This window comes from Gigantopelta aegis, chromosome 4 (genome assembly GCF_016097555.1).
Source record: "Gigantopelta aegis isolate Gae_Host chromosome 4, Gae_host_genome, whole genome shotgun sequence".
NCBI lineage: Eukaryota > Metazoa > Mollusca > Gastropoda > Neomphalida > Peltospiridae > Gigantopelta > Gigantopelta aegis.
In genome coordinates this window covers 33,980,907-34,125,085 of record NC_054702.1, presented here as the reverse complement: position 1 = coordinate 34,125,085, position 144,179 = coordinate 33,980,907, and the positions used below count along the sequence as shown (strand labels likewise).

The 144,179-nt window shown below is 35.7% G+C and overlaps 2 protein-coding genes across 3 annotated transcripts in view; both read right to left on the bottom strand.

The window, feature by feature from the left end:
• The window catches only part of LOC121370439 (rho GTPase-activating protein 1-like), a 53,130-nt gene extending 8,597 nt beyond the window's left edge, over positions 1-44,533 (bottom strand). Inside the window, exons 1-11 of one of the 2 annotated variants that reach the window (XM_041495660.1) lie at positions 43,966-44,533; positions 42,370-42,483; positions 22,214-22,228; positions 20,180-20,283; positions 11,095-11,155; positions 10,023-10,110; positions 9,029-9,160; positions 6,363-6,449; positions 1,483-1,581; positions 717-827; positions 1-48 (exon numbers count right to left, since the gene is read on the bottom strand). The exon at positions 1-48 is cut by the window's left edge and continues 23 nt beyond it. In XM_041495660.1, coding sequence (XP_041351594.1) covers positions 1-48; positions 717-827; positions 1,483-1,581; positions 6,363-6,449; positions 9,029-9,160; positions 10,023-10,110; positions 11,095-11,155; positions 20,180-20,283; positions 22,214-22,228; positions 42,370-42,483; positions 43,966-44,005 — 899 coding nt within the window. In that variant the 5' untranslated portion in view covers positions 44,006-44,533. The remainder of the gene's footprint in view (positions 49-716; positions 828-1,482; positions 1,582-6,362; positions 6,450-9,028; positions 9,161-10,022; positions 10,111-11,094; positions 11,156-20,179; positions 20,284-22,213; positions 22,229-42,369; positions 42,484-43,965) is intronic. The other variant, XM_041495661.1, reaches the window with a different exon arrangement.
• Positions 44,534-51,860: 7,327 nt separating this feature from the next.
• Positions 51,861-124,508, bottom strand: LOC121370438. Its single transcript, XM_041495659.1, has 43 exons — positions 124,376-124,508; positions 122,946-123,187; positions 121,061-121,325; positions 120,144-120,271; positions 118,846-119,059; positions 117,836-117,982; positions 116,736-116,956; positions 115,806-116,013; positions 114,769-114,884; positions 113,475-113,685; positions 109,830-109,979; positions 107,724-107,993; positions 106,990-107,111; positions 106,324-106,382; positions 105,180-105,328; positions 103,424-103,684; positions 102,093-102,317; positions 100,915-101,043; positions 100,168-100,269; positions 98,429-98,526; positions 97,285-97,467; positions 96,940-97,008; positions 95,468-95,585; positions 92,988-93,122; positions 91,847-91,925; positions 90,694-90,820; positions 89,592-89,638; positions 88,755-88,878; positions 87,956-88,059; positions 84,540-84,651; positions 83,010-83,160; positions 80,838-80,907; positions 69,763-69,829; positions 68,880-68,965; positions 65,428-65,554; positions 64,601-64,642; positions 63,701-63,790; positions 62,611-62,659; positions 61,045-61,421; positions 55,589-55,681; positions 54,905-54,997; positions 53,859-53,942; positions 51,861-53,191 (listed from the first exon to the last, which is right to left on the bottom strand). Exons 2-43 carry the CDS (start codon positions 123,162-123,164, stop codon positions 52,952-52,954), a joined length of 5,961 nt encoding a protein of 1,986 aa, XP_041351593.1. The 5' UTR covers positions 123,165-123,187; positions 124,376-124,508; the 3' UTR covers positions 51,861-52,951.
• Positions 124,509-144,179: the final 19,671 nt, after the last annotated feature.

Genomic DNA, 144,179 nt, shown 5'->3' with positions numbered 1-144,179 from the left:
CTTTGTTCTACAACAATTGGCATAACTTTGCCAGAGTTTTCCTTGATGCTGTAAGAAAAAGTGATAAATTGGTCAACTTTTAGGATGGCACCAGCTGAAAATACTTGGGAAAAGTGTTTTTTGGTGAGTATTTTCACTTGACAACAATGGCTGAACATCAGAGCCATTTTGAGGAACTGATAGCTGATTGTGACAACACTGAAAAATCATGAATTATTGGAATACAAATTATTGTGGTTTGTTTCCAAAAATAAATTGTGGCAGCAAAACAATGATTGGGAATAAAAGCCATAAATATTGGACTATTCCGAATTTTCATCCCAGGCAAGACTTCCATTTGTCCCCCTAACAAAATAAACACACAACCTGCTTTCTAAAACACTATCTTACTGTAACATGTTTTAAATACAAAGCATTATATGGATAAATACATTTGGAATCACCCTTGGCCAAATTACGTCTTGTTTGGCTCTTGCAAGGAATAATAAATTTGTACATACAAAATGATTTTCAATAAAAATTGATATTGAGATACTATAAAACATTATAATATTCAGAAATGCATTGGTTTTAGTGATAATCCATATGCTAAGCAAGAAACTGTAAGTAAATTGCAATATGAATAATGTAAAAATATTTTTAAATGGCTACAAAGTCAGGATAGTCCCTTCAAGAATATAGTGCATTAGTGAACTAAAAATAACTGTTATACTAACTATTGCAATGTGACTCCAAACTGCTGTGTTTTCAATGGACCGTCAGTCTGCATGGAGTTAGACTCATAAGGATATGACGGCTTCCTCAGCGCCACCTTCTCCGCATCAAACCTACAAAAAAATTTCATGTAATATTATTTACATCTGAAAGCTGATAAGACAAAAATATTTTAATATCTTTTTCTGTGCCACTGTTTTGAATTTTATAAATACATGTTTGTTTATTTTTTAAATCATTTAGATCAGGCTATGTATTGGTATAAATAAAGAAATAGTTATTGTCTGATAAACATTTATAAACAGGGACTGTATTACACAAAATCTTTGTTTGATATATTAAAGACTCTTAAATTTTACACCCAAAAGCCAACTCCACCAAAACAGAATGCAGATGCACCAAATTCAGCTACGTTTCACTATAAACCTTATCAAAGTTCTAGTGTGATTGAATCTTCATCATCATCATGACATCATGATCATCATCATGACATCATGATCATCATCATCATCATAACATCATCATCATGACATCATCATAACATCATCATCATGATCATCACACGTCTCTAAAATTACAAGAACAATCACTTTGTTCGTGCATTACTCGGTCATCTTTCTTTTTTTTGCAAAACTTATTTTTGTGTGCGTGTTTTAAATTTAGGAAAAGATTTACATGGTCGTATCAGGTTACAGAAAATCAAATGAGTTGTGTGAATGATTTTTTTAATGTGATATTTTCTAACATATTCATATCTAGGTGACTTACTTAAGCACAGGCTCTGGAATGGAGAGCTGGTCGAAGTGAAGATGCTGCTTCAACTCCATCAAGTAGTCTATGTGCATCATCTTGCGGCCAAACTTAGCACTGGAGAGTACAAAAACGCATGAATATTGAACAGCACAAACAGTCCAGACATATGACACATATTGCAATAGGCAATATCACTTCAAGGTTTGTGTTCTGTTGATAAAATGTAACGAGAGGAACATTAGTTTTAAGCAGCCCTATATCTTAACTTTTCCATCTAGGAACCAGATAGCGTCTACTTCTTTTTTTTATATAGATAATATGAAATCTTTTAGTCGCCAAATAAATAAAAAATTGCGTATGCGACCAAAATGATTGCAATGTAAAGGGTTGGTTTTAAATGACATTCGGCATATATTAAACTATGGCCTTTTGATGTTTAACATACGGCGATTTTGACATTTAGTGTACCCTACACTGACCAGAGCTTATTCACACTGGATGAGAGCATCAGAGCCCGACTGCACACATCCAGTATGAATGCTCTCATTAAATTTGTATAGCCTAAACGCATGTACTGAGTCACATCCAATGTGAATGGGCCTTACAAAAAGAAATCTGTGAATGCCTCATATCACATATTACTTAAAAAGCCAATTCTGCTGCATGGTTGGAATGGGTCTTCTTGAGGAATTGATTCTGTTGTACCACTGAGCTTTACCCCACTCTGTTTCATAGAAAAATTAACACTAAATTGTCAACACTAGAATCAACCAGCCAACAAGTATTCAAAAGTTACCAGGAGTAAAATTCTAATGTTATTATTAGGAGTAGTAGTACAAACTGAAATGTAAAGAATGTATTAATAGCACCACAGCACCAACAATGAGCTACATACATGTATATTAGGTGCCATGCATATGATGAAATATATGTGAAGTTAACATTCCATTATGGTTTATACACTTCAAAGTAATCAATGTATTAGCTGCAAACTTGAATTATTATAAATTGGGATATACATTTTTCGCTCTTGATATGAGTCAGACCTGGAACGGTTTTAGAAAAATAGCTTATTGATTAAGAAAAAGACATGTAAACTTTAACTTAAATTTATTTACTGGTTGTGAATAAAGTATGTCCTTTCAAAGGAAAACAAACATTAAAACTGTATTGAAATCTGGAGTCTTGATATACACCATACTTACACTGTATGGAAAGAAAGGAAATCTTTTATTTAACGACGCACTCAACACATTTTATTTACGGTTATATGGCGTCGGAGACACTGTATAGAGAAGAAAAAAAAACTCATCCTAAATTAATCCAGGAAATACTGACTAATAGTAGTCTGTACCAAAATTATTAGCCAGACTAAGCCCACAGCAGAAGCAAACAAAAAAAACAACATGCAAAAGCTCAGAGTAGGTAAGTGACTAAGGCAAACTTAACTACCTCTCCGAAAAACTATCCACAATGTACCAGCTGCAAAAATAGAGAGCCATCTACATTGTAGTAGTTTTAAAGCAGCATAAGCCTCAAACACACATGATTATAAAACCTGCCTTTATTTTATAAACTCTAATAAGAGATCATTTATTAATTCTGAAACAGTTATGGGTTTTTTTTTAAACAATGTCATAAGTAATATACATTAAAAACATGGCAGATTTGCAAATAATACCAATCCACATTTAATATAATGGGAAAGTAGCAAGGGTATAAATAAATGCCTAGATTATTAGTCAACATGATAGGAATTATCAAAATATTATTAATTTTCTCCTCGCTTTTTTATATATTACATGTAAATACTGTGAAATCTTTTATTTTCATGGTTTTAAATGTTCATGTTGTTTTTTTAAACACATTTTGTTAGGTACTTAAATTCATAGATCAAAAAGGTAGTATACATTTTTATTATATGTATACATGTACATATTTTAGTTGTGATCTTTAATTCTTTGACTACACTAGTCCACAGATTACATGAAACTTAGACTACCATCAACAACAGTGATTCCACAGTAGTTTGGCATCACGGTGCTCAATCTATGCAAATAACAGCAGTCTTCTCACTATCCCATTTTAGCAGGGCGTGCATTTGGATTGAGATGTACATAAATTACAAACAAAGGTGCTAAATGGTTATCACCATCAACCTTTTACCAAGCTCTCTCTCTCTCTCTCTCTCTCTCTCTCTCTCTCTCTCTCTCTCTCTCTCTCTCTCTCTCTCTCTCTCTCTCTCTCTCTCATTATTATAACACAAAGAAATGGGTGGTTACAAAGTTGCACATGGCAGAGGTTTATGGTTTGCATTAAATACTAGGAGGCTCCAAAAGATATGGGAAATTATACCATGGTAGTTAACTGGATTACTCAAAACAATCGGCGGCAACCTAATTGGCGGTATCCTGTCAATGCTTAAACCTTCTTGATTCAAAACAAACAGTAGTTACCTACTCATTTGTTTAGTCATTATTGGAGTCAAAAGATGAGAAGTCTAATTTCCAAAATTGTAAAATTTAAGAATATATCTCCCATTTTAAATGTTTTTAGTTTTTTGGGTTTTTTTTTACTTTTCAGTCAGAAACAATACTGTAACAATAAACTAGAAGCAAAAATTACCTTAATACAACAATATAGATATGGTATTATTATATTTATAGCGAAACCAATGTTAAATTTTAAGTTATTAATGTTAAAGGCATACTGTCACGGATTTAAGGACCTTATTTCTTATTAATGGATAATAAATAAAAATTACATTAATCGTTGAAAACCAAATCTAGCTATCGCATCACCTTAACTGAACCATGATGGAGTGAAATCCATGTCATCCCTCTCGGCAATTTTAGTTTTTGAATTATGGACCATTGCCATAATTCAACTACTTTTACAAAATATCATTAATAAATGGAGTATGCTTGAATAAAGTACATTTAGGGACAAATCAAATTATTTTTGTTCAGGTAATAATTTGTTAGACCATTAAATAGGTCAGTGATCTGTGACAGTATGCCTTTAAGGTAAATAATGAAGCATTAGTTTTAATTTAAAGCACATCAATGCAATAGGTTCAGATGTCAACACAAACTTTTAACAAAATAATCTTGGTCCACAGCAGTGAGATATGGGGAATTAAAAAAACCTACTACTAATAATAATAATGTAAAACATGACAAAAGTAATGGGTTCTGGAGTTGTGAAAAGGATATATGTGACCCGCTCTGGCGAAATCAGTCGCATGTCGCAGTTGTCGATTTTGCGTAATGAGGCAATTAGTGAAAAAATACACTACCTTGTGAAAATTGTGATTTTGACAGAAAACAGTACCTACATGTTTAAGGTATCATTTCAAACTACCCTCGTTTAATTTAATAATGTCTAAATATTTTTTATTACAATTTTAGTTGGGGTTATTATTCAGAGAGTCGAAACAATGATCCGAGTTAGGCTGTTCTTTGTTCATTTTCACCACTTTGAATTGCGGTAGCCGTTTGGTGAATAGCTTCATATTTACTATCAAATTGCGCCAAAATAATTCCTCTACACCATCCTTTCAGTGAGGTGTGGATATGACTTAGCTGTAAGCCAATAGGAATCGAAAACTGACCATACACAAACTAGTTTGTTACTAGGCAGACATCTTAGCTAAGTGATATACGCCTTTTGATTGGTCACTGCGGCTTTCTGGGTAATCGAAGCATTTAAGTTTACAGTGGTTCGTCGAAGGAAAACACAAAGGAAGAAAAAAAAGATGGCTGCACCTACGGTTTTTGTTTGAAGAGCAATTTTTAAATGTGAATTTATGTACCATTCCAATCAGTTATTTCACTTTGTGATGATCTTAAAGTGAGTAAAAAAGACGCTCTTCTTGCTAGAGCTTTCAGTGAGCTGAACAATCTATATTTAAGTGGAGCCAATTTGGTTAATGAGTGGACAAATGTAATTTTCCGATTATTCCTGGGATGTAGACGATCACAAAGACGGGGACGGAATTCGAAACCAAAATTTGTTCCTGGGTAACCCAGGATGTGACTTTAGGAAAATGACGTTAGTTATTTCAAGTAAAAAAAAAACAAGACCAAAAAAATAAAGGAAAAAAAAAGAGAGGAAAAAATAACTGACAAAAAATCACACAACCTTCTATGGATTATCTCTGGATTCTGACCAGTCTGGAAAGTGGAATCGGAATGTTAAAACCATCTAAAAGTTATAATAATAATAGTTTCACTCTGTATATTGTGTTTGACTTATTATTTTAGAAATTTACTATCTACTGGATTTTACTGCTTAATTTATAATTTGGAGCTTATATAGCTCATAAATTTGCAAAATGATTTTCACAAAAAAAAAAAAAAAAAAAAAAAATACTGTGTATTAAATTATTTAATTTTATCGTATTTAACCACCCTTAACCTACAAAACCTTTTTATGCATATAGTTTATGATTTAAACTTAATGTGTGCAACATTTGAGAGCTGTACCTCTATTTTAAGCATATTGTTGCTATGGTGTTTTGATACCAGTGACCAAAATCCAGGACCTTATTTTCGGCGGCCATTATCTCAAAATAATAATCTCACATATCACCGAACATTGTCAAAAATCTATATATTTTAATACTTTTTGCACTACACTGAAGCCGAGACTCTACAGGTTAAGAATATGCATAAAAGTCAAATTTAATTTTTTGCGACATGTGACTGAATTCGCCAGGGTGGGTCACATATACACTTTTCATAAAATCAGATGGTAAATTAATGACAAACACGACGAAACAGAAGATGATATGAGAAAAAGCACAACTGGAATAATAAAAACTCAGCATAAACACTACAATAATATTCATGAGATGAATTATATCAGCTTTGAAAAAAAGAACAGATGGATACCTCAATACTGGTCTGAAGATACCCCACAAGATCTTGAGGAAGTTTGTGGGATGAACCAAGTACAATGCCTTAAGATTCTTTTTGTATCTGAAAACAAAAATAATCCATCAACATTTAGCAAAACATTCAGGGTTTTTTCAATCACACTGGTCTATATTAAACATGTTCTTTGCTTTTAATTTTACAAATTTTATTATGGTGTAAACTATTCCAAACTTCAGCTTATTAACACTCAGCTTTCAGCTTTTGCATACAAAGATAAGTTAATTACTTTTGGTAGGATCAAACTTTGCACCAGCTAAATACCATTATTTGTTGAAAGAGAGAAATCAAATAAGGTAGTACCAAATTATATATACTAATGATTTTTACACCATTACTGTATCTATTTGAAAATAAAAGCTTAATGATGTTTAAAAAAGCTGAAAACTCTAAGCCCTGCTTAAATGAAAGTAATTTTTCAGCATTCCAGATCAAGTTCAGTCTACTCTATGAAAATTATTGTATGCAAGAAAGGCTGAAATAAGATTTAAAACTTTAAAATCACATGTGTTCTTTCTTTAATTCTTATCCATCTTATTTAACTATCCCCCAAATATGATATAGTATAATAAAAATACACAGCTGACCAACTAACTGATCTACAACTCAAATCATGTGTTGGGTTACAGCAACCCTGAAAAAAATGTTTTAAAGATGACCTTTATAGCTATTACTTGTAGCAAAAATACTTTTTAAAAATCACTTCTGGAAGTTGAACAGTTCTGCATCAATACAATGAAATGGAATAATTGTAAAATGAAACAATACAATTAAATGACATGATTACAAAATGTATCAATACTTCTTAAAATCACCTCTGGAATTTGAATGTAGTCTTGCAAAATGCATTAATACAGTGAAATGGAATAATAGCATAATGTGTCAATACAATCAAATGACATGATAGCAAAATGTATCAATACAATTGAATGGCATGATAGCAAAATGTATCAATACAATCGAATGACATGATAGCAAAATGTATCAATACAATCGAATGGCATGATTGCAAAATGTATCAATACAATCGAATGGCATGATTGCAAAATGTATCAATACAATCCAGAGGCATGAAAGAAAGAAATGTTTTATTTAATGACACACTCAATACATTTTATTTACGGTTATATGGCGTCAGACATAATATGGTTAAGGACCACACAAATATTGAGAGAGGAAACCCGCTGTCGCCACTTCATGGACTACTATTTTTGATTAGCAGCAAGGGATCTTTTATATGCACCATACCACAGACAGGGTAGTACATACCACAGCCTTTGATATACCAATCGTGGTGTACTGGCTGGAACGAGAAACAGCCCAATGGGTCCACCAATGGTGATCGATCCTAGACCGACTGAGCAAGTGTTTTACCACTGGGCTACATACTGCCCCTCCAGAGGCATGATTGCAAAATATATCAATACAATCAAATGGCATAAATATATCAATACAATTGAGTGGCATGATTGCAAAATATATCAATACAATTGAGTGGCATAATTGTAAAATATATCAATACAATCAAGAGGTATGATTGCAAAATGTATCAATACAATCGAGTGGCATGATTGCAAAATGTATCAATACAATTGAGTGGCATGATTGGAAAATGTATCAATACAATTGAGTGGCATGATTGTAAAATATATCAATACAATCAAGTGGCATGATTGAAAAATGTATCAATACAATCGAGTGGCATGATTGGAAAATGTATCAATACAATTGATTGGCATGATTGCAAAATATATCAATACAATCAAATGGCATAAATGTATCAATACAATCGAGTGGCATGATTGCAAAATATATCAATACAATCAAATGGCATAAATGTATCAATACAATCGAGTGGCATGATTGGAAAATGTATCAATACAATTGAGTGGCATGATTGTAAAATATATCAATACAATCAAGAGGTATGATTGCAAAATGTATCAATACAATCGAGTGGCATGATTGGAAAATGTATCAATACAATCGAGTGGCATGATTGGAAAATGTATCAATACAATTGAGTGGCATGATTGGAAAATGTATCAATACAATCAAGTGGCATGATTGGAAAATGTATCAATACAATTGATTGGCATGATTGCAAAATATATCAATACAACTGAGTGGCATGATTGCAAAATGTATCAATACAATTGAGTGGCATGATTGCAAAATATACATGTATCAATACAATCAAGAGGTATGACTGCAAAATATATCAATACAATTGAGTGGCATGATTGCAAAATGTATCAATACAATCGAGTAGCATGATTGCAAAATGTATCAATACAATCGAGTGGCATGATTGCAAAATGTATCAATACAATCGAGTGGCATGATTGCAAAATGTATCAATACAACTGAGTGGCATGATTGCAAAATCAAGGTTGGGAATTGGTGAATTGTAAAAAAATAGGAAATCTAGAGGGGTCCCGAAAATTCTTGAAATCCTAGGTTAAAATCTGTGCCTACATTTTGGAGGAAAGGACGAGAATTCCCACCCCTGAAAATGTATCAATACAATCGAGTGGCATGATTGCAAAATGTATCAATACAATCCAGAGGCATGACTCATTCCAGTTTTAATCTTCAAATAATGACAATGAAACAATTCTTACTTTCTGTCGAACTCTCTGTAGGCCTGAAGCAGCCATGACAGTTTTGGCTTGTTCCGACTCGTCAACCCGTAGTGGAAGTACACCAGAACATAATCCTCCTCCACATACTGGTCTAGTGTATGCTTAATGTATCTGCAGAAATAAAATTTAAAAACTTTATTTCATTTCATTTCAACTTATTGTCATACTTATATCCAATTAAGGTTCAAGCATGCTGTCCTGGGCACACACCTCAGCTATCTAGATTGTCTGTCCAGGACGGTGGGTTAGTTGTTAGTTGGTTAGTGGTTAGTGATTAGTGAAAGAGAAGAAGATGTAGTGGCCTTATACCTACCCAATGAGCCCTTAAGAACTCACTCTGGGTTGGAGCCGATACCGGGCTGCCAACCCTGTACCTACCAGCCTGTAGTCCGATGGCTTAATCACTGCGCCACTGAGGCCATTAAAAAAAAAACTTTAGGAAGAATGTTTGTTTAACAAGCATTCTGAGAGTACTGCAAAAGCAATACTTGTCCCCAACTGAGCCCACTAAATTTTTATATCTCCTAAGTTCAAGGGACATAACTTTGTCAAAAATTGATAAATTGCCATGAAAGTCAAACTTGATATGTAGTACTTGATTATAGCCATACAAAAAATTTCTGATCAATATCTTTAGGCACTGTGAATAAAAAATATATGTGGGACAAACGGATAGACAGACAGACAGAAAGACAGACAGACAGAGTCAGGACTGGGACGAAACCTATAATTCCCTCTGGTTGGAAGATAAGAGTACTAATAATGACACAGTACATATTTAATGACCAGCTATTAGGTGTGTAACATACGAGTAATTGTGTCCCTTGGTCTAGACAGCAAATCTTACAGGAAAACATGTTACTGCCATAAGATGTTTGTTACTCTACTTATGATTAGCAGCAAAATATAACAGTCCAGCAGAATGGAATTATCATTAAAATAATGAGAATTATTTTTCAAGATTTCTTCTTACTTTAGTAAGTGCTGATGGTCTATAACTTTATTGGATGGAAGTTTGCAGCTGGAAAGAACAATAACTTTTCTGCCATATAAATCATCTCCTACAAACAGAAAATACACAAAAACAAAAGTTAAATAGATCCTCAAATATATGTATTTGAAAAATGATGGGAAAATAATATGCATTTTCCTTGGAGTATCTCAACTGTTAAAACAGTAAATGTTACGGTCAGATTATTTTTCTAACATACCTATAGTTGAGATTATTATGCATCATTTATATCACATAACAATAACACCCATGTATGTTATCAATTTAAAGACATATGTCTGGCTGCTTCAGTTACCAAAGCCATACGCATACCTCATCCAATGAAATAAACATGTCTGAAATGGACTGCTCTATCGCATATAAGTTAACATAAACTTACTGATCTGTGATGCACAAGTTAACTGCAATAGTTGGAAAGTTTCTTCTAAACCCGATTGTTGAGGACATGTTAGAAATAGATTATTTATATTCATGTTTGTTAGAGGGTCAGTGTTTTTAACTTAATCATGGTAGTTAAATACTAATAATGTGAACCTACATGACCATAACAATCAGGGTATCTGTCAGAAGGTACGAAGAGTAAAATTACATACCCTAAAATTTTGGAAATTAATAGATACATTTTATAAATTTTTACAAAGATTACTGTAAAATAACTGCTGTTTAAAATTTATCAAAGTACATGAAATACAGTGTCCAGTTGCAAAAGATCTCAAACCCATAACCATCTAGTAGGGACGCTTATTATCTGTTTTCTTTGTATTATGTATCCCAGGGATCACCCTGTACATTGCCATATTAGCCAATTGCTAATTTTTACACAAAATGGCTAAAATTTTTAGACTCTGGCTAATAATATATTCCTTAAACCAACCACATTTTAATGATTTTCAAGGAAATACTTTACATTGGTGAAAACTGGCTAAACTAAAATTTGTTCCAGTGTGAGCCCTGGTATGCTCAAATTATTTTCTAGCAGAAAGCCTCACAGTGAACTATGATATCAGCAGTGTCTGTAGTACCGGTAACTAACCTGCCACTTCTATAATCCCGTATTTCTCCACATCACTGAACTCACTCTCTGGCTCCTCTTCCTTTAAAACAAAATCATCACTTTTGAAAAGATAAATACTGTGCAATTTGGAAAACATAATATATTCCATTACAGTAAACTACAAATCAGAGTTTAATTCAAAGTCACAGCACACACACTTAAGTAAACAATAAAAAACAAACCCATTACTAAATGGACAAAGCTGAAAACTGATACAGTAATTTGTTTTATTTCTTTAAACCCATTTCTTACCAGTGAATCTATAATGGCAATAGACCTCTTTCACATTCCTCTGGGCATGTGCCCGTTGTGGGGAAACTCGAAGACGCAAATCGCAAACTCACGCGAGATCTCGCAAAAATAGACCTGTGGACAAGTTGGGGGGCATAGACAATGGGAGGCCACGCAATAGGAATGTGAATATCTCTTTAGAATCAGGCCCATAGGAACAATATCTGGAGTTGGGGGAAGGAAGGGGGAAACAATCTGTAGTGGAGGGACACAGTCTAGTTGGTGGGGGTGTAGGAGGCTCAAATCACTCCCCAGGCTCAAAATCCTCTAGAGTGATTTGGGCCTAGGCTCAAATCACTCCCCTCAGGCTCAAATCACTTCCCCCTTGCAGGCTCAAATCACTCCCCAGGCTCAAATCACTCCCCCATGTATATTAATGCAGAACGATTTATCTCCATGTGTAAGATGTAATATAGAGCAGGTGATATATTATGAATATTATTTGTTATTGATATAATTCTATACTACAGTAACATTAATGGCAAGTGAATAAATTAAAATTTCGTGCAGATTATTAATCAGTGTCGTTGAAATATATATATAACATATATATATAGTACTATATACTAGTATATATAGTAGCAGATTGACGATTGACAGACAAGTCCAATATTCTCTAATTTAAAGACTAAAATAAATAAAAAAATAACAATAATAACTAAAACAAAATTTAAATAACAAAAATATTATTTTTTTAGAAATGTTTGTTTATGAATGCAAATGTGGATACAAGCGCTTTGGTTTATGCTATAGTGTGGCATGAGCTACAATTATGTTTATTTATATCACAGAAAATTCGTAAACGAGGGAATCAAATAACTATATATATGGCCTAATTGAATACGTATTGCTTACGTATGGTGAATGTTCATATATGTATATGTTTTATTATTACCATTTGTATGTAGTTTTAACAGTGGCTCATAAGTCAATAATAATGCCTGTGTGTTTTCATATATTGTGTAAACATGCGCTTTATTTCATATACGCTTGACACTTAAATAAATTATTCTTCTTCTAGCATTATACTTAATAGTTGATCAGGTAGCCTGGTAGGACACCCTCAAACACTACCATATACTTGCTTGTGTGTGAGCTCATTGCAATCAACACATCCTAATCTTCTCACCGGAACTTACATTCATGCGATGTTCGAGGGTGGGACGATTTGGTCCTATTAGAGGATAATCCCATTCTTTAAATTAATGGTCGTGCTATTAAACTGCATACTGTTTTAATCTATGTAAGGGGCAAATGGAAGTTCTCTGATTTGGAGTAGGTAGATCGAGGTGAGTAAACTTGCCAATATGTTATATATAACGTATAAGCGAAATGTCCCTTTCCACTGCTTCAAACCATGGATTTCGACGAAATACGGACGTTCTTACACACCAAACAGTACCCAGATTGGTGCACTGGAGATCGGGGTAAAAAGGCTGGAAACTACAAGATTGTAAATTCGGAGCTATTCTACCTGCATAAGACAACGAGGAATGACTCCAAACAAGGTATGTGTTAGCCGCTGTATATTTATATTTCAACATAAGTGTGTGTGTATATATGTATATATATATATATATATATAATATATATATATATATATTTATTAGTTCAAATTCAGTTTATTTCCATTTTACCACCCACGGTGGTACCGGAAAATACAATATATATAATACAAGCAAATACATACATAAATAACATACAACGTGATCAATATGGAATAATTATCAATTATAATTCATGTACAATAATGGAGAAAAACAATTAACCTTTCTTAATAGCAGAGTCTATAATAGTTATGAATTTAAACATTTTTTTTAGTTCCTTTACAGAAATATGTATAGTAGTAGAGGATTTGGGTCATTCTACAGAATATCTAATGTTGCTATTTTAAACTCTGCTTGTTAACACTTATGAATAAGACCGGAGGGGCTAAAGACCTAACGGGCAAATGATCGGGAGGGCAAGTGACCGCCACCCTCATTGTACATGGTCTATAAGAGTATTCTTGACCAGTTTAATGTTTACACAATTGCTTCAACTTTCAGTTCGCAACTTACGAGTTGTGCTAGACGAGAAGGAACGGCAAAGAATAGTGACGATGTACCACGAAGGGTGTAACACTTCAACTGCATAGCTGTCAACATTTAAAAACGGGAAAGAGTAATCATTTTCGTGTGAATTGTGACCCGTCGTATAAACCCTTTTGCTGTGTAAAATATCCAGGTATTTGTTTATGAATTGTTTTATCGCCGGCCTCAACGATGTCCTGGTGTTTCTTCATTTGGATGTGCCTTTGGCAATAATTTTTTCCGCCATGGGCAACAGAAAAATCAACACGACATAAAGTGCAAAATGCACTAGTATTACTAACAGAACTGGCCTTCAAAATAGGCCACTCATTGCTGTAGTCCTGTTTATACTTTTGGCTTTTTCTGAGCTTTGCACAGTCCATATGGCTCTGATCGTTCACGTTTTTTCGACATCTTTACAAAATGGCGTCGTTTCACAAGCTACGTCTATCCCGAAGTGCGTTGCGCGTGCAAAAAAACTTGTGCGCATTTGCGGCTAGTTGGGAGAATCCAATTTATGTGATTCGTAGGGGTGGTAGGTTATTACAAAAAAACACCCAAAAACAGGAAAATGCGGATTACGGGCGTAATGGCGTAATAAGAGATGGAAAATCGTAATGATTCCGCATAAATCGTAATGGTTGGCAGCCCTGCAACTGAAGCACAGTCTATTGGCGAACACATCAGAAGAGATAAGACTCATCAAAATATTCGAGAGGTACATATCAATCTAATGTTTTATTCAATGTATGTTGCCATAAGTACGCCTACATGTTAGCGACCAGAGCATACTTTCACAACTCTCTTATCCACTACTAAGAGACAATAACGCTCTTTTTGCAGATAGTTAATGCACTGCAAAGAGAGCGTTATGGTCTCTTAGCGGATAAGAAAGCTTTTATGAAGAGCTTTTATTTGTGAAAGGATACCCAGTTAAAGCTGCATACGATTTATCGACACCACCCCACATGAGTGCTACCCACTCATTCTCACTAATGAGGTACAATTGGGTATCAGAATAATATTTACATATAGAACCATAGTAATATGCATCAAAAATATAGTAAAAACAGCCAGTTGACGAGCCCAGTTTATGTAATCGTAAACGGACGGTTGATGAATTTTCAATATAATTTTAGTTTTTCAACAAATGTGTGCTATGTTATGTACATAAGAAGAAAGAATTAAATCTCAGGTAAACAGTAACTGCATTGGTTGCAGGTTTTGGTGGCCTCGTGTCAAGAATGATGTTAAGACCCACGTGTCGAGTTGCGATAGATGCCAGCGGACGAGTACTAGATTCCAGAAGACAGCACCACACATGACTTCAGTTCCAATTCCGGGAATGCCATGGAAGCAAGTTGGAATTGACATCTGCTCTCTACAAACGACACCCGACGGCTACAACTGTATGGTGGTCATGGTCGATTACTTCACTAAGAAGATTGAAGCGAAACCTCTATAGAACAAAACGGCAAAGAGCGTTGCAGTCTTCATCTATGAGACTATATGTCGACATGGTGTACCCAGAGTCCAGATTAATGACCAAGGCAGAGAGTTCGTCAACAAGGTCTCAGAAGAACTGCATGCACTAACTGGTGTACAGCAAATTATCACCAGTGCCTATCATCCCCAGGCGAATGGACTTGTAGAGAGAAACAACAGGACCATTCAGACATCTCTACTGAAGGTGCTAGAAGGAAGGAACGAAGAGTGGCCGAAGGCTTTACCTGGCGTCCTGTTCGCCTTCAACACAAGTCGTCAGAAGTCTACAGGATTTAGTGCCTTCTATCTGATGTATGGTCGGAATGCAGTCCTCCCCGTGGACATTGTAGGTGACACCCAAGATGAAGAGATGGAGGAACCCGCTGAGGATTATGAATCAACGTCTCTGCAAGCTCGCCTCCAGTCGATTAGTCACGTTCAGGACATTGTTTACCCAACAGCCTCGGACAATATCACCACGGCACAGGACCGCCAACAGCGCGACTACCAGAAACGCCATTCAAGGAAGACCTCACTTACGCAAGGAGACCTCGTCCTGGTATGGAATTCCAGACGTGCAACCGGAAGGCTGGCAAGAGCGTGGATCCGTGGAATGGACCGAACATCGTAACAAAGAGTGTCGGTCAAGGCCTGTACGAAGTCAGACAAACAGACAGTTCTAAGGTCTTGAAGTCGAAGGTTAATGGCACCAATATGAAGGTATACAAGACGAGGGTTTCAGCATCTAGCACGCCACCAAAACCAGACGACAGACAATCAACAAAAGTAAACCGGCTAAGTCTGAATTTAAGCCGAAATAATTAAAATGGTGAATGAAAAAGAAATAGGGCCTAATAAATAAATAAATAGTTTTATAACTTCGTAAATACTAGATATTTCATATGAAGTTGTCGTATATGACTAATATAACTGATGGTGAAGTGAAAATAAAGAAAGAATCAAACAAAGAAAGAAAATGAATTGAATAATAAATAAATAAATACATGTAAATAATAATTTTAAAATTTTAACCTTCGTAAATACCAGATATTTTAAATAAAGTTGTATGTGACTGATATAAGTGACAGTGAAAAGTAAATAAAAGAAAGAAAAAAAATATATAATAAAATAAATAAATAAAATAATAAATAAGGTCACGGCGCTACACACACACACACACACACACAAAACAAAAAAACCCCACCATATATGAGCCGTCACATGGGAAAACTTACAACTTAGCAAAAAAAAAAAGTTTACCTTATTTTTGGGTAAATAACAGGTAATAACCTTACAAAACTAAATCTCAGGTATTTGGGCTCTATATTAATTATATCTTGTAAAAATACAGCATTAATGACGTCACGTTTTCAAAATCAAAGTAGACAGCGTCAAAATGAAATTTCAATGTTATTCATTTATTTCAACTTATTTTCGTGCTTATATCCAATTAAGGTTCAAGCACGCTGTCCTGGGCACACACCTCAGGTATCTGGGCTGTCTGTTCAGGACAGTGGGTTAGTTGTTAGTTGGTTAGTGGTTAGTGAGAGAGAAGAGGGTGTAGTGGCCTTACACCTACCCACTGAGCCCGTAAGAACTCGCTCTGGGTTAGAGCCAGTACCGGGCTGCGAACCCTGTACCTACCAGCCTGTAGTCCGATGGCTTAACCACTACGCCACCGAGGCCGGTTCAACGTTATTACCTTATTCTAGGTTACTTCTCGCCCAATTTCAATGCAATCAATTGATTTGAAATCGGTACTTTTTTCATTTTATTTTTACCCAGTATTTTAAGTTATATATTCTGATTTAGTTTTTTTAAATTTAAAGCGATATATTCCCATTTAATTTTTTTAAATAACTATACAGATCCCATACATGAATGTAATACTAATCAGTGAGAGATATGAAATTTAGCAAACTACAACATTTCGCACCAATGTTTTTCAATTTTTTGTTACATATTGCACCCCACCCTACTTTATTCAGATTCCTGTATCCACTATGGAGTAATTTCATATTTTGTTGGTGTCATACTGTCGAACAATATCGTTTCATTCTTAGGTTGGTAGTGGGCATGTTGTAACCTGGTACTTGGGGCAGACAAAGGGTCAAATGGTTTTATATTTAGTTTTGTTTTTGTTGTGACAAGTGTTCTCGCTGCTCCATTTAAGTGGGGCAGCCGGCCCGCTATTGCATTTTGCCGCCCCACTTTTGTGTTTTGCCGCCCCCCCCTTTATTTTTCTCCATCCCTCTTTATTTTCCCGCATCCTACTATATTTGACAGAACCCAACTCCACTATTTCATATTGGACACTTTTTTTTAAACTGAAAAAAAAAATCGATCAGTCAGCACACTCGACATAAAAGAAAACAAGTTGCGGTGTGGAAAAACTTCAGTAGCTTACGATAGTTACCGTAACGTAATTTAACACTATTTTAACAGCCTCGATCAGTCTTTTGTGTTCACTAACGTTCGTCTGATATTTTGTTCTCACTTGCAGATGTAGTCGGTCATAACTGATGATTTTTAATTAGTCATTTCTTTATTTGGCAATTCTTTATAAGATATTAGAAACTTTTCATTATCAGTATTTTTCTTGGACGCCAAATTATATATACACTGCCTTTACAAAAAAAAAACCTGGCGATATCAGTGCGATCGATTCATTCGATAAAGAAATAAAAAGAACACAGACATGTTATCCCAATTTAGGGGATCACCTTTATTTTTTTAGATATCTTGAAATCTTTATTCAAATAATATTAAAACAAGGGGTATGTCTTTATGCAAAGTCGACCAATACCCAACAATAGGCCTACACGTAGCCCAAGTACTCGGGCTAGCCTATACGGTAACCATGTTTCCCACCTATTTTTTCTTTTTGTCTTCTGGTTTCTTTTTTAGGGTGGGGTGGGGGGGGGGGGGGGGGGTGGAGCGGGCTTCCACCCTCCTTTAACTTTTACCCAGCGAGAAAATTATGTAGGCCTACATTTCCTTCTGCTCGTTTTCCATTTCCCTCAACTTCAAAATATGGTCATAAATTAGATTTTCAGATTATTTTCTAAAAGACAATCCACTGCATCCTTTCTGTAACTTGTGCTAATTGGATCAGGTTCAGTGTCATTCTGCTCACTGGTGTTATCATCAGATAAGTGTTTGATTCTATGTTCAGTATTATTGTCAACATCTACTGGACTGTAATTTATCATATTCATCCAATACAGTTAAAGTTAAAGTTAGAGAATATTGATTTATTAATCATCGACTACTGGATGTAAAACATTTGGTAATATTGACCTATAGTCTTACAGAGGAAACCCGCTACATTTTTCTATTAGTAGCAATGGATGTTTTATATGCACCATTCTACAGACAGGATAGCACATACCACAGCCTTTGATATGCCAGTCGTTGTGCACTGGATGGGATGAGAAATAGCCCAATGGCTCCACCGATGGGGGTCGATCCCAGACCTACCGCGCATCAGGCGGGCACTTTACCACTGGACTACGTCCCGCTCATCATCTAATACAGATACTGTTTCTTCCGTTTCCATTGTTCTTAGTCTTGGTCTATTTTGAATTCCAAAATGTGCCTCAAAGAGTAGGCCTACTTCAGGCTCTTGTAAAATTATAATATATACATCTGTAAGGAAAGAAAACCAACTCCTTCTATACAAATGATGTGAATTGAGTAAAGTGAACAGATATAATAATTTAATAATTATCACACACACGCACGCACATACACACAAATTGGTTGAGGGAGAAACAACTTTTCGAGCATTGATCTACTATACCTCCACATGTTAATCTCTAGACCAGCTTATGCAATGACATCATGACATATAATAAAGGTATATAAATAAAACGTTTCTGTTACCGTACTGCAATGTGTGTGCAGACGACAGTAATTTTTTTTGCAAATGATGGTAAAATAAATAACTAAAAATGTAGTATTGTTACAGATATATATATTTTTTTTGGTAGGAAACGATTTAGTTTTCAGTATTTAGATTATAAATACAAATAGGAGTAGAAATAGTGGTGTTGATTGTAGTCCACAGAACAGGTAGGCCTAACCGAGTGGTAGACCCATGCAACCCGATACGATCCTAATTTGATCTTTCTAAACTCTTCAAAACAAACAATGCAAACAGCATGTCAACTTTTACTTCCGCGTTTACATGTGACGTCAAACTTTGAGCTGCGTTTACTCGGTTTCTGACGTCATGCTAAGTTGTAGGTTTTCGCGTGTGACGGCTCATATATGTTTTAAAACTTTGAAAATATCAGATATTATTTCAAGTGAAGCTGTATGTATCTGAATGTAAATAAATGATAGTGAAAATAAAATAAAATAAAATAATAAATAAAATAAGATAAATAAAATAAGATAAATAAATAAGTAAATAAATAAATAAATACATACATACATACATAAATAAATAAATAATTTGTGGATAGACACGTAACATTGATTGGTAGTTGTATAACTGTCGTTTTTTAATGAAACGATAAGGGGAAAATAGAGCTGTGATAAAGGTCTATGTGAGTTAGGGTTTTGTTGGGTTTTTAGGGGGAAATTTTAAATACTGATACATGTAGAGAATTAAACATCACTGGAAATCCGCATGAATATTTAACTACAATTCTAATTGTTAAAAGTAGCAAACACATTCCACTAAAGTTAATTTTATTGTATGAATCTTTTAATTTTGCGTTGTTAAAATACCTGTGAGAGGCAGTTCCTGAGACTTTGTCTAAGTTAATGTTTCACTGCTTTTGGTCTTAAACCATTCCGGAGTAAACTTTAGTAGACTGTTTTTTGCAGCCATTTTAACATCTTATATGAAATATGTTCATAAGTCACTAGAGATTCACAGCTCCTACGAAGCTACTCAAGACGCTCATAACAACTGTTGATCATGCTCCCCAATTTGTATATAACCTCGATACTGTCCAATTCGACAAGGGACGGTACTCTTCACGCACATGCGCAATGGAAATGTGAAAGAGGTCTATTGTATTAAGTAAATGTCATGTTTAGAATATCTAAATTCTAAGGGAAACTGTTTGCTCAAACAAGTGTCATGGGGTATGACTTCATCAGATAATGTCATTCTGGCTAACATTTACAATATTAATAACAGCCATACACCCAATGACTGCAGAAAGTCTCCGTCTACCCTAGACTGACAGAAAAAGACATACTGGAGGTGTTCCGAGCTCCTTTTCAAAATCCTCATCTATTAGACCATCAGGCGTTATAGCTCCACTTCGAAATGGCCCTCCTTCCATTGCATCTTTGGCAAGTTCTGAATTAAACAAAATATTCTTAAAAGTTAGTAACACAAGATAAATTATGTATGTGTATTTTGCCCATGCTGTGAAATGTAATGTTCTAAACTTTCTTTAAAATAAGTTTTCCTTCAGCCATAACAAAATATTTAAAGTCTGAATGAGCCATTTACAGTTGAAATATCTAAATAAAATAATAATAATAATAATAATAATAATAAAATAATAATAATAATAATAATAATTAATAAATAGAGAATAACTAGTTAATGACATTGGATATCTGCTTTATCCTGTGAAGGTAAGAATGGGAAATTGCAGGAGACTCAGCCTAGCAGAATTTCTCATTCGGCCTGAACAGGATAAAGCAGATATCCGACATCATTAACTAGTTATTATCTTTATCCTGCAAACCATAAAATTAAGGGGAAAAGCTATTATTTCTATTTCAGCCACATTGTATGATGACCTTGAGGTCAAATGAGCGACTTTGTAATGTAGCTAGGCATGTGACGTTATATGAGTGACTTCAAAAGTCATATCCTGCTAGTAGCAGGATACGACTTTGCTTTATCCGTCATCATATTCTGTCAATAGAAACAGTGGTTGCAAGTTAAATAAAAAATTTTTTTTAAAAGGTATTGACTTGAAAAGATGTTTGAAGAAACGAAATTGGTGTTTTTAGGTGTATTTTAAGTACAACTGTTACAGTACTCTGATGCTCTCGACAATGTATCAGAATAAAAAAGCCTCATTATCCACAGCATACACTGTACATGTATGTAAATGCAGGGAACATTTTGTTTAAAATATTTTGGATTAGTGACAGTTATGATAAATTACAAATTGATTAACAACTACATGTAGTATATAATTATAACAGTTTAGAATTGGGCAGACATTGGGTATACATTTTCAGGGTTCATTCTGTCATTAGCAGTATGCATGAACAGCTACTTTTTATACAGGTACATGTGCCACCCAACTCAAACATCCTGTTTATAGGGAAAGTGAACATAAAAATCCATTGCTGAATTTTGGTAGGAAGGAAAGAAGTGTTTTATTTAATGACACACTGAACACATTTTGTTTTATGGTTATATGACGTCGGACATATGGTTAAGGACCACACGGACATTGAGGGAGGAAACATGCTGTCGCCACTTCATGGGCTACTCTTTTCGATTAGCAGCAAGGGATCTTTTATATGCACCATCCCATAGATAGGATAGCACATACCACGAATTTTGGTAGGAGTACCAAGTAGTCTATGTGGAGATAGTCAGTCAGTCTGTGTGTCTCTGTCTCTGTCTGTCTGTCTGTCTGTCTGTCTGTCTGTCTGTCTGTCTGTCTGTCTGTCTCTCTCTCTCTCTCTCTCTCTCTCTCTCTCTCTCTCTCTCTCTCTCTCTCTCTCTCTCAAAATAACCATAATGTGGAGGCACCAAAAAGCCATACTTTAAAATATGCTTATAAACTTTGAATAATAAATGTTGGGGCCAGTAACCGTTTGGGAAGGAACAACTTTTAAAATGTACTTTAATGTTGATCTCTGGATACTTGGTAACAATGACATTAGAATATCTAAATGAACATAAGTATATGTAGCTATAAATGCACATACCATAACAAATACAAATACTACACGGTGTATTTAAGTTCAACACACAATGAATAATAAACCAAATAATAAAATAAATGACATGCAAATTAAAAACAAACACCAAACACAACCATAAAAAAATAAACTTTAAACCAAAACATAAATCAAAATAAGAAATGAAAGGAAATTAATGTCAACACAAACAGAACGAGTTGTAGACTGCACTGAGTTATATCTCAAAGTTTGTTATTTTAAAATAAAAAGTAAAACAGTTTCCTGAAAATTACTAGTATAAACTATAATATGTGAAGTATAATACAAATGTAAACTGGTTAATAATAACTAACCTCTCTTATTTACACCTATTTAAAGAAAAAAAGTTCAAATTTACATTAGTTTATATAAAAAAAATTTAAAAAAATTAAAAACACAGAAAAATAATCTTATTACAGTTACAGTAATAAGTTGAAACCAATATTTTAGAAATGACAATATAAAGACATTACTGATATTAGAAATTAAAGTTTTCACCCATTCCCTCAAATAATATACGTATACATTGTATAACAATTGTTATACTTGTTATGCAAAATTAATATTAAAATAAAAATTTGCTATACATGTACCTGTTCATTATTCTGAGATTAAACTGTTGTGCAATAAACTTGGTGAGTACATGTATTAAATGAAGTTCAATGTGGCAAAAATATAATTATAAATCATTAAAAAAAAACTGATTTGAAAAGTTCTGTATCTAATAAGCCCCTGTGATGGCAACATCCTTTAAACAAATATATGAGTACATGGTCACCCCGTACGAGCGTGTACGCCTGAAAATATTGGAACATGGGTCAGTGAACGCTCATCAAGGCTAAAGGTAAGTTGTTTATTTTATTCAGTGTAGGTTTTTGTCTATATCTAAACTATTATAAACTTTTTCGAAAAAATTATTTATACTGTAAAAGATAACCCATTTATTTAGATGTATGCCAAATTATAAGCCAAATGTTTAAGTGTTAACGATTTTATTTAGCTGTTAACAAATGTTGGTTGGCGATGGAATTTTTAGGTTTATTGGTTTGAGCTATTAATCCTAATTAAAACATTTTATTTAAATGAAACTGTCTCTAATAAATATACTGAATGGTTTGCCATCTATCAAAGTACCACTGTGTGAAATTTCAGATATATATGGTAAGTATTAACAACGATAAAGCCTTTCAAAGAGAGCCACCCTATCTTAGTTGGTGAACGCTTGGCACCCCATCAAATTTATATCGGTGTACGCTATGCATCAGTGTTGGTGTACGCTTGTCACATGCACTAAATTCGTACTAGTATATTAATAAATATGTATTACTTGTGATTTTCTTTATTCTCTTTGCATAGAACTGCAACAGAATGGAACCATATGCCTGTTGTTACTGCCTGCTCAAGTTCAATAATTTTGGTAATGTTATTTTCCATTATATCCATGTGCATTCCTCTGAGAAACTTGTCATTAAAAAATGCGTATTAAGTTCAAGTACTGGCCATTTTAAATATGTTTTAAAAGACTATAAATACACCCCTGATGAATAAAAGATTGTCGGTAAAGAAATTAAAGTGTGTACAAATTATGAAGAGAAAATAAATATAATTGCAACAGCTACTACAGCTACGTGCACATCAAACGATGCACAACTTGAGTACACTGTATACAAGGTATGCTAATGATAAATAGGCATCAAATGGTATTTAGCATTATAATGTTGTTGCTTTGTAGTTTTGTATTTGTACTAAACTTATTTAAATCACGTATCACAGTCTTTTTTTTAATGATGTACTTTGTACTGATCTGGGGTTGAGCTTATACATTTATAGGACTGTTCATAATGATTGTAATTATAAACCTTCAGTTTATGCTTATCTGAAAAGCTGGCTTGTTTGTATTTTTAGACACCATCCGTTTGACACAAAGGAGTCTAAAAGAAGAAAAGACAAACGTAAAGGTTCCACTATTTCAAAACCAGACTGTTACAGCAAAGGAGCTCGTGGAGTCCGAGAACACCATAGAAAAGATGAAAGCAAAATTCTGCCCAACATCAGACTTGGAATTGACATGGAATAAACCTAACGGATTGTGATCGATTACACATTAACAAACTATATCATGTGAAATAATGTGTTGTGACACAAATTCTTTATAATAACTACAAGAAACACTGTATTGATATGGTAACATTTATTCAACCTCTTGAGAGTTTTGTTAAAACATAAGAAGAGAAATCCCATTCCATATTATAAAGTAATGTTACATTTTAATCAAGCCATCGCTTGAATGCACATTGTGATAAAATTAAACATAAAATGTATTTCACTTGGAAATAATATGCATTTCACCTGAAAAATATATTTTACGTGAAATTGAAAAAGGTTTCTTTTCGCCCCCTTATCAGTGCAAAGTCAAATTTTAGAATTTAAACAAAAAAAGAGTTGAAAATAGTAATTTACTCTGCACCTGGAAATAAAAAGGTCATTTTTGTTTCTCTGTGCTATTTGCTTTATAAATCAAATTCTAAAATAAAAAGGGGTAAAAATGAAATTTAGTCTTGCTTTAAGCATCTGTTGTCCCGATGCTTTTTCAAAGAGGAGCGCCATTTGAAACGTTTTCCACACTCACAAAGAAAGTTGAGCGATGACGTTGAATGCATTACTTTAGTATGCTCATTGAGATATTTTTGTAACTTAAAGTTTTGCCTGCAGTGCTCACACTGAATGCGTTTTGATTGGCCTTGAATGACACCACACTGCTTTTGATGATTTTTTAGACTCGTCTTGTATGCATATGTTCGTTGACAATGTTGGCATTCATATGGACGCACATTGCAGTGTGTGTTCATATGCCCTGCAAGGTTATCTTTGCATGAAAATTATTTGTTGGGACACATTTTACACTTGTAAAAACCGTTTTGTTCGTGATGTTGATGCATATGGGCTTGAAGGTTTGAATTGGAACTGTAAGATCTTCCACATTTGACGCACAGGAATGTTTTTTTTTCTTTTCCCTTTTTAATGTCGGACTTAACCGGTGTTGATGTAAAAGCAGGGGTATCAAAGCTTCGGTTGAGAGTCACACCACTTTCGTCAAGAACATCCATCTGAAAAATGTATAAAATCATTGGTCCTTTATTGGCAAACAAGTTAATTCCTTATTACAAGCATGTGAAACACGAACAATAAATACATTAACCACCAAATATCAGCAAAACAGTGTAACTACTATTAATGGTTACAATTAATGTCCATTTATGTGGCAAGTTTGAAGCAATATTCACCAAATATGTCAAAATGGAACATTATTTGTCAAAACGGTCGCGATAAATTGATGCAGAAGATTTTAAAATGTGTTATCATTCTGATTACAAGCGTACACCAAAAAATATTGAATTGAATTTTAAGCGTACACCAGAAAGGTTGGCTCTCTTTGAAAGGCTTTATCGTTGTTAATACTTATCATATATATCTGAAATTTCACACAATAGTACTTTGATAGATGGCAAACCATGCAGTACATTTATTAGAGACAGTTTCATTTTAAAAAATGCTCAAAGCAATAAATCTAAAAATTCCATCGCCAACCAACATTCGTGAAAAGCTAAATAAAATCGTTAATACTTAAACATTTGGCTTATAATTTGGCATACGTCTAAATAAATGGGTTAACTTTAACAGTATAAATTATTTTTTCAAAAAAGTTTATAATAGTTTAGATATAGACAAAAACCTACACTGAACAAAATAAACAACTTACCTTTAGCCTTGATGAGCGTTCACTGACCCATGTTCCAATATTTTCAGGCGTACACGCTCGTACGGGGTGATGGTAGCCAATTGAAATAATCTAAATCTACCAACTGCCACTGAGGCAGTATACATGTATACTGTACATTAATTTTTAATAATAAAAGAAAACATGTTTAAATATTAACTGTTTAAAACAAATTCTTATAACCAATGTGATTTTATTTTCTAAAATTAAGATATACATTAATGTTAGCTAAAACCAAAATTCACTCACTAAAAGTAGGAATATGACTAAAATGAATAAATCTCTAATAACAAGAAGGCAGGAATGTGATAAAATGAATATATGTAAGTCTCCGATAACAAGAGATAATGTTTATATTTTGTGTTAATTAAAACCTTCTTATTTACATGTAGGTCTGTCAGACAATAAAACATGCTAGATTAAAACCATGCAGTAAATATCCAATCATACCAAGGGAACAATAATACACCAATACTTCGAACAATGCCTTTGTACTGTTACATGTATATAATCAACCATTTTCCATGCTATTCCTGTATTTAAATGAAACAGTCCAGAGAGATCACCAAACTGGATATTGTTACATGTAACATGCACAAAGATTCCTGTCACAAATAAAACCAAGAGTTTGAGAGAACAAGCTATCGTTTTTTTGGCACCCAAATCTAGTGTTTGACATGCATCTAAGCTACATGTATATGAGTCAAACAGTTTCCTAATAATTCAGAAACATATTTCAGTTGTGATATATTTGTATAAAACACAATTACAATGCTAATAAAGTAATGATGTATGTAATGAGCTCCACAGTTTATCTTCGCATGACGATTTTGTTTTTTAAATAGATTTTGTTCTAATACATGTACATGTATGGTACATCTGTTAATAAATTATTTCATTAATTCCTGTGGGATGACAAACGCACTGAAAAAAATATGTTCCCTGATTCAGGCCCTTGGATTTCACGGTAATGATCGTTTCCGGTACTGTGTCGGTAAAAACACTGAAACGAAATTTTGTTTCCCATGATTATTATATTGAGTACAACTAACTATTCAACGAAAATAATATTTTATAGTTGCATTACATGCACAGGCTTTTTGCCTGAAAATCATTTGAGGGTATGTAATAAAAACAAAACAGATCAAAAGTGCCTCTCCTGGGTTTTGTGGACTTAAAATGTTTTGAAATTGGGACGATGCATTTATGTACTATAACAAATTTTAAACAGCACTTCTCTTATTATATAATCTTTCGAAAATATTTGTTTAATGTTTTCATTAATATCCAAGATTTTAGGGTTCGTAGTTTTACCCTTCTTACCCTCTGGCAGAAACTCTGATACATTCTTTTTACTCTTGTTTATAGTTGCAATACATACATTCTATTTACTGTTGTTTTGAAAGTATTCTGCTTATAGTTTTCTTTATCAAGTCAATCTCTTTTTTTTTCCAATGGCTCAAACCCAGAATCATGGGAGTAACTCATGCATGCCAGGCTGTTTAACTATGCTCACAAAATAATTAAATGATAAGATACATAAATCTAAGCTTTAATCTATAAAGTTAAAAGGGTAGTCTTTAGTCTCTTTTTTTCTTATGATACAATGAACAGTGCATATCAAAACCTTTAAATAAGATGCCAAAAAGCAATGACAAATTCTCTGCAAGTCTTGAATTTAAAAGTATAGATCCATTAATTTATAATAAAAATATATATACTGCCATCTTCCTGATGGTGGCGTCGTGGCAGGCCATCGGTCTACAGGCTGGTAGGTACTGGGTTCGGATCCCAGTCGAGGCATGGGATTTTTAATCCAGATACCGACTCCAAACCCTGAGTGAGTGCTCCGCAAGGCTCAATGGGTAGGTGTAAACCACTTGCATCGACCAGTGATCCATAACTGGTTCAACAAAGGCCATGGTTTGTGCTATCCTGCCTGTGGGAAGCGCAAATAAAAGATTCCTTGCTGCCAATCGGAAGAGTAGCCCATGTAGTGGCGACAGCGGGTTTCCTCTCAAAATCTGTGTGATCCGTAACCATATGTCTGACGCCATATAACCGTAAATAAAATGTGTTGAGTGCGTTGTTAAATAAAACACTTCTTTCTTTTCCATCTTCCTGCACCACCCAATCACTACATTAAAAATATGAGATCAACTAAAAGTGACTGTGTTGTTAACATATGATGCTCATTTCTTTCAATTTTAAAAACATTAAAACAAAAAATCTAAATTATAAATAATTATTCAAAATTGAAATCTTTTACAAAACAAACAAGAATTATGCAAATAAAAATACAAATCCATGAATTTTTACATAAAATGTGGAAATCTGAATGAAAAAACATAAAAGGAGGCCATTGCATGTTGAAATAATCAGCAATGAGATTGGAATGAGTTTCAAGAATGACAAAATCCAGTGACCACAATTTATGAACAGCTGCAGATCTTCTGAATATAAAACTACATGTAGTTGATATAACTTATTTTAATTGAAACAGATTCTTAAGCCATTTGGACATTTTCATATCTGTCTACATCTCACAATGAAAATGTGTGTGTGAATTTATTTATTAAATAAATATATGTGTTTATATACAAAATGTAGCATTTACAATAAATGTAAAAAGATTCAAATTATGAATTTTGACTAAAAAAAATTTGAATAAAAAATAATTTTCATATCTGTCTACATCTCACGATGAAAATGTGTGTGAATTTATTTATTAAATAAATATATGTTTATATACAAAATGTAGTTTTTGCAATAAATTTTTGAATAAAAAATAATGATAGCCTTTAAGGAATGATGCTGATTATTGGAGTCTTAACAACATTAAGTGATTAAACCCTGACTAAATAGGACTGGGGACAGGCTATAACTCAGTTGGTAGAGCGTTCACATGAGGTGCCTTGGTTACAGGAATGATGCTGATTATTGGAGTCTTAACAACATTAAGTGATTAAACCCTGACTAAATAGGACTGGGGACGGCTATAACTCAGTTGGTAGAGCGTTCACATGAGGTGCCTTGGTTACAGGAATGATGCTGATTATTGGAGTCTTAACAACATTAAGTGATTAAACCCCGACTAAATAGGACTGGGGACGGCTATAACTCAGTTGGTAGAGCGTTCACATGAGGTGCCTTGGTTACAGGAATGATGCTGATTATTGGAGTCTTAACAACATTAAGTGATTAAACCCCGACTAAATAGGACTGGGGACGGCTATAACTCAGTTGGTAGAGCGTTCACATGAGGTGCCTTGGTTACAGGAATGATGCTGATTATTGGAGTCTTAACAACATTAAGTGATTAAACCCCGACTAAATAGGACTGGGGACGGCTATAACTCAGTTGGTAGAGCGTTCACATGAGGTGCCTTGGTTACAGGAATGATGCTGATTATTGGAGTCTTAACAACATTAAGTGATTAAACCCCGACTAAATAGGACTGGGGACGGGCTATAACTCAGTTGGTAGAGCGTTCACATGAGGTGCCTTGGTTACAGGAATGATGCTGATTATTGGAGTCTTAACAACATTAAGTGATTAAACCCCGACTAAATAGGACTGGGGACGGCTATAACTCAGTTGGTAGAGCGTTCACATGAGGTGCCTTGGTTACAGGAATGATGCTGATTATTGGAGTCTTAACAACATTAAGTGATTAAACCCTGACTAAATAGGACTGGGGACGGATATAACTCAGTTGGTAGAGCGTTCACATGAGGTGCCTTGGTTACAGGAATGATGCTGATTATTGGAGTCTTAACAACATTAAGTGATTAAACCCTGACTAAATAGGACTGGGGATGGGCTATAACTCAGTTGGTAGAGCGTTCACATGAGGTGCCTTGGTTACAGGAATGATGCTGATTATTGGAGTCTTAACAACATTAAGTGATTAAACCCTGACTAAATAGGACTGGGGATGGGCTATAACTCAGTTGGTAGAGCATTCACATAAGGTGCCTTGGTTACAGGAATGGTGCTGATTATTGGAGTCTTAACAACATTAAGTGATTAAACCCCGACTAAATAGGACTGGGGATGGGCTATAACTCAGTTGGTAGAGCGTTCACATGAGGTGCCTTGGTTACAGGAATGGTGCTGATTATTGGAGTCTTAACAACATTAAGTGATTAAACCCTGACTAAATAGGACTGGGGACGGCTATAACTCAGTTGGTAGAGCGTTCACATGAGGTGCCTTGGTTACAGGAATGATGCTGATTATTGGAGTCTTAACAACATTAAGTGATTAAACCCCGACTAAATAGGACTGGGGACGGCTATAACTCAGTTGGTAGAGCGTTCACATGAGGTGCCTTGGTTACAGGAATGATGCTGATTATTGGAGTCTTAACAACATTAAGTGATTAAACCCCGACTAAATAGGACTGGGGACGGCTATAACTCAGTTGGTAGAGCGTTCACATGAGGTGCCTTGGTTACAGGAATGATGCTGATTATTGGAGTCTTAACAACATTAAGTGATTAAACCCCGACTAAATAGGACTGGGGACGGCTATAACTCAGTTGGTAGAGCGTTCACATGAGGTGCCTTGGTTACAGGAATGATGCTGATTATTGGAGTCTTAACAACATTAAGTGATTAAACCCCGACTAAATAGGACTGGGGACGGGCTATAACTCAGTTGGTAGAGCGTTCACATGAGGTGCCTTGGTTACAGGAATGATGCTGATTATTGGAGTCTTAACAACATTAAGTGATTAAACCCCGACTAAATAGGACTGGGGACGGCTATAACTCAGTTGGTAGAGCGTTCACATGAGGTGCCTTGGTTACAGGAATGATGCTGATTATTGGAGTCTTAACAACATTAAGTGATTAAACCCTGACTAAATAGGACTGGGGACGGATATAACTCAGTTGGTAGAGCGTTCACATGAGGTGCCTTGGTTACAGGAATGATGCTGATTATTGGAGTCTTAACAACATTAAGTGATTAAACCCTGACTAAATAGGACTGGGGATGGGCTATAACTCAGTTGGTAGAGCGTTCACATGAGGTGCCTTGGTTACAGGAATGATGCTGATTATTGGAGTCTTAACAACATTAAGTGATTAAACCCTGACTAAATAGGACTGGGGATGGGCTATAACTCAGTTGGTAGAGCATTCACATAAGGTGCAGGAATGGTGCTGATTATTGGAGTCTTAACAACATTAAGTGATTAAACCTAAATAGGTTACAGTTGGTAATGAGGTGCTGGTTATGATTTATTGGAGTCTTAACAACATTAAGTGATTAAACCCTGACTAAATAGGACTGGGGACGGGCTATAACTCAGTTGGTAGAGCGTTCACATGAGGTGCCTTGGTTACAGGAATGATGCTGATTATTGGAGTCTTAACAACATTAAGTGATTAAACCCCTGACTAAATAGGACTAAATCAGGGTACTGAGGTGATGGGATTATTGGAGTCTATTAAGTGATTAAACCCTGACTAAATAGTTGGGCTAGAGAGCGTTCACATGAGGTGCCTTGGTTACAGGAATGATGCTGATTATTGGAGTCTTAACAACATTAAGTGATTAAACCCTGACTAAATAGGACTGGGGATGGGCTATAACTCAGTTGGTAGAGCATTCACATAAGGTGCCTTGGTTACAGGAATGGTGCTGATTATTGGAGTCTTAACAACATTAAGTGATTAAACCCCGACTAAATAGGACTGGGGATGGGCTATAACTCAGTTGGTAGAGCGTTCACATGAGGTGCCTTGGTTACAGGAATGGTGCTGATTATTGGAGTCTTAACAACATTAAGTGATTAAACCCTGACTAAATAGGACTGGGGAATAACTCAGTTGGTAGAGCGTTCACATGAGGTGCCTTGGTTACAGGAATGATGCTGATTATTGGAGTCTTAACAACATTAAGTGATTAAACCCCGACTAAATAGGACTGGGGATGGGCTATAACTCAGTTGGTAGAGCGTTCACATGAGGTGCCTTGGTTACAGGAATGGTGCTGATTATTGGAGTCTTAACAACATTAAGTGATTAAACCCTGACTAAATAGGACTGGGGATGGGCTATAACTCAGTTGGTAGAGCGTTCACATGAGGTGCCTTGGTTACAGGAATGGTGCTGATTATTGGAGTCTTAACAACATTAAGTGATTAAACCCTGACTAAATAGGACTGGGGATGGGCTATAACTCAGTTGGTAGAGCGTTCACATGAGGTGCCTTGGTTACAGGAATGGTGCTGATTATTGGAGTCTTAACAACATTAAGTGATTAAACCCTGACTAAATAGGACTGGGGATGGGCTATAACTCAGTTGGTAGAGCGTTCACATGAGGTGCTTTGGTTACAGGAATGAACCTCCTTGGTGGACCCATTTTCTGATTGGGATTTTTCTTTCATCTCAACCAATGCCCCATGTCTGGTATATCAAAAGTTGTGGTATGTGCTGTCCTGTCTATGGGAAAGTGCATATAAAAGATCACTTGCTACTAATGGAAAAATGCAGCGGGTTTCCTCTTAAGAATACAAATCAAAATTATCTTTGAATATTTGACATTCAATAGCCACTGATTGATAAATCAATGTTCTGTAGTGGTGGTTTTAAAAAATCCCCAAATCATGAAAGAACAAAAGCCCATCCACAAAGTGAAAAAGTATATTTCATTGTTCTGGCTCAAGTTTGAAATGGATAGTATAAAAACTACCATCTTTTAACAACGAACCTACCGATGTTTAAAATTGTGGCGTTATGTTGGTTTTCATATGTCCATGTTTTTTTAATAAATACACTAGACCATTGTATTTTAAAAGTAAAGCACTATTTCACTTAATTAAAATTTAACTAAAATTTATACATGCAAGACTATTTTTGGTCTGCATTGAAATTTTAACCTAAAATGGCTATATTTTATTGTATTAATTGTTTGTTAGATAGGCTGAAAGTCATTTATTAGCACCGTTGGTGCAAATATTACTCGACCCCTCCCCTCCCCATCCCACACTTCACTTGCCAGTCTAGACTTTCCTGCTCAAATTCCTGAACATGTAAAACAAAATAACAGACAATACTTAGAATTAAATTTATAACATACTTATTAATAATAGCACTAAAAGTTCATATTTTATTTTCAATTATTATTTTTAATTTATTCTTTAACAATAACACTCAATAAAATAAAGTTTGTTTTATTTAACGACGCCACTAGAGCACATTGATTTTTAATCTTATCATCGGCTATTGGACGTCAAACATATGGTCATTCTGACACTGTTTTTAGAGGAAACCCGCTGTCGCCACATAGGCTACTCTTCTTTACGACAGGCAGCAAGGGATCTTTTATTTGCGCTTCCCACAGGCAGGATAGCACAAACCATGGCCTTTGTTGAACCAGTTATGGATCAATGGTCGGTGCAAGTGGTTTACACCTACCCATTGAGCCTTGCGGAGCACTCACTCAGGGTTTGGAGTCGGTATCTGGATTAAAAATCCCATGCCTCGACTGGGATCCGAACCCAGTACCTACCAGCCTGTAGACCGATGGCCTGCCACGACGCCACCGAGGCCGGTAACACTCAATAAGACAAAGTACAAATAAAAAGTGACGTCATAATTTTTCTCAACACTGTTATTTTTAAGTTCATAGAAAAATGAACAACCTCACATTACTATGGCTTGACTAATGGAATGACATTAAATTGTAATGAATGGAAACGAAATTTAATCATTCCCACTTAAGAATACCAATATACATTGTATATACATATTGTCAGCATCAACCAATCTGGAATAAACAACAAAGAAAGAAATGTTTTATTTAACGTCGCACTCAACACATTTTATTTACGGTTATATGGCGTCAGACATATGGTTAAGGAGTAAAGGACCACACAGAATTTGAGAGGAAACCCGCTGTCGCCACTACATGGGCTACTCTTTCCGATTAGCAGCAAGGGATCTTTTATTTGCACTTCCCACAGGCAGGATAGCACAAACCATGGCCTTTGTTGAACCAGTTATGGAACACTAGTCGGTGCAAGTGGTTTACACCTACCCATTGAGCCTTGCGGAGCATTCACTCAGGGTTTGGAGTCGGTATTTGGATTAAAAATCCCATGCTTCGACTGGGATCCAAACCCAGTACCTACCAGCCTGTAGACCGATGGCCTAACCACGATGCCACCAAGGCCGGTGGAATAAACAACAACTACTACTACATAACAACACTGCGTATGGAACACAAACACTGACAAAGAATGGTAATTAATGTATTAGGTAGATGTCATCGAGTGCTGGTCAAAATGCATAGTGTACATGAATAATGCAGTCATGCATCGTGCTGCAAGTCAGAATGAATGAATGGCTGTCGAATTATCTGTTACAACTACACAAGACAGAAACAATTGTACACATGGTTACAACCCCTTAAAAAACACAACACGTAAATCAGGTCAAAATAAAACTTTGAACACAAGAGAACAGAAATAAAAAGTGAAAAAAAAACAAAAAAAGAATGTTATGCTTCATCATGAGGTTATTTGTGTCAAACTGTGTTGTTTTTTTATGTTGAGATCAGTAGTTAAAAAACAAATTGGAATGATTTTTATTATTTTATTTTTTTGGTGCCAATAATTGATTACAGGTTTCAAAACTGATCACCCCATCATTAAGTTTAACTGATAAATTTTTCATACAAAATTGTATTTGGAATACCTCAAGTAAGGATTAGTCTTTGATGAACCTATATTGTCCAGAAAACACACAGACACACACACATGCACACACACACACACGCACACAGACACATACACACACACGCACGCACACAGACACATATGCACAGACACACACACATACACACACACTCACACATACATACACACACACTCACACATACATACACACACACTCACTCACACACACATACATACACACACACACGATGGAAAAGAAATCAACATAAAAGCTAATTTCAAAACATATATGAATTATTTTTGCCAGACAGATAGATAACTAGTTTAATGTGCTCATATATTGCTAGATATGATACATTTATTCCATTGATACATTGGAAAATGACAATTTCATCTTTTTTTTTATCAACTATTGTTACTTCCTTGCCAGCTATGTTTTACATTATAGATTACTTATATTGTTAAACAAGATAAAACAAGATCTTAACATAGCCACCTACTAATAAATAAACAGAAGATGTCAACAATCTGAGGTACTGACATAAATTTGATTTTCAACTGGTGGGTGGGTGGGGGGAGACACAGCTTCAACGATTAAGGGGAAAGCTGTGTGCCCCGCCTCTAATGCCTATTTGAATAAGCTGCCTCTACTTTAACACATATTTAACAGTCATCTCAAACTTTTCTTCTCCTCCCTACCACCACAATTTCCTTCCTTACTTTTTCAGCTTTGTTTAAATACTTAGAAACTATTTAGGACTAAAAAAAATTGACATTTTATGTGAATGATTCACTGGAGGCATTTCAGATAGCTACGAAATACAAATGTATGCATTCAGTTTCAAGGCTAGCTCTAGCGAAATTTATTTTAATTTGGCGAATAAATTTCTTGTAGTAATTGTTATTTTATTCGAAAATACCTGGGTTCTTGCCATTTTTAAAGTTTAAATAAATGATTTGGCGAAATTTTCTGCTCACCCAGAGCTAGCCCTGAAGTGTTTTACCATGTGAAATAAGTACATGTACCATACATGTAAAACAGACATGCCACAGATCAATATAATTTTTACTGAACACAACATGCCACTGATTTTCCTAACACTGAGAACAAGGGTCAACCATAATAGTTACCTGGTAATTACGTTTTTATCAAATTCCATTTTCATTTGTAACACTGTAACAGCTGTTCCCTTAATTATTTTTGTGCATTCTTGTAACAGGCGTGTACATGGTATCACAACATGAATCATTACATTATCGACAGAACAGACATATGTTATGTTGCCAATTCAGTGTTTACAATAAAACCGTGAGTGTAAGGTATTCAAAACTAGCATGTGGTAAAGTAAAAAAAAACCCAACAACATTCTAATGGTCAACTTAAGAGACTGAAATCTATAAGATTTTATTTAAGAAATTAAATGATATAACAGAGGTTGTAACCAGTTGTTATTAGTCAAGTTTTCACAGCACTGAGCTACTGGTTGAGGTGCAATCTGAAAATCTTCAAGTCTTACCGTAGTCAAAAACTAGGGGCCCATTTCTGTTTACTTCTGAAAATACTTAAATTCAAGGCAAGCATGTGATTTCTAGTTGTCCATTTATAGTCAAATGGAATTTAAAAGTTCACAAACTGCCTTAAAAATTAAAGTGATTACAAATTAATAGTTACGTGTACTGGTAGTATGTGATTTTAACTAATGGAGAAGCACTCTCTAGTGGTGGATTATGAAAGTGGTCCAGACATCCTTTTAAGACAGTCACACATTTGTAATTCAAAACTTGACATTAAGAAAACAAACTAGAAAACAAACACCCACCCACCCCAAAAAAACAACAACCCATAAACCCCACAAACTATCATTATCAAACAACTAAATGTATAGTTCATTATCACCTTTAACAACCAGAAGAGTACATAGACAGGGTTTCTGCCAGAGGGTAAAATGGGTATGGCGCTATACCCAAATTATTTTGCAGCTTTTTTTTTTAAGTTAATCTTTTGACCAAATTAATTACTCTTATCATTACTGTATGATTTTCTTAACCCTAACCCTAAACTAAACCCATTTTCTTTCTGTGGGAGCCCCCCATACACCCTGTTGACTGTGGTTGCATTCAATTTTATAGCGCCATACCCAAACATTTCTTTCTGGTGGAAACACTGATAGATACTAGTAATTAAAATTTGCATATCACCCATGTCGCCATTTAAACCCAGCCAGCCACACCTTTTAAGCCAGCATTTACTAAAAATAATAAACAAATAAATAAAGTTTTAAATGTGTGTCCATTATTACGTAGTTAAAGAGATTGTCCTGACTTTGCTGCAATTAAGATGTTGCCAACTAATAGAGGCTTTTTAACAATTGTAAGTAAATGTGTTTCTGATTGCCCTACAATTTGTACTAGGTCAAACTTTATTTTAAATCCTAATATATATTTTTTTGTTATGTACAAAATTATTTGGAGACATAAAAAACTAAACCTGTTTTCTTACAAATAGAATAATAATATACTCATCAAAAAAAGAAACTTGACATTGGTAAAAATAATGCTATCAGATTATTTTTATAAAATCAAAGACTTTGTAAGGACAATCAAGTAAGTGATCGAATGGTGATGCAAAAACACTATAAAACACGTTCGATTAGAATAAACATAGCCATAGTCAATGTTTGTACTGAAACGCAAAAGTGCAATCTTCAGAGAAGCACGTGCATCATGAAGTTTTGTAACTTTGCATGCCGAACCCTCCGTTGGTGGGGCATAAAAGGCCACATCAGTAGTGATTCAAACAAACCGCATAACGATACCGTACGTAATGCAATAATGTCAAGATTGATGTCAGCTAAACGCAATAATGCCATTGGGAAATTGCAAGCAGGGGCAACTCAACAAGTTGTGGCAGAGTAACCACCACCGCTCAAGATCGATATATCCAGGTGTGTAATTTTCAAAAGCGAACCACAACAGCAACACAAATCCCTGGACTACGCAGAATTTCTGACCAGACAGTTTGTAATCGGCTCAAGGAGGTAGGAATTTTCCCTAGAAGACCAGTGCGATGTAACGTTTTGACCCCACATCACTTAGCAGACAATCTGCAGTGGTGCCAGCAGAGGGTGAGATGGACACGTGCCAGGTGGAGGACTGTTTTGTTCTCAGATGAGTCTCATTTTCTCCTGTCACATGCTGATGAATGCACACATGTCTATAGACATTGAGGAGAACATTATGCTCCAAACTACATGCAACATGTCAACCATTTTGGTGGTGGAAGTGTCATGGTGTGGGCAGGAATCCATCATGGTGGTAGGACGGCTCTTGTGCATGTGGCAGGTGCACTGACGGGCATCAGATATCGAGAGACGAGATCCTGCAGCATCATATCATTCCGCACATGAACATAAATGGTGGAATGTTTTAGCATGACAATGTCAGACCACATGTTGCACGTATTAGTCAGGAGTTTCTGCAGAACCACAATGTCCAGACATTATCTTGACCTGCCCATTAGCCGGATTTAAACCCAATAGAACATCTATGGGATGCACTGGATCAGCATGTGCGCCGGAGGAATCCACCACCCCAGACACTTCCGTAACTTTTTACAACACTGCAGCATAATGGCAAAACATTCCACATGTTGTGCAACATTTGACTGCTTCCATGAGTCGCCGTTGTCAAGCTGTCATCAGGGCTCTCGTGGTGGTCATAACCGATACTGACATTTTGCCCACCCCTATATCACACACATGCCTGTATATATGTTTCAGGTGGATTCCCAGAGATACTGTTTTGGACATGTACAGAGTAATCCCCGTCCCATGGCATCTTGATATTTGGTTGCTTGTATCATGTCTACCAGGGTTTTTTATTATTAAACTTTGAAAATCAATGTCAAGTTTTTCTTTTTTTGAAAAGTATACATGGTTAAAATGCCAGATTTGATTTTGTCTTTAGAATGTTGATGAATTCATTTGTTTTTGTAGTTCCACAACAAATTAATTTGAATTTCATTTCTATACCCTGCAGTGACACAATTCTGTCTGAATATATTAATGTATATTAAATGATGCATATACCAATATGTCTTTTTAGCATTAAAATTTTATTTGTTTTGTTGGGGGGGGGGGGGGGGGGGGGGTTCAAATTAAAATAGATTTTAAATAATTAACTTGCTTCTTTACTTTCTGTTTACAATTCATTATAACTAAAATTGTTTCGTTTTGGGATTTCTTTACATCAAAATTAAATCAGACCCAAAATACTATAAAATAATTTCATACATCTGCTCTGAAATTTAATTTAGTTGTTCCACAGTTGTTTCTTTCTTATCCGTATTTATTTTTATTATTCATTATTTATTTTTTATGTTCTAAAAGGAAGCTAAAACTAGTACTGCTAGCATTGCTCATTACAGTAGTATTTTTAAAAAACAAAAAAGAATGAAATAAATGGAAGCCTACAGTAAATAATAGGAAAGCATCTTAAATCCAGTTAGAAGCCCACCATCGGTAGTGAAAGGGTGAGCTAAACATAGGACTGTTTCATGCAAATTACCTCTTTCTAATTCGGCATCAAGTTCAGCTGCATTAATGAAAACAAATACAACATACACATTCATTAATTAAAAAATACAACATATACATTCTGCATTCATACACAGTACAGGTGCAGGTATTACTAAAACACACCAAAATAAATGCTCCAAAGTAACACAACAAATACAAATATGGTATATAGAGGGTATACAATTATAGTCCCTCCCATTCTCCTACAAAAATGTTTTTATATAAATAATTTCAGTTTGGTTTGATGTAAGAAGAAAAGTAAAAATGTTTTAGAATTAAAAAAAAAAAAAATTGTGTGCAATTTAGAAAACAATAGGCTAAGAAATAAATAACTTGTAGTAAATTCTATAGTATGAAAAAAGGCATTCCCTGTGGGAAGGACTATAAATACTAGTACTAGTAGCTGAGTAAAAATATATGTATGGCCAAATCTTGCAGATGGAGCTCAGCCACTCCACTGCTTTGTCTCACTCTGGATTTGCACATTATGGTCCAAATTTTTAAACCCGATTTTAGTCTTACATTAACACATACATTTACAATGCTTAATCACTTGCATTTAAGAAACACAGACAGCCTATATTTGGTCCTCTGTTTTCAGCTCCTTTAGCTTATGAAAGTTTAGGTTCAATTGACATTAATTTAACTTGGGAAAAAACAATTTACAATTTGAATGCATGTAGCTCCTATCAAGTTTTATGTCAGCTCCTATCAAGTTATATGTCAGCTTCTATTAAGTTTTATGTCAGCACCTTGTTAAATAACTTTGATGATTATGTATTACCATGGTTTCTGCCAGAGGGTAAAATGGGTATGGCGCCATACCCAAAATTGTTTGCAGATTTCTTTTTTTTAAGTTAACCTTTTGATAAAATTAATTACTCTTATCATTACTGTATGATTTTCTTAACCCTAACCCTAAACTTAACCCATTTTCTTTCTGGGGGAGGCCCCCCATACTGACTGTTGACTGTGCTTGCATTCAATTCCATAGAGCCATACCCAAAAATTTCATTCTGGCAGAAACACTGATTACATCTGTTGTCGTTATACACTCAGTTTGCAGTAACAGCACATACAATGTACATTTACTCAAGTGTACCGGTAATTGTAAAGTGGGAGGGAGCAGGATGTAAGTCACAGCATTTTAAGTGGGAGTGAGCAAGTATTAAACTTAGCTCAGTGGTAGTGCTTCTCGCATCCTTGGGTCATGGGATCACTCCTTCCTCAGTAGCTCCATTTAATTAATCCACATTCCAACCATGCTCTTTGTGACTAGTACATGTACATCAAGCACATATAGAAGATATACTTTCTGTCCATGGAAAAGTACAGTACATCAAGCACATATAGAAGATATACTTTCTGTCCATGGAAAAGGGCAATCAGTCTACTGGTGTAGCCAGAGTGGAGACTATGGGAGCCATGGTCCACACCACAACACCCCCCCCCCACCCCACCCCACCCCACCATGTTATATATATTCCTGTCTCCCTATAACATGACTAATAGACAGTGTACTGCCCCCCTCCCCCATCTCCATTATAAAATCCTGGCTATGCCAGTGAATCTGTCACTGGTTTTTGGAAGAAGTAATCAGCAGCAGGTTTCTTCTTTAAATAGTAAGTCTCTTGGCCAAGCATTACAATTAGTATATGTCTGATATCTAGGTAACAGCTGTTGATTAAACAATATCATTAGTTCCAATGTACCATACAAACATAAAAACTGGTCAGATTAACGAACAAGTCATATTTAGAAATGCATTCAAGTCAGACATGCTTGGTATCGTTTGAAAAGTTATTATAGAGTCAAATATTATGTACCGGTATATTAATCCATTTTCAGCAGATGTTGCAGTGTATTTAGTTATTTATAGTGCAACTAATGTAACACTACTAACAGTGAATGTGCAAGGCTTCTAGAATTTTTATAAAATCCACTAGCCATGGGATCAGTGATTTTTAAAATGTACTAACCACGATTAAAAATTCATTAGCCCAACTTTACTTTGAGTTAATACAATTTTACTAAATAATAGTAAAAATTGGATATGTGACCTAAAGAGAGAGAAAAGCTTAAAAACACTAACAGTGGGGGTGAGGGCAGGATATTCATATTTACAAAATAGACTTAACTGCAACATTTGACCCAAAAAAATTCACTAGCCGTCGGGCATGGCAATAGTAGTTATTTACTAGCCCAACATTAAATAACACTAGCCATGGGAGTGGGGCTGCCATAGTCTAGAAGCCCTGATGTGGAAATATTCCATGAAAAAATTCCATTAAAACATTTATTAACATACATGTATATATTTGTTATTCAGGGCTCACACTGCTCATAGCCAAAATAGCCAACTGTTATTTTTAATTTTTTTTTACAAAGAGGCTACAAGTTACATTTAGCAATTGGCTAATAAAAGTTTGATTCAATTGGTCATTTTGTAATATTTTTCAAAGAAATATTTTACATTTGTGAAAATTGTCTAAAAACAGTATTATTCCCAGTGTGAGCTCTGGTTATATGTGTATATATGTACACTACATGTTTGTATACAAGTAAAAAGAAATACATGTATGTATATAGATTCTTATTAAGTAATGAAGTTTGGGTTAAAGGAACCAATACATGGGAATGAATTGCTAACATTAGCAACCATGCAGTGCTTACTGTTTAATTGGTATCTGTAAAGCTGCCTTCCATACTCTTCTGGTAAAAAACAACAACTGACCATACTTACAAACGTAATAATCAAATTTTAAAAATATTTTTAACTGTACAGGTATATATATTGTACATGACATTGTATATGCATGCATAACATGCAAATCCTCATTAAAACTTGTACATTTAAAACAACATATGTACAAAATCATCCAAGATTGCATTCATACAGTTAAGTACAATACAATTTACATTACATATATTACTGTCCAAATAAACATATACCAGTTTTACTACAAAAATTTACAATAATACATTATAATTTATTTTAATAACAATATAAATAAATTTATAAATTCACCAATATTAAAATGATACTGGTGCCTGGGGTCAATTTTTTTTTCTTTTATTACTGTGCATTACACCCAGTACCCATAACAGAATTAACACGGTTGTCACTGCGTCATATATTCTGGACATACATTTAGTGAATACATAATAAAATTATATATTATAAGCATTTATATTTGTCAAGCAGAAGCGGTGCTAAATATATGTACATACATGTGTACAGAGTGAATGCAAAATATAATTAGTCTGAACGATCAACAAAATATTTTTGAATTAAGTTTTTAATTCTGTTTGACAAATAAAATAAAACTGTTTACAACTACTTAGTTACCTATAACCTATGACCTAAATAAAAGAAACATCATAATATTGCAGTACTGAAATTATTAATAAAAACTAACCTTCTTTAGCAGACGACAGTTCAGTGCCATCAGTATCAAATTCCAGTTCTGGTTCATCTGTGCTTACAAATGAATCTTGATGTTCCACAGTAATATGTCTTGGCTCACCAGATGCTTTACAAATAAAAAAAATAAACTTCAATGAAACATAATGTAGCCATCTAATTGATCACAGGGAGAATCTGGAAAACTACAAGTAACTACCGTACTACAGTATCTAGATTATTCAGGATTCATAACATGGCCTTTTAAAACAAGTGAGATTGGTGAAGTTTAATTCCAGCTCTTGAAATTTGTGGAGGCTGCTGTAAAATTGATTTGCAATTTAGCATTTGTATAATTATCAGGATATTTATACTTTGTTATAATTTGTACACTAAACTGACGTTGCAAGATGACCTGAATTTCAACAGCTGTAAATCAAATAAAAAAGGGTGTTTTGAAAATTTGTACTCCTCAAATTGTTGAATGGAAAATCACAGCGTTAAAAGGGAAGTGTGCTCGTAATAAGTGTCAATACTACTATTTAAAGTGTCAATATTATGTATTACAATACTGTTTGAATACACAATGATACCTGTACCCACCTAGAGGTTAACACAAAACAGAACATGGTTGTGACACATTTATCAAGTTTACAATTGCACTGTACTGATACTTTAATGTGCATCTATTTGAAAAAACCCCACAATTCATTCAATTGATTCAGGTGCAATTAGTAAATTGCTTAATGTGATTTTGAGGAGAACGATGTACTGTTGTCAACATTTTTGACATGTGGTAACCCAAATGACCGTTCTCAATTTATTTCAATACCTGCATGCAATAATTTTTGTATTTGAAATTTGTTATCACTATCACTTATCAGTCAGAAACCCTGGTTTCTTTGTTTCAACTAGTTTTCTTACTATTTTGATAAATGTGATAAAGGAAAGCATTGACATTAAATAAGCTTTAGTGCACCTAATGCTCAATATAGTTCAAGTTTTAAATAAAATATTTAATAATATAATTTAACTTATATCATGATACAAAAACTTTAGTAATATTAGCTCATTCCAAGTCTTTCACACCCCTCAGATTGAATTTATAGGCATGCATGAGTGTTATTATATTTGTGCCCGTCAAAAATGAATACAGTATTAACACTATAGTTACACATATATGTATAATTATAAAATGAGTCTATAAATGTTAAAACTGCATTTTTATTTTAAAAGGATTTTTAGTAAAGGAGATCATAACAATCAGAATGTCACATCCTGGCTTAAATCGTTAGGTACCATGGAATGGCCCTAATTAGGAATGGTTGCTATTTACTTTTAAGAGCAAGTTCTGTGTTGAATAGTTTTATAGTGTTTTTTCTGCATGTCAAATCTGAAAGCTTACCAAAAGTTACTAAAGAGCGTTAGGTAAGAAAGATGTAATTCTTGAAAATTACCATTTGATGATTTTTTGAAGGCAGATAGATTCTTACGTAACACGTGTTAGCATACGGTTTTTATTATTATTTGTCTAAAATTATTACTGGACCTTTAACAAATGATCAAATACCATAAAATGTTGCCTACATGTAAACTGATTAAACTAACTCACCTCCAAGATCATCAACAACTTCTTCATGTTCCTCAGACATTGTGACCAATAATATTGATAAATTTTTCTTGAATGCCAATAGATGTATTATACATGTATTACATTGCCGTCTAAATAAGACAATAGTAACTGCACTATAAGATATCTCTTTGACCTATCACAGAATTCCAGTTCTTGTCCAAATCATTAGGTCATAAAAATACTCTCTATTTTTTGTGCTGTCCATATGCAAATCATTCAAGATACTTTAAAATCCTGGTTCAGTGGTTTTTTGCTTTGGGTTTTTTGTTTTGTTTTGTTTTAATTAATGCAGTTATCCTTCAATTACTAAAATACATAACAAGAGTGTTACTCAACTGCCCAACTTCCAAGTCCAACCGGAAGTGTAATTTTGTAAACACCAATTTCAACTTTGTACACATCTTGCTTTCATAAAAATCATTTTACACTACTGTGCTTCAGAATCACAATACCACGTGTTTAATTCCTGCAATAAAAACTTAGAAAATATCAGCAAACAAATGCTATGTTTTTCTAATGATTTCCTGATTTTCTTTACTGGTGCAAACGTCACAACATTTCCACCGAAGGTAGGTAACTCTACTTCTACATTTTTGTCCTGCTAATTTCCTCCCATGGTTTGCGGCAATGACCGAAGCATGTTCAGGAGGGTGAGCGGTCGTTTAAAAGTTTTTGTTTTGTTTAAGACACCACTAGAGCACATTGATTTATTAATCATCGGCTATTAGATGTCAAACATTTGGTAATGTTTACATATAGTCTTAGAGAGGAAACCGGCTACATTTTTCCATTAGTAGCAAGGGATCTTTTATATGCACCATCCCACGGACAGGGTAGTACATACCATGGCCTTTGATATACCAGTCGGGGTGCACAGGCTGGAACAAAAAATAGCCCAATGGGCCAACCAATGGGGATGAATAGATAGAACAAGATGGAAACCATCTAAATTGTTCACAAGTGCTCACTCTCCTGAACATGCTGCTGGTTCTGATGATGAAATGATATGGTATGTGCTATCCTGTCTGCAGGAATGTGCAATTAAAATAAAAACGTTTCTTTTTTACGTTTGTTTTGTTTAACGATACCACTACATCACGTTAATATATCAATCATTGGCTACTGCATGGATGTCAAACATTTAGTAATTTTTGACATGTTCTCAGAGGAAACCCAATACATTTTTCCATTATTAGCAAGGGATCTTAAAATTATTATAGTAACTTTCTCACAGACAGGACAGCACATACCATAGCCTGTGATATCCTAGTCGTAGGTGGGACAGTGAGAAACCCAATCCGATGCAAGAACCTTAGATGAGTGCTAGCTCTCAACCAACTGAGATAGATCCAATCCCAGGGGTGGTGCAGATGGTACGGCCAGTATGGCTGTAGCCGTACCACTTCTCAAAGAGGTATACCATGGCTGTACCACTTTTTTTTGTGTGCAATATATTCCTTGTATCTGTGAAAATATCCTTCAGAGCTGAATTCGTCTGACAACCTCGATCCGTACCACTATTTTTTTCATTGTGCCACCACTGAAACCCGTTCAGGACAGTGTACATGAACCTTAATAATAATTGATTATAAGAAAGTAGATTACACGACCACAAAGTAGACATATTATTAAAAAAACTCAAAAGTTAAAGTTTGTTTTGTTTAACGACACCACTAGAACACACTGATTTATTAATTATCGGCAGTTGGATGTCAGACATTTGGTAATTTTGATATATAGTCTTATTAGGGAGGAAAAGTTTGTTTTGTTTAACGACACCACTAGAGCACATTGATTTATTAATCATCAGCTATTGGATGTCAAACATGGTCATATTGACACAGTCGTAGAGATGAAACATGTTACATTTTTCAATTAGTAGCAAGGGATCTTTTATGTGCACCATCCCACAGACAGAACAGCACATACCACAGCCTTTGATATACCAGTCATGGTGCACTGGCTAGAGTGAGAAATAGCCCAGTAGGCCCACTGACAGGGTATTAGAGAGGAAACCCGCTACATTTTTCCATTAGTAACGAGGGATATTTTATGTGCACCATCCCAGAGACAGGATAGTACATACCATGACCTTTGATTGAGCACTGGCTGGAATGAGAAATAGCCCAATAGGCCTACCGATGGGGATCGATCCCAACCGACCATGCATCAAGCAAGTTCTTTACCACTGGGCTACATCCTGCCCCAGTAAAAAACCCACCCTCAAATGCATCCAAAGAAAAAAAGGCGTGTTGGGTGCAGCTGATTGATAAAGCGCTAACCTCAGTGGATCCATTGTGTTTTCAGTTTAAACCAATGTCACGTACAAGACAGATACAACAAAGTTAAATTTGTTTTGTTTAATGATCCCACTAGAGCACATTGATTTCTTAATCATCGGCCTCCGGGTTGAATTACCAGACACATTTTCCATTGTTTTCTTTTTGTTGTTGTGAGTTTATACTAAATATAGCTCCCTAATCTCCGACAAGTCATCCATCCTGCTGTGTGACTTGAATAAATATATCTGAACGACAAAATCATTAACATATTCAAAGTCGTATCTCTATGCGAGTCAGAGTCAATAAGTAGTTTTGACAGTATCATGACTGTTTCGGTGAGTCACTGGCAGGTATTTTCCACCAAGAGGACTGCCACTTCCAAGGAAGATCTTATACGGTTACAACGTGCAGTATAATGATACGGAACGATGTCAACATCAGACTGCATCCAATATATTAGCATGTTGACGAATTGTCATACAGAAATGTTTTTGAAAATAAATATATTTATTTGCACGAGATGGGTGGAGTGGTAACATATTGGGAAAAGTTTTAAACATGCTTCTCATGGACATCCTTATCAAAGGATCCATAGTTTTATCCCCTATCTGAACTTGGGGCGGGATATAGCTCGTCTGATGTGCGATTGGTCTAGGATCATTGATCTCTATCGGTGGGTACAAATGATGTAATAAAGGCCATGCTATCCTGTCCATAGGACGGTGAATACAAAATATTTCTTGCTTCCAATCGAAAAGCATAGTCCATGAAGTGGTGACAGCAGGTTTCCTCTCTCATTATCTGTATAGTCCTTAACTATATGTTTGATGCTGATAGGTGGACCCAACAATATTTTGTTTGAGGAACGAATCCAGGAAATATTTTGAGAGGGGAATATGAGAAATTTACCAACTCATCAAAAGAGCAACTTGATGAAAATTAAAAAGAAAACCAGAACAAGTTTTTAAATAAAGATTGTTTTGTGTAATGACACCACTAGATCACATTGATTAACTAATCATCAGCTATTGGATGTCAAACATTTGGTAATTGTGACACATAGTCATCAGAGGAAACCTGCTACATTTTTCCTAATGCTGCAAGGGATGTTTTATATGCCCTTTCCTACAGACAGGAAAACACATACCACAGCCTTTGACTAGTTGTAGTGCACTGGTTGAAGAAGAAGAAAAAAACCGCAATCAGTTGAATGGATCCACCGAGGTGGTTCGATCCTGCAATGCAAGCACCTCAACGGAGCACTCGGCCAACTGAGCTAAATCCCGCCTCACCACAAAAAGAAGCACCTCCTTCAACAACTGCTTTATACTCAGACCATGGTATGTGCTGTTCTGTTTGTGGGAAAGCACATATGAAATAAGATATCTTACTGATTTTTGTTAGTCACTTAAATGATTGTTGCGAGATTATCAAGACGCCAAATCTGAAATGTTGTTAGCAAACATTCCTTTCTTTTATAACGTTTTCTTTTACGTCTGCTTTCAGGTCTGTAGTTTGTGCTAGCATAGACAATGGTGTACTCGTCATATTTGATCCAGTGCATTTTTTTTCCCCACTGGTACCATACTCGTCAGACCCAAACCCAGCTCCTGTGTTCAATACTGACCACAAGGAAAGAGTGGGAGGTAGTTTGTTTTTGTACAACCACAACTGACAACAACAAAAATTCAACCATATGTATGTACAGAGAAAATATTTCTGCAGGCCGACCAAACATATTAATTGCAGTGTTTCCCACCAATCCCATATATGATCAATTCTGAAACCGCACTAATGATGAAAAATCCACCCATTACCAACATTAAAAAATTCATATAAAAACATGTTAAGTTTTAAACCCATACCAACTCAAAAAGAAAAAAAGAGAAAAAAAAAGAAATCCAGTAAAAATTAAAATGTTACTTTACAAAGTATCATTAAAATATACATTTTAAATCTCATTTTTAACACAGAGGTGAAGACAAAATGCTAGAACAGCCAAGGTATGCAGCATGACTTGAATTGTCTCTGAAGTAAAAACAAATAATGCAATGCAAAGAGACTGTGCGTGCTTTAGTAATTAAACTAGCCTGGGAGTGGCAGTCCTCTTTGTAGCAATGCAAGAGGGGTAAAATATCAAGTAAAGGATTTCCTCAAGATTGGCTGTCCTCCTAAAAACTAGACACTAGACAAAGGTCCATGGAATCATCCACTATTTTTCCAAATATCCATTCGACTGCATTGTGCAGAAATATGGCACTGATCATGTTTCACAGTTTTGTCGTCCAGATTACCTTAGATGTTCCATCAATTGATTTAAACCTATATCAGAAAAGAAAATTTAATCTATGCAGTTTGATGGTAATTTATAAATATATATTTTAACTTACCCTGAACTCCCCCCTCACCCCCACCCCATTTTTTTTATTTGAGATGGTACGGGTTTAACATTTAATAAATTAATGTTTTTATATGACTTTTATGTTTACTCATTGTGAAGTTACATGCCAATTCATCGATTCCTTTTTGATGCAAATGGACAGTGGCCTAAAATTAATATTTTCTGCCTTAGTAAAATGTAACAGTGTGTGTGCGTGCACGTGTGTGTGTGTGTGTTCGTGCACGATACCGACGACAATCAATCAACTGGCCTTTCGAATAAACCCTGTATTAATGAAAAATTCAGTTATTTTTATAGGTTTGTGCATGCGCTCACGTTAGTGCGAGTTCGAACTACATACAAGACAGATTTTGATTTTGTCACATAATAATATAAGCTAATGAAATATCATTCTTTTTTTTTTACCATAACATTAAATAACGATTATCAAATAGCAGCTCTACTGGATAATTATGACGTATCCAGTCCATTCCAATAAGCCGACAACTTCCAAATTTTAAAAATACATGCAGTGTCTTCAATACGTTTTGAGCTCTATTTTTAGGACGACCTGGCCCAAAACCACAGAAGCAGAGTCAGGCACTGTCAAAATATAGAGCATGGTCTATATCTTCTGCTGTCAGATATGTATTTCGCGCCAACATAGACGCAGTGTGTTTTGTCACAATTCGGTTCAGTTTCAGTGTGTTTCATTTTTTAACTGGAACCATGCTTGCCAGACCACTAATTTTCAACCCTGATTTAAGAGGTCAAAAGATTTTTCAGTTGTCCTCAAAGGTAAATATTATACACTAATAAATCCATGTTTTAGGAAGTAATATTACAAGCATACCCATAAATACACAAAATGAACAACCACAACAAAATTCCAAATTTATTGTGTTGTAAATATAAATATAATGAAGTAAAGAATTATTTAAAAATACAACTTTTTTTTAAATAGGAAGACTAATTCAAAGAAACAAAAGACATCTTATAATTACAATCTGATTTCTAAATAGCACATAATCAGAATAAACTAACATAAAATGAAATACATGTTTGAGTAAACTCCGCATCTAAATATGAACACATATAAACTTTCCTTTTTCTGGTTTTGTTTCTAGTACATATGTATCCTTCCATCACAAATCATTTTATTGCAATATATATTTATACATACCTGTTTAGCCCCACCTCCCCAAAAACAGCCCAACTCCACTCACCCTTCATTTAACCTTTCATAGCTGACCTCCCTACCATGGTATTGAATTTCACCATATTGTCATGTTTATCTAGCCTGGTGCTTATAAAACTTGTGGAGTCTTAAACTCAAGAATTAGAGATTGAGACACTAATGTAATGACAACGCCATACAAATTGCATGCGTGTGATGTTATTTAAGATCGAGTCTGGACTTCCAACAGTTTTACAAGCTGGCCCAGGTCTCAAATATTGTTATCGGGTGGGATCTAGCTCAGTTGGTAGAGTGCTCATTATAGGATCAAACCACCTGAATGTATATATAAAAATTTGTTTTGTTTAACGACACCACTAGAGCACATTGATTTATTAATTATGGGCTATTGGATGTCAAACATATGGTCATTTTGACAGTCATAAAGCTGAAACCCACTAAATTTTTCCATTTGTAGCAAGGGATCTTTTAAGTTTTATATGTGCCATCCCACAGACAGGATAGCACATACCACGGCCTTTGATATACCAGTCGTGGTGCACTGGCTAGAGCAAGAAATAGCTCAATACGCCATCCAATGGGGATTGATATACATATCCACCCCTGATTAATTCTTCCACACCATCTCAACCAGTGCTCCACAACTGGTATCACAGGTCACGATATGTGCTGTCCTGTCTGTGGAAGTGCATATAAAAGATCTTTTTGTGCTAATTGAAAAATGTAGTGGGTTTCCTCTAAGACTATGTGTCAAAAATCACCAAATGTTTGACAACCAATAGCCAATGATTAATCAATCCATGTGCTCTCTAACTTCAAATAGCATTATTACTGGTGTGTACACCAATAGAGTTTTGAATATTGTGAGATTTGGAATTCCGCAATGTTGGGTTTTAATGGGGGTATATACATGTATACTGGTCCAACAGACGTCTGTCAGTTTCGGTCAATTATTCGCCTTGATTGTTTATTTATAAATTACTAAATTATACGGGATTTACATAAGTGCAGTTTCCTTTTTTAAATGTTGCACCCCTCCCTAGAAAAATCCTGAGATACAAAGTTAAAAAAGATAACAGTTAAAATTCCACAATATTGCATATAGGCACTATATACACCATTATTAACATTATCTTTCCACTTTATTCGATAGGACCTTAAAGGTACTTCATTTTCAGAAACGATACTATATGCATTAATTCACACACCAGTAATAAATCAAAACAATATCAAATTTTAAAAGTGTCATGATTGCCAGTAGGATATTCAGTACAATATCTGCACATTAAGACTGATTTTAAAAGGTAGTTGTGAGGGTATTAATTTTAAAAGTGTCATGATTGCCAGTAGGATATTCAGTACAATATCTGCACATTAAGACTGATTTTAAAAGGTAGTTGTGAGGGTATGCACACTCAGCTTGCTTTGTCTACAAAAACGAGAGCCAATCTTGACCATGTTAAATGATTCCAACACTGTAAGAGGACTGACTCTTTATAATATGTGCCAGTACATGTGCTAAAAAAATGTCTACAGCTTCCATAAACATAGGGATGTTAAAAGGTGCACACAGATGTGTACAGGACAATATTTGTATTCCAGCAAGGAACTGTAAATAACAAAGAAAATGGATCATGGTTGACAATCCTAAATAGTACCTGAATCAACTAAACCATCATGATCTGTATTTTTTCCAACTACAAATTGTGGCTACTTGCACCAACTATGAATATTTATAACTAACCTATAACATAAAATAATAATTATAGTTAGACATATATGTAAAACAATGAGACATTTCAATTACCCTAATGCAAAATATATGTATAACATATATGTATGATAAACAGACATATGTTCATTGACAGATTTGAAGTAGAGAAGTACATCTAGAATGTTAGTTAAATCATATACATCATACAGTGTGTGTGTGTGTATATATATATATATATATATATATATATATATATATATATATATATATATATATATATAATTTTTATTATATATATATATATTATACACAAATTAAATCATATATATTTATGCATGTTAACAAATATAATAAAATTTTATACAATATATGCACTGTGTATTAATTAAGCAGAAGAGAAAAAATGCATAAAAATGTTTGACATATTGGATTTGATATTGTGCAGACTGTGTTACTTGAATTATGTAACAAACATATCATCTTATTATTTTACCTGATAATATATAATTCCAGGCCCATAACAGTAATTCCTTAAAAATAGTTTAAAATCTATCTCAGTAAGCAAACCATACACATTAAGTCCATGTCCCAATAGCATTAACTTCACATTATGCTAAATTCACACACATTCACACACTACCAAATGGCAGGTACCCAGTAATAGCTGTATTTGGAAATATTGTCTCTGAACTCCACCCATGGGAATTGCTCTGTGGTTCTTCAAATTTAGTTCTTGGAAATATTATGTCCAGCATACACACACCATTAAATGTCACAAATACTATATTTGGAGATACTTTCCTCACTTTGATGATGAGGTAATTGTTATATTTAGAGATTTTCTTCATTTTGCTCTTGAGATTATTGCACACATAGCAACATTCACAACTGACTCTTCAGATCTGAAGATCATATTCACTAAATCTAGTTCTTGAAAATTCTTCTGTCAGGCAACACACACCGCCATATATCTGGTAACTCTATATAAGAGACACTGTCCTCACTTTGATGATGAGGTTATTAATGTATTTGTAGACATTTCTGTATTTTAATGTTGAGATTACTGCACATTTGACAACAATCATCAATGGTTCTTCAAATCTGACATCCTCATCTTCTTCTTAGAAATGCTTTGTCAGGAATGTGCACAAGACCATTTCTTCACTTTACTCTTACAGTTATTCAGGGCCATAGCTAGGAATTTTTTTTTTTGGGGGGGGAGACAACTGGGTAGTTAATACGGTAGTCTAAAACTCCTTAAACAGTTAAGAAGAGAATTTTCTTTAAATTTCTATAATGCTTCCCAGATTTTTTTCAGGGGGGGGGGGGGGGGCAGTTGCCCTTGCCCCCCTCCCGCTAGCTAAGGCCCTGTTAGTGCACCCATGCAATGATCACCAGTGGTAATCAGTAAATGATTCTTCAAATCTGATGTCATCGTCACTGAATCTAGTTCTAGGTAGTCTTCTCTCGGGCACACCGAATGGCTGGTAATAGCCGTATCTGGAAATATCGTCTTCACTCTGGTGTTGAGATGGCCGTCTGAGTGGTCCAGGGTGATCACTGAACTGTTTCATCTCAACAGCTTGTTTCACTTTTCTCCAGCGGTCGTCTGCTTGTCCAATATAGAGAGGCTGAATTGAATACAGAAATTAATTTGTTAAAAGTTATACATCAGATTAGCGTTACTCAACATTTGTTTTAGGTGTTGGAAACAGTGAAGGAGGGAAGTCAATGGGCCCCAATGACCCCCCCACCCTCCCCAAACTCCGAAGATTATGAACTGCCCTCCTCACTCCCCTGTTGAAAGCTGTACCGATATATAACAGACACCTCCAATGCTTATGATGTTCTGTCTGGCAGTACATTTAAATGTTTAAAATTTCCAGACATGCCAAAAGATTAGTAATAGAAACATTTAAAATTGAAATTTAAATATCAAAAACATAAGTGTATGTTGAAAAAACAAACAAACTATGTGACACACCTTGGATGGTATCACAAAACATTAATGGATCAAGGAACATTGTATTAAATAAAGAGAAAACATGTTACATTTTTTCATTAGTAGCAAGGGATCTTTTATATGCACCATCTTATAGACAAGAGAGCACATACCACAACCTCTGATATACCAGTTGTGGTGCACTGGCTGGAACGAAAAATAGCCCAACAGGCCAACCAACCGGGATCAATCCTAGACTGACCATGCATCAGGCAAGCACTTTACTACTGAGCTACCCACCCCCCACACACACAGATGAAACTTTGCAAACTGTAATTTAACTGGTGCTAGCTTACCAAATCACAACCCTTGTACTTTTGTTCATGTAAGCTGTTGTCAGAGTTCCCAGCCAATCGGTGGCCCTGTCCAGCTGGCCGTGGCTGCAATATAACACAAACATTTAGAGAATAACTAACAAGCTGACAAGGCTTTTACAACATTCATTCATGAGGGACAGATAATATGTAACTCATCGTAGCGATTTGGTTATTTCCTCTATTACCCATTGTCAGTTTTAACTGATTTTTTAATATAAAAATCCCACTTCTGACTAAAGTAATTCCATCAACCATTAAGTCACATAACCATTATAAGTGTATTATATAATGTAATATAAGTGTCGTCATTGCATAACAGTGTTCTTTTTACAACCAAATCAAAGCAACAAAGAAATGTTTATTTAATGACGTACTCAACACATTTTATTTATGGTTATATGGCGTCAGACATATGGTTAAGGACTACACAGATATTGTGAGAGGAAACCTGCTGTCGCAACTTAATGGGCTACTCTTTTTGATTAGCAGCAAGGGATCTTTTATAAGCACCATCCCACAGACAGGGTAGTACATACCATAGCCGTTGTTATACCAGTTATGGTGCACTGGCTGGAACAAGAAATAAACCAATGAGCCCACCGATGGGATCGATCCCAGACCAACATTTCATGTGAAACAAATGAGTCAAAATGTTCCTATTGCTGTAAATCATATAATGTATGTGTAATCTGACTCATGAATGGAAACTTTAAATGAATGAAAGTAAAGTAAAGTTCCAGCTGTAGCAAAGAACTAACCAAACACAAGTATTTTTTAAGCTAGCCAATCAGTGGCTGTAGAAGCAATCTGCACACTGTGCAATTATTGTAAAAATATTACCCTGATATTTTAGCCCACATGGATATAATATTAACAATAACCGCCTCAGAAGTCAAACCTGCTGGCACAACACTATTTCTCACTTTAAAATATCACTCTTAAAATACAATGGAATTGTTTTCTTTTTCTGCCTCACAGTTAAGAATGATCACTGATAAAACACAATATAGCACTCTGTCATTTACCTGTAAGTCCTGATAATCATGCTTGTCTCTTTTGCTTTGTTTCAGAGGGTTGTAAATGTCATCACGACGTTTCTGACTTGTATGTATTATACCCTGCAGGAGACAAAAATACTTAATTTAGGAAGGGGTTTTCTTATCACAAATACATTAAATATGTAATGGATAAAAACAAAATGATATTAAACAATTATAGCATTGTGATGAGACCAATATGATGGGGTATGATGCAAAAAAGAATATTGACTGAGGCCGATATTTATTTTTTGTTCTCCATAAAACATCATACTGGTCTTATTACAGTGCCATAATTGTTTTATTACTTCAATTAATTTAATAAATGTTAAAAATAAATACACAAATTATAGACAACAAACTGAGCACTATGCAAACTAGCGATCACAAGTATTTTGCACTATAATATGTGGTGTCATACATGAGACATGATGTCTTTAGCTGTAAGACACTATAATTTCAAAATTTGTTGATGAAACTAATAATGCTTCTTAGACAATGTCAAGGGGATTCCCTGATTTACACTGGAAATAATGCATAATCATAATTTATTGATTAACAAAACCACAGAGCAGTGCAAAATGATCTCATTCGGAATCGCACGTGATGTAGGCTAACATGAACCAATCAGAAGTCACGTAGAATAAGCATGAGGTAACAATACAAACTCACCTCCATGTGTTTAACATCTGCTTGATGGTTTACAGGTCTTTGAGGTGGTGCAGCTCCTCTAGAATACTTCAGCTCTTCTTTTCCATCCACTGTCTACACAAAACAATGAATAAAATCACATATCACAGTCCAAGAAAACATTTTAAATTGATATGGCAGAGTATGACAAATATTTTGAAAAGTCACTAGCCACAGGGCTAGTGGGTTTGTGAAAACCACTAGCCCACCAAGATAAAGCACTAGCCTAAATTCCTGATCAATTATAACTGGATTTTTATATAATTTTTGTAACATTACACATTTACGAGTATAACAGTAAAATAAAACAAACACTTAAATCATGTAACTTTCAGTTTTTTGTCGTGTCGCATGTTTGGTCTTTTGTCAAGTGTGATCCATTGTCATTGTCCTGTTTTCACTTTTGCCCTCCCCCCAGGGAAAAATAATTGAGCAAACTCATGGTTGGTATCTAAACCCACTATCAAAATAATTAAATTTAAATGAGGGTACAACAGTGTGACACACGGTAATAGATGGTTCAGTGTATTTGGTACTGGACTGGCAACTCATTTTACGTGCCCCTATCCACTAGGGTTCAGGCACGCCCACCCCGGATTCAGCCTCTGACTTCGCCAGTGACCGACTCCGGGGCGGGAGGGGGGAAGGTGTGTGAGAAAGATGCAGGTGGCAATTTTTAATAGTGTGGTAGGACCACTTAAAAACGGGATCAAAAAACTAAAATAATTTGGGGTCTATCATTACGTATATTATTTATTATGTTAATATAATAGCACCATAATTAAAAATAAACCTATAACATTCTATTATTTTATAGTATGATTAGTGGGTGCAAAGTTGTAATTAAGTTTTCAATCGGGCAGTTCGAAAATAATATATACTATAATTATTTATTTAATAATAATATTTATATATATATATGTATTATATATATATTTTTTTTATTTATTTAAATTTAGCCCTTGAGGAAAAAGGATTCGCAAAGGGGGGAACCCAGCGCCACCGAGCAATCCGGCGCTCCAACAGGCGGGGGCCCAATACGGTCAGTCCGGATTTCCATGGGGGGAGGCCTCCTAACAGGCATCCCTACCGGTCCAAACCGCCAACGCCCTATCGCACCCAAATAAGCACCCTACCACGGCGTCCCCCCCCCCATCCCGCCCCCCCCCCCCAGGTTATCCATACAACACGGGTGGGCCGTAATTAGATGAAATGAATGGTGTGAATATGATGATATATGAAGAAAAACCCGCGAGCCGCCGTCTGGTGTGGTGGTGAAACATATATGATGTCGTTGTTGATATTGGTTAGCACTGTGTATTTGGTAGTGGGTTATACATTTAGGGCCTACTATTTGTGTCGCCTGGAATGGTGATGCCAATTGCTCAAATATAGGGCATTATCCCATGTCAGACCAATATCAAAAGAATATAACGGAGTCATCTAATCCGTTGTTAATTGATGAACAAAAGAGGTATTATCTTGTATTGGCAGCTGTGACACATTATCTAAACTGCGACACGTAATAGGCCAAGCCGAGTCATTGCATGTGCAGTTACCATTAAAGTTCATTGTTTTCCTGATTGCAGATCACATGTAAGCTAAGTGTTAAATTAGAAAACAACAGGTAAATAAAACAAACACTGAAATTCAAAGCATGACTGGGGTTTACTTGACTGAGATTAACCTGTCGTCGCAATTGGTGATTTCCAAGTTTTTAGCCTAAAACATATGTGCGAGATTAACTACCACGTGACATGTCCAACCAATCAAAACACGCATGTCATTAGACTTATTTCCTGTGCCAGAAATTTGAAAGGGAAAAGTAAACAATGCATGCTGTAACAGAACAGAACAGAACTTTATTACACTCAGGCCGTTATGCAACGGCGTAAGAGGAACATACATATTCTGATTGTGACAAGATGGTTAACAGGAGGGTACAAATAATAGGAATACATTGCTTGGTACATATATGAATACAAATACAAATACATGACATTACATTACATTATAAAGATATGTGTATTAATAATATAAATACATGATATTACATTATAGAGATATGTGTATTAACAATATAGATGCATTCTGCGATGTAACAGAGTAGAGGTATATTGTAAAATATAATTATTCAGAAAATTTCAGTTACAACTGTGTACTTTATAATTATTGGTATTACAATATATAGATATAAATAAAATAAATAAATAATAATAATAAAATTTTCATAAAATAACAATAAGACATAAAATAATGTAATACAATTTAAAATATATCAAATATAGTTGTATGTTGACCTTTAGTTTCATTAACTGGTTAATGTATGGTAACTTTGGTTGTTGGGTATTGTTGTTGTTATGGGCGTTTAAATACTTGAAAAATTATATTCATGAATTTGGCGAATTTTTTTAGTGTGTTTATTCTTTTACTGCTCATAAGTTCTCTAAATTTATATATATTTGGTCGTATATAATAATATGAACGTAAACATTCTTTCCGTGTATTATTGAAAAAACTACATACAAATAAATAATGAAATTCATCTCCTATGTCATTTTCATCACAAATAGTACAAAGTCTATCTTCTAATAGAGCTGTATTCCAACATCCAGTCTCAACAGATAAATAATGGTTAGAAGTCCTAAATTTTATCATAACAGTCCATAATTTTTCAGGAATAATATTAAGATAATTTTCTAAATTAATTGGTCTTTGAAATATTCGTAGGTTTTACCTCTCGATGATTCTGAAATATTATTTTTCCATGTTTGTAAATACTGGTCGTTTTGTCATATGCTAATTTGTTGTGATAGCCATTTTACCGATAGAAAGGTTTGTGATAGCCATATATTACTCATTCCTAGATGATCTAAAATATTTTTAACAGCAGCAATCCAGTTATAGTTAGTTCCATTGCTAATATGGTCTCTCATCATTGATTTGTATAATAACAGAGATAGTTTAGACTGTTTCCCCGAGATAACTCATGCCCAATAACAAATTAATCTTTTGTGGATAGTCAACTCGACTGGCATTCTACGAAGTTCCCCATATAACATGCACATTGGGGTAGCTTTTTTCACAGGGAGAATATGTCTAATAAAATTGATTTGAACAGAGTTATAGATGTCATTGTTTTCGAATCCCCATATTTCACATCCATATAATAATATTGGCAGAACCATCGAGTCAAACATTTTGAGTTTACATTCTATTGATAGATGACAATCTTTTGCTTTTGCCAGGACGAAATACATAGCCTTTGTTGCCTGTTGTTTAAGTCTAATCTTAGTATTTTTGAATTTATTTAGTTTAGTAAAAATGGCACCTAAATATTTGTATTCTTTGACATTTTCAAGAGTAGTTTTTCCTATCTTAAAAGTATATTTATAATCTTTAGAATTTCCATTAAAAATTAAGACTTTTGTTTTTGTAGTATTTATTTTAAGTTTCCAAATACTACAATATTGATCAAATATATTTAACGTGTGTTGTAAATTGACTGCACTTGTTGCTAGTAAAGCAGTATCGTCAGCATACAATAAACAAATAAGATGTATTCCAATGTCTAGTGTGTTATTTTTATTATCTGCGATGGAAGAAACACCTTCACAACCGTGGTTAAGTAAATAGTATTCTAGATCATTTAGATACAGGGAAAATAAAATCAGGGATAAATTTTCACCTTGACGTACACCATTATGGCATGTGAATAATGGTAATTTATTGTTATTTACAAATATTAATGATTTTATACCTGATACATCTGATATATGATTCTAAAGAATTTACCATTTATGTTATTTTCTAGTAACTTGTGCCATAGATGTGCTCTTGGGATCATATCGAAAGCTTTTTAAAAAAACCTGTGTAAATGTAGAGATAGCATGTTACAGCAGTTTGCAGACCTAGTTCAAGTGGATTATTATTATATACTGATTGCGTTGTTGATATTATTCGATGACAAAAATCACAATCAAATTTATTAAACGAAATTTCAGCTGAGAGAAAAAGAAAAAAGAAAGAAAAAAAAACAATCGAGCGATAAGGAGGGAGGGGGGACCACTAGCCCTGTGGGCTAGTGGTTTTGTTTTTCTCACTAGCCCAACTTAAAAACCACTAGCCATGCATGTCGGGCTAGCAGATTCGTCGAACTCTGGATATGGAGCAAGAGGCAATTGCCATTCAAAAACCCCACACTATGCATTGTGACAATCAGTTTCACAAGCAGCTTTTGCTTTCCATCTTAAAATACTGTACAACTATTCAGATTAAGAAATTAGTGCTAACTATGTTTATATTAGTTATCAATATTAAATTAGATAGCACGAAAACAGAAGGAAAAAAGGTTATGTTAATAGTATTTAAAATGAAAGTAAAGTTTTATGTCATACAAGTGATCTAGAACTGCTTCTCAATTTTCTGCCATTTGCTTCCAGATTAAATGTCAAAAGCAGAGAATGCTCTTCATTCCACAAAATGAATTTCCATGAATTTTATTGACAGATTTAAACAAAAACAACCTGTCAAATCACTGGTGTGACCAGGCATTTGGAGAAATGTTCTTCCAAAAGTAGAGTTCTAAAGTAGAAGGGTTGAAAAATTATAAACTACTTGTTCAAATGGGGGGAGGCAATTCAATATTTTAGGGAGAACGAGTCTTACTGGTTCCATCCCTTGAATCCTACCCTGGCGACTATACAGCTGACTGAATAAAAATACCTTTCTATCAGCCTCGGTGGTTCATGGTTTAGCCATCGGACATAAGGCTGGTGGGAACCAGGTTCTCAGTCCGGTACTGGCTCCCACCCAGATCGAGTTTTAACGACTCAGTGGGTAGGTGTAAGACCACTACACCCCCTTCTGTCTCACTCACTAACCACTAACAACTAACCCACTGTCCTGGACATACAGCCCAGATAGCTGAGGTGTGTGCTCAGGACAGCGTGCTGGAATCTTAATTGGATATAAGCACGAAAAATAAGTGAATGAATATTTTTCTAGACAAATTAAAAGTATACATTTTTCAGCCAATATACCTTGTGGGATTATTTAGTCAGTCAACTGTAATGCGACTCTGCTTTTGATTCCTCATCTTAGAAACATTGTTTATTATTTTAACATCCACTTGGTTACAATTGTCAACACAAATCAATATTCAGAAACCTGACAGGGATAGCTCTGTATAAGCCAAACAAATTGCCAGATTATCTCTTAAACTTCCAAAATTGCAGATATCTCCAGTTATTTTCTAACAAAATACATGTATCAGTCATTAGATGAAATTATTTTTCCAGAATAAAATAACATTTTAATTGCCAACTGTTTTTAAAATTCGTGAATTTGGCTTCTAGCATAGATATCATTGCAGTACACACCTTTTTGAATTCAAATGCAAATACTCTTTCAATTCATTTAGTCACATGTTTTGTTACCTTTCTGTATGGCTGTGGCACTGGTGATCGCTGCAACATATTTTCTTCAATGCTTGCTTCTTGCTGCAATGATCTGTGTCCCAACCTCTTCTCCTGGCTCAGTGGAGGCTGCCTTGCAGCACTGTGTCCTAGCTGCTGCTGTGTCTGTGTCTGCTGCTGTTGATACACTGGTTGTGGTGAAGGCCGTCTAATGTCTGGTTTCAGAACTTGCATGTTCGTTTCTTTAACTTCCGGTAAATCAGTTGGGACATTGACTTTGTCCAGCGTACCTGCAGCTTTAGTCTGTTCCTCTTTGTCGAGGAAATTCTCCTTCTCAACCTTAGCTAGTTTGTGGGCAATCTGCTGAACTTGTCTGTCAACTTCCAAAAATGGAGAAACTGAAGAGAAATGTTATTTTATTACAAATAGCAAGTAAAAGCTACATGTAATATAAATATAAGGACACCAGTGATGAAAGTCAGTTTTTTGGGGAAAATGAATGAGTTATAGGGCAAAAAAGTTAAAACTTGTTGTAGATAAATATCATCTCCAACATGCTATAGCAATATATTTTGGTCACCAGAGCCATACCATCCAATAATATAAGGACATCCAAAATAAACTGTTCTGTGACTTGTGAGTTAACCTGAAACTGATCACAGTATGATGCATAAGTTAACTGCCTTGCGAATGCCGTAAATATGTCTTAGTGGAGAAAAACCTGGTTTTTGCTATATAGCAAAAGAATATAAAGCATTTATTGGTTTTTAGTGAAAAACCTGTAATTTCTTGGCAAAGTTTGTAATTCTGTGGAAGATTACCATATATTAAATAATACATGTTAGTATACTTTTCATTACAATAGATGCCCTTTTTGAATGTTGCATCCCCTCCATGAATATTGGAGGTGCGGTGCCTTTTTAAAGACTGCACCTCTTTCCTCAACCTCTGCAATTATACAGCCAAAAAACATGTCTTGGAAAACAAATCAAATATGGTTCATAGCAAACAAAAGTGCCATGGATATCTCCACGGACGTGGACCTAGAAACATTCCTGCATCTGAAACTGTAGTCTAGATTCAAGGCTGTAATAAACTTCTAATACTTACACTCACAAATGATGCATCAGTTACATCCAGTGTCTGATTTCATTTTGAAAATCACGAGTTCTCTTTTATTTACATGTAAGCACATTTACCAAATTGCTAATCTTTTTTATTTATCTCAGTTTATTTGGTGCACAACATTACTAAATTGCTAATCTTCTTCTTTTTTTTATCTCAGTTTATTTGGTGGACAAAATAGTTTCTAAATAATATGAAAAAGATATGATAATCAGCAGTACATAGGAAATGTTTTAATTAACGACGCACTCAACACATTTTATTTACGGTTGTCACCACTTCATGGGCTACTCTTTTCGATAAGCAGCAAGGGATCTTTTATATGCACCATCCCACAGACATGGTAGCACATACCACAGCCTTTGACATACCAGTCGTGGTGCACTGGCTGGAATGAGAAATAGCCCAATGGGCCCACCGACGGGGATTGATCCCATCAGAAGTACATGTGCATGACCTTACGTTTTTTGTCCATATCTGAATTTCCAGATGTGTCATCACTCATTTGTTTCTGAAATACAAATAAAAATAATATTACTATAGTTAAACAATAAAATATGATGTCCAGTTAATCACTGGTTACAAACTGTTCCATTATTACAAAATACTTGAGGGTGAGGATGTTATGGATGTTTTCTTATTATTATTAAAAGATGTTATAACAGAATCCAGAAAAAAGTGTCTGGATTTGTATCATGTAATTGTTGATTGGCTTTTTTTTTAATCGATTTTACATCACTAAAATAGTAAAAATTAAAATTGCAATATTCTGTAACTACTTTTGACACAAATATTTTGACATTCTGTTTATTGTAAGCTTGCAAAAGCTTATAGCTTTGATATGCATTTCACAATACAGCCCTGGCCATGTACGTCATTATAACTACCGTAGTTATTATGTTTATCCTGTAATCCATCAACAGCTGAATGGGAAAATTATTACTATAATCTGCTAGTGTATGTTTATGACTTTGCTTTAATCGGTCATCACAATTAGCCAGTATAAAAATAATTATAAGCAAAGAACATCTGAACAGATGCAAACATTTAACAATGGTTTAACATTTTTCAAAATCAACTTCAAAGTAAATTCCCAAAATGTCTCCATTGTGGAAAATGTTTTATTTAACGACGCACTCAACACATTTTATTTACGGTTATATGGCGTCAGACTTATGGTTAAGGACCACACAGATATTGAGAGAGGAAACCCGCTGTCGCCACTACATAGGCTACTCTTTTCAATAAGCAGCAAGGGATCTTTTATATGCACCATCCCACAGACAGGGTAGCACATATCACGGCCTTTGATATACCAGTCGTGGTGCACTGGCTGGAACGAGAAATAGCCCAATGGGCCCACCTACGGGGATCGATCCCACACCGACCGTGCATAGAACGAGCGCTGTACCACTGGGCTACATCCCACCCCATTCTCCATTGTGAGACCTGAATTAACAACATACACATGTGAAGATAAATAAACTGTATGCATATTACATTTGACAAAAATATTTTGTTTGATTTTAATGATAAATCTTTTTATTATTACATTGGGTACATTATGTTGAGAATATGTTGACTTGGTGTCATGGGATGGTGCTAGATAACGTCGTTTGCGATTTTTCATTCCATCTTGAACCTGAAATCATAAATGGTCGTATTATTTATAATAGAAAGCAAAGACTAAGAAGTAAATAGGCTTAATGTATATCGACTTGTGTATTTAAAAGTTAAAAAAAAATAGAAGGCATATCGTGATTAGTATATATACTCTTCAAAAAAAGTAGGGGAACCTGAAATATTAATGTTAATATCAGCTATTAGACTGAACATATGTTTTGACCACAGACATCCTAGTAAAGAACGTTCAGGTCTGTTTATCAACACACCGAAACACATTCCATAGTTTGCACATGCGTCACGCAGTTGCCCCGTACACATGCATGGGGTGTCATTCTCGATTTTGACAATTTCCAGGAAGGTCCATTAATCACTGTGGAACATTATTTCTGTCAATCTTTTTCATTCTGTTGATCATACTGTTGTTATTGTTTTGTTTTTAGTCATTTTTATTCTTTAAATTTGCGATTTACTGATAAAAAAATGTCAACTTTTAAATTTCACTTCTGACCCCAATCATCCTTTAAGATCTTTGGTGGTCATAAAACCTACTGTAATACTGAACTACCGGTTGTAATGTTTGCCCAATTAATTCACTATTATCATATAACCATTCCCCACAGCTAATATACCTTACAATTTTGGCAATTGTAAATTCTTATTAGAGTTCCCCTACTTTTTTTGAAGAGTACAGTGTATATAAAGAAAATATAAGTTTATCATATTTTTAAAGTATTATACAAAGAAATGTGCTACTGTAGATTTTTATCAAAACAGATAACTTTAAATAAACTAGAAGTGATCTAATTGTTAAATTGCATATACTCACCTGTCTTGAAAGCAGACAGTGGAATATGAAAATGAAGAGACCCTGAAAATATATAAGATTACCTTTTAAACAAGTATTTTTTTAATTCACTTTTTCAAAAATTAAAATAACTGGTCAATGTATTATCTTGTTTTAACTTTTAATTTTCATGTTCTTTAGAGTTTCTTGCTTCCTTTTGGTGTCTTTGATTCACAATTTTGGTGTTTTCTATATTTATAATTTATCAACTATATTTTACATTTACAATAGGTACATGTACAATTATTAGCACCATTTATTTTTAACAAATCATCAAGATAGAAATCGATTTGTGTACCATAATGTACAAAATTCATGTGTATTTAGAAAATGAAATATTGAAATTCATGTTATTTAAAAAATTAAATGTTGAAATTTAAGAGTATTTAAAAAATGAAATATTGAATCTATAACATTAGCAATAAGACATTTAAAACTCATTCCTGGAGAGAGTTAAAAACAGCAAACTGATATGTGTACCACAGTGTTAAAAATCTCTATCTATTTAGATAATAAAATATTACATCTATCACATTAACTATATTATAATGGTTAAAACTCATACCTGGACTGAGTTAAAAACAGCAAACTGATATGTGTACCACAGTGTTAAAAATCTCTATCTATTTAGATAATAAAATATTACATCTATCACATTAACTATATTATAATGGTTAAAACTCATACCTGGACTGAGTTAAAAACAGCAAACTGATATGTGTACCACAGTGTTAAAAATCTCTATCTATTTAGATAATAAAATATTACATCTATCACATTAACTATATTATAATGGTTAAAACTCATACCTGGACTGAGTTAAAAACAGCAAACAGATATTGGAAGATGACAACATTTTCATTGACAGAGAAAACTCCAAACACCCACGTTAGGCCCATCACCGGGAGAAGAACGCACAATGCTTTCAATCCTGCCCTGAAAGTGAAAAAAAAGAAGGTAACCTTCCACTTTGGATGAATGGTATGATTAGATTCCAAAGGCCCATTACTCCAAAGGTCTCATCCTCCTGATGGAAGGAAGGAAATGTTTTATTTAATGATGCACTAAACACATTTTATTTATAGTTATATGGTTAAAGACCACACAGATATTGAGGGAAGAAACCCGCTGTCGCCACTTCATGAACTCTTCTTTTCGATTAGCAGCAAGGGATCTTTTATATGCACCATCCCATAGACAGGAGAGCACATACTACCAGTCGTGGTGCACTGGCTGGAGCGAGAAATAGTCATCCTCCTGAAATCTTAGCCCTCATCCTAGGTGTGGGACATAGTCCAGTGGTAAAGCACTTGCTTGATGTGAAGTCGGTCTGGGATCGATCCTGATTGGTGGGCACATTGGGTTATTTCTCATCATAGCCAGTCGACCACGACTGGTAAATAAAAGGCTGTGCTATGCTGTTTATGGATGGTGCATATAAAAGATCCCTTGCTACTAATGGAAAAATGTACCAGCTTTCCTCTCTAAGAATATATGTCAAAATTACCGACTCTCAACTTGACCAGCGATGAAGTTGGACGTTATTTCGTGCGCTCTCGACCTACCCCCCCACCTGGGGGGATTGATTGCTAGTTATGGATCGCTGTTAGAGTACCGCGTCGCATACACCAGGTCATGGGCAACCGTGACCTTGGTGTATGGCGACGCGGCTACAGCCAAGAGGAAGGGAACTAGGAAGAAGAAATGTGCGCCAGGGGCGGCTCAGGCGGGGACAAAGCTGGCGACTCAACTGCCAGTGGCGGTCCCATCTGCGTCGCCGGCCCCACCACGACCAAACCGGACAGATCGACGGGAGGCGACTCGCCAACCAGCCGGACTGACTGTTCAGATTGGGGAAGTGGAGCAGCCAACCAGTGCACCGCGACCAGCGTCACCTGTTCCCGCTCGTTGTTCGTCTGCGTCGAGACCCCCACCCACGGGGGACTCCATGACGGCGACTCTGGAAGTTGGGGCTGTTAAGAGGAAGGCCGTGACCCCCCCTCCCCCCCGGGGGACCAACCAGCCAAGACGCGGCCTTCTACTTCCTCTTCGGATGACTGGAGAGTGGCAGCACGGAAGATCAAAGGCCAGTACTCTAAGTACTTGGTGGGAGACGTCACGGACCCCGACAGACTGCCAGGCGGGGTCTATGAGGAAAACTTCAAGACGTTTCCCGATGGCCACCAGGTCACCATCCACACGGTCAAACTACGGGGAGTGGAAGCTATTGTAGTGACAGGGATTCCTCAGCCATGACATGGATAACAACACCATCCACAGAATCATGAAGATCGTGACAGGCGCCCAGTACCCACAGATGGTCCACTGCCTTAGCACCCACAGCTACAGGAGACTGGTGCCTCACTTTGAGGAGAGGAATAACATCACATCCCCGTAGATGCTGTGCACCCAAACGGCCTTAACGAGGCCACTCGCGTGGACATATCGATCGGACTTTAAACTTTTAGATCTGCGTTCAAAATTTTATGTCGAAATTAAAAAATTTTTTTTAAATATTATTAAATGGTCCAATCCTCTCTTCTTTCTCTTATTTAATTCTGGACTGTCCTTTTAAAATGCTCCAAATTATATAAATATTCGGCCGAGCAGTCAATTCTTTTTTATTTTTGGCTTGTAACCTTTTATTTTCTTTTATTTTATCTATTAACTTCTTTACTAATTGCTATTTTCAAAATTCTGCCCAGTTTCAACCCCCCCCTCCCCCCCCCCATCCATCCCGAGTCAGGCCACCGATCTTATCGGAGGTCGGACTCGGGATGGGCGTGTTCGAAACCCTAGTGGTATATGGGCACGTTAAACTAGTTATCATCATCATCATCAAAATTACCAAATGTTTGACATCCAATAGCCGATGGTTAATAAATCAATGTGCTCTAGTGGTGTCGTTAAATAAAACAAACTTTTAAAAATGTTTTTAACCCTAACCCTAAACAAAAAACTAACCCTTAACATCTAACCATATCCATAACCTAACAGCCTAATACTGTGATGACATTTCAGAGTAGTGGACCTTCAGTATTGTGGGACATCCACCACACCACCACCACCCCCTCCTTTGTGTGATATAATAACTTAACTTACATATAGTACAGTAGGGCTTCTAGAATTTTTATAAAATTCACTAGCCATGGGATCAGTGATTTTTTTAATTTACTAGCCACGATTAAAAATTAACTAGCCCTACTTTACATTATTATTATTATTTAGTAAAATTGTATTAATGTAATCAGATATGTCACCTAAAGAGGGTGATAGAGCTTAAAAACACTAACATTGGGGGTTTGGGGTGGGTGAAGGATATTCATATTTACAAAATAGACTTAACTGCAACATTTGAGAAATTTGTTTCACTAACCATCGGGCATGGCAATAGTAGTTATTTACTAGCCCCACTTTGAATATCACTAGCCATGGGAGTGGGGCTACCATAATCTAGAAGCCCTGAGTACAGTAGTATAAGGGTATAAATTGCCCTTAGTGGCAAAAGCTGGTTTTTGGCTTCAGTTGTGTTGTGGTTAAGCCATCAGACTTAAGGCTAGTAGGTTCTAGGTTTGCACCCTAGTACTGGCTCCCACCCAGAGTGAGATTAACAACTAAGTGGAGAGGTGCAAGGCCACTACACCATGCAACTTTTCTATCACTGACCACTAATAACTAACCACAAACCCACTGTCCTGAACCATTGGTATAGCCAGCGGGGAGTGGGGAAGAGCAAGGCCACCCTAATCACACCTCTTTATTTTCCACACCATGTTATATATTTTCATATTACCAACAGTGATACACAGTCTGGTTGCCCTGCAATGTGGGTCCCCTCCATATAAAATCTAGGCTATGTCAGTGTCCTGGACAAACAGCCAAGAGGCCACCCTAATCACACCTCTTTATTTTCCACCCCATTTTATATTTTCATATCACCCCATAACATGACTAATAGACAGTCTGGTTGCCCTGCAATGTGGGTCTCTCACCCCCCCCCCCCCCCCCCCCCCCCCCCAATATAAAATCCTGGCTATGTCAGTGTCCTGGACAAACAGCTAAGGTGGGTGCCCAGGACAGTGAGCTTGAACCGTAACTGGATATAAGCATGAAAATAAATTCAACAAACAAAGATGGTTAGTGGAAATTTTCCTATTACCTCAGCTGTATTCCTGATCTGAATAATTTTAAAAAAACCAACTGTGAAATTCTTGTCAAATATTGTGGACACTGTATGATTCAGATAAAGTTAACAACCTACTTTCCTTTCTCTTTTGCGTCTTTTGTCATCATTGCTGTCGTGCTTAACATTGTTTTCAGCACAACAGCCACAATAATGCAGTTGATCTATAAGAAAATAAAATGTGAATCACAAATTTAATTCATATGACATTTTTCACTATAATTTTATTCTACATGAATGGTTATTAATTATTACATCAAAATAATATAGAATATACTGACAATAACCATATCTCATAATAACAAATTATGGGATTAGGCTTTTGCTGCTTTGTCGTAATTAAGAGACTTGATTTTAACTCAATACACACAGAAAACAATTAAGAAATTCACAAAATAGGGTCAACTTATTATGCTATGGCAAAGCTTGTTCACTCACACAAAGAAATATATATTCTGTGTTCAAGTTTCTAATGGGGAAATGGGGTTACGAGGATGTAAAAACATGACACTGGATGTTGGTATACAATTACACTGATGAATATAAAACTATTGAGAATTTCACAAAATTAAAAAAAAAAGACTAACCAGTACATATTGCCAAATATAAATTTTAAAATAAATAACATAAAATAATAAACAATACAAAGAAATGTAATTCCGTTTTCCATGGTTTAGTGTGTAAATATAGTATGGCACTATCCAGATTTATAAAACCATTAATAGATGCTGTATATATTTCCACTCTGCACGTTCTTAATTAGGAATTGATAATTTGTATGATGGTTCTCATGTTTGTTTATAAATGTCAAACATTATAAAATATAATGCTTAATTCAATCAAAATATATGAAAGACATACCCCATTTTGTTTACTAATCCCTTTTTGTAATCAAACACAATTTTTATTTATTTATTGTTCCTTTTAATAACAACTTCAATTAAAAACAGTCATTACTTACCAATATAACAGTTAGAGCTGGACCCACAAATGCCCAGAGAAGCCCATTGTCTAATGAGAGCCAACAGCTGAAAGTAACATAATATTAACATATTATCAAGCTAAACATGAGAGCCAACAGCTGAAAGTAACATAATATTAACATACTATCAAGCTAAACATGTGAGCCAACAGCTGAAAGTAACATAATATTAACATACTATCAAGCTAAACATGTGAGCCAACAGCTGAAAGTAACATAATATTAACATACTATCAAGCTAAACATGTGAGCCAACAGCTGAAAGTAACATAATATTAACATACTATCAAGCTAAACATGTGAATTAAAAATACATAATAATACTACCAACAAAGCTAAAAATAATAAATGAGGTACAGGTAGTCTAATAATTCTTATTGCGAATACATGAATGAATGGTTTCATGCAGTTGTCATTGATTACATTATCCATATGGTTCAACATAACCGAGTTAATAATAATCATATGAAGCACACGTGTAATAACAAGTGTAATGATGTAATTTTGGGAAGCAACATCATCACATGACGTATGCTTCTCCAGTCCTAGCTCCAACTGTGCATGTGAGATATGATGTCATTTTGAGTTGGGTCTTGTTATTCATAAAGAAAACAACAATAATAATATGGATAATAAAGAAATTATTACTCTCTCGTGTGAGTCGTACTGATTTTACAAAACTTGTGCCAGGATTCATGTATTACCCTCGCTCTCACTCGGGCAATACAAAAATCTTGACACTCATTTCTTAAAATCACACAAGCTCATATAATAATCTCAGACCTGTCAACCCTCCCAGATTCCGTGGGAATCTCCCGGTATTTGACCAAATCTCCTTACCTCTGTGCGGGAGACAATTTCTCCTGTTAAATGACATTTTTGTAAGCATAAAAAAAAATCATTTTTTTCTCATTCAGAAAATGTCGCCTACTTTCGGTTTCTGAGAATGTAACAGGCCGAATTGTCCCGACTGTTTAACCTTTGCCAAAGTGAGAATTGTGGGATAGCCTATTTATATTGTTTAAAAAAGCACATGGAGTTTATAAAATGACGTGTTATTATAATGTTTGTTGTCATCGTAATGGCTACGAAGCGTGTTGCCGCTAATTCAACAGGCTGTGTATTGACATTCAGTGTTGCCATATAAAAAAAACTATCCAATTTAGTTCTAATAACACCTCTGAATTGTAAAATATCTTCCCACTGGATTACATAATGCAACTATGACGAATCTGAACTGCCAGACTCTGATTTGACAGCGATACACACGATGCATGTTAAAATCACATGTCATAGCAAGACAACCAAAAGACCAATTAGCTGTATAAACATACTTGTGTCAATTAATTTTGTATGTTTGTGCAGTAAAATGTTGGTTATAAGGGTACACTTCAAGAAATTATTTTCTTTAGCTTAAACTGTGACCAGGCCACCCAAACAGGTTTAGCCACTTCAAACGGATCGAGCCAGACAGTCGCTGCGGACCCAGAAAGTACAAAATCCGCCATGAAATCAACTCCGACAGTCAGTCCACAGGTAACAAACGCGGATTCGAACAAAGGCACAAAGCCCGGCTTAGAAAAACCTCAACAAAGCCAGAGTACGGAGCCCACGGCAGATGTCTCAGGAGCTATGAAAATCACTGCGTCCGCCGCAAAAACAAAGACAGGTAATCCCTCTCCCACTAGCCTGGCCACTGAGCCTCAACTAATCTCCACGCCCTCAAACAGCCAGCCAATTGCTATTACACCATTTAGGCCTGTCAATAACAAGAAAAACAACAAACGAAAAGTCAGGAGCCCTGAATTAATTGTTAAAATACCAACTGCTAAGGTTTTCGTAAAAAATCTAAATGTTGAACAGCCAACTAAAAAAACAAAAAATGTAGGACCAAGCGAGGCGCCCGAAAACAGGTTCACAGCCAGGTCCCCAAACTCCAGGACCTTTCTACAAGGAAATTCCAGTTAAAGCTGGGGGACTCAGACAATCCCAACCTCAAATTAACAGGGAACCCCCAGCCCCAGCCACAACAACTGGAAACACCCCACCCCCTCTCAGCACCAAGTGGATTATCAAACTAAATCCCCTCCCAGCAGAAGTGACTACATTGAACACGCTCAGAAGGGATAACCCACACTTGAACCTGAGGGAGGCGACCACTTAGTCAAATGGGTATGTCTTAATAGCTGCTTCAATCAGCAATACTGACCAGCGCATATGCGTTCAAGGGCACCATTACCAGCTCATGCCCTATGAACGTAAGCCCAGTAAATGTTTCCACTGTCAGCAGTGGGGACATAGTGCGGCTAAGTGCCGCCATCACAGAGAACTTCCCACCTGTCACAGGTGTGGACAGAAACATGAAAGATCATGACGCAACTCACCCTGTACCAGACCTGTGCAATGCCCTAACTGCCTTAGCCGGCACATGGCTCACGACACCAGATGCCACCACTACCAGAAGGCGCTTTGCAAATTAAACAGAACTAGCGAACAAACAAATAAATCAGGCAACCAAAAAACTTTTAGCCTTAAGTCAGTTCCTACAGTTAATCAAAACTGCTTGTTATGCAGAAAAACTAAAAACCAACTCACCGTCAGAAGTTATTGAACTCAAATCCATCATTCAAACTCTAGTACAGGAGATATCAACATTTAAAGCTAGACTAATTACCCACCAAAATTAACCTAATTAAATCTAAAAATAACTAAAAACGTAAAAACCATCGGGCCAGCGTCATGGGAGACAAGTCTCCATACGCCCCCGCTAATAATTCAAACATAGGAAATAAGGGCCTTAGCGTTCTCCAGTGGAACACTAAAGGCCTCCATTCAATGGGACATGGTGCCGAACTTATTCAACTCATTCAAAGCACTAGCAACATCAAGCCAGATATAATTTGCCTGTAAGAAACTTGGCTAGGAATCGGCACTAAAGATTAAAAAAAAAGAAAAAAAATATTTAAAATTCCTGGATATACAAGTTATTATAAAAATAGAGAAAATAGTACCAGAGGTGGAATAGCCACTCTAATTAAAAATACCATACCGCATACCGAAATTAAATATGATTCTATTAATAAAAACTTAGAAGTCCTAGGACTTACTATACAAAACGATAAAATGCCTATTGATATCATCAATGTTTATAGCCCACCGGGAACAGCCCATAATCAACTAACGTTAAGAGATTACAATAAACTCATAAACTCAAACAATAACTTAATTCTTGTAGGAGATTTTAATTGTCATAGCACACTGTGGGGAGGTCTGCATTCCAACGCACAGGGAGACATACTAGAGGAATTCATCAATACACACAATCTAGTATGTCTCAACGATGGCAGTACTACTTTTATACATGACTATCTGGGCACATCCGCCATCGACCTATCACCTCTAACAATATAGGTGCAAACGCCCAATGGGAGGTGTTAGAAGCTCTCAATAGCGACCACCTCCCCATTCTAACCAGCTATAAATGTAATACAACTTATACAGAAGAAGAAAAATGTATACCTAAATTTAAATTTAATAAAGCTAACTGGGCTGGCTTTACAAGCGACTGTAGCAAAATTAAGTTAGAAAATAGCCTAAACATTGACGACGCCACTAATAAACTTACTAATAAAATAATAGAAATAGCTGAAAAGAATATTCCTAAAACTAAACCCTTCAATAAAAATAGACCAGTTAACTGGTGGATGGACGAAATTAAATCCAAATGCGGCTTTAGGAACAGGATGCGTAAACTTTATAAAAAAACAGGGAAACAAGACTATCACACTAAATATAAAATAGCCAAAAACGAAATAGGTAAGCTTATCATCAATGCTAAACAAGCCAGCTGGCATAAATTTTGCGGTGAAATTAACAACAGAACATCTATTAGAGAAATGTGGAAAAAAATTAAGGCTATTCAAGGACAATGCGCTAATTCCACAGTCCTTCAAAAACATAAAACAGCGACTACTAATAAACAAAAGGCCGACCTTCTCAGTAAAACTTTCAGTAAAAACAGTAGCAACGAACATTTTCCTAAACAATTTTTTGAGAAACTTAAGAAAGATAACTCTCTACCAACTAATGATACTAAAACAGCAAATCACCCAACTACTGATAATTTAGAATTTAATAAACCGATAACAATGTTAGAATTAAAAACAGCTCTTAAAGCTAAAAAAAAAGTACTGCCACCGGGCCTGATCAAATAAGTTACACATTACACAAGCATATGCTGGATGTAGCCCTAAAGGTAGTGTTATCGCTCTTTAACCGAATCTGGAGGGAGGGTCAAATGCCCACTGCATGAAAATATGCAGAATGCTTTAGTCTCCCTAAAGCGGGAAAAGACCATTCCCTCCCAGGGAGTTATAGACCGATAACACTCACGTCCTACATGTGCGAAACCTTAGAAATTATTATCAATAAACGACTCAACAATTACCTACTCGAAAATAACCTAATAACTAATGTACAGAGCGGATTTAGAACTAAACATTCAACAATAGATCAAATAGTTAGATTACAAAATAGTATTAATGATGCATTTCGAAAATCTCATAAGGTTTTAACAATATTCATAGATATTGAAAAAGCTTTTGATATGGTATGGTGTCAAGGTCTACTAAATAAACTACAGAGTAACGGTATTAAAGGTAATATGTTTAATTTTATCAACAATTTCATCCATAATAGATCAATCTCAGTTAGAGTGAACGGTCACTATTCAGATAGAACCGAAATAATTAATGGCATACCACAAGGTTCGGTCCTCTCACCAACCTTATTCAACATTTTTATTAATGACATAACTAAAGCACTTAATGCTAAAGGCAAAAACAAAAACGACCACGCCATTAAACACAGCACTATTTGCCGATGATTGCGCCATCTGGTGCACAGGCAACACAACCACTAATTTAATTCACCTAATGCAAGCTGATATGAATAGACTTAACAAATGGGCCCTGGACTGGGGCATTAAACTATCAGAAACTAAAACTGTCTATATGCTTTTTAATAAAGTCAATAAATCAGATAATCACCAACTTAAATCAGGTGATAAAATAATTCCAAGAATAAAAAAAAAAAATTTCTAGGTGTAACTTTTGACTCAAAACTAACCTTTAGTGACCATATCAATGACATAGTCAGGAACTCAAAAAATACTCTAAACTTGTTAAGAGCCATCTCAAGTACCAGTTGGGGAGCACAAACAGAGGCAATGCTTATGGTTTACAAAGCATGCATACTATCCAGAATAGATTATGGAGCCCAAGCCTACAGTTGCACCGCCCCCAAACTGTTACATAAATTAGATGTTATTCAAAACCAAGCTCTTAGAATCATAGCTAAAGTTCCATCAAATACCAGCGGACAGAGCTTAGAAGTTGAGTTTAACATTATGCCACTGAAATACCGTCGCAATCTTCAACATCTTAATTATCATCTAAAAATCCACTCTCTTAAACTAGATCACCCAGTTCAGGAACTCACTCCTATCATAGCTAAACCAGGACTAGTATTCAAAACCAATCAAAATCTTAATGATTCTTTCGCCACTAAAGCTAGTAAAATAGAAATAGAAGTAGGTATAGATAACACGCCAGTGGCACTATACCATATCAATCAGCCAGTCAAGTGCCACACACCATATCTAATTAAACAAGCTACGGATTCAACTCCATTTCCACCATTTAATAAAATCCTGTTCGAAGCCGCAGCCAACGAAATTACCCTGAGCACATCCATATCTTCACAGATGGCTCAAAACATCCAGATAACGGTAGGGTTGGCTTCGCAGTAGTTGAAAAAAATAAATCTAAACACTCTAAATTAGTTAAATACGCCAGGCTGTCAGATAACCTATCAGTCTATACAGCAGAACTGACATCCATCTATGAAGCCCTAATCTGGATTAAAACTAAACAATACTCTAAAAGCGTTATTTTTTCAGTCTTAGCTCTATCCAATCACTTCAAACTAATAAATCTACCAGGCCAGATATCCTCGCAGCCATCCACAATAAACTTCATGAACTAAACCAGCTTAATTTAATAGTAGTATTCGAATGGGTCCCAGCTCACGTAGGTATAATTCGCAATGAAATAGCTGACTATGGAGCCAAAACTGCACTTTCAATCACTAGCAAAATTACAGCACTACCTTTAGGAATATCAGAACTAATGTCAAAAGCAAGAAAACACTACATTAATCAATGGCAGGCCAACTGGGACCTAACAACCAATACATGGCACTATAACATCAAACCACTAGTCAACTCTATCCGACCTAAACACTTAAACACTTATGTGGATAAAATAAATACTACGGTAAATTGCGCATAGGTAAATCTTCGCAGCTCAACAGCTGCTCTTTCACCACTAAAAACCCTGACTGTGAGTGTGGCACCCGGGAAGACATGACACACTATCTCCTGGATTGCACACTACACAACAGCCAGAGAAAACTAATGATAGAATCAATAATCGAAGCCAACCACAATAAACCAATTACACCTAACTTTTTACTTAACCCTGATAAATATCTAAAACATAAAACCTTCAAAGCAGTATATCAATTCGTCCAGACCACCAAACCAAAACTATAAGTGCCACGTACTGCCCGCCTTGCCAGCATTCGGTCGACGCGGACCACCAACCCGACTGATCGCAGGCAGGATGGGAAACCGTAGCACACCCATCGGGCTCCTGACAGTCATAAAGTTAAAAACTAAAATTAGAAAATGATCGCAACCACCCGCCTGTACGTCTCCCGGAGGGAAGAGCGACCTTCTGCACTCGACCGACATGTACTCCAATCCAGGGGACCAACGATCTATAATTAAGATAAGTAATTAATACGCTGCTTAACTCATGACACCCATGACTCCCTGGATGGAACATCCACCCTACGCACTCGAACAGACCACGTATTCTAACCCGGAGAAAGAACGGTGAAACGACAAAAATAAAAGCATATACCTAGCCAAATTAGCTGGCACAAATTCAGCAATAAATTAACAATTACTCAAAACCACCCGCCTGTACATTTCTCGGATGGAAGAGCAACCGTAAGCACTCGACCAAACAAGCACTCCAACCCGGGGATCAACGGCGGGATGGTAGCGAATGATTTAATAACCGCTAGATATGACAATGCTTGAATCGTGACATCTGTGACCCCCTTGGTGGAACATCCACCCTACGCACTCGAACAGACCACGTATTCCAACCCGGGGGGAGAACGGTGAAACGACAAAAGTAAAAGCATATACTCAACCAAATTAGCTGGCATAAATTTAGCAATATAAATTAACAATTACTCAAAACTACCCGCCTGGACTGGACTGGAAACTCTATTAACGTGCCCCTATCCACGAAGGTTCAGGCACGCCCACTACGGATTTAGCCTCTGACTTCGCCAGTCACTAACTCCGGAGCAGGGTACCCGCCTGTACATCCCTTGGATGGAAGAGCGACCTTAAGCACTCGACCAGGCACTCCAACCTGGGGATTAACGGCGGGACGGTAGCGAGTGATTAATAACCACTAGATATGCCAATGCCATCCAGACCTAACCACGATAACCATATTATTCTACTGTAAATATGTTCATGTTCTGAAGCTCGTGATTGACAACTGGCATACACCACCCGCTAACGACACATTAGTTTCTTTTGGGTTTTTTTTTTTGGGGGGGGGGGGGGGGTCTTCTTTCTTTCTTTCTCACTAAGACAGGATCGAAGTCACAGTAACCCAATTGGCTAATTAACCAGCCAATCAACATTGTTAGATAATCAACCAAGATAGGACACCACTAATTATCGCCTAATTTTTTTGCAGCACTCTCATTGCTCCAATCCAGCCAATCATGGAACAAGAACCCCACTACACCTAACTGTAAATAAAGTGCACAAATTTGTCTTTGCACCCGCACCATGGTTTTTTTTTGGGTTTTTTATTACTGATGCATTCCATCCTAGCTAACTAAGGTAAGTCAACTAGGGTTCCAGAAGCAAAGACATGCAGGAAAACCGATACCCAACTATCCTGATAGCCTGAAGACAAACCAAGTAAGCCTACTAAAATCCTATATTTAGGGGGCGTGAATCAAAATTCTTCAAAATAAGTACCTAGATCGGTGCATATATGTATACAACTGCTACTTGCCACCGTTAGTTTCGTTTTATTGCATTGGTAATAAAGTTAAGTATGCCAAGCACTAGGCTTTTTAAACCAATACCTACACTATAAGGGTTTAACCCTTCAAATTAGATAGGCTAGTTTAACCCCCCCTCCGTCATTGTATTCAATTCTATACAAGGACAGAGGGGGATGGGTGATCATGAATGACCGTTGAACTCACTAGAATAGGGACTTAAGACAATAGGTACAACCTTAACACAAAACTAGGATTCACACACAGACTACACGCTCACTGCATCAGTACACAGGGTGCATTGACTAATGATAACAAAGAAAGAAAGAAGTGTTTTATTTAACGACGCACTCAACACATTTTATTTACGGTTATATGGCGTCAGACATATGGTGAAGGACCACACAGATTTTGAGAGGAAACCCGCTGTCGCCACTACATGGGCTACTCTTCCGATTGGCAGCAAGGGATCTTTTATTTGCGCTTCCCACAGGCAGGATAGCACAAACCATGGCCTTTGTTGAACCAGTTATGGATCACTGGTCGGTGCAAGTGGTTTACACCTACCCATTGAGTCTTGCGGAGCAATCACTCAGGGTTTGGAGTCGGTATCTGGATTAAAAATCCCATGCCTCGACTGGGATCCGAACCCAGTACCTACCAGCCTGTAGACCGATGGCCTGCCACGATGCCACCGAGGCCGGTCTAATGATAACAATGCACCCGCCCCCATTTAATGGCCCAGCACGTACTCTAATAAGGAACCGGACAAAAGAATAAAGGTTCCGAGTACACAATTGCAATGCACCCAGGGGAAGCTGAACAAAAGAACATCGGCCTCCCCCACCCAAACCCCCAATACTTGCTGCTGGTAATAACTTTGTACTTGGTGATGCCTCGACCAGAAGCAGTCAGGCCCTTTATAAGGGCCCTATGGGCAACCTAGGGAGACACCACAGCATCGTAGAGGTCTAAAATTAACGAGCTACTCTCGATTCACTAATATCAAAACCTATATTAGCTCGGCCATTTACCAAGGGAGACACCACAGCATCGTAGAGGTCTAAAATTAACGAGCTACTCTCGATTCACTAATATCAAAACCTATATTAGCTCGGCCATTTACCTTTCGACCGACCATTCAAAATTGCACCAAATTCCCTCGATCAAAATTGCACACCCTTTTCTCTTTGGCTTTTAACTGCTCCATTCAAATTCCATAGCACCACCACCACCACCACCCCCACCCGCCTGCTACCGATTTATCGGGCTGCTGGTGCTCCCTTGCACCTGCCAGTGCAGGCAGTCCCTCCTTTCCCCTCCCCCACCTTTCCCGTCATAGACAGAGGAGCCGGCCAAGGCCGGTTCTTGTGCCCACGACAGGCATGCGCTACAACAGCTTGTTCTGAATGTGCACGTAAAACCCTATGACATGACATGAAATTATTTTTGTACAATTAAAAAAATGTTGTGTTTGACATTGACATAAAGTTACTTACGGAAATGGGTATAATTCCAGTATATTTCACACGATGTCCATAATGAGGTTTTACTTATGATTAATGAAAATACAATGTTTATTGCATCATTATAATGATTTTAAATAAGTACCACGCCACCGTTCCTCATTATAGTAAAAACTGAATATTAATTTATAAGATTTATATAAATTTGTTTTTGGTACTTAGGTACACTAACCACAAATGATAATGTAACGCAACCTGTAAGGCTGTAAGTGTAATACCGTAAATGTACTAATTAATTTTTTTATTTCTTGTTCATGTTCTTAACATTTTTGAATATACTTTTTTTTTTTTTTTTTTAAATATGTATTAAATCATAATAATATTTAAACTAGAGAAAAAAAAAAAAAAATTATTGTAATAATGTTTTTTGTTTTTTTTGCGATTTTGGATTAAATTGTGTGAATTTAAAAAATCTCCTGCTTTTTCAACACACACCTCCTGCTTTCTCTTGACTAAAGGTTGACGGGTCTGTAATCTCTATATATAAAATACCATTGAATATGACTTGTGTACAATCATTTAATTAATAAAGCTGTACCTAGTTTGAGAGACAGATCCTGTCCTGAATGGAAGAATTGGTAAAAGCCAACACTTGCACACATGACAGGTGGGTGCTATAACAACTTTTCTGAATATGCACATTAAACTTCTTGACCTTGACCTTTGCATATATAGACAAAACCGTCTATTATTGTGCCCTAATTCTTGTTTGTACTGCCACCTCATTATTTTAGGTTAGGTACTTGCTAAATTACCTTGACATCTGATGTATATAGCATTTTATTTTTTGACAAGTAAAGTCCTGTTGTAAATTTGGTACTTATAGCTATTAAAAAAGTTCACACAGAAGCATTACATGGACACCAACCTTGATATCTTTAGAGAAATTAAATATATCAGATTGTTTTCTGTGACTATCAACAGATAAGATGTCTATTTTTCACTTTGTGATTTAGTTCATTTAATTAATCTTATATATTTCAACAAAATTTGTAGAAATCATTCACAGATTGACAAAAAATTTAAACCTATATAAAAACTAAATCATACATTCCATGGAAACAAAGTAATAACAATTTAAAAACATATAATAAAAATGTCAACCAAAATGTTATGTATGACTCATAGATTTATAAAGCCTTAGTTTACAATCATTTTAGTATATATACCTGAAAAACATTTAGAATATTTAAAGTTGTGAATATTGGATTTTGTAGGTATGATAACCGGTTCATTTTTTTAAAATCATTAATTGCATTATTTGTTTATAAGTTGTTAAAAGGTTTTAAAATGTATAAATAAATGAGCTAAATCAGAAAGTATCAAATGGCATCTGATACACATCAGCCTCAAATATATACGTACAAAGTTTCATTTCCATATCCTTCAAGTTGTGTAGCGCCAAGTGAGATTCCAACAATTACAGCTGGTATACCTGAAACACACAATAATCTTGAGAATAAAATGTTTTTTTAAAATTTCTTGTATTTAAAGTACAGTCTCTGGTTACCATATTATAACATCATGTACAAATATGAAATACAAGCTTAAATGCACTTTTAAAAAACTTGTGTGCATGTGTTCGCTATGAACGGAGATCGTCAAAAGTATGTATACGCTTGATTCGTCGTCTGTGCCGCCATTGCTCGGCAAAGGACAAACGACAGCCTGTTGTCAGTTTCAGTTAACACGTGCATTTGCTGATTTCAAATTGTAGGGTTCGTCTCAAAAAATGAAATGAGAAATCTTGCGCTGTACGAAGAATGTTCGCTTGAGGATACAATGCGGTTTTAGAGTATTTCGTTAAAACCGGTTTGATCTTGACAATGTATTATCGACAATCAGAATTAATATTTTATAAAGTGTTAGTAGAACTTTTAAAGTTTAGTTTGTATACAAGTAACACACTGATCATGTATATATATTTTAAATAAAATATACTAAAGTAGACGATGAACGTTTTGACTTCTTAATTTTATGTGTGACTTCTTAATTTTATGTGTGTTAAAATCGACAAATTCAAATAAATATTCTTTTGTTTGGAAAGGGTAAAGTTAGTTCGTGGGTTTTTTTTGTTTTTTTGTTTTGTTTTTTAACGACATCAATTGGATGTCAAACATTTGGTAATTTTGACATATAATCTTAGAGAGGAATCAGGTGCATGTGCAGGGGGAGGGTATTGGAGGTCGAAACCCTTACCTGCCCAAGCTTAAAAAAATTGAAATATATTTTCTAGGGGAGCATGGCCCCATATAAATTTTGCTCAACACAGTCTATAACCCCAATCCTGCTGAAATCCCTGCACACACCCCTTGGAAACCCGCTATATATCTTTGTTTTTTTTTTAGCAAGGGATCATTTATATGTACCATGCCACAGACAAGATATCACATACCATGGCCTTTTATATACTCGCCAATGGGGACCGATTCTAGACTAACCGCGCATTTCCAAAAAACACCTTTTTACGTCCAAGTAATGAATAAAAATAACATATAGTCTTGAAAAATGTTACGTAAATCGAACACAACACCCTCTTCCTCTACCCCTAGAGCGTTATGTAATTATTAACACCCCCTTACATGTAATGCATATGCTAACCACTGGCCACTGTCAAAATTTCAAGGAAAATCCTCCACCGACCCTGGAAAGGTGTTGTACCATACCTCTATGGATATAAATATGTTTTGGAGATATGAGACGACCCCTCGATCAAGACAGTTAAATTTGTTCAAAATCACATGAGAAGCTCAGCGCCTGCACAAATCACGTAAAGTCCCAGTTCTACTGGTGTCCTGCTAAATGAAGAAAAACAAAGCTGGCCAATGCGTTTGTAGCTGACCTAGATAATGTAGATAAGCGAGCATTGCGAAACTATAGCGATGTGGTGGACCTTTTATGTACCAAACAGAACTGAATCATCTATTCTATATGGTTAAATAATAAAAATATTCCAGGGACTGCAGCTTTAAAATGAAGGTATTTTTTAATATATATATTTTATCAAATCAAACTGCATGGTTTAAGCCATTTAATATTAATATTATTATGCTTCTAGTATTTTGTTCGTTTGAAAATGTAGTATTTTATTTATTACAAAGTATAGTACTGTTTTTTATTAAGAAGTTGCTATTTTATTAATTAGAAATTCTAGTATTTTAATTATTAAAAGGCTTAATATTTTTTTTATTATAAAGTCTAGTGTTTTATTTATTAAAAAGCCTGGTACTATTTTATTTATTACAGAGTGTCATATTTCCATTATTAGAAATAACTACTAAACACTCTCTGAAGTGGTTAGACTAAGCTCACAGCTAAAGCTGATGGGAAATGGCAGTTGTGTGGCACATATAGCCACAAGAGATAAGCACATGTTGTGGTTGGAGAGACAAGGACTAGGATGTGGAGGTGAACAGCGAAAAAAGTTAAAAGATAGAAGGAGTTGACAGATCGGGAAGTAATAAGATGGAATTCAAAGACGACAAAGGAAAGGGGGCAGTGGGAGAAAAGAAAAAAGAAAAAAAGAAAGTGACTTACCCCAAGACATGAGCATTAACCAGTGAAGTCGCGACCTCATATTGAAGACATAGATAACACACACAAATAACTCAATACCCTCGGCCAGCATCAGGAAGAACACAACCAGGTAAAAGTAGTGCAGAAGAACCGATATGGCTGTGCAAACATCCTGTGAAAGAAAACAAAAATCCAGGGTAAATCTGTCTCCAATAGTAATAGTGTACCATGTCCAGGGTAGGAGAGATCACATTGGGAAGTTGGTAAAATAAGGAATCTCTGAAAGCAATGGATTTAGTTTTTCTTGGGAGTCCAAAAAACAAGTAAGTGGCTCCTTAAAGGTTTGAATTTGATGAAAGGAATTTTAAAACAATTCTGAACATGTTTTTTTTATGGTAGGTCATAATTTCCCTCAAGTGTATGTCTCTTCAAATAAAAGTTGTGTATAGGGACATTTATATGTATGATCTAATATCTGGGACCAGAATTCAAGCTAGTCTATCCCCAAACTATAATTATTTATATTTTGTAGAATAACATATCAAATTCCATTTGTTTAATCACAGGAATTACAAATATTTTTGTTTTAAATTTGGAAATATAGTAAAGGTTGTTTTATTTAACGACACCACTAGAGCACATTGATTTTTTATCTTATCATCGGCTATTGGATGTCAAACATATGGTCATTCTGACACTTTTTTTTAGAGGAAACCCGCTGTCACCACATAGGCTACTCTTTTATGACAGGCAGCACAGGATCTGTTATTTGCGCTTCCCACAGACAGGATAGCACAAACCATGGCCTTTGTTGAACCAGTTATGGATCACTGGTCGGTGCAAGTGGTTTACACCTACCCACTGAGCCATGCGGAGCACTCACTCGGGGTTTGGAGTCCGTATCTGGATTAAAAATCCCATGTCTCGACTGGGATCCGAACCCAGTACCTACCAGCCTGTAGACCGATGGCCTAACCACGACGCCATCGAGGTCGGTTTTGGAAATATAGAGAATCTTGTAAAAATTCCTAACAGTGAAATAAAACAATATTACATTCAAATTGTTACCTGCAAACATTAGATTTTTAAACTTAAAATTTGAATACAGATCCTTATATCGGGATGGGCAAGAGAATATATAAAATCAAATTTGGTGAGTTTAACATTTTAGCTTGGTAAATCCAGTTTTACATATTTTAATAACAATAGTATTTGGGCTTTTTTTTTCACTTTGAGTCTCATCTCCTCCCTTGCAGCCCTATCACAAAAATGACCATAGTTTTTAGCACAGAATTATACATACAGAGGGCAGAGAAGCACATTGCTCCCCTTATAAATACAAAAGTCAATTTTTTTATCTTAATGAAGAAGACCCTATATTAATTTTTACTTCCCCTGCTTCACTAGTCATTTTAGGTCAACTACGACTCTGAAGGAATGTTTTATTTAATGAAGAACCCAACACATTTTAAGTATGGTCCTGAAGTACGGTATGTAGTAATGTAAAATCTACTGCAGGCAGTGACTAACGAAACAGATTGTTGTACATACAGCATTTTCTGTCCTGTTGACACCCAGCAGGAACAGCAGATATGCTATGATGAGCACCACGCACAGGTTCAGTAGAATTATTACTCTGTCAGGTCTTTCTGTCTTCACGTATCTGTAGACAAATATAGTTTACAATTTTATTTTTTATATTATTTCATTTCAACTTATTTTTGTGCTTATATCCAATTAAAGGTAGGGTCAACTCCAACAAGAGCCTTATGTGTTGGAAAGATGCATACCCGGACCAACAACACATATTGACACTTTAGCAAATGAAAAACGCGTAATTTTAGAGTGAATAAAAAACCATGATTATTCCTGCTAACTGGGGGCAGCCATTTTGTTTCGTTTTTGTGACTTCTGGTGGGATAGCTTGGGGCGAAGTGACGTCAGCTCCTGACCATCTCCTGTATGTACAGTGTAAACAAAAGCAGTAATTTTCGACAAGGGGCTTCTCTTTGATCAACCTGACTTGTAAAACAGCATAAATGACGTAATAATATAATAAACTATTTAACTAAATATATTTCAAGTTGCATTAACGGAACAAAATGGGGTTATAGTATTTTTCTCTGTTTAATAATCCAAAGGAAAAATGTACACTATTACGCCTATTGATATGCTACGTTGGAGCAAAAACGACAACCCACGATACCCAAGTGATAATTTTCTTTTCTTTGGGACTACGTAATTGGTCAGTTCTGTGGTTTTAGATGGAAAAGTCTACTTAATCAATAGTTTTACAGAACTATTTACAGTAATAAACCATGTCCATTACAATTTTAGGGGCGACAGGTAATATTCCACAATACCGGTATGTATTTTTGTGTCTAGACAGCGTCAATTAATTGGCCCGTCTGGTTACCAATCAAATACACACCTGTCAATTAGGAATCACAGGTAGAAGCAACTAACAGCATAGACCAATTAACTAAGAAAACACTTCATGTATCATTTCAGTACGTAGGTTAATGCATGGGCAAATCATTGTTAATTGTTTCGACTTGTTGTGTAGCCACTTTGACAATGGTATTTTATTTTGTATTGAAAAATAATATATATAGTGCTGGATATACTTACTGCTGGCTTACTGGGATGTGTATTATTACAGAACATTGCAATGTATGACTATTTATCATCCCGCAAAAACCAGGTAGATTGTGTTTCTCTAGTTCTAAGGCTCATTCCTGATGTGACACGTTAAGTATTACGTAACCACCAGCTCGCCAGAGGGCGTACTCACTGAGATGGTACAAAATGGCTGCGCCCGTTATATATAATAGTTGTCACATTTAACCGTTTTATTAATTAACTATACGACTATACGTGTTCATATTAAGCAATAATGTGCATTATATATCGTTGAATATGCATACCAGGCCAAATGCCTTAATTGTCCTCTCCTTTAAGGTTTAAGAATGATGTCCTGGGCAAATATCTCAGCTTTCTGGGTCATCTGTCCAGGACAGAGGGTTAGTGGTTATAGTTGTTAGAGGTTGTGAGAGAGAAGTCGGTGTTGTGGTCTTACAATGAGTTGTTAAAACTCGTTCTGGGTGGGAGCCAGTACTGGGCTGTGAACCCAGGATCTACCAGCCTTATGTTAAATAGCTTAACCACGACACCATTGAGGTTGCTATTTTTTTTACATTATAATCTAATTACTAATAAATACAGTTGAATGCCTTTCTTCAAATGAACTTGACTCTAAAATTTATATATTTTTTAACGTGTTAAAGAATCTGTAACTATACTCTTCAAAAGAAGAAACGCAAAACCACATTGTCGTAACATTTGGAGAATTGATTTCATTATTGAATGGTGAGTCCGATAATTACCAAATGTTGCAGGATTGTTCACAATTCACTCTAGTCCATTGTGAGTAAGTGATAGGACACACCACCAAGGTCAAGGTCATCTGGAGTCAATACCGGGTGTGGCCTCCGCGTGTGTTGACAACTGCCGGCACCGCCTGCCCATTGAAGCAACCAGAGTACGGATGACGTCCCGGGGGATGGTGGCCCACTTGGCCTGCAAGGCTGCTGCCAGCTCGGGCAGGGTCTGGGGCTGTGGTTGTCGCTGTCGGAGGCGTCGGTCCAACTCGTCCCATAGATGCTCAACTGGGTTCAAATCCGGTGATATCGATGGCCAAGGAAGGACATTAATGTTGTTGTTCTGTAGGAAAGCCGTTGTGAGACATGCTGTGTGAGGCCTGGCGTTGTCATGTTGGAACACTGCGTTGGCGTTGGCCATAACTGGAACGATGTGTGGCCGGAGGATCTGGTCAATGTAGCCCTGTGCATTCAGGTTACCCTGCACGTGGACCAGGTCAGTTCTGCCAGTGTGTGAGATGGCTGCCCACACCATGACACTACCCCCACCGAATCTGTCCACTTCCTGCACGCAGTTTGCCGCATAACGTTCACCACGACGCCTATACATGCGACATCTTCCATCATGACGTCGGAGCAGAAATCGGGACTCGTCACTGAACCACACCTGTCTCCATCGCAGTTGAGGCCATTGTCGATGAATCTGGCACCACTGCAGTCGGAGTCGACGGTGTTGTGGTGTTAAGATGACACCTCGAACTGGACGTCTGGCACGAATTCCTACCTCACGTAGGCGGTTCCGTACGGTCTGGTCGGATATCCTGCGCAAACCTGGTATTGCTGCGGCTGTGGAGGTGGCAGTAGTCAATCGTTCCTGAAGGTGGCGTACCCGGATGTAGCAGTCCTGCCCGGGGGTAGTGACCCGTGATCTAGGGAGGTCACGTGTTGATCCATGTTGCTGGTAACGGTCCCACAGTCTGGAGATGGTGCTTGGGGACACATGGAATGCCCTGGCAACGGCCGTTCTGGATTCGCCTGCGTCTAGTCGGCCGATGGCATTGTTTCTCTGCGGTTCACTGAGACGTGGCATGTCCTGGATTGTCAACTGTCGGCCAGATACAGAGGCCAGGCAAGCGAACACCCTGCACTTTTATACTGTCGGTGTTCATGTTGCACGTGCAGACAACGCACGTGCAGTGGTGACATGGTTTGCACGTGGCTGCGTTTTTGCGAATATTCACATTTTGGAACTTTATTGTACAGTAGCTGCGTTTTATCGAATGTAACCGTGGGAATGTGTTTGGGACATGCAATGACCTTATATTCACAAAGCATGAACCGGTAGGAAACATAAAATCGGAGTTATAACCCATTTGTACCCTTTTGCATTTCTTTTTTTGAAGAGTATATGTGTACATTCAAAAGTTATATTTTTAATTTAATATTTATTTCTAACATAAGTAGTTATTGATTTAATTAAAATTTGATAATATACCAATAATAACAAGATTATAGAATACATGTTGATAAAAACAAACAAGAATGGTTGCTTGATAAACAGAGATGTTGTATTGGCATAAAATGTACCTCCAAAGCACAATGTATGTTCCAATGGTGAGAACAAGACAGAATATGGAGATAGCACATCCAATAGCACTAATAATACTCAGAATCCATGCATCCTTTTCAGGCTAAAAAAAATAACAAAAACCCAACATTAGGTCATTAATTAAAAACATGCAAATATAATTTTTCTTTGAATTAAGTTTATTGTCTTTAAATTATGTACTAAATGCTAAAGAAATTATATACAGAAAGAAGGAAATGTTTTAATTAACGACGCACTCAACACATTTTATTTACGGTTAAATGGCATCAGACATATGGTTAAGGACCACACAGATATTGAGAGAGAAACACGCTGTCGCCACTTCATAAACTACTCTTTTCGATTAGCAGCAAGGGATCTTTTATATGCACCATCCCATAGATAGAATAGCACATACCACAGCCTTTGGTATACCAGTCGTGGTGCACTGGCTGGAGCGAGAAATAGGCTCGATATAGGGAATAACTGGTTACTGTCTTAAGATATCGGCTTTACCCATCCCACAGACAGGATAACATATACCACAACCTTTGATATACCAGTCATGGTGCACTGGCTGGAGTGAGAAATAAACCATACACAGGGTCACCTCCATGAGTTTGACTCTACAAAGCAAAGCAAATCAAATGCAAAATTTCAAAATGATAATGATTACCCATAAGACTAGTCAAACAGACTGTGTCATAAGTACTATTTGAACCAAATAAACAACACTGTTTAATATACCAAATGTGAAAATGTAACAGGTCTCAAAAGGTTAAGAAGTATTAAACATACAGTTCTGCCTGGACTCATCAGAATTGCAAAGTTGGTGAAGTGATCACATTCGCAGACTGTCAGGTTAATGGATTTAGTGACTACAACACATCCATCAGAGGACCACCGACCAGATGTTTCATACCTAGTGGTAAAGAAATCAGTATTATCTAAACATTTTCAAGATATAAGCACCAAAATGGCCATAAGTTAATAGATAATTAAATAGCAATTTTACTTAAGGCATAAAAAACATTGTGTGTTTTCAGGAACCCAACCCTACATAGAATAGAAAAAAGGGGAAACCTCTTTTTTTTTCTAATATATTAGTTTTAATTATTATTATTATTATTATTATTATTAATATGCAGGTAAAAAGAGTAAACACATAGTTAAACAAATTTTTAAGAAAACAAATATGACTGACCCTAACCAATTGTTTTTGTCATATTCCTGGAAACACACAATTATATTTTAGGTCTAACAGTGCAAAGGATGAACATTTATAATAAAGGCAATTTATCAAATACGGTCTTATTAAAAAGCAATATTATATTTAATAATAAAAAAAAACATTAGAAAAAAGGATCTTATATAGTATTCACCACCCACAAAATATCCCAACTTTGGCCCTGTAGGCATACTTTGCACAAAGTAATTTTATATTATCTAAATGACACACCATAAAATATTAAATTCTATCTTCAATGTGTGACTATTTTTGAAATGATCTTTACAGCTTACTTATTGTTTGAGTTTTTATTTTATTTCCTGGAAGAATAAGTTATACTTGCAAAACTGAACATGTATCATTATCAAAACATGCAACAAATATTAAAAACTAAAGACAATACTTACGGTGGAGAATAATCCAGAAAACCACAGGAAGGATTTGAAAAGTTATCCTACAATATGCAAATTGATACAAGTGGCTATAAATTTGACTAGATCGTTTATATATTACATAAAATTCTGTTTTTATTTCTTTTTTAATTATTTAATATTTTACCTTTTAATTCATATAAAGAAATTTCTAAATAAATTTTTTAAATTTCAGTTCATATCTGAGGAGTGCAGATGCACCGTAATTTAATCTTAGGAGCAGTTATCATCCTCATACAATATGTTAACAACAAGTCTTTGACTGGTTGTTTCAATAGAAGCTGGTTTCATCCCAGCTGGCCCTAGTATTTGGTGAATCCTTGAATTATTATTGTTACCAGAAGTTGGGATTATTTACATTTTTGTTTATGTCCGTGCTATTCAAAATGTCTTTTTGTCATAAAATTATCAACATGTTTTCTGTGGAATGCTTATCACTAGACTAGAGCTTACCAAATGTTTGACATCTAATAGGCGATGTTTAATAAATTAATGTGCTCTGGTGGTGTCGTTAAACAAACAAACCTTTTTTTAAGACTATCACTCGCCTGTTAATTTTCAAACATGAAGGACTGATTTGTAATACATCACATCTCAATACAGGTTTTATTCATTTGTTTTCGTGTGTGAATTAGGCATTGTAGACAATTCATGCTTTTTGATCTTGATATTTTTCTCTCTCAACTTTTGTTAAATAAAACTCTCAAACTAAATAATAAAGCTCCAGTCATGTGACCAGAACATGATACAGAACACTCATTGGAAGATTTTAAGCCATCCCATTAGCTGTTGGGATGTTCGGACCAGTCTACTTACATAGGGGGAAAATGCCATTTGTTTAGAGGTCAGGTTAAGTTAAAAAGAAAAAAGAAAGAAAGAAATCTTTTATTTAACGATACACTCAACACATTTTATTTATGGTTATATGGTATCAGGCATGTGGTTATGGACCACACAAAATACTGAGAGAAGAAACCTGCTGTCGCCACTTCATGGGCTATTCTTTTTGATTAGCAGCAAGTTTGTTTTTATATGCACCATCCCACAGACATTGAAGTTAAAAAAGAAATGTACTTACAGAAAGGTGTTCAAATGTAAGCTCCAGTGGTGGATCAAGAGTATTTGTGGGTCGTGGATTCAGGGAAAACGACAGGATCAGAGAATTCATCATTTTACTAACAGTATCAGAGTTAGATCCTCTATTCCTGCAATACAATTCACAAGCATGCATGTTAGTATATCACTGGAAACAAATACCAATATTACTGTTCATTTTAAATCAGTAAAAGTTAAAATCTGTTTTTGTTTAACGACACTACTAGAGTACACTGATTTATTACCCATCAGCTATTGGATGTCAAACATTCAGTAATTTTGATATACAGTTTTAGCGAGGAAATCGGTTACATTTTTTCATTAGAAGCAAGGGATACATTACAAATGTAAGAGATATTTTTATTAATGTTTTGTGTGTTTTAAAGACATATGCTGACATTAATCCTCTCCCTCCTTGCGTATAATTAATACTTTCCAGGGCCAGTACAGCTATGGCCGTACCACTTTTTTTCTTTCTGAGTTATACTTGTTGTACCTGTGAAAATGGCCATCACAGGTAATTTGAAAGGAGAGTCTGGCAACCTCGAACTGTACCAATATTTTTTACACTGTGCCGCCCCTGCTTTCATAAAAATATTAGTAATTGTAAATGACCTCTAATAGTAATATTGACCTGGTTCAAATATTTCCCCAAAGCATGTCCCCAAGCTTATAAAACATTTATGGCCAAATTTATAAAGCCTGGGTTTTTTTGTCTTTCATGTCTTTTCTGTTCTGCATAAATTTGGATCTTAATTAAGTTTGGACTTCATCTTCAACAAAATTTGGAAACATTAATATTATGACAATTCCACACAAACTGCATGCAGTAGTCATATACTTTACTTAAATCTGTACTTAACAAATAAAAATGTTATCTGACTCCCATCTTGTGTATAGAAATGGACTTTAAATGTTCCATGGACATAGGAAACTATAACAATTGAACTTATCATTTGCGTACTGATTTTTTAATATCATTACATGGCCAACATTAAAAGAAAAATCATTCAAGTTGTTTAATATTTTTTAGAACATTTTCCTCCCTCAGATTTATAGTTTGTTTCAAAGTATGTGTAATACAGGTACTAACATATAAAAGTAAATAATAGAATTAGGAATAAAATAAAACTGACCGTGTGTGTAGCTTAGCACCTGGCATTAGTTTTGACATATGTTTATAACATACACCACTGTAGCCCATAAATTGCTTTCCTGAAAATACAACGAAATACAGTAAAAATTATTATACAAACTAGTGGCCATATATTCTAATTCAGTCTACAAATAATGCTAAATTTGATCGGGTAATCAAGTTGATTTGGTGACATCAAAACCAGTATTAAGTGTATTGTTTTCTCTTTTAGGTCCTTAACCATACATGTATGTCTGACACCATAATTAACCATAATTAAACAAATGTGTTGAGTGTGTCATTAAATAAATAGAGGATATTTTTGGTTTTTTGTTAAATATGATTTATATCTCATCGAGTGAAGTTTGCAATCATCTCTCACGAGTCGGTGAAAATAGTTCCGGCTTTCTTACAGTGAAGATAACACTTTCTACAGTGACGATAACACATTTTAGAGTGAAATAGTAAAATTTTCACTTAATGACTGATAGCACTTTTATTTCACTGATATTTTAAGATATTTCACTAAATGCTATATAATAAAACATTCCTTCCTTCATTCTCTTTTAAGAATTTAAGTTTAAAGCCGTAAAACTGCAGGGAGTTTTTTTTGACGACAAGTGTTTCACAGCATAACGTAATGGGGATGGTCTTATTGTACTATATATTATTACTTTTTGTAATCAGCTGTTTCTACAAAAGGTTCAGTGAAAATGAAAACATATTTATCTATCATCTCCATTTCTGAAGATGTGTTATTAACCAACTGTCTTATGTGTAGTATATATTGAGAAAACCTAGTTAATGACACAGGATATCAGCTTTATCCTGTAAAGGTAAGAATCGGAAATTCCATCATAAACTAATTATTTTTATGCTGTAATCCATCAAAAATTAAAAGGGGTAATTATTATTTCTGTTTATTTTAGCTAAACTGTATGATGACCTAAGTCAAATGAACAATTTTGTAATGTATCCATGCATGTGACGTACTGTGTACATGATGTCAAAAATCATAATCTGTTAGTATACGTTTATGACTTTGCTTTAATCAACCATCATAATTGTCCAGTACAAACTGTGGTTGCAGGACAAAATAAATTACTGACACGAAGGCAAACAACAAAAATCACAAGAAATACCGTTAAGTGCGTTTATGTATGAACTGGACTTGAGAAAAGCCTTTGTCTGTGTTAACTTCATCCAGGGTGGATACATGGAGAAGTCTGGTCGGGGAAATTGAATATCAGTGGCATTAGACTTTCCATATTCAAATACTGAAAAGAAAACAAAAAAGGGATATTCATGAAACTAAGCAAATGGAAATGGTATCTATTAAATTTATGAATGATCTCTCACTACCATAGATGATTTAATATGGCAGTTTGGCTGCATGCCTCAATAATTTTAAGACATTTGCAAAATATTTGGGGTGTTTTCTAGCAATTTAAGCCTTTAAAATACAAATATGAAAATATTTTGGGGTAGACTGAGTACTACCTCTCTAGTACTGTTTAAGTCCTTTGTGACAACAACATCATCTTCATTCATTCTCTACACCATATGTGTCACAATGTCACACTTAGTAACTGTTGATTCCAATGTGCACACCCTCAGGGTGTGTACTACAACAGCTTGTTCTGAATGTGCACATTAAAACCTATGACCTGACCTGACCTGACCCTCAGGGTGTTTACTACAGAAGCTTGTTCTGAATGTGCACATTAAAACCTATGACCTGACCTGACCCTCAGGGTGTTTACTACAGAAGCCTGTTCTGAATGTGCACATTAAAACCTATGACCCTAACCTGACCTGACCTGACCTGACCCTCAGGGTGTTTGCTACAGAAGCTTGTACTGAATGTGCACGTTAAAACCTAAAAAAAGAGTAAAGTTTGTTTTATTTAACAATGCTACTAGAGCACACTAATTTTTATCTTATCATCGGCTATTGGACGTCAAACATATGGTCATTCTGACACTGTTTTTTAGAGGAAACCCGCTGTTGCCACATAGGCTACTTTTTTAAGACAAGCAACAAGGGATCTTTTATTTGCACTTCCCACAGGCAGGATAGCACAAACCATGGCCTTTGTTGAACCAATTATGGATCACTGGTCGGTGCAAGTAGTTTACACCTACCCATTGAGCCTTGAGGAGTACTCACTCAGGGTTTGGAGTCGGTATCTCGATTAAAAATCCCATGCCTCGACTGGGATCCGAACCTAGTACCTACCAGCCTGTAGACCGATGGCTAACCATGACGCCACCGAGGCCGGTCGTTAAAACCTATACCTGACCCTCAGGGTGTTTGCTACAGCAGCTTGTTCTGAATGTGCACGTTAAAACCAATGACCTGAACGGACCCTCAGATGAGTGCTCCACCACTGAGCTACATCCCACTGCATTTTATTTAATTACAGTTGTTAACCGACTTAAACTCTGTTCAAACTACCAGCGACATTTATTTTGTCTATAACAACAAAGGAAATGCAACTATTTTAATACAATATATTTGTTCATGATACATTTAACTCAGTAAATTGATTGTCAAAAGGGACTTAAAATGTTCACAAGACATTGGTAATTTAAAAAAAATACAAAAATTAATGTTCACAAGACATTGGTAATTTTTAAAAAATACAAAAATTAAAGTTCACAAGACATTGGTAATTTAAAGAAATACAAAAATTAATGTTCAGAAGACATTGGTAATTTAAAAAAAATACAAAAATTAATGTTCACAAGACATTGGTAATTTAAAAAAATACAAAAATTAATGGGATTCAAACTGACTAATTTTAAACAAGCATTCAGAGAGTACTTCTAAGGTCTCACTACACAGATGTCACAGATGTCATGGAAACACATGTTAAATTGCCTAACTTCCAATGAAGATTGCCAATAGAACGGGTTCTTGTTGGCACTAACAACATACACCATTGTGAACATACATTATATAAGCATTTAGTTTCATTCCAAAATTGATAACATTTCCGTCTCAGTTTTTTGCTATATGACCGGATCTGGCTGTAGTACTTGTCCGAACAGGTGGTTCATTACCCGATTCATTCCAGCTGTCTCTTGCACTATACACCCATGTCCCAAAAGGTCGATGCACAATATTACAAAATAACATGGGCAAAATACAGCCAGAAGGCTTACCATTAAACATACATATTGTTTTAATTCTACACCATTTCCTAGAAGTGAATATGTGAACCATAACATGTCACAATTAGGAACTATAGTGGACCGTGATGAATGAACTCTCACTCGGAAGTGATCTGTGTAGTGAGACCTAAAGCAATACATGTCTGCTACCGAACCCAACAATTTTTCATCTCCTAAATTCAAGGGCCATAACTCCATCAAAAATGGGTAAATCACCATGAAAGTCAAACTTGATCTGTAACAGTACATGATAAAACTATACACAGGTCAATATCTCAAGGCTTTCTAAGAAAAACATCTGGAAAACTACATGTATGTGTGGGACAGATGGATGGATGGACAGACAGACAGACAGAAAGACAGAAGGACGGAGATGAAACCTATAATCCCTTCCGGTTGGACCGGTGGGGAACTAATAAATTAAAGATAACTAAATTAATAGTTACCTAAGTTTTTATGTACATATAGTCGTTCCCGACTGTTATTAACATCCCCTGCTCGTTGACTTGCCAGATGACCAATGGTGTCCAGTGATTTCATTAGTGCTGAAGCTCCCCGCTTTCGCTATTAATTTAAAATATATTTATATAAAAACAAACAAAGACAAAAAACGTTTTTTTAAAAGATAAAAAAAAACCCAACAACATAAAAGTCAAAGAAAAATTTAAGAGTATCTTAACCACATATTGTTTCTTTATTTCAAAAAGTGTATTTACTGCTGGTTAAATATCAAAAGAAGTTATATAGAGGCCTAGAGGTTATGACCAGTGTTTCTCGCATCGTCAATATTGTATATTAGGAATACATTTTTTATTATGCAAACCTCTGGTGAACATAATATATTATTTTTATTCCTAATATATGATACTGACAATAGCAAAATATATGAGGGTAGTAATCTCTTTATCATATAATCTCAAGCTTAATATAACATGTTTTTTAAACTGTATATGCAACTTTAATTCCAGTCAGCCATTACCTGATATTCAAATGATGTTAGAATATTTGACACATTGTCTTTTTGAATGGAAATGACATCAAACTTGAATGACGTCTTTTTGGTTATCCTTACATAAAAATAAACTATTGCTTAACATTTTTTTGGTTTCTGAACACTGGACTGCTTTCTGTGTAAGGTTGCTATTGAAATATTTTTGTTTAATTACTATGAATGCATATGTCAGTTATGGAGTATCACTGTAGTATGTTTTTTTAAATGTCAATAAATGTAGTGCTGTGACCTCTATCAATTTATATCTAATTTACAATTTTGAAAGTATGTGATCTGAAAAATATCACTTACTTTGATTATGCTAGAAAATATAATTATGATAAAATACAATATCCCATAACTGAATAAAAATGTATATGATAAAAAGTATTTCTATAACAATAATTAACTGTATCTAGTGTTTTATATAAAAAAGGCTATTGGAATATGAATTACATCTGAAAGGTTTATCTATAAATACATGTAGGTATGAAACTTGGTTTCTTTTTACATTATATGACCAATAACAAGAACTTTTATTCGACATATTGGCATTGAACTGGAAAGACTCACGTGACATTTGAAATATATATATATTTATTTATTTATTTATTTATTAGAGTCAGTGCAGTATGAATGAAACAGGGCTTGAAACTCGCCAAAAAATAATAATGTATTTTGGCAAATTATGGTAAGAGAACTACGAGCATGATTTTAACATGGAATACAAATATTAATAGAGGCTCATATGTTATAGCTCTAAATTAAATTGCCCACTTAATATTATTTGGGTGACTAACTCCATTATTTTTTTAATATTTAAGTCGCCCAAACGGGATATTGGTCGTATTTGGCGACCTGGCCACAGGCCGTTTCAAGCCCTGATGATAATGGACATATAATAATGTTTCTTAAAGGTGTATTTACCTTCCGTTGAAGATCTATCCATTCCATACTCGATGTACTCAACATATTATCAGCTGCCATCACAAAGTCCTAAATAAAACATAAAAAAAAAAACCCAACATAATTGCATTATTTTTGTAATGTAAATCAAAACTGGATTGTTTTTGTCTTTCTGCAAGCAAAAACCCGAAAACCCCCCCAACAAAAACAAAACCACATTTTGCACACAAACATGCCCTCCATCCCCCCACCCACCCACACACACATACACAAATCCAAACAGATATGTAGTACCAAATATATAAAATAAAATCAGCACAAACAGTGTATAGTATATACATATGTTAGTTAAACTTTCACTCGTACCTTTATTTCATCAGTCTTAATGATTTTGTCGGGGTCCTTTTTATTCACATACAAGACATCTTCCATGATTTGAATAGAAATATCCAGATCCCCAGATACCAGTGTCTTAGATGTGAGGTTCGCAAGGGTGTTAGCAATGGTTTCTGTACTGCCAATATCAATGCCCTCTTTCTTTGCAGTTGCCTGTAAGCAGAAATATAATACTGAAAAATAGTGACTCTTCCAAACACAAACCAAGGATAAAACACAATTGTTTTTTTCAAAACTGTGCTCCAAGCACAGGAATAGGGACAAGACATTAAATTTAAATGTTTAACCTTATAATTAAAAGTTAAATGCAGAATTTTTTTTTTTTTTAATTCAACTTAACTGTAGCCAATAATACCAGTATTATTGAACACAAAGGATTATTAAAATTTTGTGTATGGACAATAAAAAGACACTAAAAAATCCATATTGTAAATTGTAGCCAAAGCTGTTTCTCTGCAAGTAAAGTGGCATAGTGGAACTGTCATCAAATTCAAGGCTGGCTATGTGGGATTTTTCATTCCAGTACCAGTTCCAACCACTAGGCTCTGAATGGGAAAGTGTAAGGCAACATAAACCAAGTTTCACCCATTTTTGCTTCTGTGTATCCCAGACTGGGGTGATACCAAGATAGCTCAACTGAAAGCAAAGGTGGAGCACATCCCTGTCAAGCAGTCCCAAATTGAAATGGAAAACCAGCCTCAGTGGTGTCATGGTTAAGCCATCGGACATAAGGCTGGTAGGTGCAGAGTTTGTAGCTCGGTACCGGCTCCCACTCTGAGCGAGTTTTAACTGACTCAGTGGGTAGGTTTAAGTCCACTACATTCTATTCTCTCTCACTAACCACTAACCCACTCTCCTGGACAGACAGCCCAGATAGATGAAGTGTGTACCCAGGACAGCATGCTTGAACCTTAATTGGATATAAGCACGGAAATAAGTTGTAATGAAATGAAATAGAAATACTGCTGCTTCACCATTCACCTCATCATCATATGCATGTATTTGTGATGTCCTAATCAATTATTTGTCTGTTCCCATTGTGTGGTATTTGTAACATGGTTTTTTTCAATTAATACTTGTTACATAACATTTGAATATTTCACAATATACATACTTTGTCTGCTAATTGTATCAGCAATTCTAGTTTGCAGTTTGTTAAATCTGTTGTGTTTTGCCACTTTCCATTACTAAGACACAATCGTAAGGCATTTCCTAAAATAATAAAGGACATTTATTCAGTATAATCGACACTAAAAGAACTATATCTTAGAAACAGTGACATCCATTCTGCATCTATACCACAAGATCAGTTTAAACAAAGGTAAACAAAATCAAAATAAAATAAAAAGTAAAATCTTTATTAAAATATATACAATATATTTGGAATAAAATATTTCAGACAGAACTTTAGATTATTTATGTATATTTATGAATTTTTACAATTTCCAGTGACCATACTGCTACAACTTACAATTCTCAAATAATATATGTATTTTTATTATGAAATTTTTTATGGGCTTTTAAAGTCAATTTTAAAATCATATTTTTCAATTCAAGCTGATACTTTGGCTAGATTTTTGTGTGGAGAATATTGCTCTAAATTCTATTTCTATATTCTTCTAGATTTGTCTATTAAATTCTACGACATTTGTTGAATATAATAATGTGCCAAACATGTCTATTATATTTTGTTACATTTGTCTATTTTATTCAGCTAGATTTCTTTATTCTGCTAAATTTGTTTCTATTATGTTAGATTTTTCTATTAAACTAGATTTGTCTAACATACTCTTCTAGTTTTGTCTTTTATATTCTAGTAATGTTTTTATTATATTCTGCTAGATTTGCCTAATATATTCTGCTAAATATGTCTGTTAAATTATTATTTTTGTCATCACAAATAAATGTAAAAAATAGTAAAACGTAGCACCTGTAATTATTACATGACAGACCCTTGTATTTAAACACTGTGGTGGCTTTTTCACTATTAAGAGAGATTTTTGAAAACTTAAATTAGACATTACTTAGATTTAGATTATTCATTTCCATATATTAAGTGTTTTTGGTCATCCTGGTGTTTCTAATGCCACAAAATGCATTTTTTTTTTTTTTTAAATGCACATATCTCTGAGAAGAAATGGCTATGGAGACAAGCTGTTGTCTACTTTTTAAAGAGTATTTTCCAGTTTTAGCATCATACTCTTGTTTTTACTCTGTTGTAACTTTATCCAAATATGTTACAGGTTTGTAGATTAACCAAACTTAGTCTCCATTTTTTAATGATTGAAACTAGGGTCTGTGACTTTTAATTTTATTTAAAACACATGCACAGTTGCCATAATAAAATGACACCTGCCTACAGACTGATATAGAGTATATAGGGTGTATACTACCAAATCAAATCCCATAGATGACAATAGTAACATATGTGGCTAAAACTCCTACCTGCAGCATATCAATCGAAATAAACACCACAGATATAAATACTACCACCCCTCACCCTTAAAGTGAATCAGAAAAAATTGGGGGTCAAGCTGCTCATTTCAGAGACAATGGGTAGTGTCTATGACTAGTTCCGGTCAAAATTTGAGTACTTCTTTTTTACAGGTACCCCATACATGTTTCAAGCACAAGACTACTAGATACAGTGGTACTAGATGAAATATAATTGCATACATGTTTTGCCAAGATGAAACTAATTTTTTTACAACCAACACACTCACATTTATCATCAATCACTGGACTTGTGGTGTTAACTTTTCTATTAAAAGTTGGGTGCACCTCGAACTTTGACCCAGCCGGAAGTTATTTGGTTTAGTACTACCTTAATCATAAAATTTTGATTATAATTACCTTTGTAACTACCAACACACTGCGACTCTGCTGTCTTCCCTGCTGGCATTATTGGCCACGATATTCCACGATCATCAGTGAAGGCAGCACAAAACACTTCCTCTGAAATAAAACGTGGTTATATATTTATAACAAAAGATGGTATTACCATAGCATACAATTATGTTTAGAGATATCTGCAAAAAAACTAAATTAGTGATAAAGATGAGTATCTCATGGTAATTGAACAGTATATCATAACCATTTCATAATGACAATCAGGCAAAGATAAAGGCCTGAAATAATGACCAAACACTGTCCAAAGCTGATGGTAAACAACAATATGTGTCTTGGTTGGAGACAAGGACTGGGATGTGGAGATGAACAGTAAAACAAGTTGAACAACAGGAGCAGCGGTTAGATCAGAAACAAATGAGATGGATTTCAACTAAGAGAAAGGAAAGGAGACAGAGGCAAATTGATCTCAATCTTCAAATGTGTGCAACAACCAGAGATATTCGGGTAAAATGTGTTAATCCCAGGCCTTTTTACCATTTATTTGAATCACTCTACCAGCAAAATTAGATGTAATTCATGTAACTGCATACTGGTTCATTTGCAACCCTATACAGCTGTTTTATCCAGATTTGGGCATTTTGTTTAATTCAGGCAAAAACCAGCCTGCCCCCCCTCCCCCATCAAAAATGAGAAGCCCCCTACAAAAATGGGCAGAAGGATTATAAATGAAAACAAAATAACACACACTACCTGTGATTGGTCCAACAATAGCAATATTGCTGTCAACAACTCCTGCAATATTTTTGGCATGACATCTGTACCTGGCATCTGCATTAATGTTGGTAACATTCAAAACTTCGTAGTTGTCTTTCCTGAATGCTGAAATATCGCAAACCACAGCTCAGTAATGAAATAAGATTTTATAAGCTCCACAGGGCTCACCCTGTCCATTGCCAAAGTAGGCAATTACCAATTTTTATACAAAGTTTATACAACATTTAGTCTTTGGCTAATAAAATATTCTTTAATATTTTAACCACGTTCAAGGAAATACTTTATATATCTGAAAATTGGCTTAACCAAAATCCATTCCAGTGTGAGCCCTGGCTCAGTAATGAAATATAAAAAGTTGACATTTTAAAATTTTATAACCTATCTCTCACATTTCTATTTAATGTTGGTAACATTAAAAACTTCATAATTGTGTTTTCTGTTTGTTAAAATTTGGCAAAACACAACCAAGTAATGAATTAAAGCTAAGCTGTAGTTCTTAAATTAATTAACATATTTTTAATCAATTATATTTAAACTTGATTACATTTATAATCAGATGCATGGCTAGACCATGGGAAAAAACCATTTTGTAATTAATATCCATCTCCAACTGCATAAAATTAATAATATGCAAACCATGTACAATATATCATCCTACAAACAAAAAAGTAATTTAAGAGAATCCCATACCCCAAAATAAATATTCTGTTTACAGATCTGCACATCCAGTGTAAGTGTACCAAAACAAAATTCTAAGAAAACCAACCTTAAAAAGTACTTTGAGACTTGGTGCAAAAGCAGTTAACTGATGTCCTTTAAAATGCTTCAAAGTTGTTCCCTATAATTATTAATAACTTTTGATAATCTAATATTAATACTAGTGCCATATAATCACTTGTAAAATATGATATACACCAATTTCCAGATTTTCGAGTTAACAGTGAAGGTATACTGATGTTAGGATAACTCAACAATATAAAATGTTTTTGTAAAAATGCGAGATATGTTACAGCATGTTAAAACTATGCTTTCTGTGAAATATGCTATTGCCATGTTGCAGCAAAACCATGTTTTTCTCAAAATGGCACAGACAGATACATATTTTTCTGGAAATTAACTCTTATATAATAATGTATTATCAAACACAACGTTACCTCCAATATTGGTAACTGTATTGTTATTGATGGACCACGTTATGGTAACAGGGTAACCAGTTTGGGTTTCCACAGAACAGTTGAGTGTGCTGACCTCTCCTGCCTTGATATACAGCGTCATTGGCAAGAGTGTTACTTCTGGTTTAGAGATAACGTCCAGCAGTAGTGACTTGCTTGCTGCTTTCACCTCCTCAGTAGTGTCTGTCACAATGCATTCCAGGGAACCTATATAACACAATTAAACTAATCAATGGATGGATGGATGGGTGGGTGGGTCAGTGTGTGTGTATGTGTGTGTGTGTGTATGTATGTATGGGTGAATGGATGGATGGATGGATGGATGGATGGATGGATGGATGGATGGATGGATGGATAGTTGGATGGGTGGGATTTTGGTGGGTGGATGAATAGATGAATGGGTGTGAGGGTTGGTGGATGGATATGTGAACAAATGGACTGACAAACAAATGGATAGATGGATGGATGAATGGATGGATGGATGGATGGATGGATGGATGGGTGGGTGGGTCAGTGTGTGTGTGTGTGTATATGGTTGAATGGATGGATGGATGGATGGATGGGTGGGTGGGTGGGTCAGTATGTGTGTGTGTGTGTGTGTGTGTGTGTGTGTGTGTGTGTGTGTGTGTGTGTGTGAATGGTTGGAATGGATGGATGGATGGATGGGATTTTGGTGGGTGGATGAATAGATGAATGGGTATGAGGGTTGGTGGGTGGATGTGTGAACAAATGGACTGACAAACAAATGGATGGTTGGATGGATGGATGGACGGATGGTTGGTTGGATGAATGGACTGACAGATGGACGGACGGTTGGTTGGATGGATGGACGGTTGGTTGGATGGATGAATGGATGTGTAAACAAATGGACTGACAAACAAATTAATGGATGGATGGATATACAGATGCATGGATATATAGATTCATGGATGGATTGATGGACGATTGGATGAATGAATGTTTAATGACACCCCAGGACAAAAATATACATTGGCTATTGGATGTCAGATGAATGAATGAATGAATGAATGAATGAATGATTGAAATGCAAAATAGGATAAGTCTCCAGAGCACACAATGCAAGCACCTCAAGCGAGCACTCAATTGACTGAGCTATATCCCACTCCTGCCTTTTAGAGACACGAAATAAGACTTGATCCAGACAGCAGTATTTACCAACACAACCAGATTCCAAAGGTAGTTAAGCAAAACCAGTGTGTCTGCTGATCTGACCGTAAGACAAAAAGGATTAAACATAACCATAACGAATATCAAAATTTCAATGAGCAAGCTTAGCATTTGTCAAAACTCACCTTTATCAGTTGATTTTATTGGTCTGAATGTGATCACGGAAGTAAAACCAAATCGATCCTTTGCTTGTTGCGACTGTGTTACATTCAGTCTGGTGGACAGGTCAGCATTAATAGAAAAACCTTTTAACTTCCAGTTAAACAAGGGCCATAACCCCTGGCCAACCAGACGGGCTTTGCAGCTGACCGACAAGGTCAAACCCTCCGTTATTTCTTTGGGATTTATCTGTGCCACTTCGAGCGAGGTAATCACCACATATTGACCTAAAGACAAAACAAATTTGATTTTTTTTTTTAGGTAATAACATATTTATGAGAAATTACATATCTCCCATGAGGTTGTGTCTTTTACACTTTTAAAAAATACAATTTTACAAACATATACATAATAAATTACCTTTTGAATAGGCTAAGTACATACACAGAATTAAAAAAAATACAAGTTTACAAACATCTACTTAATGAACAGACTTAGTATTTACAGAGAACAGACTGTGTACATTTGGTATTTTACATTATGAACAGGCTTATATTTACATCTAATGTTAATTGAGATCACAATATTAGTCTATATGGCTTATTGGTAGAAAATAATTGGTTCATACACTATTAGTTACACACACCTTTGGTCTACACACTTATTACTCATACATTACTGTTTTGTATTTTTATGGTTGATTTACCATTATGTGTAGCACTTAGGTATCCAGTCATTAAAATACACTAATCTTCAAAGTAAATTTTTATGTCTACAGCACTTGTATATGTCACAGATATATACTAAACTCCAAAGAACTTTTAGTTTTTACTACTTTAGTATTCAGTTGATAAAATATACTAATTAACATCCAAAGTAAATATTCTGCATTTACCACTTAAATTGATATTCAGTTGATAAAAGACACTAACCTCCAGAGTCATTTACCACTTTGGTATTCAGTTTATAAAATGCATTTACCACTTTGGTATCCAGTTGATAAAAGACACTAACCTCCAGAGTAAATATTTTGCATTTACCACTTTGGTATCCAGTTGACAAAAGACACTAACCTCCAAAGTAATATTTTGTATTTACTACTATGGTATCCAGTTGATAAAAAAAAAAAAAAAAAAAAATGTTTTATTTAACGACGCACTCAACACATTTTATTTACGGTTATATGGCGTCAGACATATGGTTAAGGACCACACAGATTTTGAGAGGAAACCCGCTGTCATCACTACATGGGCTACTCTTTCCGATTAGCAGCAAGGGATCTTTTATTTGCGCTTCCCACAGGCAGGATGGCACAAAACATGGCCTTTGTTGAACCAGTTATGGATCACTGGTCAGTGCAAGTGGTTTACACCTACCCATTGAGCATTGCGGAGCACTTACTCAGGGTTTGGAGTCGGTATCTGGATTAAAAATCCCATGCCTCGACTGGGATCCGAACCCAGTACCTACCAGCCTGTAGACCGATGGTCTAACCATGACGCCACCGAGGCCGGTCCAGTTGATAAAAGACACTAACCTCCAGAGTAAATGTTTAGTATTTACACTTTAGTATCCAGTTTATAAAAGACACTAACCTCCAGAGTAAATATTTTGTATTTAATACTATGGTATCCAGTTGATAAAAGACACTAACAATCAGAGTAAAGTGAAGAGAACTGTGGATCCACTATGGTATCCAGTTGATAAAAGACACTAACCTCCTGAGTAAAGTGAAGAGAACTGTGGATCCACTATGGTATCCAGTTGATAAAAGACACTAACCTCCAAGGTAAAGTGAAGAGAACTGTGGATCCACGGATGCGTCACCGACCTGTCCTCTAGCTATAGCCATCTCCATTGCCTTTATTGTGGTGTTCACATTGCCAGACTGATTCACAGAAATGACTGAATCCACAAACACACTGCCCTCTCTGAAAATAGGATGTACAGTTAGGTTGTTAATGAAAGCCTGATATTATAAGTGTGTAGGTGGCACAATAAAATAACAACCCAAACAGATAGAAACATTATAGCATCCTCAGTATCTAAATTTATAACAGATTCAAATGACAACAGGAACATGGTGTAAAAAAATTCATCATTGGACATAAGTTGCAGTTAAGTGCTTTGATACTCAGGTAACCAATCATTCAGTTTTATATGTAGTAGGTGGCCTTCAGTAATATCTAAATAAAATAGCAGATGCAATGAACGATGGATTCCAAATGTCCACAAAATTAATAATGTAATGTTAGAATGTACACTATGTTAATTTCTCTGTCTCCGTCTGTCTGTCTGTCTGTCTGTCTGTCTCTCTCTCTCTCTCTCTCTCTCTCTCTCTCTCTCTCTCTCTCTCTCTCTCTCATGCATGCACACATTCACACACAGTCTACCATTTTTGTAGGGGGGCAGGCTGGTTTTTGTCTGAATAAAACAAACATTTCCGAATATGGATTACAACATTTATTCATATTAGCATTACTGCCAAATAGCTATATAGGGTTGCAAATGAATCATAGCACATTTTTACGTGGATCACAACTAAATTTGCGGGTAGAATGATGGAAATACATAGTATAAAGGTCCCAGGTTGGCATATTTACCCTAATATCTCTATAATTTTTACACAAATTTGAAAATTTGCTCTAGCACTATGGAGTGGGGGGCAGTTTCTCTCTCTGCCCCACCCTTCATCTTGTACACACACATACACACACACACAAAATACACACACACACACAAATACACACACATCAATTTTGTTTAATATTAATACAGAACCAGTGTTCATGGTCAGTTTTGTCTACTGCAATAGCAACACCATTTATTTTATATGTTGTCAGAGCCTAGTCTTAACTTTTCAGCCTTTCAGTTTTATTAGCACAATCCCCAAAAACCTATATTGAAAAGAGAATGTAAACATTACCTCATATTTATAACTTTCACATCATGGATCCCCTTCACATCCTTTAATGCTTTCTTTATCTGTAACAGTACAATGCAATCAAATTAAATTATAATATTTAAACCAAGTTTCATGTCTTTTCACTACAAATGCGTTAGTCAATTTTCTGTAAGGGGGCGGGATGTAGCCCAGTAGTTAAAGTGCCCGCTTGATGTGCAGTCAGTCTGGGATCGATCCCCATCAGCTGGCCCATCGGGTTATTTCTCATTTCAGCCAGTGCACTACGACTGGTATATCAGTGGCTGTGGTATGTGCTATTCTGTCTGTGGGATGGTGCATATAATAGATCCCTTGCTACTAATGGAAAAATGTAGCAGGTTTCCTCTCTAAGACTATATGTCAAAATTATCAAATGTTTGAATTCCAATAACCACTGATTAATAAATCAATGTGCTCTAGTGGTGTCATTAAACAAAACACTATTTTTTTTGTAAACAAAATTCAAGCGGACATAATCCATGAGACAGTCTTGTATACCTTACTACAATATTTTCAAAAATCATATACATGTATTATAATTACATGTATAACATAAAGCTACTTGGATTAACTAGCCATCTTTATTACAGGTTTAAATGTATTTTTGTTGTTGAAAATCCCATTTCAATTAACAAAATAGTAACATACGTTTAATTCAGTCTTGGTTTTGAATTCTGTATACTCCGCTGATGCATTTTGCAGAAATGCATCACTCCATTGTTGGTCTGTGACTCTAAATTCTACTGCAAACAGTGACAGCACCGGTATCTCTAACAGAAGAAAAACAAAACAATATATACCACAGGTATTAGACATTTTTAACCAAAGGAATAAATATGTAACAAAATTAAGGTCACAAATCCAAAAATGACTAAAAAACCCCAACAATATTTGATAAAACCCAAAATGTTGTTAGAAATGAGCTACAATTTGGCAAACTAAGTCAAAATTACTGAAATTGTTCCATTTTTTTTCGATGAACTGTTCCAAATTATGCGCCAAATTACCTCATAAAAACTGCGCAAACTTTTATATTTTGGACTTAATCCTATGGGACATTCAAAATTCAATAGCATCACAAATGCCCCCGCCCACTACCAACCCTGGTCTAGCTGCTAGTGCTCTCTTGCACCCACCCACACCAAACCCTTTCCTGTCCTGGACAGAGGAGCCGGCATGGGTCAACACCTGTGCCCATAACAGCCATGCGCTACAAATGCTTGCTCTGAATGTGCACATTAAACCCTATGACCTTACCCGACTAGAAATGTTGTAAAAACTAGTTCCCAATACAGAAATACACCATAAACATTAAGCAATGGTGCTTATTTTATGACATAAGATTCTTATAATATAAGAAAATGTACCTGTCTTTAACATACCTTTTGTTTTCACTGTGACTGCCTGGCTTACATTAAAGCCTTGTGCCACTGACATAAGTATGATAAAATAAACCGTCCCAGGTTTCAGTGAGTTAAGCAAATATTCTGAGATCCCTCTGTCGACATTATTCTGGCTGATACTACCTTCTGCTTCCCACTGGATGGTGTACTTAACTAAGTACTGAGTGTAGTCGGGACGCTCGAATGTCCATCTTATTTTTATTGATGATGTTGTCACTTTCACCACCTCAATGGTAGGTTTGAGTTTAACTGAAAGAAGAAGTAAATAGAGATTATTATATGAGTCAACGGGCATTAGTGGCCTCATTGTTAACCCACTGTCATTTTGGCTGGGTAGCCCACATTGGCTCACTGAGGCTTTATGTGGGGTATGGGTGTGGGTAATGTTTGGCATGCTTCCATCAGAGAACTGTTCAAGCAAGCCTGTCATGGGCACTATCTCTGATTTCGCCCGAGAGTTCTGTCCATGACATGGATGAGGCTTTATTGTCTGTATAAAAATATATACACTTGTTGGTAAGACTTGAGCCCCAGATTCTGACTGACAAAACTACTGGGTAAAGCTCCAATAGAGTAGTTAATTCCTTGTTGTACCGATTTTACGAAACAAGTGTCAGGATCTTTGTACTGCCCGAGTGAGAGAGAGGGCAATACATGAATCCTGACGCAACTTTCGTAAAATCAGTATGACTCACACGCAAATGTAATAATTACTTTATTATCAATATTATAATATATATTTTTATCAATAACAAGGCCCATCTCAAAATGTTTCAACCATAACTAAAAGGAGACAACGAAATGACATCATGATTCACATTCACATGTTATGACGTCACTTTGCAAAATTACATCATTATACACTTGTTATTACACATGTGCTTCGTATGTTTTTTATTAACTCGGTTATGATGAATTACATGGATAATAAATTAATATATATAACTGAATGCCATTTCTAGAGATTTGCCAGATTAGTGATCTCTACTATGGACATAGAACTTTAGATGACATGGAAAGCGAGAATATTTACAAACCTTTGTCCTTTAATATAGTGATCTGTGCATTCTCTGTGTACAAGCATTTTATGGAAATTAATATACATGTACCTATTTCTATTTTCAGTAAGTGACATTGACCATGAACAAGTGTCAATATAAAGAGCAATCTTATGTACTCTCTTTGTATGAGGGACCTATAAAGCAACTTTAACTTCAATAAATTCATCTACTGATTTATATGGAACTGTTTACATTTCTAAGAACATTCTACAGTGGTCACAATTTAAATGCTTGGTGATGCTATTAATCTATAAGTATATAATTTAAGAGTGGATATTTGAAACATAAGCCACTAGACTATGGATTATTTTAACAGTTACATGTACCATCATCATAAATTAAGCAAGGCTACGAATTCAACTGAAGCAATGCTGTTGCAAAACTTTGATGATAAAATACATGTTAACATATAACATCCTCTTTATACCATACTAGATGTAGTAAAACATTAGCTTATGTTCACAGAGTACAGTGTTTCGGACCATTGAACTGTCAGACTATAGAGCGGTCCCCTTTGGGTGCAACAAGTTTTGTGTTTTCTCTTCTGAGAACAGCAAGGTCTTCTTAGCACCATAATGTTATTAATAGCTGCTGAAGAGGTGTGGATATTCAGAAATGCTTTTCAAGTTATTTTATTCTATTTAAAGCTTAACATTTCACTGGTTTTGAGCTGAAATGCTTCGAGGTCAGTACATTTGTACTTAATATGGATGTAATCATTTTAGGCATACACACAAACACACACACACACAGACACACACATACACACACAGACCCACACACAGACCCACATACACACACACACACACACACAGACCCTCCTCCACACACAAACCCACACAGACCCACAGAGACACAGACCCACACACAAACACACACATACACACACACACACACACACACACACACACACACACACACACACACATCTTTGCTTTGGCAATAACATGAGCAATGAATATTAAGAAAACAATGACAATCTCCTGTAATATTTAATGGTCAATGTGATTAGAATATGACTTACTGTCGACATTAATAACCAGAGTTGTTCGATCCGAAAACACGCTATCCGAAGCCTCAATATAGAGAACATGTGTATCCTTAAATGGCAGCTGGTCAGCAATGCTGACTTCACCAGTTTCAGAATCCACAGCAAAATATTTATTTGTTGGACCTAGAAAACAATTAAAGCAATAAATACTGTAAATAAATAAATAAAAATGAAAGTAATAAGTATCGTATTTTCCCATGTATAATGTGCACCGGTGTTTAATGCGCACCCCCCACTTTGAACGTTTATTCCAAGAAAAAAACACATGAACCACAATATAATGCGCACCGTTTTTTTAAACCACAAAATTGACAGTGAATGCAAGATGTACCGTTTCCCCCCATCACCAAAATTAACAAAAAGCTAAAGCAGCGGTATATTCAAGAAACAAAACTTAAGTTAGGTACTTGAGTACATAGACCTACATTTCACATTAAACAAAGGCTAGTACACCGTACTTGCGTACTTACATGTCACAGACTCACACGTGCATAAATCAAAACAAAATTATATATCCATACACATAAATGACTAATAAATATATAAACAAAAATATAGCATATTACATTTGGTTCTCGTGGCTAACGTGAATGCGCGAGATTTCTAAATTTATAATAGTGTCGTATATTTCCGGTTTGCTGGAAATGGCCGAATTAAATCTCATGGAAATTTTAAATATTTACGGTCCATTTTTGTAATTTTTGTGCACCTTTTGGTGAGGTATGGATACTTTTGTACATTTATTTTTGCTAAATTAACTTCTATTTTATCTTTTTTAATGAAAATATTGGTTAAATGGCAAAGAATAACCCCAAATGATAGGATCCTTTTGGACCTAAACTGAATGATTTAGTCAGGAAATCCTCAGCAGTGGATGGCTGGCATTAAACGTAGGGTCAACTCAAACAAGAGCCGTATGTGTTGGAAAGATGCATACCCGGACCACCAACACATACTGACACTTTAGCAAATGAAAAATGCGTAATTTTAGAGTTAATAAAAAAACATGATTATTCCTGCTAACTGGGGGCAGCCATTTTGTTTAATTTTTGTGACGTCCGGTGGGATAGCTTGGGGCGAAGTGACGTCAGCTCCTGTATGTACAGTGTAAACAAAAGCAGTAATTTTCGACAAGGAGCTTCTCTTTGATCAACCTGACTTGTAAAACAGCATAAATGACGTAATAATATAATAAACTATTTAACTAAATATATTTCAAGTTGCATTAATGGAACAAAATGGGGTTATAGTATTTTTCTCTGTTTAATAATCCAAAGGACAAATGTACACTATTAGGCCTATTGATATGCTACGTTGGAGCAAAAACGACAACCCACGATACCCAAGTGATAATTTTCTTTTCTTTGGGACTACGTAATTGGTCAGTTCTGTGGTTTTAGATGGAAAAGTCTACTTAATCAATAGTTTTACAGAACTATTTACAGTAATAAACCATGTCCATTACAATTTTAGGGGCGACAGGTAATATTCCACAATACCGGTATGTATCTTTGTGTCTAGACAGCGTCAACTAATTGGCTCGTCTGGTTACCAATCAAATACACCAATCAGGAATCACAGGTAGAAGCAACTAACAGCATAGACCAATTAACTAAGAAAACACTCCGTGTATCATTTCAGTACGTAGGTTAATGCATGGGCAAAACATTGTTAAATGTTTCAACTTGTTGTGTAGCCATTTTGACAATGGTATTTTATTTTGTATTGAAAATTAATATATATAGTGCTGGATATACTTATTGCCGGCTTATTGGGATGTGTATTATTACAGAACATTGCAATGTATGACTATTTATCATCCCGCAAAAACCAGGTAGATTGTGTTTCTCTAGTTCTAAGGCTCATTCCTGACGTGACGCGTTAAGTATTACGTAACCACCAGCTCGCCAGAGGGCGTACTCACTGAGATGGTACAAAATAGCTGCGCCCATTATATATAATAGCTGTCACATTTAACCGTTTTATTAATTAACTATACGATTATACGTGTTTATATTAGCAATAATGTGCATTATATATCATTGAATATGCATACCAGGCCAAATGCCTTAATTGTCCTCTCCTTTAAGTGTGATGCACGTTTTAAAAACGTGTAATCTCTGATTTCCAAATGAGTTTCCAACAATCTTCGCTGTGTTCCACCAGAATATATTACTATCACTAGTATCTGGTTTATGGCTTTATAAGGCTTACATTACATATTTATTTGATGATGCGTATATGTTTGGCCTCGTGGGCTAAAGCACTGTACTTGTTTACATGAATACGTTCTGTCGGCAGTGAGTTCGAATATCTGACCTGAATGCATAAAAAGTTCAAATTGCATTATTTCACAGGTGTTGATTCTTGAAAAATAATCTAAACCTAGAACAATAGTGTGACATCACAGGTGAGGATTAAATACGGTAAATAAATAAATAAAACTGAAAGTAATAAATACTTTAAGAATACTGTACCAAGACAAAAAGCCCAGTTTTAAGAGGTATTCAGTTTAAAGAGGTTAAGTTCTGTGCTCAGTTTTAAAAAGGGACCATGAAAAATGCCTGGTTTTGAGGGTATTTTGGTTTACAGAGGGTCCAGTTTTACTATATTTAAAGTAATGAACGAAAAAATATAATAATTTTCAAGGAATTATTTATAGGTCATTCGAAAACATTGAGACAATTTCTACAATTATGATGTGTCCACTGGAGTAAAAAACATTTCTTTATTTTCTTTTACAGCGAAATTAGAAGTAAAGAGAGAAAAAGGTTTAAGGAGGGGGAGGGGAAGGAAGGAAAGACAAAAAAGAGAAAACTATGAATTTTAAGATCCGAGTTTGAAATAGTAATTAGTAAATTTAGTTTTGTAATAAATATTAGTCACAAATTTTGACCATTAACCTTCTGACTATGGCAGGTGATATATCTCGCCCAACGTCACGCCTGTATACAGTGCATTCTCCAATTCATATTTACCGTCGTTTTGCACACGACACTCACTGGAAACATTTTTTCTTAACAGGAAACAGTTTAGTTTACAACATGCTAGCTTTTTTTGTAGTTTTTTGGAAAATAGCTTGGAATTTTTAGTTCAAAAAGTGGTTTTTGGCAAGTATTTTCACTTGACATCAATGGCAGGGAAAGAGTTCGACCGATACTCCTCTATATCAAAGTCTCTAAGACTAACCCTAAGCCTAACCTTAAAACTAACTCTAACAATTGAAAGGGGGTACAGGTCAAACTCATGCCCAGAAAATCACTGTTATCAGGAATAATGGACATAAATACTGGACAGCTGACAAATGCCCATAAGTAAAGTGACTTTTAAAAAAAAAGTCTTAATTTTAATCACCATTACCGGGTAACTGATCTAAAATATCATAAAAATTACAAAAACCCACAAAAATAATACTTACCGATTCATATATGAACTTTATTTTACGTATTTATAAAACATTTAAGTGAATATATGTCAGTAAAAATTATAAACTTGTACCCACTCAACGTGGTTTTTGTCAAAAATTAATCCAATAGTTTAAAGGTTAACAAATTTTACAGTTGGTTATATGGGGCACAGAAACCTTTTTTCTGTAAGGATATGTACATAAAGGTTTACCTGTAGCTCGGTATGTGAGCGTGTTGTATTTTGACAGGATGTTTGAATCAGTGCAGTTTACTGTTGCTATGACTGTCCCGACTGCCGCAATCATGTTAATATTGATCGAATCTTTCTCACTATTCTTGGGGCATTTGGGCTGCAGATTTGTCTCATCAATTGTGACCTCGACACTTGCAGTGGTTTTCAACTTTGACCTTTCATCCAGTGCCTACAAATATAAGCATGAAATATATTTTAAAAATATAATCAATATAGAATACTATACGAGTTTTCACTAGATATAATTTTTACGAAACAAGTGAACTTCCCATTTTGGTCAGATACCATGGGAAGTTCACAAGTTTCATAAAAATTATATCTAGCAAATCTAGTGTGGAATTTTATTTATTTCCCACCTTCAAAATAATGTAAATTACTTCCAAAATAACTCAACGAGACATGCGAAGTCACAGAGCTAAGACTGGGGCCCTTTCCTCAAAGCGATCTTAGCGCTAAGATCACCTTAAGTGCATATGTTAGGTGTGCAATTAAGGTGATCTTAGGGCTAAGATCGCTTCGTGGAACGGGGCCCAGGGAAGATGATATCACATATCAAAATAATTTCATTTAACTACTAATATGCTGCTGGTGCATAATAAACTAAGATATGAAAGAGTTGTATGCAAGTAGGATCAAATGCCACTGAAGACCTAATCAAAATTATACATAACCATTTTTTGCTTTATTACATTAAGAAGAAGAAGTTTGTTTGATTTAGCAACACCACTATAGAGCACACTGATTTATGTTAATCATTGGCTATTGAACGTCAAACATTTTATCATTCTGACATAGTTACAGAGAAAACCAGCTACACATTTCCATTAGCAACACCACTATAGAGCACACTGATTTATGTTAATCATTGGCTATTGAATGTCAAACATTTGATCATTCTGACATAGTTACAGAGAAAACCTGCTACACTTTTCCATTAGCAACATGTGATATTTTATATATTACATTATGATTTCTGGAATACAAAACTGAGAATTGAATTAGCATTATTATTACCTATTACTGCATACAAAATAACAGACATAATAAACACCAAGAAGTTGCCTTTCATAAATGAAAAAGCAAAAAGTCTGGAAAACTATAATACTTCCAATATGACACCTTTGTTTACATTATTTCTCAATGTGTTTTCTGTATGTAGTTTTTAGCACTTTGATCATGACTGGGGGGATGTTAATATATTTCTGTATTGTTCCAATGAATACTTCTCTTTAAAATATACAGGTGTTTTTACCTCAATCTTCAAGATGAATTTCTGTCCAATATGGTCTCTTAGTGGACTTGATGTTCGAATCTGTCCAGTCTCACGACCAACATTAAAAATATTAAGTGCTGTGTCAGGTGTTGATTCTAATTTTTAAAAAGAAATGAACATAGTACACAATTTGACCAAAATGTTACATAGTCAATTTACCTAAAGCTTTACAGCTCATCGTACAAAAAACACATACCTTACAGGAGAATACAATATAAAAATACACATATAAATACACATACATATATGCATATATACATACATATACATTTAAATTAATCAATCTGACTATACATAAAGTCTTGTGTTTTAAATTTGGATTTTGTTTTCAATAGTGTTTTTATGACTCCAAACTACACAGTACAATTGATCAGTGTCTGGAGGTCCTTGTAGTCCTTGAAAAACTTTTTCCTTTTTTTTTTTAGTTAGTCTCTCTCTCTCTCTCTCTCTCTCTCTCTCTCTCTCTCTCTCTCTCTCTCTCTCTCTCTCTCTCTCTCTCTCTCTCTCTCTCTCTCTCTCTCAAACACACACATATATATGCATGCATGCATACACACATGCATGCATACATACACGCGCACACACACACACACACACATGGTACACACACACAGACACACAGTACACACACACAAAAATGTTTGTGTTGTTTAATGACACCACTAAAGCATATTGATTTATAATCATCGGCTATTGGATGTCAAACATTTGGTAATTTTGACATATAGTCCTAGAGAGGAAACCCGCTACATTTTTCCATTATTAGCAAGGGATCTTCTATATGCACTATCCCACAGACAGAATAGCACATACCACGGCATTTGATATACCAGTCGTGGTGCACTGGCTGGAAAGAGAAACCGGCCAATGGGCCCACTGACGGGGATTGACCCCAAACCAACCACACATCAAACGCACGCTTTACCACTGGGCTATGTCCTGCACCCACACACACAAATGAGAAGTTCATGAAAACTTTTTTCTTAAATGAGTCTTATCAATACATATATACATACCACCCAGTAGTAAGTAGATGATATTCCCAGCAAATGTGCCGGTTGTCACAGCAGTGACCGTGAACAGCACACTGCCCACACTGACATCATAGAGAACAGTCTCTTTGACGGAAAGATTTTCAAACTTTGGTGTCGATCGTTCATACTGTACTTCAATCACTTCATTCAGACTGGTTGCCTTCAGCCCATTGTCTACCACAATGTTGATCTAGAAAATATTTATAAAAACCTGATGGTGGGCTAATAAAATAAAACTGAATCAATGGATTAATGGGGTGGGTGTGGGTGAGTGGATGGGTGGGTGGATGGATGGATGGGTGGGTGAATGGGTGGCTGAATGGATGGATGGGTGGACGGGTGGACAGATGGATGGAGGGAGGAATTAATGGATGGATGGATGCTTAGATAGATGGATGGAATTTTGGGTGGGTTGTTGGGTGGGTTGTTGGGTGGATGGATAGATGGATGGTTGTTTAGATGGATATATGGATGGATGGATGGATGGAGGAGGGAGGGAGGGAGGGGCAATGGAGGGGAGGGATGGATGAATGGATGGATGAATGGAATTTACTGGGTAGTCAGCCATGTGTATGGATGGATGGATGGATGGATGAATGAATTGATGTATGGATAGGTAAGCAGGTGTATGGATGGATGGATGGATGGACGGATGAACAGACGGACAGACAGACAGATGGATGGATGGATGGATGAAATGCTTTATTTAACAATGTACTAAATACATATTTGATACAGTATCAGACATATGGTTATGGACCACAGAGATAATGAGAGAGGAAACTCAATGCTGCCAGTCCATGGGTGATTGAACACATGAAGGAATAAAGCTAGGATCAATGTCTTTTACAGAGCAACCCTGTCTGCTACAAATATATGGTTTTGATTCTTCATTTTTGTTATTGTACTTACCGTGTAAGTGCCACTTTCAGTTCTGGTGTAGCACATAACCAAGTCCCCGTTGTTCTCCGTCAACACAAATCCCATCGTGTAGTTGCCAGAGAACTGATAAGCGAGAGTGCTGCTGTCGCTGGTGGTGGGGTCCGTACACCCGAGAGTGATGTTGTAGCAGCTGTTGAACACCCATGTGTCGGGCGGGTTGCGTTGGACGAGGCACGTGGCGGCAATGTCTCCTACAGGGAAATAGAAAAAGAAGATTAAATATCAAGACATTGTAAAATTATTTATTGATATTAACATAATATCATCATTTAGGTTTTTCCAATTCTAACCAGAGCTTAGGTAGTAGGTTTAATAAAGGTCATGGTGTGTACTATCCTATCTGTGGGATGCTGCATATAATAGATCTCTTACTGCTAATCGGAAAGATGAGAAGGTTTCCTCTCTCATTATCCGAGTGGTCCAATGCCACATAATTGTAATTAAAAGGTGCTGAATGCATCGTTGAATAAAAAACATTTCTTCCTTCCTTTCTTCTTTCCTTCCTTCCTTCCTTCCATTACATGCAAATATTCTTCATAATTTCTCTTATTAAATACATATATCCTTTCAAAGGTTTTGAAAATCTGTAGATGAAAAAGAACAAAACCGGAAACTGGCAACCAAATTTATACATTTCTTTTTTTGACCTTTTAAAAGCTTATTTAACTGAAAGGAAACTTTTGATGGTCTCAAAGTCTTCATTTAGGTTACCATATGTTTGGGTGTTTCAGGCTTAGTAGTGTTTTCCCTAGAAATGTGGCCAGGCATAAGAGACAAACACTTTTGGGGTAATTTTTACCATTTTCAGGGCACTTTTTTTTTTTCACATCAAAAGCAAAAAATTGATTGCAAAATATACAACAGGCATATGCTATTAATAAATAATTCATTTTCTGAGTGTTTTACAAAAGCAGTTTTAGAATTAATTATTGTAAAAGGCTTGTTTAATCTCAGGACAGCATGGCACTGATTAAGGCAAGATAGCATTAGATTATTGAGGCATGGTGCTGCACCATGCTAAAACAAATTATGAAAAACACTAGGCTTAGAGTAACATTCAGAGTACTTACGCTTCACTCTAATTACGATGCTGACTTCGTACTTCAGAGTGGGATCCGCTCCATCCACAGCCACAGCATTGAAATTCAGCACATCCTTGTCTCGGGGTAAAGCACCGGCTATCACTACCACACCTTTTGATGAGATGTTGAAGTAGTCTGAAATCAATTTATTATATTTTGGTAAAATGCTCAAATTTATCATATTCAGACATAAATTTAGTGCCAAGATATTCAAGGATAAACAATAATACCAGCTATAACATTTTGATGAAATATTAAAATTTATAATATCAGGATATAAATTTAGTGTAAGGATAAAAAAACCCCACTATTTATGACATTCTGATAATAATCTGGATACAAGTTTGGTGAAAGCATAAACAACACCACTATCAATAATATGTTGATGAAGTGCGGAAATTTATTTTATCATGATAGTAGCATCTATTTATAGGGTCGCTTAAATAAGAAAACCTCGTATCTGCATTTTTGTATTTCTCATGAGGCAAAAAAACACTGTTTTGTTACAAGCTGATTCAGTTTAATAAATGGTTATTAAGAACTGTAACTTGAAGAATAAATGTTTTATTATTCATGTTATACTATAGTTCATAAAACACATTTCTTATACTAAATTGGCATGTATCAAAAAAGTGTGTTTTGTGTTCTGAAAAATATTTTAAAATGCAGATACGAGGTTTTCTTAGTTCAATGATGTTAGGGTCTTCTCCAGTTAGAAATTGAAGACCATTTTAAGCTAAATCCATCTCTTTGACATTGTAGGAGCAACTGCCTTCCTGTTCCCATCCATTTACGTTCATGATGTAGTGGTTTTCTTTATTTACATATATATAAATTTTAAAATTTCCAAGGGCCAGATTTTCGAAGCTATCTTAGCGCTACGATATTATATACCTATCATAGGCCATGGCATGCATCATAGTAACATCATAGCTTACAACAATTTTACGATATCGTCGCCCTAACATAGCTTCGAAAATCTGTAACCAGATTGTTACCTTTGTCTTGACCATCAAGCTTGTATTTAGTTATTTTATAGGCGTCCTCGTAGTCTGGGTCGGTACACATGAGTCTGGTGACACTGCGGTCTTCATCTGCTAACAGAGTCTTGTTCACTGTTACAGACGACTCGGTGCATGTTGGTGCCTCATTCACGTCCTTCACATTTATCTTCAGCACGGCAACCGCCAGCAAACCCCCTCCATCTTCTACCTGTGAAAAATATTGAAAAACTTTTCATTCACAGACAACCCCCTCCATCCTCTACCTGTGAAAAATATTTACAAACTGTACATTCACTGACAAACCCCCTCCATCTTTTATCTGGGAACAATACTGACAAACTCCCATTTTCTACCTGTAAAAAATAATGATACATTTCTTATTCAGACAACCCACTGCCATTCTCTACTTGTGAAAAATATTGATAAACTTTTCATTCATGAACCCCCTCAATCTTCTACTTTTCATTCATTAACAACCCCCTTCATTCTAAACCTGTAAAACATTTTGACAAACGTTTCATTCACTGACAACCCCCTCCATCCTGTGAAAAATATTGACAAACTTTTCATTCACTGACAACCCCCTCCATCCTGTGAAAAATATTGACAAACTTTTCATTCACTGACAACCCTCTTCCATCTTCTACCTGTAAAAAATATTGACAAACTTTTTATTCACTGACAACTCTCTTCCATCTTCTACCTGTGAAAAATATTGACAAACTTTTCATTCACTGACAACCCCTCCATCCTGTGAAAAATACTGACAAACTTTTCATTCACTGACAACCCTCTTCCATCTTCTACCTGTAAAAAATATTGCTAAACTGTTCATTCACTGACAACACCCTCCATCTTCAACCTGTGAAAAATATTGACACATTTTTCATTCACTAACAATACCTCTTCATCAGGTAGTAACCTGTATATAATACTGACAAACTTCATTCACAGATAAGCCTCTTTCATCTACTACCTGTAAAAACCCCATTAACAAACTTTGTTTCATCAAATAAGCAAATAAGTGAGCAAAGGAGAGACAGACAGACAAAGAACAAAGCATAAAATTAAAATAATTGGAGTTCTATACAAGTAAGCAGAATAAGATATGGTATCGATGATAAAGATTATAACCATTTATCTATATATTGTAGCATCAAGTGGACAAAATGATATAATTTTTTTTATCATAGTCACATACAAGTTAAAACAAGATTATCATAGCTTATAAAGTATTTTATAATGTACCTCCAAATGTTGCAAAGGGACAAAAGAAACATATAATATCTTACCGTTATGTTGAATGTATAAATCAAGGATTCATCAAGGATGCCTGTTACTGAGAACATGCTTTGACTGAAACCAACTGGAAAGTCTGTAAGCTGAACGAAGGAGTTGTCAGATTTTGAAAATGCATACGCTGTAAAGAAAAGAAAATTAGGTAAGATTTCATCCAATAATTTTTTTTTTTATTTTATGATTTATGCTTTTACAAAACATGTTACATCTACACAATGTCAATTTGTGTTTCAAACAAGTAGAACTTTATGTATAAACCACTGGTTTGAGCCAAAACATATTTATTGCTTGTCTCTTTTGGTATCTTTTTGAATGGAAATGACGTCAAAGTTGAATGACGTCAGTGTCTTTTTGAATGGAAATGATGTCAAAGTTGAATGACGTCAGTGTCTTTTTGAATGGAAATGGTGTCAAAGTTGAATGACGTCAGTGTCTTTTTGAATGGAAATGGTGTCAAAGTTGAATGACGTCAGTGTCTTTTTGAATTGAAATGTCAAAATTGAATGACGTCAGTGTCTTTTTGAATGGAAATGGTGTCAAAGTTGAATGACGTCATGTTACATAAAAATAATCTAGTGCTTTATTTTGGGAACGCGGGACAGCTTTCAGTGTAAAGTTGTTAGTGAAATGTTTTTGTTTGACGACTATGAATGCATATGACAATTATGGAGTGTCACCACAGTACATTTGCTTAATGTCAATAAACATAGTGCCTTGACCTCAATAAATTTAGATCTAATTTTCAAAGTTATCAAATTCTAAAAGTATGTGATCTGAAAAATACCACATACTTTGATTACACTGGATATGTTAGCTATTTATTATATGATAAAAATAGATATTAAAAATGGATATTTACTTTAACTGATCAAACAAGTACATAACCTTACCAATTAAAACAAATACTTACGAGCTGCATCGACGGCTTTTATTTGATATCCATCAGTGTATTTATCGGGATCTTTTACTTCTATCACTTTTCCATCAAAGTCGTTAAATGTAAGTCCTTTGCCGATGTCCAGTGAAACAATGGTTGACCCAGTTGTCAGTGTTTCGTTGATTGTGACGTCGTACGTTGTCTGCTGGAATTTTGGAGGTTCGTTTTCATCGATGACTGTTACAGACCAGGATAAAAATTCATACCGTTGAACCTGGTTTTCCACAGAGATGTTCACCTTTATAAAACAAAGAAAAAAGGTTTTAAGTTTGTTTCGTTTAATGACACCACTACAGCACATTGATTTATTAATCATAAGCTATTGAATGTCAAACATTTGGTAATTTTGACCTATAGTCTTAGCGAAGAAACACGCTACATAATTTTTTTCATTAGTAGTAAGGGATCTTTTATATGCACCATCCCACAGACAGGATAGCACATAGCACAGCCGTTGATATTCCTAGTTGTGGTGCACTGGCTGGAACGAGAGATAGCCCATGGGGATCAATCCAAGACCGACCACACAACAAGTGAGTGCTTTACCACGGGGCTATGTCCCGTGTACAAAGAAATACGGTCATCATTAGAGAATAATGTAGATAAATTCAAATATCAGTGCAATATATGAACAGTAACCTGAACATGCCTATTGGGACAACTTGAAAGAAAAGAAATGTTTGTTTACTTACCTATTGTTTAATCAGAGGTGGTTATATGGAAAGGAAGATACATTTGTTTAACATCTCACCACACATTAAAATATGGCTGTGTTGTGTCTAAGAGAGGGGAGGGATCAGGCCTGGTGCTTATAAAACTCAGGCTCAAGACCATAATAGAGTCTGAAACAGTAACGTCATGACAACGCCATACAAATTGTATTTGTGTGTGACGTCATTAGAGATTGAGTCTGGACTCTAAAAGTTTTATAAGCACGGGCCCAGGTCTGTTAATATGGAAATAGTATGAGAACAATCTACTTTTCTTCTAATAATGCCAGGTGCGAATTTTCAAGCAAGGAGAGTCGTTCCACACATTAAAAAATCAAAACCATTGTATACTGATGCAAATGGTGAAAGGTGAGTTAAGAAACACTCAGCACATTTAATTTTTGGGCAAGTATGAGGCAAGGGGACAATAAATTTTAAAAAAAATTTAAAAGAAAAAAAAAGTATAAGGAAAGTACAAGGAACATGTCGCCTCTCATGGAGAAGTCCTAGGGAGGGAAAGACACAAATAGACAAATGAGGGAGGGAGAGAGATGGGAGTGAAGAGGAGTGATCATGGGAAAATGAGGGTTTTGGAGGGAGAGAGGGGAAAAGGGTGATAATGGGGAAAGAAGAAGGGTTGGAGACAAAGACAGACAGATGAGACCATTTCTTCATTGGTCTCTCTGTACATTAACACATTAAATATATAGATAGATATATGCCACAAGTGACTTTGGATCATATTTTTGGTTTCAAGTACATGTAGGTTATTACATGTATTAGTACTGGAATGTTGCCAGTCATGAAATGAAGGATACTCAAAGCCATAAATGTACAAGATGGGGAGTTGGGGGGAGGGGGGCAATTGCCCCCTCCCCTCAGTCCTGGATCAAAGCTTTGCATTAGGGCAAAACGATGATGACATTCTGGCAAAATGAGCTGGCCTGAAACCCCTCCACCATATATTTTCATCATTCTACTCACAAAATTAGTTATAATCCATTTAAAAATGTGTAGTGATTCATTTGGAACCCACAATAAACACTGTTATCAAGATTCGGGCAAAAATCAGCCTGACCCCCCACCTAATGGGGAAATTGGAGCCCATACACCCATGGTCATCAAGGCAATGTGAAAACTGTGCTAACCTGAAAGAAGCCAATGCTGTCTCTAAGAGCTGCCTGGACGCACACTTGGATATTGATGCCGGTTGTCGTGTTCTTCATCTGGACCTGTATGCTGTCCGTCATGTTGCCGGACACCTGCATCACGAGGCCTCCTGGAACAGGGCTGGTGCATGTCACGGTGTTACTGCTGCACGTGCCGGTGGAATCAGTGTCCTTGAACTCTGTCTGTGCCTCAGTCATATCGCAGCTAGGCGGGTATTCTCCTACAGATGGATTAAGAAGCAATGTTAAAATGAGTACAAAAGCAACATTTAATTATGGTACAAAACCACAAGCATATAGAAGGCTTATTAGAAGTGATGTGGCAGAATCTTAATTGTTTTCCCATAAAATATCATATAAACATTTAATAGATAGGTAATTTCCAAAGTTTTCATTAACTGCCTGAAAATTGTTTTGGTGAAATGTTCTGATTATCCAAAAACTGGGGAAGCAGATCTCCCATCTTTCATACCTTTGACAACAACAACAACAGTGTAGTGAGTGTCTAGCACCACAGGTAAAACATATGTTTGTACCTATACCCACCCCTTTCAAATTTCACCTATGCCAGAAATTTATATTCCAAGCAAGAAATGTTAAGTAACTATCATAAAATGCCTTATTTAAAAAAAAACCTTAATAAGCTAGAATACCAGACACGTGCCTTTAAAAGATTCCCAGAATCCTCTTGGTGGACCCATTCTCTGATTGGACTTTTTCTCATTCTAACCAGTGCACCACGACTGGTATATCGAAGGCCATATTATTTGCTGTCTCTGTCTCTGGGATAGTGCATATAAAAGACCCCTTGCGTCTAATGGAAGACTGTGTTAGAAGTACCAAATGTTTGACATCCAATAGCCAATGATTCATTAATCAATGTTCTCTAGTGGTGTCGATAAACAAAATTAGCTTTACTTTATAAGATTCCCATTAGCTAGTTGGCAGGAGCACTTTGGAGCATCAACCCCTCAAATGAAGCCATGTTCAAGATCCATGGGTCACAGATAGCTGTACAGCTAGAGTACAGGTCCTAATTAACTTAGATAGAATTGTATTCCTGTGCTTGGAACACACACTGAGCCTAAAAACAGCTCCAAACATTGCCCTAGCCAACAGTATATAGCTTTTTGCCCTTTCACCGTATTGACTTGTATTACAATACTAACATGACTTATTAAAGTGGTGGTTGTTTGGGTACTCCCTTGCAATAGAATACCTGGCTAAACAAGCGGCTCAAAAAATAACAGATAAATCAACTTCCACCGAAAGGATTCGAACCTAAGACCCCCTGTGTTAGAGACCAGTGCTCTACCAAATGAGCTAATACGGAAATTTCCACTAGCTCCTGCTAGTATGAGCACTTTAATCGAACACTACTACACTTGAATAATGTAAAGACAACATACTGTTGACATTGAGAAGTATGGTGACTGATGTAGACAGTGCCTCATTCACATTGTTGTATACGTGACATTGATCCTGTGTTGGTCCTGGTCCAGAGGTAAAGCTTTTGCTAAGATCAGCTCACCCTTGTCACTTATGTTGAATTGCTCTGAAATATAAAATATTTGTCACTTAAGCTGAATTGATGTTAAATATTAAATGATATTTGTCATTTATGTTGAACTGCCATAAAATATGAATGGTGGTATTTCTCACTAATGTTAAATTACCCGAAAATATGAATGGTGATATTTGTGATTTATGTTGAATTGTACTGAAATATGAATTGTTGTATTTGTGATTTATGTTGAATTGTACTGAACTATGAATGGTGGTATTTGTCATTTATGTTCAATTGTTCTGAAATATGAATGGTGATATTTGTTGCTTATGTTGAATTGCCATACAATATGAATGGTGGTATTTGTCATTTATGTTGAACTGGTCTGAAATATGAATGGTGGTATTTATTGCTTCTGTTCAATTGCTCTGAAATATGAAATGATATTTGTTACATACCGTATTTTTCGGCATGTAAGCCGCTACTTTTTTACTGTGAATTGCAAGGTGCGGTTTCGTTATATTACATGTAATTATACATATATAATTCTCGGCAAATATATATATATATATATATTTTAAAGGCCGTCGTTTAAAAGTTATAAAACAATGTCGAAACTGTAAACGATCGATAGGACTGTGCTTAGTTTCGATTCACTGCCACATATCCAGCTTGACCCGACCTTGTTTGAATATGTAATTTTTGCACACGGCACGCTAGTTAGGTTACAGAGAAACGCATGTTTTGCAATCGAGCGAGTAGATCTACTAGTAATTTTCACTTGTGCCCTTTTTTTTTGGTTCACGCTTTGTCATCATACTGGGACAAATAATTAACACGTCTCATTAAAAGACACATTTTTGCCCCAGTTACTCGGAATCATTTCTTTCCTATCAACGTTCGGTTCAGAATCCACAATTTATACTTTTCGATTCCAACATTTATATAACAAAGAGTAATTAATTTTCATTGGCTAATAGAAACCACCATGAATATCATTTGAAAGAGAAACAAAAGAATTCAGTTAAAAGATAAGTACGGAACGGTAAAATTACCCTCCCACCACCCCTTCAGCAGTTATTGTATTGGATATAAGGCGGTTTATTTGCCGCACCTTCACTCAAAATATTAAACATTCATAAATGTATATAATTTTTCATTATCATGTTCTTACATTTTCACTATATCAAAAATACTTCATAAATAAATAGGCAGCCTTTAGTTAAAAAGGTGAGCCATTTCCGCCAATCCGGTTGTCTGCATGATTTCTTTTGAGTGAACTGAGCTTCACTGCATGTTGTATTTTCATAGTATGATTATAGTACAGTTTACTGCAAGGGCATACCCGAGGGACTGAAGGGCAAAAAAAATATTATCAGGTATTTTTTTTTTCTTTGCAACTAATGTAAGATTATGAAATTAGCATTATCAAGTTCTTGTTCATATTTTCATAAAAATAGTGAAGTTTGTCAATGGTGTTTTGTTTACGAAACTTTCCCATTAGGTGAAATGAAACTGAAAGCAACACAATCAACAATTATTTATTGTTTGAATTTAAGGGAGAATGGATCTCTTTATTATTATTATTAAATACAAACAACAATTAACTGTAATTAAGATTGTGGCTTTATTTTAACTGCGGCTTATTTAAAGGTGCGGTTTATGTACGAAAAACAAGGTCTAAAAATGTCTAAAAACAAGGGGTGCGGTTTATGCACCAGTGCGTGTAATAAGCCGGAAAATACGGTATGTTCAATTGATCTTTGAAATATGAATAGTGGTATTTGTCATTTATGTCAAATTGCCCTTAAATACGAAAAGTAATATTAAATTTTGTCACTTATGTTGGATTGCCCTAAAAATTTATATGAATGGTCATATTTATCACTTTTGTTGAACTGCTAATGAAAAAATGTAGTAGGTTTCCTCTCTAAGACTATACATCAAAATTACCAAATGTTTAACAACCAATAGCCGATGATTAATATATCAATGTGCTCTAGTGGTGTTGTTAAACAAAACAAACTTTAATAAACTGACTTATGGTCCAGGGCTCTCCCTTTCCATTGCCAAATTAGCCAATTGCTAATTTTTATCAAAGTGGCTTCAACATTTAGTTTTTGGCTAATAAAATATTTGTTAAAATAAAGCACATTTTATTAAGTTTCAAGGAAATACTCTACATATCTGAAAATTGGCTAAACCAAAATTGATTCCAGTGTGAGACCTGATAGTTGTAATGTCCTGATGAGGCTACATGTACTAGTGTATACCAGCCTCGGTGGTGTCGTGGTTAAGCCATTGGACATAAGGTTGGTAGGTACTGGGGTTCCAGTGTTCGAAATTAAAATTTTTGGCCAGTATCCCAGTTGGATACTAACATTTCAAAATCTGGTATCCCACCTAAGAATTTAGTATTTTATGGCATCCCAGTGGGATACTGGGTTCTTGAAGTGTGGTATCCAAAATTAAATTCTGGTATCCCCGGGATATCGGGATACCATTAATCTCGGACACTGGGTTCACAGCCCAGTACCGGCTCCCACCCAGAGTGAGTTTTAGCGACTCATTGGGAAGGTGTAAGATCACTACATCCTCTTTTTTCTCACTAAGCACTAACAACTAACCCAGTGTCCTGGACACATATCCCTATATAGCTGAGGTGTGTGTCCAGGACTGCGTGCTTGAACCTTAATTGGACATAAGCGCGAAAATAAGTTGAAATGAATGAAATGTACTAGTGTATGGTTACATTGATGTAATACCATATTATTTCAATGTGTTGCCACGGGATAAAAACATAGTCCAGAAAATAAAACAATATAAAAAATTTGAATATATTAATACATTTAAGCCCTAGGAAAAATGGAGGTTAGTTTTAGGATTTTTGGGCCCCCGTCACAGGAAGTTTATTTAATACTTCAGGATGAGAAAAGAGCACCAATCATATTGGGAACTTTGGTGTGATCAACCCGGGGGGGGGGAGGGAAGAGGCAGGCTCCCGGACAAACCTAACTCCTATGGCCGAAACCACTTACACCCTATGGCATCTAACCTATTTCAGGTGGAATACCCCCACCCCACCCAAGACACCCCCAGTCAATCCAACCGTCCTGCCCTCCAGTCTCGATGCCCTTTTGTTGATTACAGTCCATTGGAAGTGTGGCCCATTGTCATTTAGGTTGACACACATGTTGGTGTATGGAAGAAGAGGGCTGATTAGGAAAATGTTGCATCTAGTGAGTCGTGAGGAGCCAAACGTCCAGAGGCGCCTCTCTGTCAACCAAGAAAAGCAAAACGTTATGTCATTCATCAGACGCTGCAACGACTTTAATGTTTAAAAACCTGAGGGTGTAGACAAGGTATACACGGTTGCTCTGACATTATAAGGCTACATACCGGTGAGCGGTTGATCTATTTTGTAGCTAATCGCTGTGTAATTTTCCTGGATGTCTGGGTCTGTGCAGTGAATGGTTGTGAGGATGTCAAGGGCGGAAGTCACTGGGACGGTTATGCTGTATGTTTCTGGGCTGCACTGTGGAGCCTCATTCACATCAATTACACGTATCGTGATGGTCGTTGACGCAGACAACCCACCACCATCAACAGCCTAGAAAACAATGTAATCATTTGGGTTTAAACATTATCAGTACTTATAAAGTTAATGTAAAAATAATCATGTTATTTACATCAAGCGTAAGATAGTTTTACCAGTTTTGCTAGGTAACACACAAACATATTAATAATAATAATTAATGATAATAATAATAATTGTTGTTGTTGTTGTTATTAAATAATAATAATAAATAAGAAAAATAGGATAAACACATTCAGTACAAAATCAGTCTCCTATGAGACCCTAATTTAAATACATATTATACATACATATATACAACATTCATGTATCACAGTCCATGACAAATATGAGCATTAAAATGGAATGAGCAACAGTATATATGAATTTTTAAAGGGACAGACCCAGGTTTTTAAAAACTACAGCATATTTTTCACTATTAAAGCTGTTCATGATCACAAAAATCAAACATTACTTATATTTTATTCTTTAGATTATCCATTTCCGTAGAACCGAAGTGTTTCTGGTCATCCTGGTATTTCTAATACCAAAAATTGCATTTTTTATTTATTTATAAAAACACACATGCATCTGAGAAGTAGTGGTTTATTGATTTCAATTCTAGTCTATTTTAAAGGATATTTCCTGTTTTAACGTCACAGACTCTTCTTGCACTCTATTATAACTTTATCCAAATGAGTTACAGGTTTGTAAATCAACTAAATTTAGTGTCCTTTTTACAGGTTAAAACTAGGGTCTGCACCTTTAAAGCAAGTTGTTAAGAACATTGTAAAATTAATAATCAAATATTTATATCTTACAATGTCTATCCGTCCGTCCGTCCGTCCGTCCGTCCATCCATCCACAGAAAACAGACACACTAACACACCTACATACAAATACTCACATTTTTCACAAAACATTCTTATGGCAATATAAATGTATAAGCAGGATGGGACAAAACTCACTGTAACATTGTATCTGTAAATGGTGTTCTGTGTAGAATTGTATTTGGCATTCAGCTTGGATTTCACAATAAATGCCTGGAGCGTGTAGTTGAACATGATGCCAGGGATTTCTTCACCTAAAGCTGAAATAAAAATGGAGGAAATCTCACAAACTTTGAAAAGAAAGACAAAAAAAAGAAGAAGAGGATATTATTGTTGGTTAACTGTTGGTTAGCGTGCCTGAACCTCTTTTGAATATATAGACACGTTAATAAAGTAACCTTAACCATAACAAAAGCAAAAGAAAGGAATGTTGGTTATAATGAGATACCAGCACATTCTAGACCACTATCATGGCTATCAGACTTGAAATTGACAAAGTAAGAGGCAAATGCCACTCAAAATACAAAATTTCTGATAACTAATTTCACCAGCAGCTTTTGTCATCCATCTTAAAGCATTGTACAACTATTCAGTAGGGCATCCACGAGTCCAAAATATTGGACTCGAGTAATCAAGAGTCAAACTCGACCCGTACCCGAGTACCCGACACTTATATTAGATGATAATGTGATTAAGGAATAAAATAAAAATAGCATTATGCATCTTAATTTTGAGTGCTGAATACGGAAACCAAATAATGACATTGTATTGCATTACACACATTCGACCTTTTTGGCCCTTCACGTACAATGTAACCAGCGACAAGCATATGGCAAAGTGACATAAACATATAATTGAATGGGAATGTTCTTCCTTGCACGGGTACTCGAGTCCTGTAAACAGACTCTAGCCTTGCTAGACTTGGCTAATGCCCAAGTACTTCTTGAGTACTCGTGGAGACCCTACTATTCAGATTAAGATATGAGTGCCAACAAAGACAACATTGGAATTTAAGAATGAGCAATATTAAATTAGAGATTGAAATAAAAAGAAAAGAAAAACTGATAAATGAGAGTAAAGTTTTATAGCATTACAAGTTGTCTAGAACTGCTTTTCAATTTCTACCATTTGGTTCCAGATTAAAATGTCAGAATCTGAGATTGGTTCCCATTCTACCAAATGAATTTCAAGCTTTGTAATGGTGTTTGCAACACTTGGTCTAAAGAGTAAAAGGAAAAAACCATTGCTGCTATACAGGCTTCTTTTAATCACCGGTAATAACAGCAAGGGGTCTTTTAAATTTTCTCTCAAGATTTCATATATTACAACCTTTTATATACCAGTTGTACAGCACTGGTTGAGAAATGAACAAAAATACCATGGGTCCGTGAAGGTGTCTGTATGTCAGTGTGATTTCTATCCATGTGTTTTCATGGGCAGCACAGAATAAAAAATAGCAGTATGGCTCGAGGTTGCCAGACTCTCCTTTCAAATTCACCTGTGAAGGACATTTTCACATCTGCGCTGCCCCTGATTTTACTGATTCCTGTTTAGCTCACTTCCGGGGAGAGGGGGGAATCATAGCCCAGTGGTAATGCACTCGCATGATGCACAGTCGGTCTAGGCCCATTGGGCTATTTCTTGTTCCAGCTAGTGCACCACAATTGGTAAATAAAAGGCCATAGTATGTGCTATCCTGTCTGTGGGATAGTGCATATAAAAGACCTCTTGCTACTAATGAAAAAATGTAGCAGGTTTCGTCTCTAAGACTATATGTCAAAATTACCAAACGTTTGACGTCCAATAGCCGATGATCACTAAATCAATGTGCTCTACTGGTGTTTGTTAAACATAACAAACTTTAGTTCATTCCCCAGATTCCCTAGAATCCCTCTCACCTCATATATACATGTATATATAGCATAGAGCCTGACTTACCATTAACAAAAAGTGTATACTGTCCATTAGACACTGTATTGGAGTCAACATCATCCACCGACACGGTCGTTATAGTGGTACCAACACTGGCGTCTTCCATAACAGTAAACATGCCATCAGCCGGAAGATTTACAAAGGTTGGTGCTTCGTTAATATCCGTTACTATTAAAGTCAGGTTAATTAACACATTGTGGTTTTTATTGGCAACTGTGATCTGAGACTACAAAAAGAAAAGAAAACAAAGGAATAGTCCAAGTCAAAAAATTCTAAATTAGTTTTCAGGTTTGAGATCTCTGAAAACTTTAAGAACTATAGTTTTATTTTGCTGATGCTTATGTAAGTTAAGGTTTGCAAAATCTATTTTTTATATATGCATTAAATTTAGATTATGAGACATACAGATGGTTACAATGGGTATGCAAAATGAAATGGGTTACCTATATATATTTTTTGTGTAATCCATAAATGTCCTAGCTGGGTTTTAATAACGTACCCAGTACTGTATAAAGCAACAAATGAATGAACCAATAAGCACATCAGAACTAGTCATGTATTTAAATAGCATTAATATTTCAGACATGACTGGTTATTTTTATAAGAATTATTACATGTATTATGATTATTATTACTATAAATTGCTGTTATAGGTCTATTATTATTATTACTGTTATATTTTTTTGTCATTATATTTAGTTATATTAGCTTCTAAATGTCGATAATGTTGTTGTCATTAATATTGCTTTCCTTTTTTATTGTAGTATTACTAAATGCAGCTATTATTACTTTTGGTATTTTAATTATTATTAAATAAATATTATTTTGAAAACGACACTTGCTATAACTAACATCAAAAGAGCCAGGTATCCTAGTAAGAGATTAATACTTTTGGTATTTTTTATTATTATTATTATTATTATTATTATTATTATTTCCATTATTTCCATTATTTCCATTATTATTATCATCATCATCATCATCATCATCATCATCATCATCATCATCATCATTAGCATCATCATCATTATCATTATTATTTTTATTATTATTATTATTTTGAATGTGTCACAGCTATAACTAACCTCATAAGAACCAGGCACTCCATTAAGAGATTTCTTGATACAAAATGTGACATTTACGATTTCTGTTGTTTGTTTTATTTCAAAATAAGCTGATGCTATCTCATCATTGGTGGAAGTGAAGCTGAACGAAAGTCCATCCGATGTAGGGTCTGTGCAGTGGTGGGTTATATTAAAGCAGGCACCCACTGACTCCTTTTCTCCTATTTCCAGAGTTATTTTTGAATTATTGCAGATAGGACGATTATCTGAAATACCAAGCATTAAAGAGTTTGAAAATGCATACACACTTTTTACCAAAATTAATAAATGTAATAAATGATTGTAGCCAATTTTATGTTATACAATGTGCTAAATGCGTTAACTTTTTTGTAATCTCCAAACTTGATATAAAAACCAGACCCGAAAACAAAGTGAAATTTGAAGGTACCATGCTGACTTAAGTTTAATTTAAATAATAATAAATTCCACATGAAAATAAAAGTATTTCACAATATTTAGAAAATGCAACATCAACCATGCCCTGACACAGGTTTCTAAAGGTCTAGAGTAATCCCAGATTTTAAAAATCATGTCCTTAATAGCAGTAAATAGCAAACATTTCACAAAGGTCAATTATATTAACAATTAATTAAATTTTGTTGCTCCTCCTGCAATCCTCAACTCCCTCCCACCTCCACACTTTAAAGAAATGTTACAGACAGACTTACCAAACACTTGAATATTTATATTGATTAAAGTGAAGAGAGGAGGTTGTCCCTTGTCGCTGACCTTCACCTCAAGATGAATAATACTCGACTCGGGGAGAACGATGTTTGTCAAGGATTCAAGCAGCATCAACTCATTTGGTTGTCCAGTAAAACCAAAGTACTCTGAATACAAATAAAACATAAGAACAGTAGAATCTTGTTGGGTCAAACTCAGAAGGGTCGAATAAACTGCAACACTCAAACCAAAAATGAAGTCCCGTGTTACACTTCACGTTCTTGACCGAATGATTGAGTCGAACTACCAGATGGGTCAAACACTTTCTTGAGCACCAACGGGATTCAAGCCAACAGGATTCAACTGTATTTATTATTGAATTGACAGTGCTCCAAAAATACATGTGTAAGACATTCAGCAATGAACAATTTGTTCAGTATCGCATCATGATTTGCTATGCACGTTTAAGAGATTGCCACACAGTTAATTCTAAAATATTGAACAGAAATTGCTAATTAAATTTTCAAGTGATTAACAACAATTGGCAATAATAATTTTGAAAGCATATTAATGTTCCCTCTTCAGTCAAATTTATAAAAGGTGTTCATCGGGTTTTTCATTTTTAGATATGTGTAGTTCTTAAACATGGACAAAATACTGAATGTGTGCATGTGATTAAACCAATCATAACTTAAATATACACAGCTGTTTAGGGAAGTTACTTGTTACTTTTAATAAGTTTGGCATTATATGATTAATAAAGATGTACAGTGAAACCCCACTAAACTGGACACCCAAGGAACCAAGTAAAAAGTCCAGTTGTCCCCCCCCCCCCTTCTCTTCTTAACCATTTAAAGAGTTTTAGACTATTAACTACTCAGTTGCGCCCCCCCCCCAAAACAAAAAATCCTAGCTACGGCCCTGATATGTATGTATATATATGTATGTGTGTATGTGTATGTATGCATGTATATGTATGTGTACATGTGTATGTATTGGAGGACATCCGGGTACATGTGTACGTCTGTGTGTGTGTAGATATGTGTTATACTATTATTATATGTGTAGATATGTGTTATACTATTATTATATGTACAGCAGTGATTTAGGGCTCTCATCCCTGACATTGCTATGTTTGTGATTGGGACAATAAAATTTAAACAAAATATATATATATAATTCCATACAAGTTACCTTGATCTTAGGAGCATGATACTTATTTTTGTAGCGATATGAGTATCACAGTTTGTAACAGCAGGACTGGTGCCATTCTGGTCATCAGTATGACAGGGTTTAAGCTGTCATTCACTAGATTGCCAAATGCAAACAGGGTTTGAATCGTAATAAAATACTGTGCCCCAAAATGCAATGATCCCAAATGGGGGATGACAGAGGCAGATCCAAGATTTTGTAAAGGTGGGGGAAATAAGGAAATGGTTTATTTAACGACGCACTCAACACATTTTATTTATGGTTATATGGCGTCAGACATATGGTTAAGGACCACACAGATATTGAGAGAGGAAACCCGCTGTCGCCACTTCATGGGACACTTCAAGGGATCTTTTATATGCACCATCCCATAGACAGGATAGCACATACCACGGCCTTTGATGTACCAGTCATGGTGCACTGGCTGGAGTAAAGGTGGAGGTCACAAAATTCTAAAACAGGCAATTTGAGTTTGTTGAAGGACACATGAATTGAGCTCTCAAAGGGAGTGAGATCTGCAAAGGCATACTGCCCAAATCACTTTAAAATAAACATGCTCTGGGCCCAATTTCACAAAACATAGTAAGCCTAGTTTTGTATATAAACGTATATCTACAACTAAACCACCATTTTTATTACTATTATAGTTCAACAAATATAGTTAGAAGAACACATATTTTCTTTTCTTTTGTCTTTAAAATACTCCAGCTTCCGTAATGATGTAATTTTCTGTATGACACTGATGCCAAACACGTGCAAACGCATGACCGGTATAACTGCTACAAGCAGGCGTAAACTTACGATGTTTAGTGAAATGAGCCACAGAAACATTTACAGTAATTTAGTGTTATATATTGTGGATGATTAAATAAAAAAAAGACATTAAAAAGGGTACATTAAATGGGACCCCTGTGACCCCCACTACCTTTGCATCCACCAATGGCAGGCACTTTCCATGTACCCCATGGCTCAGATGATACCATGATAACTCAAATGATGGCAAGTATGGAGCACAACCCTGACAAGTAGTCCCATACTAAATGGAAAACACTATGGTTTTACCATTCATCCCATTATTATCATCTATATACTGTTGATATATTCTAACAAAAATGTCTGTAGCATTTAAAACCCCCCACAAAAAACACAATGCAACTTACGAACAAACAGTTCATCACTGTTAGATGTCAACTGGTATGCAAGTGTTTTGAAGTCCATGACAACATCGCCATCAAAACAAGCCAACTCTGTGAGAAGACCAGGAGCCCGCAGCCTGTCCACGGACAGAACCAGGTTGTCGTTGACGTAGTTGCACCACGGGGCATCGTTGGTGTCGTTCACCTGGATCGTGATGTTCACCACATCCGTAAGGTTAGTGGTGTCTGTTACCTGTGTAAGACAATAGAGGGCAATTCCACAGTAACTGACACAACATTCAGATATTTTTTTTAAACATCTTAATCTTTAAAAGTATACAATAAAATTCTTAAGAATGTTTTTGATTGCAAAGTCAGTTATAAGGATCTTACACAAACTAAATAATGGTTGTGTACTACAACTGTCTGGTTACTGTGTCTCTTGAATTAGAGTATGAGAGAAAGAAAGAAAGAAATGTTTTATTTAACGACGCACTCAACACATTTTATTTACAGTTATATGGCGTCAGATATATGGTTAAGGACCACACAGATTTTGAGAGGAAACTGCACGCTACCACTGTTGCCACTACATGGGCTACTCTTCCGATTAGCAGCAAGGGATCTTTTATTTGCGCTTCCCACAGACAGGATAGCACAAACCATGGCCTTTGTTGAACCAGTTATGAATCAATGGTCAGTGCAAGTGGTTTACACATACCCAATGAGCCTTGCGGAGCACTCACTCAGGGTTTGGAGTCGGTATCTGGATTAAAAATCCCATGCCTCGACTGGGATCCAAACCCAGTACCTACCAGCCTTTAGACCGATGGCCCAACCACGACGCCACCAAGGCTGGTACATAGAGTATGAGAGAGTAAACCTACTGCTGCTACATAGGCTACTTGTACAGAAATTTCATGTCAACTTATTTTCGTGCTTATATCCAATTAAGGTTCAAGCATACTATCCCAGGATAGCGTGCACACACCTCAGCTGTCTGGGCTGTCTGTCCAGCACTGTGGGTTAGTTGTTAATTGTTAGTAGTTAGTGGGAGAGAAGAGGGTGTAGTGGTCTTACACCTACCCAATGAGCTCTTAAGAACTCGCTCTGGGTTGGAGCCGGTACCGGGCTGCGAACCCTGTACCTACCAGCCTGTAGTCTGATGGCTTAACCACTGCACCATCATTCCATCATTCTACCTGCAAAATTAGTTGTAATCCATGTAAAAATGTATAGTGATTTGTTTGCTATATAGCTGTTTGGCAGCAATGCTAATGTGAATAAATGTTATCCAGAATTGTGCATTTTTGTTTAATTTGGCCTGCCACCCTACAAAAATGGAAGCCTGTACATCTATGTTTATATGTGATTTCCCACACACAATAAAGCACCAGTCAGGAAGGAAGGAAATGTTTTATTTAAGATGCACTCAACACATTTTATTTACGGTTATATGGCATAGGACATATGGTTAAGGACCACACAAATATTGAGAGAGGAAACCCGCTGTCGCCACTTCATGGGCTACTCTTTTCGATTAGAAGCAAGGGATTTTTTATACGCACCATCCCACAGACAGAATAACACATACCACAATCTTTGATATACCAGTTGTGGTGCACTGGCTGGAGCGAGAAACAGTCCAATGGGCCCACCGACGGGGATTGATCCCAGACCGACGGCACATCAAGCGAACGATTTACCACTGGGCTACATCCCACCCTCAACACTCAACAAAGACATAATTTTATATACTTGTAATTTAATAATTCCACCTAAAATAACAAGTATTTTGAGAGCATTGCTAAAGCAATACGCGTCCCCTACCTGACCCAACAATTTGTTGTCTCTCCTAAAGTCAAGGGCCAAACATCTGTGAAAAGTGGGTAATTCACCATGAAAGTTAAACTTGATCAGTAACAGTACATGAGCTATATACAAAATTTCACCTTAATATTTTCATGTAATCCAAAACAAGTCTGGAAAACAAATTTTCATATCTCTTAAGTTCAAGGGCGATAACTTCATCAAAAGTGGGTAAATGAGGGGACTAAAACCTATAGTCCCCTCTGAATGGACCAATAGGGGACTAAAACCTATAGTCCCCTCCAGTTAAACCGGTAGGGGGTTAAAATCTGTAGTCTCCTCTGGTTGGACCAGTTGGGGATTAATAAATATAATTACCTTTACTGTGAGAAAATGCTCCCATGTTGCTGATGCGTTCAAGGTACTGGTAACAGACATGTTACGTCCCGTCATAACAAACGGAATATTAGCTGTTGTGTCAAATGTATCTGATGACAGAATAAAATAATAACTGTTTAGTATATAGTGCTGAAGAACAGATGCTATAAGAAAAAATCTCACAACAGAATTGCATAAATACAGTAAAGGTTTCAAACTTGCAACTATGTAGGGCCTAAACAGAATTAACAAAGTGATGATGATGTGAATGTTGTGAATTTTAACAGAATTATTATATATATTATATAGTTTAGTAATGAATGATGCTGTATTTTATGTGATGTAAAAAGTTAGTTTTGTTTAACAACACCACTAGAGCACATTTATTTATTAATCATCGGCTATTGGATGTCAAACATTTGGTATTTTTGACATATAATCTTAGAGGAAACCCGCTACATTTTTTCCATTAGTAGCAAGGGATCTTTTCTATGCACCATTGTACAGACAGGATAGCACATACCAAGGCCTTTGATATACCAGTCGTGGTGCACTGGCTGGAACAAGAAATAGCCCAATGGGCCCAATGACGGTGATCAATCACAGACCGACTATAAAACAAGATTTACAACATACATGTAGCAGTTATCAACATAATTATGTTGTAGAAGTTGCAAACTGACTGGTGGATCACTTGAGTTAAGTACGTAAATAATTGCATGACTATGTCAAAGGATAATGGCGTACTTGTACATATAGGTTTGGATGTTGATTATCTCTACTGCAGAGTAATTCCATGGCAAATGAACCGAAAATAGGAATATTTAAACTTAAACCTTGAAATTACTAGTTTATCTATAATGGAAAAGTAGAAATTTCAAAAACTAACTCACAAGTTAATGGTTGTTGGCCTATTTTTCCAAAATTGAGGTCACAGGCCAATTTTGAAGGTTCATAATTAAAACAGGCCAATATTGATGAGATTGGGGTGAAGAAATCTTAATTTGACATTATTTTATATGTATAAATAAGTTAAAATGCAACGAACCTTTTGACCTTTACTTTAACCTGGGTCAGACAACATTTATAATGAAATCAGAATCATACTTGCCGATAATAGCATTAAAACTTCATACTTTATTTTGAATTATTTTTCGTCTATAAACAATAACGCTCAATAAGATTACTTGCTCATATAAAATGATGTCTTCAGATATGAAGTTCCACGACGATGTAATTTTTACGTTCAATGAAAAATGAACAAACTCCCATTGCTATGTCTGGACCAATGGGATGACATTACGTTGTAATGAATGTAACGGAAATTTAATTACAATGGCTGGAATCAATATTACTTTAAGATGCTTAGTCAGTCAGTCTCTTCCACAAAAAAAGATTACAGACATTTACAGAACCTCACATATGTTGTTTTTATTTTGTGCAAGAATATATATACCACGAGACCGTTTAGCGGTCGAGTGATATATTCTTGTGCAAAATAAATGAGTGCAATAAATAGGAAGCAAAAACAACATATGTGAAGTTCTGTATTTATTACATACCTTCTTTTACTTTTTACAAATCGGTTTTTAATTTAACGTCATAACTACACTTTCTTAAATCTATGATCAATCCTCCTTTCATTGATTTACTTAACGTTAAGAATCATAATTCAATTCAATTCAATTCAATTTATTGGACAATACCAAACAAACTGATGTCAGCAAACAGATAAAACAACCATACAACATCAGTATCAATAACAATTAATAATAATAACAATATTAATGTACAGGCCAAACAGAGACACAAAATTTGTACTATATTTATAGGAATAAAATGACTATATAATAATAAAGTGTATTATAAAATAAAATGGTCAAAGTATTTGGAAATAATTAAATTAAATTACTGCCCCACTGAAAGCCGGAACAAGAACTTTACGTTTAGAAATACATCCGTCAATAAATGCTAATACATGGTGAAGAATTTCAATGTCACCATTATTGTATGACATAATAAATATAAATTGTAATTGCTATTTAGAGTAGAGAAGTCGGAAAAGGAGTTTAACTTATCAAGTAATTGTTGCCTTTCAACATAATAAATAGGGCAGTCTAAAATAAAATGTTTTTCATCTTCTACAGCTTGGGAATTACAAACAAAATAAGTCCTCTGTTCAATTAGTTTTTTTAGGTTTACAGAATCTTCCAAGTTCAATATGAAGATTGTGTGCACTGATTCTCATTTTAGTAAACTGTCTGCTTTGTTCAAAGTCTGGCTTGCAGAGCAGATAGTTTTCTAATTTAAACTCTGATTTAAATAGACTGCATGTTCTGATTTTAGAATCATTGTTTTGAATAGTATACTCTGCGGTAATCTTGTGTAATGTTTCAAATACGATATGACATACTTTGTAAATCATACATGACGTCAGTAACAAAAAGGCACCAACTCCAGTAAAAATAAAAAGGGAATTCCCCATTTACAAGTTCCGGTTCAGATCGCACATATGTGTGATACAAGATAAATTTATCACACAGTTTGAAAATGTCTTTATTACTATAGTAAGACTGAATAGGTATGTAATAAATAACATTATTATATATAACATATTCTAAGAAAATCTAGTCTTACCAAACACAGATAGTGTTCCTGGTAATGGATCTGGGTCGTCTATCATGAAAGTGTATATTAGGGTGCCTGGCTGAATGGTTTCAAGGACAGTAAACTCTTTCTGTGGGGACACGAACATAGGTGGGCGTGCCAAATTAAACGTCAACAATATTAACCCATAACTGTTGGAAACCTCTATCAGCAACTGTAATACAGAAAAGTTCAAATTAAAGTTTGTTTTGTTTAATGACGCCACAAGAGCACAGTGATGTACCATAAAGACACAATTTAATGATAGAGAAATAAATAGTAATATATTAATATAGATTTATTAATCATTGGCTTTTTGATGTTAAACATATGGTAATTCTGATGTTAAAGTCTTAGAGAGGAAACCCGCTACATTTTCCCGTTAATTGCAAGTGATCTTTTGTAAGTACCATCCCACATACAGGATAGTACATACCACAGCCTTTGATATACAATATGTGGTGCACTGGATGGAATAAGCAATAGCCCAATGGGAAATTGGCATTGGTAGATCACCAGGGACCAGGTCATAACTACCCTAAAATAACTTGGAGAAGGAATATTGGCAATAGTTGGCCATTAGGACCAGGTCATAACTACCTGAAAATAACTTGGAGAAGGGATATTGGTAATAGTTGGCCATTAGGACCAGGTAATAACTAGGAATATTGGCAATAGTTGGCCATTAGGACCAGGTCATAACTACCTGAAAATAACTTGGAGAAGGGATATTGGTAATAGTTGGCCATTAGGACCAGGTCATAACTACCTGAAAATAACTTAGAGAAGGGATATTGGTAATAATTGGCCATTAGGACCAGGTCATAACTACCCTAAATAACTTGGATAAGGGATATTGGTAATAGCTGGCCATAAGGACCAGGTCATAACTACCCTAAAATAACTTGGAGAAGGGATATTGGTAATAGCTGGCCATAAGGACCAGGTCATAACTACCCTAAAATAACTTGGAGAAGGGATATTGGTAATAGTTGGCCATTAGGACCAGGTCATAACTACCTGGAACTAACTTGGAGAAGGGATATTGGTAATAGTTGGCCATTAGGACGAGTTCATAACTACCCTAAAATAATTTGGGGAAGGCATTGATAGCCCATCAGGGGCCAGGTCATAACTACCCTAAAATAACTTGGGGAAGACATTGGTAGGCCATCAGGGACCTGGGCCGTAACTACCCTAAAATAACTTGAAGGCATTGGTAGGCCATCAGGGACCAGGTCATAACTACCCTAAAATAACTTGGGGAAGGCACTGGTAGGCCATCAGGGACCAGATCATAACTACCCTAAAATAACTTGGGGAAGGCATTGGTAGGCCATCAGGGACCAGATCATAACTACCCTAAAATAACTTGGGGAAGGCATTGGTAGGCCATCAGGGACCAGGTCATAACTACCCTAAAATAACTTGAAGGCATTGGTAGGCCATCAGGGACCAGATCATAACTACCCTAAAATAACTTGGGGAAGGCCACCTGCCAGTGATGAAGTCACCAAAGTCTACAACTGGCCCACCAGCAGCCTGCTATCTGGGTGTACCTTAAAGGTTCACACAGATGAACTTGCCTGATTTGGCCCAGCAAATGTCTTCTCAACAATCTGTATTGTCACCGACAAGGCTGATGCGTTAGATGTGGTTATGAGTTCAAATGCAGCTGACTGCTGCTCATTAAAAATGTCGACATTGGGTTCTCCTTGTGGGTCCCCGACACTGTAGCAGGTGAACGGAGTGGACAGGTTTACGTCAACCTGACGCGATAGTATCAGAGTATGCTCAGTGTCTTCGCAAACAGGCACATTTCCTGAAAAAAATACACAGCTTATGTGAAAAAGTTTTAAGTTTGTTTTGTCCAATGACACCACTAGACATCAGCTAATCAATGCCAAACATTTGGTAATTGTGACTCAGTCTTCAAAGGAAACCTGCTACACCTTTTGTCCATTAGCAACAAAGGATCTTTTATATGCACCGTTCAACAGACAGGACAGCACATACCATGGCCTTTGGTATACCAGTCGTGAGGGGCTGGTTGGGATGGAACAAACCCAGAGCCCAAGGAAGTTCAATCCTGCTACCAAAGCACCTCAGGCCAGTGTTCTACTGACTGAGCTAGATCCTTCTCCCCAGCCAGGGGCGGGACGTAGCCCAGTGGTCAAGTGCTCGCTTGATGCAGGGTCAGTTTAGGATCGATCCCCATTGGTGGACTCAATGGGCTATTTCTCGTTCCAGCCATTGCTCCACAACTGGTGTAACAAAGACTGTGGTATGTACTATTCTGTCTGTGGTATGGTGCATATAAAAGATCCCTTGATGCTAATCAAACAGAAAGAAAGAAAGAAGTGTTTTATTTAACGACGCACTCAACACATTTTATTTACGGTTATATGGCGTCAGACATATGGTTAAGGACCACACAGTTTTGAGAGGAAACCCGCTGTCGCCACTACATGGGCTACTCTTCCGATTAGCAGCAAGGGATCTTTTATTTGCGCTTCCCACAGGCAGGATAGCACAAACCATGGCCTTTGTTGAACCAGTTATGGATCACTGGTCGGTGCAAGTGGTTTACACCTACCCATTGAGCCTTGCGGAGCACTCACTCAGGGTTTGGAGTCGGTATCTGGATTAAAAATCCCATGCCTTGACTGGGATCCGAACCCAGTACCTACCAGCCTGTAGACCGATGGCCTGCCACGACGCTACCGAGGCCGGTCTAATCAAAAAGAGTAGCCCATGAAGTGGCGACAGCGGGTTTCCTCTCTATATCTGTGTGGTCCTCTGTGTGTCGTTAAATAAAACATCCACCTACCACCAGCTCATGTGAATGCTGAACCACATTATGTTACATTATATTACATTATATTATATTATCTTATGATTCATGATCCATGATTTTTATGTTATATTATCTTGTGATAAACCAAGGGCTCCAAATGGTGTGAATGGCTGATAATAAACTCCCAAATAACTATAGAAGGCAAAGATGACACAACAAACATGTATAATTCAATAATTTATTTAAAGTAAATGTAAATAGTTTTTCTTATACACCCATTGGTGAGAACATCATTTGTTATTTTTGATAACAAATACTTGTTAACAAATATATGTGCAATAACATTTTAAAGACATATGACTGGCTCCTCCTAGGTGATAATCAGGTCATCAATGCCATACCATCCAATGAAAAAACAAAAACGGTTGAATTGATCACTATGTGACATACAAGTCCACCTAAAATTGATTTGTCTGTGACGCACAAGTTAACTATAAGTGCAAGGGCCATAAATAGGTTTTTGTTGGAAAAGACATTTATAATTTATTTTAAAACTGTTTTTTCAGGATATGAAAGAAATAGAATACAACAATTCCTGTCCGTTAGATACTATTTATCTTGCAACTCGTTGTTTAAAATTGTATCCAACTCTCTTTCACTTGTTAGATTTAAAACAACTCGTTGTAAGACAAATGGTATCTTACGGCCACTCATGTAGTATTCTCTATGCAACAGCCTCTCATTAGAGAATCTATATAATAATGTTATTCCCCAATAACAATAAACACTCTTTTTTAACACATTCACTAATATGTCACTAAATATTATTCATCAGTTATTCATATCTAGTTATCTCAGTTACAGGTAAGTACTATTTAAACTACTAACTCTTCTATAACTCTGTTACACAGAAGCTTCACAGCTACTCTCTTAATAACTGTCACTCACATCTATATTTATGTTCCAGCTTCGTATGTACTAACTTACTATATCACGGTCTCAGTTTCAACACTAAAATTCACTACTTTCTCAAACACTTCATCTATGTATATTTTCTCTACTACTTCAACAAACTATATATCGATAAACTATTCAGAGTGGCACTGCATCACCCACTATTACATCACTAAGAACACAGGGTGGCACTGCATCATCCAGTACTATCACCACCACCACTACCACTATTACTGTAATAACACCGGGTGGCACTACATCACCCACTACTACTACTACATCAATAAACTACTTTGGGTGGCACTACATCACCCACCACCACCACCACCACCACTACTACTCTAATAACACAAGGTGGCACTACATCACTCACCACCACTCTAATAACACAAGGTGGCACTACATCACCCACCACCATCACCATCACCATCATCACCACCACCACTACTCTAATAACACATGGTGGCACTACATCACCCACCACCACCACCTCCACCACTACCACCACCACCATCACCATCATCACCACCACCACTACTCTAATAACACAAGGTGGCACTACATCACCCACCACCACCACCACCACCACTACTCTAATAACACAAGGTGGCACTACATCACCCACCACCACCACCACTACTACTCTAATAA

Bases quoted from the DNA above. Each gene is read 5' to 3' on its own strand.
- LOC121370438 (XM_041495659.1), bottom strand. From the start codon at position 123,164: ATGACTGAGGCACAGACAGAGTTCAAGGACACTGATTCCACCGGCACG. The intron at 68,966-69,762 runs GTAAGTAATGAC...ATTTTCTTATAG, and splicing joins CAGCTCTAACTGTTATATTG to ATCAACTGCATTATTGTGGC. The intron at 53,192-53,858 runs GTAAGCTAGCAC...TATTCAATTCAG, and splicing joins AGTACAAGGGTTGTGATTTG to CCTCTCTATATTGGACAAGC.